This window comes from Carassius auratus, unplaced genomic scaffold (assembly GCF_003368295.1).
Source record: "Carassius auratus strain Wakin unplaced genomic scaffold, ASM336829v1 scaf_tig00216553, whole genome shotgun sequence".
NCBI lineage: Eukaryota > Metazoa > Chordata > Actinopteri > Cypriniformes > Cyprinidae > Carassius > Carassius auratus.
The window spans coordinates 421,703-565,881 of NW_020528628.1; the positions used below are offsets into that span (position 1 = coordinate 421,703).

Consider the following 144,179-nt stretch of genomic DNA (forward strand, 5'->3'; position numbering starts at 1 on the left):
CTTTGGTGGTGAAATGATGAGGTTGCATGACGTTGTTCTGAGAGGCGTGTAAAGGGCGTGTTTTAGTGACGTACAGCGGTGCTTCAAGCTCCACTGTGGAAACCCTGCGCTATTCTGGCCTCGGTGCTACTGGCCCGCTTTAAGCCCTAGCTCGCAGTGGTGAGAGTGGTGCCCTTGCACCTCCATGCCCATGGTTGGGTGAGACACACTAGATTTGGCCAAAGTTAGATGTCTTGGGCGTCTTACCTGTAATCCCTAAACTATCCTATTACAATCCTAACCTCTCCAATGGGAAACAAGGCCACTGTCTGCTCAGCAAAGCCAGTGGTGCATCACTGCATTGCGTCACGTTTGTAGAGGATAAAGATGATGAATAACGACAAGGAAGAGATTGGAAGGGCTGTGATTTGCCTTTCTTCAAAGTTTAATCTAGTTCTAGGGAGTCTCTTGGTTCAGAAGTAAAGATAATCAGTTTATTGAGGCATGAGAGCAACCATAATTTGAGCGCCAACTTGACTCTTCGCAAACTCATGTAGGCTCATGTAAATGGAAGGGCAAGTCCTGCTCTTGTACTTCAAAAGTAAAAACTAAAACGCCATTTAGACCGTGTAATTTATTCATCATAGATGCTTTTTATTGATTTTCTTCACTTTCAAACCTTAACCCATTTGCAAAATGTTATGTATCAATGAACTTCGCTCTTAGAAATATAAAATAAATAAAGCATTCAACCTTTAAGGGAACCTAGGACCTTTTTATAATGATAATAATTTATAAAAATTTTATAAAATTATTTATTAAATCTTCTCAGCTTTTTCACTAAACAGACATTTGCAGCCTGTCTGTGGTCCTCGCAAATATCATTGCCCTTCATGTTATGTGTGATGGATGAATTTTTTTTTTTTTATTATGCTTAAAAATCATTGGTTTTTTATTTAATTCCAGTTTTATTTAAATGACTAGTTAGTTGATATTAAATATTTTTAGAAATATGAATTATTTAATGTTTTGTGGTGTGACATGCTACACTTAATGTACCATAAGTTTGTTGTTATTTTAAACTACATTGTCAATTATTTTTTGTTGTTTTCATGCAGCTTCTATGAATTCATTTTAATGGGGAGACAACATAAACATTTTTTTTTTTTTACTTTTAGAATTAAGTTATTTACACTGCAGGGCAAAATAATATTAACTAGCCTACATATGTGACACTCTGGTTCAGGAAAGAAGACAAAGATGGGAGGTGCAGTTCAAGAACATGGGCAGAATGGTGAGGGAAAACAGCATAACATAGCAGTGATAACCAAAGACTGAACAAAATGGGGCTTAAATACAAAGACAAATGAGAGTAGGTAATGGGACACACCTGAACCAAATGACTAATCAAAAACGAGAGAAAAACTGGTTCAAAGGAAGCACATAGGGAGAAAAACACAGCGAAACAGGAACACAAGTCTGTCAATGCGAATTTTTTTTTTAATAAAAAAAAATATAAATAAATAAATACTGATTACCAAAGACTACTCTATATATCACTATAATATGTTTTTCTTTTCTTTTTTTCCTTTTCTGTTAGGTATGGATTTATCTTTATCTTAATTCTCAGAAATTAGAAATCAGCTGAAACTGTCTCTAAAACATACAATACACATCAATATGACTATTTTCTCCTTTCAAAGAGACTCCCAACATTAATGTTTTTTCTACCTTTATTTATACCAACATGCAAATAATTACAGACATTAATACACACTTCAACATTAGTACAAAATGCATTATACAAGCAGGTTACATACCACTATTTAAACAAACAAAAAAGTCAAATCAAAATGACATTCAGTTACAACATTCTACCTGGATTTTGTCAAAAGAATGCAGTGTGCTTTTTATTTAATTGTATTGCCATTAGTATAACTACAGAATAGCATATGGAAATTTACAGACAATTATTACATCTTAAACGTATTCAGATTTTTCTAAAGAGAAAATGTATATAGGAAGAACTCAAATGGGTAACATTTTTCCTATAATCTTTTAATCTTTCACAAAGAAAAAAAAGTGACTCCCATTTTTTTTTCATTTTCACTCCATACTCTTTCTTTAATAATAGTTTTTATAGTCATATGTTTCACAATAGTTTTACATATACATACTACATGATGCCGCCATGTTTCTCATAATTAAAGCTAATATAGAAATAAAGATTAAAATAGATGTAAGAGTATTAGAATTACATTGTTGTTGTTGTTGTTGTTGTTTTTGTTGTTTTGCTTTTGTTCATTATTTGATGCAGTGTTTGGTCTTTATATACCAAACTGTAATAATAAAAACTCCATAACTACAGGAAGAAGGAGGCGGGAACCGGCGGACAATCAAAATGAAACTTTAATAACAAAATAAACACAAAACAGCTCATCAGCCCCTCACGGACGACTGATGCGCATAAATAATAAGCAAAACATAAACTAAAGCCCAGGCCTGGTCCTCTCTCGTCCTTCACTGTCGTCGCTCCAGTTTTATATCCTTCCATCTCCTACGTGGGAATTGAGATCCGGTGGTGGGTCGTAGGTGTAGCTCATCTCCAATCACTCCACCGGCCTCACTCCTCGTTCCCACGTCCCTCAGCCCCACCCCACTCGTCACACAAACCAAACTACATACTTCAACAACACAGGTAAATGGCTGGGAGAGAAGCTTATTAGAAATTTCTGTCATTCTGATTCTAAACTAAACAGAACAATCTTCAGTGTAACTGCATATGCAGTCCATTTACTTCTCTAATGAAACATTTTTCCTTTACTAACAACTGCATATTCCGGGGGAAAAGGTGGGGCTTGATTTTATCCACTGGGAGTTAATTTGTACATAAACAGAGCACAAGCAGTCCTAAATTGTGAGCATACAGCTGATTATTGGAGCCTCAATTTGCTGGGAAGCAAAGCTGAAAGCAAAGTTAAACTATCTTGGCATATATAGCTAATGCTCCTTTTTTTTTTTTATCAAATTTTGCTGAATTAACTATTAGCAAGATTTTATACTATTTTATTTAAAAGTTTTATACATTAAAAGTATAAAGTATTAATACTTTTTAAATTACATCAGATTTAATAGCAGGTGGAAAGTTACAGCTTCACCAAATCTTAACTTAAAATACCACTTTTTGCCATTTAATTAAAAATAAACACATTATGATTTTTCCTCTCTATTTCCTTCCAATTTTTTCATGCACCAGTGATAAAATGTAAGTTGCTGTAGTGGCTAACCTGTACTTCACCACTAATATTTTCTGCACAAGTACTATAATAATCAATACATAGGCTAGTAAACATTCCTCATTCTAAAACGTCCCCTAATCACAAGTGTGTACTCTCCCCATCGTGGTTGAGCATTTTTTGAGCAGACTCCAGACCAACCATCTCATTTCTATCCTCTCCAGCACCATGGCTGTTCACTTTTCCCCAATTACTTACCATCTCATCCATGTATGGCACTTGTCTGGTGCCGGCTTGTGACTGGTAGAGGTCCATCATGGATTTATTGCTCCTCAGATGGCTGTGATGATCGTGCTGCTGCTCTTGCTGCTTCAGAAGCCCAATGGAATGAATCTCTTCCAGGCTTGTAGAGAGTACACGAATGGGAGAGCCCAGGTTACGTACCTCTGTGATCTGGTAGCCATCGCATACTGGATTATCAGGACTCTGCTTGTAGCGAGCCAGGCTGACATCCTCGATAGCAACCGGTAGTGTTTCAGGGTGAACAGTGAATTTGAGATGTGGTATCTGTAGGCCATGATGAGCTTGATGACATTTGCTTTCCTCGACCCCAAATTCACTCTCCGTATCTATGATTCCTTTTGAATACTGGTTCACCCTCTCCCAACTGCCTTGGCTCTGTTGCCATTGGAAATAAGATGCATTTTCATGACTTCCATGTGAACCTCTCGGGATGCAGTTTTGTGCCTCCTCTCCCATTTCTGACCAATCAGATTCCTCCTCCTCTGGAAGGGTTCCCAACATTTGGTCATCGGCATGCATGGAGACTTTGTCAAAATGATTACTGTCCATGAACTGAGCTGGAGGTGGTGCGACTGGAAGTGGAGTGAGGGGATCATCAGACTTCAAATGTTTCACCAGGGCATCCTGTAGCATTGATGTCACCTAAAGGAGCAGGAATGTCTTAAATTAAGCCAATTCATTTTCATTAGAGACATATTTGAAATAAGTACGAATTGACTATTTATTGTATGTAATAGTTTATGTAATACAAAATATTTGAATACTGTTGTACCAATACCAACTGTTATGAAGAACATTTCCAAAAACAAAAGGGGTGGTGTTGGCGCAGTGGATAAGACACATGCCTTTTGTGTGAGAGACTCGGGTTCGAATCCACTGTGAGACACCAATGTGTCCCTGAGCAAGACACTTAACCCCTAGTTGCTCCAGAGGTGTGCGACCTCTGACATACGTAGCAATTTTAAGTCGCTTTGGATAAAAAGCGTCGGCTAAATGAATAAATGTAAAAGATACAAATGTCAACATGCTTTTTATTTCTAAAATAAATTAGCTATTAAAGGGAATGAAATCATAAAATTCTTTCCAATCTTAATTTTTGTCAAATAGCCCCTTATATTCATCATATTCAGTTATCTTGGACTTTTGAATGGAAATATTTAAAGTAACTACAGGTGTTTCTCAATAAATTAGAATGTCAAAGAAAAGTTCATTTATATCAGTAATTCAACTCAAATTGTGAAACTCGTGTATTAAATCAATTCTGTGTACACAGACTGAAGTAGTTTAAGTCTTTGGTTCTTTTAATTGTGATGATTTTGGCTCACATTTAACAAAAACCCACCAATTCACTATCTCAACAAATTAAAATATGGTGACATGCCAATGAGCTAATCAACTCAAAACACCTGCAAAGGTTTCATGAGCCTTCAAAATGATCTCAGACAATCATTGACACCCTACACAAGGAGGGTAAGCCACAAACATCCATTGCCAAAGAGGCTGGCTGTTCAGAGAGTGCTGTATCCAAGCATGTTAACAGAAAGTTGAGTTGAATGAAAAAGTGTGGGAGAAAAAGATACACAACCAACCGGGAGAACCGCAATGACGGTTTGATGACCATGGTGTTGGTGTGCTTGACTGGCCAGCAAACTCACCAGACCTGAATCCATAGAGAATCTATAGGGTATTGTCAAGAGGAAAATGAGAAACAAGAGACCAAAAAATGAAGCTGAGCTGAAGGCCACTGTCAAAGAAACCTTGGCTTCCTTACCACCTCAGCAGTGTCACAAACTAATCACCTCCATGCCACGCCAAATTGAGGCAGCAATTAAAGCAAAATTACCCCTACCAAGAATTGAGTACATGTACTCAATGAACATACTTTCCAGAAGGCCAACAATTCACTTTTTCGTATTTATTGATGTTATGAAGTATTCTAATTGAATTGGTGGGTTTTTGTTAAATGTGAGACAAAATCATCACAATTAAAAGAACCAAAGACTTAAGCTGCTTCAGTCTGTGTGCATTGTATTTATTTAATATACGAGTTTCGACTTCCGGTCGGAACATCGTTAGGATGGCCGCATAGTGATAGAGCTCCCGGTTGAACCAGCGAAATTAGAGAAATTCCCCCATATAAGCCAAATAAATAATTTAATAAAAAACGTAGACAAGGGGGTAAGAGTTATAACACCACTTAGAGCTATAAAAATCGTCCGAAGACAGAGGGTGAGATAGATGGTTTCGCAACAATATTAGCAGCTAACAAGTTTAAGCTAGCAAACAACGGGGAGAAATGGCCGACTTGGCTGCGAGAACTAAGAGAATTTCAACAAGAAAATAAAGAACAACTAGAGACAATAAAAGAAGAAATGGGGAAGGTGAATGCCCGACTGGACGAGGCAGAAGGGCGAATAGAGAAAGCAGAAGAAAGGATCCAAAACACTGAGGAAGTCATCAATGCTATGCTAAAGCTGCACACTAAGATGGAGGAAAAGCTGCTGGATCTGGAAAATCGTTCCAGACGCGATAACATAAGGATTTACGGGGTACCGGAGGAAGCCGAAAAGGAGTCAACAACGATGGTTTCGTTTGTGGAAAGTTTACTACATGAGGGTCTCGAGTTGACTGATGACATGCCCGACCTGCAGATTGAAAGGGCTCTTCGATCGGTGGGACCGAGGCCGCCGGAGGGAGCGTCGCCACGCTCCATCATAATTAAGTTTTTAAGTTTCAAAACTAAATAGTCAATACTCCACAAGGCATGGCAAAGGAAGGGGTTTACCTGGCAAGAAAACCACATAAATCTGGATCACGACTATCCACCTCTGATACTCAAGAAACGAATAGAATATTCAGAGATCCGCAGAGTGCTGAAGGAAAAAAAAGTTAAATTCCAGACGCTCTTCCCGGCCAGGCTTCGCGTGAGACACGATGACGGAACCAAAACCTATGATACTATAGAGGAGGCATCGGAAGACATGCAGAGAAGAGTCTACACTGTAACAACCACCAGACCTCCGGAGACGCTTATGGAGGAGGTGCAGCGGTTATCCTGGACAAGAGTGGACAGACGAGTGAGGAAAGACACAGAGTCGGGCGGGAATCAAGCTACAGGGAGAAGCTCCGAACCTTCAGGAGAGCATCACCGGATCCCTCCGGGACTTAAAGGATTTAATCCAAAGCTCAAGGATGGCGGAGAGATCCCTTGAACTATACGGTAATTAAGGGTGGAGTTTCATGACAGGATTGACTGGTTCGTTCCGGACTAATTTTTCACCTTTGAATCCTTTTTTTTATATATATATTTTTTATTATTATTTTTTTTTTTATTATCTCACTATGCGACTGTTGCAGGTAAGGGCCTCTCCCTCCGGACTGAGGAGGGGGACTTTTCCCTTCGATCCACCTTGGGAGGCTCAAAAGGGTCAGTTCTATAGACCCCTACATAGGGAGTCATGCAGACAAACTGTGTTCAGTTCTATGTTTTTTAATACGTTAGTTGTTCATTCCCTGTCGGTTTTTCCAGGGAGGGGGATGCGCACCAGGTTTCTGAACGGGATGAAAGGGGGAATCACATAGATGCAAAGCAGGTCTTTAAAAATAGCATCATTTAATGTTAACGGAGTACTCAATCCAGTGAAGAGAGGGAAAATCTTATCAAAATTAAAGAAGGATAAAATTCAGGTAGCATTTTTGCAAGAATCACATCTTAGTGACTCTGAACAAGCCAAATTAAATAAATCAGGATTTAAACACGTTTACTTTTCTTCCCACGATTCGGGAAGGAGGAGAGGAGTGGCGACTCTGATATCCGGTGCTGTAAATTACGAACACATATCAGAGCATAAGGATAGCGAAGGCAGATTTGTTATGGTTACGGGTAAAATAGAAGGAATTGTGATGAGTCTCCTTAATGTGTATGTACCTCCAGGCAGTGACTGGTCCTTTTATAAACATATAATTGATCTAATGATAACAAAAAGTCAAGGGATCTTAATATGTGGTGGAGATTTTAATGTCCATTAAATCCGAAAATTGACTCATCAAATGGGAAATCTGGCGCCAAAAACATTAGTAGAAGATTAAAATACTTGGATGTGTGAAGTGGGGATTGTGGACGTGTGGCGAGAGATAAACCCGACAGGTCGAGATTATTCGCACTATTCATCCGTTCATTATGTATATTCACGCATAGATTATTTTTTTATGCTTAAAGGTGATCTTTGTAGGGTGGATAATTGTGAAATAAAAGTTAGCACTATCTCAGACCATGATCCCATTTATATGTCAATCCACCTGAATAATAAGAAAAAATCCACTCTCTGGAGACTGAACTCAAACATTCTGAATAACCCAACTATTAAAGGTAAATGATTATAAATTATTCACCTCCATATTATCTAAAAGAATTGAACTGATATTACCTGTATTAATACATAAGGACCAGACTGGCTTTGTCAGACAAAGACAGACCCAAGATAACATCAGGAAAACGCTGCATTTTATGAAACAAGTCACACAACAAAAACTGGAGACATTGATATTAAGTTTAGATGCAGAGAAAGCATTTGACTCAGTGAGGTGGGCATTTTTATATAAAGTACTTGCAAAATATGGCTTTCATACGACTATAATTGACACATTTGCAGCTATATACAGTATCGTTCAAAATAATAGCAGTACAATGTGACTAACCAGAATAATCAAGGTTTTTAGTATATTTTTTATTGCTACGTGGCAAACAAGTAGGTTCAGTAGATTGTCAGAAAACAAACAAGACCCAGCATTCATGATATGCACGCTCTTAAGTCTGTGCAATTGGGCAATTAGTTGAAAGGGGTGTGTTCAAAAAAATAGCAGTGTCTACCTTTGACTGTACAAACTCAAAACTATTTTGTACAAACATTTTTTTTTTTTCTGGGATTTAGCAATCCTGTGAATCACTAAACTAATATTTAGTTGTATGACCACAGTTTTTTAAAACTGCTTGACATCTGTGTGGCATGGAGTCAACCAACTTGTGGCACCTCTCAGCTGTTATTCCACTCCATGATTCTTTAACAACATTCCACAATTCATTCACATTTCTTGGTTTTTCTTCAGAAACAGCATTTTTGATATCACCCCACAAGTTCTCAATTGGATTAAGGTCTGGAGATTGGGCTGGCCACTCCATAACATTAATTTTGTTGGTTTGGAACCAAGACTTTGCCCATTTACTAGTGTGTTTTGGGTCATTGTCTTGTTGAAACAACCATTTCAAGGGCATGTCCTCTTCAGCATAGGGCAACATGACCTCTTCAAGTATTTTAACATATGCAAACTGATCCATGATCCCTGGTATGCGATAAATAGGCCCAACACCATAGTAGGAGAAACATGCCCATATCATGATGCTTGCACCTCCATGCTTCACTGTGTACTGTGGCTTGAATTCAGAGTTTGGGGGTCGTCTCACAAACTGCCTGTGGCCCTTGGACCCAAAAAGAACAATTTTACTCTCATCAGTCCACAAAATGTTCCTCCATTTCTCTTTAGGCCAGTTGATGTGTTCTTTGGCAAATTGTAACCTCTTCTGCACATGCCTTTTTTTTAACAGAGGGACTTTGCGGGGGATTCTTGAAAATAGATTAGCTTCACACAGACGTCTTCTAACTGTCACAGTACTTACAGGTAACTCCAGACTGTCTTTGATCATCCTGGAGGTGATCATTGGCTGAGCCTTTGCCATTCTGGTTATTCTTCTATCCATTTTGATGGTTGTCTTCCGTTTTCTTCCACATCTCTCTGGTTTTGCTCTCCATTTTAAGGCATTGGAGATCATTTTAGCTGAACAGCCTATCATTTTTTGCACCTCTTTATAGGTTTTTCCCTCTCTAATCAACTTTTTAATCAAAGTACGCTGTTCTTCTGAACAATGTCTTGAACGACCCATTTTCCTCAGCTTTCAAATGCATGTTCAACAAGTGTTGGCTTCATCCTTAAATAGGGGCCACCTGACTCACACCTGTTTCTTCACAAAATTGATGACCTCAGTGATTGAATGCCACACTGCTATTTTTTTGAACACACCCCTTTCAACTAATTCAACTAATTGCCCAATTGCACAGCCTTAAGAGCATGCATATCATGAATGCTGGGTCTCATTTGTTTTCTGAGAATCTACTGAACCTACTGGTAACTTGTTCGCCACGTAGCAATAAAAAAATATACGAAAAACCTTGATTATTCTGGTTAGTCACATTGTACTGCTATTATTTTGAACAATACTGTACAATAAACCAACAGCTAGAATTAAAATCAACAGAGATCTAACCAATTAATTTATTCTAGAAAGAGGAACCAGACAAGGGTGTTGTGCGTCGCCACTCCTCTTTGCCCTATTTATAGAACCCATGAGTCAATTGATTAGGCAGAGGTCGGATATAAAGGGGGTAACAATGAAATCCGGGGAGCAAAAATTTGCCCTATTTGCGGACGATTTATTAATAAGTATAACACAACCTACTCAGACACTCCCAAAACTGATGAAATAACTAGAGGAATTTGGTTTCACTTCGGGTTATAAAATTAATATCAACAAAACTCAAATATTAAAATTTAATTATGACCCACCAGACTCGATTAAGACCAGGTATAATTGGAGATGGGATGCTGAATCTATTAAATATTTGGGTGTTTTATTACCGAGGGACTTCTCAAGATTGTACGACATCAATTGCGGCCCATTAAATTCAAAGATAAAATCTGATATACATAGATGGAATGTTATTCCTTTTTTGAGTTTAAGCTCCCGGATAGAGTCAATTAGGATGAATATCCTTCCACGGATGTTATACCTTTTTCAATGCCTGCCAGTCAAAATATCATCTAAGCAATTCATGGAGTGGGACAGATTAATAGCAAGGTATTTGTGGCAAGAGAAAAGGGCCAGAATTAAATTTAAGACACTGTAATTAAGAAAAGAGAAGGGCGGAATGAGCCTTCCTTGTTTACAAGATTACTACCATGCAGCCCAATTGAGATCTTTAGTCTGCCTGTGCTCACCAACATATACTGCAACATGGAAAGAAATAGAAATTATGACGTTAAACGGAATTCCAGTAACAGCTCTACTGAGTGATAACAAACTACTAGAGGAGCAGGATATCCCAGATGATTCTATAACAGGCAGCTTCCTGAAGTCCTGGCAGGCAAAAATAAAATTTGCAGATTGGGAGAAGCATCTAAAATTATGAGATGTTGTGCCTATGATTCAGACTTTGCACCAAACAGAATCGATGATAGATTTAAGATATGGATCTCAAAAGGTTTAACTACTTATCATTCATTTACCCACAAAGGGGCATTCCAAAGTTTCGAAACCCTACAGAAAGATTACGGACTGGTAAAAGATGATTTTTTTAGATACCTGCAAGTGAGACATCACTTTAACGAAAATCTTAAAGGGGTGTTAGGAACAAGTGAATCAGGGTTCCTGGAAGTATTTTTATCATTAATCAAACCCAGTCCAAGCAACAAAATTATCTCCAAATTATATAATGCTATACAATTACAGTATTGTTCAAAATAATAGCAGTACAATGTGACTAACCAGAATAATCAAGGTTTTTAGTATATTTTTTATTGCTACGTGGCAAACAAGTTACCAGTAGGTTCAGTAGATTGTCAGAAAACAAACAAGACCCAGCATTCATGATAAGCACACTCTTAAGGCTGTGCAATTGGGCAATTAGTTGAAAGGGGTGTGTTCAAAAAAATAGCAGTGTCTACCTTTGACTGTACAAACTCAAAACTATTTTGTACAAACATTTTTTTTTTCTGGGATTTAGCAATCCTGTGAATCACTAAACTAATATTTAGTTGTATGACCACAGTTTTTTAAAACTGCTTGACATCTGTGTGGCATGGAGTCAACCAACTTGTGGCACCTCTCAGCTGTTATTCCACTCCATGATTCTTTAACAACATTCCACAATTCATTCACATTTCTTGGTTTTGCTTCAGAAACAGCATTTTTGATATCACCCCACAAGTTCTCAATTGGATTAAGGTCTGGAGATTGGGCTGGCCACTCCATAACATTAATTTTGTTGGTTTGGAACCAAGACTTTGCCCGTTTACTAGTGTGTTTTGGGTCATTGTCTTGTTGAAACAACCATTTCAAGGGCATGTCCTCTTCAGCATAGGGCAACATGACCTCTTCAAGTATTTTAACATATGCAAACTGATCCATGATCCCTGGTATGCGATAAATAGGCCCAACACCATAGTAGGAGAAACATGCCCATATCATGATGCTTGCACCTCCATGCTTCACTGTCTTCACTGTGTACTGTGGCTTGAATTCAGAGTTTGGGGGTCGTCTCACAAACTGCCTGTGGCCCTTGGACCCAAAAAGAACAATTTTACTCTCATCAGTCCACAAAATGTTCCTCCATTTCTCTTTAGGCCAGTTGATGTGTTCTTTGGCAAATTGTAACCTCTTCTGCACATGCCTTTTTTTTAACAGAGGGACTTTGCGGGGGATTCTTGAAAATAGATTAGCTTCACACAGACGTCTTCTAACTGTCACAGTACTTACAGGTAACTCCAGACTGTCTTTGATCATCCTGGAGGTGATCATTGGCTGAGCCTTTGCCATTCTGGTTATTCTTCTATCCATTTTGATGGTTGTCTTCCGTTTTCTTCCACGTCTCTCTGGTTTTGCTCTCCATTTTAAGGCATTGGAGATCATTTTAGCTGAACCGCCTATCATTTTTTGCACCTCTTTATAGGTTTTCCCCTCTCTAATCAAATTTTTAATCAAAGTACGCTGTTCTTCTGAACAATGTCTTGAACGACCCATTTTCCTCAGCTTTCAAATGCATGTTCAACAAGTGTTGGCTTCATCCTTAAATAGGGGCCACCTGTTTCACACCTGTTTCTTCACAAAATTGATGACCTCAGTGATTGAATGCCACACTGCTATTTTTTTGAACACACCCCTTTCAACTAATTCAACTAATTGCCCAATTGCACAGCTTTAAGAGCGTGCATATCATGAATGCTGGGTCTCATTTGTTTTCTGAGAATCTACTGAACCTACTGGTAACTTGTTTGCCACGTAGCAATAAAAAAATATACGAAAAACCTTGATTATTCTGGTTAGTCACATTGTACTGCTATTATTTTGAACAATACTGTATCTAAACAAGAAAATACGGAATACATAAGGAAGAAATGGGAAAGTGAAATAAAAATAATAATCACACCGGAGATTTTTTATCACACCCGTTCAGAAACGATACCAAGGCAGCGGAGATGCCTGCTGGAGACTTTGTGGATCTAATGGAGCTAATCACTACCATATTTTTTGGGACTGCCATATAATAAGACCTTACTGGGAAAAGATTCAAAAACATATAAACAATGTTTTTAATGTAAACATTCCACTTAAATGTGAAACTGTGTATTTGGGTAATGTAGGGTTTGAGACATGGAACATTGACGATAAAAAACTGCTGTCTATATTATTGGCAGCCAGTAAAAAATCTGTTACGAGGAAATGGTTGAAAGTGAATCCACCCACCATTGAGGAGTGGATTGAAATAGTTTATGAGATTTATGTTATGGAAAAAATATCCTTTTCCCTCAAAGTTGAAAAAGAAAAAATTTATAAGATTTGGTCTAAATGGACTGAGTATCTAAAACCAATTAGATCTGATTTCATCTAATTTTGTTTATGATTTGTGTAGACCTACCCTCTTTTTATGTGAGGTTGTAATTACTGGAAATGGTGCGCATCCCGGGTTCTGTTTTATTTAATTATTGTCTTTATTGGAATAAGTAATGGTTGGTAAAAGAAAATGTCGGAAGGGCAATATAGACAAACTCATCTAAAACATCTGAATCCATCCCTATATATGTACTTGAAAAACTAAAAAGCTGTAATTAATGTATGTGATGGGAATTTGCCTTTTTAAATAAAAAGATAATTTAAAAAAAAATTCACAATTTGTGTTGAATTATTTAAATAAATGAACTTTTCGTTGATATTCTAATTTATTGAGAAGCACCTGTATCTACTATGAAGGGCATCTACATTAAAATGTATATTACGAATTAAAATGAAATCAAACTCTCACATTAATAGTCTCTAGACTTTGGATGGTTGTCTGTGCTGCAGACAGTTGTTCTGTGAGCTTTGAGACCCGCTCGTTCAGTTGCTCTCGCTCTCCATCTATATTTTGAGCCTAAATTGAAATAGCAAAAAATAAAGGAAAGTGATTAAAGTCAGTAATAATTTGTTGGAATTTTACAGTTATGTAAATCAATGGTCTATGGATATAATGTAATTTTGAATCCATATAAATAAATGAGTTTAATTAGAGCAATTAAACAAGTCTGAATGGTTAAATTGGGCTTTACCACACAATGCAGTTTCTTTTCCAGAAGATGATTGGTTTGTTGTGTGCAGGAGTAGTTGTCCTGAAGTCTGATGAAATAGAAAGACATAGAAATCTATATGATATATTAACATGAATGCTTTGAAAAAACTAAAAATTTTGGACGAGCCTGAACCAAGGAAGAGGTTTAAGGGACCCATTTCCCCGGAGCCCATTCCACAGCCTGAGTCTGACCAGGTGCAAGAGCTGGCTTCTGGTAGATATTTTGAGTAACTTCAGGACATTTTTAGGAGGATGTTATTGACTGGTTTAAAGAGGTAAAACGCAATTCTCCTGAGTTTCTGCTTGTTCCTTCCAGCTCTCCTGCATCTCCTGAGCTTCATGAGTTTCCCAAGTTCCCACCCAGCCTCCCTCTCCCATCTCCTCAATTAGCCAGTTCCTCAGCTCCACTTCTGCTGCTGTCCTTCAGCCCCTCTGCAGCTCCCATTGACATGGATGACCTGCCCAGGGTCTTCTGGCCATCAGCTCCACAAACAGATCAGATTCTCTGGTTCCAACTCTAGCCTCCATACCCATTGCTCCACCTCAGTTTGTCAACACCTCAGCTTAACCTTATCCCTTCCCTTGGCTCAACCAAAAACTATCTGCCATATGGCTTCTCTGGGCTCCCACGTCCCACTTTTCCCTTGGTCCCACCATTTCAGCCTCTGTCCTCTGGTTCCTGGGTTACACCTTGGTCTCCAGGACCATCAGTGTTGTGTGGGCTTTTCAGCTCATCAGCTCCACCTGGGTCTCCATAATTGGTGGCTGCATCTCCATCAGTAAATCCCAGGGTGTTCATCTATCAAGTTGTTTCCACCATGGCTCCTCTCACCTTCTACTTCACCCTAGGGTCTCGTCCTGGCTGGCCTCTGGATTACCATCCTGTTCTTGGCTCCTCACTGGCTCCTCCCACCATCCATTGCCCCACGTACTGTATCTTTTGGCCTGGACTCTTTGGCTGCATTCTGGTCCTTTTTTTTAAATACCTTTCACTCACAGACTTCCCTCCATCTTGTTTACTTTGATGTACTTCATTGATTATGTTGCATGAGTGCCCACTACTGGCAGAACCTTTGGAATGGGCTGAATTGGAACATTTTAAGCCACATTCACACCAGGATGATTATCTTGTGCTTATTACCATCATTTTTCGATGTGTCTTTTGTGTTCTTGTCCAACCGATTTTCACTGGCGATGAGCTGAGTGAACATGCAAATTCACTCGCTGATATTAGATGGCACTTAATGAAAATCAGAAATACCCGGAAAATACACATCAAAATGTGTATTTAAACCCTTTGTTCTCTTCTTATTTTTGCGTGTTCATGTTATTCAGTGTTTTATACTACCAAACTTTACACATGTACTTTAGTTCATCAACTAAACACATCAAAATACTTATTTAAAGAAAAACAAAAGGTTATTCAAACATAATGAATTTAATGTACTTTAAAGTAAAACTTTTAATTTGACATTATTAAAAAGTGCACCTTTTAAAAGTGTACGTATAAAATTGTTATAAAATTCAGCATTGTCGAGACTGCCCTCTTATATATCTTCTTTATATATCTATTCAACATTAAAATATATGGTTTACTAAATTAGTTAATGTAGTGTATAAATACAGTGCATGCTTAAGGATGCACATTGCCCACAGAACCAAAAACCCTGACCGTTTTTAAACAAGTCTGAAGTTTTAGCTCAAATTATGTAAAAAACTGTATTTTGAACAGGACTATTTTATGTGCATGCATTATATAAGAATAGAATAGAATAGAAATGGAATAGAAATGCACAGTACAATTTATTCTAGTGTCTCACCTTGTGAACCGCTCCATTAAGCTGCTAAGCTCTATGCGAGTTCTTTGTAACTCCGATTCAAGAAGCTGGTGTCCAGTTTTGAACTCAGCTCCCATACATTCCATTTGCATAGTTGTCTGCAGCAAGCTGTGGTGGAGAGCCTCATTCTGCTCCTGTAAGATCCTGGATGGAATAAACACACAGACAGTCCATTAAGCATGCCTCCAAGAAAACATAAACTGCAAGATACAGAATGCTTTTATGAGCTATAACCAGAGACGTATAAAGTACTAGAGAACCATACTTGAGTAAAAGTACAAGTGCTCTATCAAAAAAGTGACTTGAGTAGAAGTTGAAGTGCTCTTTAAGCACCACACTTAAGTAGAAGTACTAAAGTATTCAACATTTTTTGTACTTAAGTATTGCAAGTAGTCTATTTAAAAATTTACTACTCAAGTACTTAAAGTAAAAGTACAAGTATTGTGTTATGTAGTTATTAAAGAAAGTAGTCAAAAGTTTGAACATATTGTTTTTATTATTTCTAATGATTAACCTAAAGGACAATCACAATTCCTTTGGCTGTAACTTTTTGTATTATTAGTTATTAATTATGTCATTAATAACTTACCCTCACGTTGTTTCAAACCTGTAAGACCTCCGTTTATTTTTGGAACATAGTTTAAGATATTTTAGATTTAGTCCGAGAGCTCTCAGTCCCTCCATTGAAACTGAGCGAACGGTCTACTGTCCATGTCCAGAAAGGTAAGAAAAACACCATCAAAGTAGTCCATGGGACATCAGAGGGTCAGTTATAATTTTTTGAAGCATCGAAAATACATTTTGGTCCAAAAATAGCAAAAACTACGACTTTATTCAGGATTGTCTTCTCTTCCATGTCTGTTGTAAGACAGTTCAAAACAAAGCAGTTTGTGATATCCAGTTCGCGAACGAATCATTCGATGTAACCGGATCTTTTTGAAACAGTTCACCAAATCGAACTGAATCGTTTTAAACGGTTCGCGTCTCCAGTACGCAAATGACTTAAGCTGTTAACTTGTTTAATATGACTGACACTCCCTCTGAGTACAAACAAACCAATATACCGGAGTAATTAATGTACTCAAACAGCACACTGACTGAACTGATGTGACGAGAGAACTGAAGATGAACACCGAGCCGAGCCAGATCACGAACAACAGACTGACTCGTTCACGAGTCAAGAACCGTTTCTGTCAGACGCGTCCGATTCGAGAACCGAGAAGCTGATGAAACTGCGCATGTGTGATTCAGCGTGAAGCAAACCGACACACAGAGCGTCTGAACTGAACTGATTCTTTTGGTGATTGATTCTGAACTGATTCTGTGCTAATGTTATTGTTATGAGCCCAGATAAACCGAAGGCTTGCAGTCAACGCCAATGACACCATTACGTCGAGCGCAAAAGAACCGGTGAACTGTTTTCTCCAACCGGTTTATTGAATCGAACTGACAGAAAGAACTGACAGCTTCGTCAAACCTGCCATCTACAGTTCTGGCAGTGGTAATGTGGGTTTGTAATGGGATGATTCGTAACATTTTTATAATTGTAACGAGTATCGATGCAGCACATAAAAAATATATCGGAGTAGAAGTATTAAACTCATCGAAAATATGTAGTGAAGTAAAAGTGGAAGTAGGAGAAAAAAACAATACTCTAGTAAAGTACAGATACTGCCTTTTAGTACTTTAGTACAGTAGTGAAGTAGTTCTACTTCGTTACTATATATCTCTGGCTATTCCAAGAAGGGATAATTTCTATTTGAGTGCATCTTAAAGCAAATTGTTTCCCAGCCACCCAGACGAAGCTGAAAAGCCATGTCCAGAACCAAATGTAAGGCAATTAGTACTTTAGCAGGCAGCATGCAAAAAAGAATGCAAAGAAACAAAAACTCACATTAACTTCTCCAATTCTGAATCCTTATCCTGGGTAAACATGAAAGCCGAGTCAAACATGGAAAACCACAACAGCAAATAATTATCAGTATATATAAATATATAACAAAGGAATAAGACCCAAGAAACACAACTCAACCAATCAGAATCAAGGACTGGATCTATCCGTTTTATAAATTTTCATTCTACTTCAACAATAAATAAAAAATTATCACCTTTGGGAATGAGGATGACTCTTGGTAGCTCACTGTGGATTGATCGTCCTGGATAGTGGAGCTAGCTGATGAATCTGACTTGTTAGAATGGGGAGAAGTAGACCGTTGGCCTATTGGAGAGTGGCGAAGATGGCTTGGGTGATCATCCTCTTTGAAGTGGGAATGATAATGGTTTGATTCAGAATGAAAGTGGTGATGTCCCATATGGGAATGTTGATTCTGTGATTCCGGATGGTCATGGCGACGATTGTGATCTTGGGAATGGTGATGGTGGGATTCTGGTTGAGAATGATGATGAGATTCTGAATGCTCATGATGTTGAGGATGATTAGTCTCTTGATTGGAATGGTGATGGGCATTTGAATGGGAATTATTTTGGGATTCTTGAGATTTGTGGTGATGGTAATGATCTGATTCAACAGGGGGCTTGTCATGATTTCCTGAGTGGAAATGGTTAGGAAGAGGTTCTGGAGAATTGTGATCACTTTCGTGGTGGAATTCCAAATTTGAAAGTTGTCCTTTAGAATGTGATGTGCTGTGCTTTTGGGACTCCAAATATGAGATGGGATTATTTACATAATGATAGGGTGAATTAGAGTGTACAGGACTTTTTGGATGACTGTCAGACAAGTGATGTTGATGAGGACTATGGTGAGTGTCAGTGTGAGAAGAATGATAATGGTGTTCAGGTGTAGAGGATGCATCATGTGAATGAGAGTATTGGTGAGTTTCAGAGTGTAAATCATCATGGAAATTGTTGTACTCTCGTTCTGAATCTGAAGTGTGATGGTGATGATCAGGTTTTGATGAGTGATTAGGATGGGAATGATGATGGTGATGATGCTGGTGAGACTTGGGATGAGAGGACTCATAGTCAGAATGATGATGTTGAGATTTCACACAAAACTGATGTTGTGTTTCTGAGTCAGTAGAAAGATGAGATATACTACTATGGTGTTCTCCATGGTGTTGGAGAGGAGAAGGAGGCGAATAGTGGTGAGATTTTGGATGGAAATGAGGGTGGAAAGTTTCTGAATGGGTGGAATGATGATGTGAAAATGAAGTGTGCTGACTTCCATGGTGGTAATGTGGTGGCGAAGGTGAATGATGATGGTGGTGGGATTCTGCATTAGAAGGATAGTGGTGAGCTTCTGAATGATGGTGAGATTCTGATTTAGAAGAATGTGTTGGACTATGATATGATTCATGATGGTAATGTGATGGAGAAGGGGAACGATTGTGGGAATCTGAATGAGGAGAGTTATCGTGTGGTGATGGGTTATGATGAGTTTCATGGTGGTGATGTGATGGCAAATGATGGTGATGAGATTCTGAATGGGCATGATGGTGTTGAGATTCTAGCTGGACATGATGGTGTTGAGATTCTGATTGAGAAAGATGGTGTTGAGATTCTGGATAGGAATGATTAGTATGGGATTCTGAATGGGAATGATGCTGAAGGGATTCTGGTTGGACATGATGGTGATGAGGTTCTGGATGGGCATGCTGGTAATGATGTTCTGGATGGGCATGATGGTGATGAGATTCTGGATGGGCATGATGGTGATGAGATTCTGGAAGGGCGTGATGGTGATGAGATTCTGGATGGGTATGATGGTGATGAGATTCCGAATGGGAATGATGGTGATGAGATTCTGGATGGGTGTGATGGTGATGATTTTTTGAACGGGAGTGATGGTGATGAGATTCTGGATGGTCATGATGGTGATGAGATTTCTGATGGATGTGATGGTGATGTGATTCTGGACGGGTATGATGGTAATGCGATTCTGGATGGGAACGATGATGGCAGTTTTCTGTTTCTGGAGAACAAGGACATGAAGGCGAGCTATGATTATGTTTGTTGTAATGGTGGTGTGATGGAGACAATTTGAGGTGTGAAGTTCGATGATTCTGTGAATTTAAATGTTCTTTGGGGGCAGTTTGGTGCTTTTGCTGACTTTTGTGGCCACGTTCAGTCCCAGATGAAATACCTTTTGAAGAAGAACTAGTATAGCTTTTATCACTTTTTGCACTGTGACATCGATGCCTGGGAACAGCCTGGTGTTGTTGTTGATAGATGAGCTCCCTTTTAGGATAAGAATTTTTGTTTGAGCAGGAAGTCTTGCTTGAATGTGAGTGCCGATTGGAATGGAAGCTCTTACTTGAGTGAGAGTGCTTACTTGAGTGAGAATGCTTACTAGAGTGTAAGTATTTGCTGACATGGGTGTGAGCAGTTGATGTTATGGAGCTAGCACTACTTCCAAGCCGGCTTCTGGTAATTTTTGACTTCTTTTCTGTTTTATGTTCAGGCTTTTGAGATAATGCCTTTGGATGCAATGAAGTTTGACCAGGGCTCAAGGGCCTGTGAAAATCTGTTACCCCAAGTGATGTAAGTCTTGATGGGCTAAGTACCTGCCTTGTGATTTCATTCAGAAAGGCAGAAAACTTAATCTTCTCCTTCACAAAGTTCTTATGAGCCTCTTGTTTCCTTTTCTCCAGCCCTTTCTCATCCAAGTCTCCAACACCAGCATGATCTATTTGCCTTGTCAAAACCTCCATAGACTTGGTCTTTCTTATGTTTGCAGCCCCTTTAACACAATTATGTTGTTGCTCTTTATTGCCTTTTTCATTCTTTTGTTGAGAATTTGTTGCAGTCTTCTTGGCAGTCCCTCCACTTTTTTCTTTGACAGTAAGGTTCTTTTCCATGCTTGTGGACTTCTTCAGTTGGCCATCAGCATCCAATAAAGGCATTGTATCTACATCATCCTCATCATCTTCAAATGCTTTCCGTCCTCTGCTGATATCCATACATGATTGTGAGTGCTTTGGATGTTGAATAGCTCGCTTGGACGAAGTAGGCAAAGGGGCATTTTCCAGACTGGTTTCAGATGACCATGAAGTACATGAACCAGAGGAAGAGGAAGACGAAGAGGAAAAGCTATAATTGGAGAAATATGATTTGGAGGAAGAAGATGAAGAGGAATTGGAGGAGGAAGAGGAATCAGAAGAAGAAGAATCAGAACTGGGTGAGCTTGATGAAGACTTAGACAGAGAACTAGGGGAAGACCCAGAAGAGTTTGAGGAAGTGAATGAAGCTTTAGAGTGAGTTTTCTTTTTCGGTGTGTGATGTTTATCTTGATGTTGTGGATGATGATGATGATGGCTGTCAGTTTGGGGGTGATGATGGTTATAATGCTCATGAATGTGATGATGACCACTGCTGGCATCTGAAGTACTATGGATAAAAGTGAAGAAAAAATAATTATTAGATCTTACTAAGGTACTAATTATTAGTTACTACAAATATAAATGATTAAATCCCCATTATTTATTTATGTATACTCATTTGTGCTGTAGATGTAATGGAGGCCAGCTATTAAGAGCTGTGCAGGTAAGCCTCAGTCCTCTGATTTCAAAAGGGGCACTAGCAACTGACACTACAGGCTGCAGTCTTTTACATCTTTGTTGGCGTTCCCACCTCCCATGCCAGAAACTCCAGTTAGAATCCCACAGTCAAATAGAACTGGAGGGGTTACATTGGTGCCATGACCTGGATGGAGGTGAGGTTTAAGGTGGTGAGTGTAAAAGAGGCCAGCTAGTAAGAGCTGTGCAGGTAAACTTCACCCCCCTGATCTCAAGAGGCACAGTAACGATTAACACTAGAGCTTGTGGTCTTTACTAACCTTGTTAGTGTGCCCACCTCCCATGCTGAAAACACCAGCTCGAATGTTGCTTGGTGTGTGGCGAGTAAAACCAAAGGGGTTACATAGACATGAATGATACCTAAAACCATATGCTTTCTTTTGATTTGGGCTAGTCAACAATATCTCAGTAGACCCTAGCAACAAGCTCGCAATGCCCTAGAAACCACCCATAATACCCTAGCAACTGTTTAGCAACAACACTCACATTTTCTTAAAGCTGCAGTCTGTAAGTTTAGCCTCTTTGTCACCATGATTGAAACCTGTAGTTGTTTGTGGAATTATTATCTTTGCGTGGGTTGTGCATCAGTATAGCTTCTCAGCGCAGCTAAATCTAATGTTTTGAGGTGTACGTGAGTGCTGTCAGTCAACTCATCAGTGTGGATATTCACTGTACTTTGGAATTACAGATACTATGTTTTGGAAGTATGTCCAAAATAAGAAGTTTTGCTGGAAAATGTCATCTGAAAAGTAAGTTACATTTCTTCCAGTATTGTTCTGACCAACTAAAAAAAAAAAAAAAAAAAACGTTTTACAATAAATTAGGCAACCAATGGTGATTAAATATAATGATCCCAAATTTAGCTAAGATCATGTCAAACAGTTCAAATTATTATTATTGATATACTTTACAAACAAATTGTTACTGGTAACAACATTATCATTGTATGACTACATATATTTAGTGTTATCTGTAGATTAAAAATTCTGTATAATCTAACTGTCATCAAAAGAAATTGAAAGAAATTGTTCTTTTGACCTAAAAAAGCTATTTAATCAATTTCCTTAAAACTCATTCTAAACACATTCTGACAAGTTTTACTATTCCAGCTGCTTTAATGAGAGGCTACAAATAATACGCCAACTGTTGCATTCACACATAAAGTATAGCCTAATAGCCAGGACTCCTTTTTTATGTACACGTTACATAATCATGAATAGCGGCAAACTTGGAAAACATTATTACAAGCTTAAGGTTGTGAATTGTTGAAGGTAAGGAGACAGTTCTGAACATTGATTAGTCATGTATTAGTCATGCTCAATAACTGATGTTGGATCATTTTTAACCAAAGAAAGAATGAAGCTTTAAGAAAATAATGTAATTGCTTGTAATATTGTTAGGTTTTTGAGCTTCAAGATAACAACCATGTGTATATACATTGTGAATATTGACCAATCACGGAAAGTAGGGACACAAGTCGGTTCTGGGGCATTTTGAGTTATTAACAGATTCTGAAAGTGTATAGTCTCCAAGCTTTCCAACGATGTGTAACACATGGAAATCTGATAATATTTGGAGAATTTGTGGCCATTTGAAGGTAGGCACTCAAAAAAGCTCAAAAAGCAGAAATAGCCTCTGAAGATTGTGCAGTTCTCACTGCTGTGAGTGACAATGGGGCTCATTTACATCTCATTTAGATAAGCCATACCCCCTGCATAGCAACGACAGACACAACAGGAAAAATCGGACAGCATACTATTAATAATAAAGGAGAATGTGCATTGTAAATGTCGGTAATTTATCTTTTTTGACTTTTATAAAAATGATTTAGAGGCTGAAATATGTGAGTTTTATCTTTTTATAAAAAATCTTTAATCTTTCAAATGTGGCCATCATTTTTAATGTTATTATTTTAATGTTTATGTAAACAAAATACATATTGATGCTAATTTTATTTGTTATTTGCTGGTTTTCTACATAAAACTTGGTGAACTGATTTCATTGTGTAGCATTAGCACTTTTTTAACAGGATTCTGTGATAACCGATGAGCTAGCTAATAACAATAGGTAGATATGGAAAGGTCTAAACATGGACTTAACATGAGATAACGTGTGTTCTTAGAATGGACACAAAACAACAAACTTTGATGTTTATGGAAACTCAACCCATAAGAAACAGAAATGTATTCTTGCAGATCCGAAGTTTGAACTGTGCGTCTGTTTGCCTCTAAATGTTACGGATTTTCCCCATTTCTCTCTCTTTATCCCCATCAAATGTTACTATCGATATAGCCTCTGATATCTTACTGTCCAACTCGTCTGACGCCAGTCCAATACATTCTTCCTCGTCATCATCTTCGCTCAGTTGTAGATTAGGGATATTATACAGTCTTATTATGCCGCTTTCATTGTCGCTCAGATCGTCTTCAGAATCAGTGAGCGCTTGTTTATAAGCATCCGACTCGTCGAAGAAGTACTTCAAAACATTTTGGGTGTAACGGCCACGGTTCAGCTCGTCTGCGTTCACCTTTGCGGCGTCCATCTTCACTGAATTTTGATATCAGCTACAGCCGACCAGAGCGCTGCATATTAAGTAGCCACGCTTCCCTCGGAGGGCGGGGGCAATAACAAAAGAAACAAAAGCAGGCTTATCCAGTATGGAAATACAGAAAGACAATGAAACGCCCCTACTGCGTGCTAGAATCTCCGACAAACTAGCTGATTTCAACCTCAAAATGTACGCTTTTAAATATACCAATACTGCTATCTCAAACACGGAGAGGCTTCTTTGTGATATCAACTAACAGATTCTGCAAAAAAACGAAAATCACCAATTTTGAAAAAAAAAAAAACGCTTCTTTCTCATTTTGCTCGAAAGTTGTGCTGCTGACTTGTGTCACTAGTTTCCGTGAAGGGGCACACACACACACACACACATATATATTTTATAATATATTTTTTTACAAATATATATTTTTATTACCTCTTATCCTCATGTTCCTCAGGTATGTGTGCACCACGATGGTGATGATGAGATGAGTGGTGATGCTGATGATGAGGATGATGATGGTGTTGACTATGGTGATGTATCTGATGATGAGCCATTGTCTATATTCTTGTTTCTCCTCAGAAAGACAATTTAATTAAATTCAGTTGTTCTTGCTTTGTAAAAATGCTCGTTTCCTGAGCTAAAAATCATCCACAGTGTAATGGAAAGTACTGTGGGAATACATAATAGATATGGTAAAGGTTTGGTAGTGGTAATTTAAAATGTAAAAATATGTATTGCCAGTTACAAAGCGTCAAACATTGAGCACGTAATAAAGCATGGAATATCTGACTGAATTACATTTTATAAATTGGCATTTAAATTTTAGATTGAAACAAATAGGTTTATATAATATACAGTATACTTGTTCTAAGAAAAATAATATAATGATAAATAAACAGGAATAATAATAAAATAATAATAAATATAATAAAATAAATAATAAATAATCAGGAATTAAAAGAAAATACTTAATGATTATTTACAGGTGTCAGATAAAATTGTAATACATGCCTAATTTGTTTAATAAGCATAAAATTAAAACTGTTACAAGTTAGCTGTATGATATTGCAATATCTTACCGCAAAATGTTCAAAAATGCCAACAGAGAAAAGAAGCCAGACTTCTTCAAAGGATTAAAGAAAAATAAATATTTTGTAATATCAATTTAGAAGTACAATTTCAATTCTTAATTTCAAACAAATGCGACTTTGAGCAAACAAGTGTTGCTTTATTGAAGGGTTCAAGAAATGATGAGAGCGCTGGCATTTTCACAACTTTTCTATCCATGTCGGTCCGGCCCCTTTATCTGACATGGATGATTTTCCAACAGTCATCAGCACAGTGTGAGCACCAGATGTCAATAATTCCTATCTCATTGTCTGAAATGCCCATGGCAAATTTGTACAGCAATGACAATAACATCAGTTCACAGCTAAAATATCGTTTGAAGGGGAGATTATTTTCCATGGTAGGCACTAGTGGCAACCTATTTTAATTTGGGGGGCCATGAGATAAAATATGTTATGTTTAATGTTTTTCAATTATGCTTTTGGGTCCTTAGAAATAATTTTTAATTCTAAAGAAATACTTTTTTGGAGTTTCATATTTTAATTTGACCTCATATATATATACATATATTTTTTATCGAAAACACTGATAAATTAGTAACATGCAATATACATATTGCAGTATGGTTCACAGTTTAATTTGCTTCAGGCCTGGCTTGTATCCGCAGGGGCGTCGGACTGGGGGTAAAACCAGTACTGAGTACCAGGGCCCCAAAGGAAGAGAGGGCCCTTGAAAAGTCTGGAATATAATTTATTTTTTATTTGGGGGCCCATCAGGACTGCCTATGCATAGGACCCGGGATCTAGTGCAACACCCCTGTGTATCTGTCATCACTATTGATGCATACGTTAATGCAACAGGGCTGATGATTCAATTTGAGAATGGAATCATTGAGAATCAATTTGAATTTACAACATTAATCATAATCCACATTCACAGGCACATGTTTCCCCTTAGTGTCCATGCCATCATTTAACCATCCTAATCACAGCACTGATTCCATAGGGGAAAAAACAACAACTATGAAACCTTATGATATAAAAACTAAATAAGATTTAGAGTAGCAATTGAATATACTTCTGATTCAAGTTCACAAGTGTTTTTGTGTTATTTTGGGTTGATTTCTGTTATATTGTATTATACTATTGATATAGTATATTCCTAATTATAATAATTAAAATAATGCTGACCATCTATTGTTAGGGTAATAATAACTACTATATTTCAGAAAAACAATGTAAAAACATTGCAAAAGGCAATCCAAACAATATTTATCATGTATAAAGAGAATCCAAATCTAAAGTTTTTAACTGACAAGGAACACACTCAGGAGAATACTATGAGAATTATACAAATTAACCACATTACAAACAAAAGCAATTACACACACGTTTACAAAGGAACTTAATTTGCAAAATTTCACCGCAAAGCCCATTGCCATGATTTTTTAGTCTTTCCCTGCAAGCTAGGAAGATGCTATAATTTGGATACATTCACCTCAGATTCCCTAGATTCTGGAATATAATGAAAACCCTCTGATTTATGCTATAAAACATAAAAATGCATATTTTAAAGCCAGCAGTGCAACTGCTTTGACCTGACTGAATGTTTTTGAATGTTTATCTATGATTTGTTTATATATGATTTATTTTGTCCATAACAACAGAGGCCGTGCTGTGTTGCGCCTAATGATGCTATTTATATTGTGACTATATTCCAAAATTTCACAACCACTCGTACCCTTTTGCTTAAATAAGGCACACAAGGTTGTATTTTATTGCAAATATAAAGTTATATAAAGAAAGAAAATATTTAACTGTGAAGTAGTTATATTCATAGAAGTCACTTGCACCTTTTTTGCTTAAATAAGCCATAGGATGAGAAACAGCAACACCTACATTGGGGGATAAAAGGGAAATTCCTGTTAGAACTGTAGGGGCATCTCCAGGGTCTGTGGCTAAAGTAGGTATGTATTTGTTCATTCCATTCCATGCTAGAAACAATCAATGATCAATTATGTAACACTGGTGAGGCACCCAACCGTAATCAATGTCAAACTGGAATGAAATGTAACCTTCAGAAAAAGAACAAATAGCCACAGACCCAATTACAGCTGAGTCCTAAATTAAAAGCCATACAAGGATGATCATTTCCTATCAACTTACTTTTATTATATAATACCAGAATTCACACATGGCCATAACAGTATGTGCATTCATTGCCAACATGTCTTCTGGAACTATTCACCCCTCATTGATTATTGTTGTACTGCTGTGCTGTAGCAGCACGTTGGATGTTTCTGTCCCAGTGTAATTCTCTGTCATTTTAAAATAAAATAATGTACATAAATGTATTAAAATACAAGTATAAAGAAATTGTATTCACCCCATCAAGGTTTAACAGCCTAGGCTAGGTGAAGTTTGCAGGCAAGATAACGGACACAAATGTCTCCCTAAACAAGATACATATGTGCAAGTGAATCACGTTTAATAGCTGGATTACAATAAATCTTTGTCATGGTCTCACAACTATATTAAAATCAGACCAGGTGATTTAATGTAAATCAACAACAAATGTCTAAGAATTTTATTATTCATGTATTTTATACATGAAATCACCTGCTCGGACTGGTCTGATCTTTTTTTAAATTGTGTACAACCTAAACTGAGTCAGATATTCTGCTTTTCACTCAAGTCAATATTCTGAAAAATAAGAGGTTAATTCTATAAAGCCTACGGTATCATGTTTGAATTCTAAGGCCTGTTACTTTTACCAGAGTAAAAGCCCTTGTAGTATTAAAAAAAGAAGAATGAAACAGCTCACCTCACATTAATTGGTGGCAGTTCAACAGCTGGTCACATATGACAGGCCTATTGCAATAGTTTGTATATAAACATTAATATTGCATATTGCATATTATGAATTTTTTTCTTCATATTCTCCTATCTCTTAACCTTCAGCAAATGAATCTCGTTGGACCTCTCACAAGAAGTGAATCACACATGCTCTGCATGTGCTCCACAAACTCAGGAGCAAAGCCTGAGTTGACAAAGAAAGCTGATGATCAGCATCATGGTACCAGCAAAGCCAGATTGGTGTGGTTTGGTTTTGTCAACTAATCCTGTAAACCTGAGTTTGTTTAGCCACCATCATGGTACAGGCCCTTGAAGATATGTTGACATGCTGTAGCTAAACTAATTTTTTTTTTTTTTTACTAATTGTTTTAGCTAAATTAATTGTTTTGCTGCTATATCTATATCTATATTAAAACTTTTTTTTTTTTTGCATTAATTAACATGGTTTCTTCTCATGTTTTGTTTTGTAACGTTTTTTTTTTTGTTTTCATTAAATTGAAGAGCTTCCCAGTTTCCTATTCCTAACACAATACCTTCAAAATGTTTAGCTGTTTTCCAGAATTTCAAATTAATCATGTAAAGCCTGACATATGAAGTAATTATCAGAAATAATATGAACAAATATGAAGTATTTTTCTTTTTTTAATAAATTGAATGTATTGAGACTAATCAATATATATATATATATATATATATATATATATACACACACACACACACACACACAAATGCATAAGTGTTTCTTGTTTATCAGTCATGGATGTATATCAATATGCAATATTAGCATTTATATACACACTATTCCAATGTGGGACTGTCATAAGCGACCACCTTCCACCAATTAATGTGAGGCGATCCGTTTCATTCTTTTGCTTTTTTTTTTTACTACAAGGGCTTTTACTCACTTAATAAATATGGTTTTCATCATAGAATTGATCATGTTGGTAATTTAAAGGCCTTAGAATTCAAATATGATACCGTAGGCTTTAAAGAATGAATCTCTTATTTTTTCAGAATATTGACTTGAATGAAAAGAATATCTGAGTCATTTAGGTTGATTAAAATTAAAAAAAAAAAAGAAAAAAAAAAAAAAAGATCAGACCAGTCAGAGCAGGTGATTTCATGTATAAAATACATGAATAATAAAATACTTAGACATTTGTTGTTGATTTAAATTAAATCACCTGCTCTGACTGGTCTGATTTTAATATAGTTGTGAGACCATGACAAAGATTTCTTGTTATCAAGCTACTAAACGTGATTCACTTGCACACATGTATCTTGTTTAGGGAGACATTTGTGTCAGTTATCTTGCCTGCAAACTTGACCTAGCCTAGGCTGTTAAATAATGATGGGGTGAATACAGTTTTGTTTATTATGTACTTTATTTTAATTTTAAAATGACAGAGAATTCCACTGGGACAGAAAAATCCAACGTGGTGCTACAGCACAGCAGTACAACAGCAGAGAAACTGGAGCGGGTTAGCTGTGCAGCACAAGTTACTATGGCAATAAATGCTGCTAAAAGCCAAGTCACTTTCGTGATAGCTAAAACTCAGGATTGAAACAAAACCTGGCTAGCCAGCTAATCCAGTTTCAAGGTACAGACTCCTCAGCATGCAATGCACTCAGGTTCTGTTAGATTAATGATGGATGGATTGTATTGACATGCTCATCACACTGCATGCAACTAAACAAATGTTCTGGAACCATGTTGGAACAGAGTAAAGAACAGATGCGCATATGAATAATATGATCAGGTGCTTACTCTATGGTGAAGCATAGTTAAATCACAACATGCAGCAATAATTGCTCATAATGATTTCTATTAGTACTTGGTTTGAAATAATAAAAAATATATTTAAAAAAAATTGAAATGTATATAGTTCAACTTATCTATAATTTAGAAATACCTTTATCCATTTCTGTTAGATTAATGATGGATGGATTGTATTGACATGCTCATCACACTGCATACAACTAAACAAATGTTCTGAAACCATGTTGGAACAGAGTAAAGAACAGATGCGCATATGAATAATATGATCAGGTGCTTACTCTATGGTGAAGCATAGTTAAATCACAACATGCAGCAATAATTGCTCATAATGATTTCTATTAGTACTTGGTTTGAAATAATAAAAAATATATTTAAAAAAATTTGTAATGTATATAGTTCAACTTATCTATAATTTAGAAATACCTATATCCATTTCTTAAACATGTAATCTAGCCAGACATTATTTATGAAATAGGTCATATGAAAAGTGTATTACATATTACCAGTGATCATCCTTTCTGCCGACATTTTATCATAGGAAAAATACTTGAAACTTTTAACAAAAGGATGCAGTTTCAACTCTGAAAGGCTACTACTCCAAAAGGCTATTTATTAAAATGACAAAATTTAACAAAACTGATTCATCAAATATGAAAAACAACAACAAAAAACACAGAAATAACCAAAAAGTAAAGACCAACAAGTTTTTCAACATTGTAATTTAGAGATTTACTTATGATTGTGGCATTTAGAAAAATTATCAGAACAAAACTGTTTGATCTCTTTAAACATGCTAAGTTTAGATTTTGCAAACAGGAAGAAACAGCGGGCAGTAAGCATAATGAACAATAATAAAAGTAATAAGTTGAAAGGTATGACGTGTCCTGAAAATGTCCTGAGCGCATGAGGCTCTTTAGAAATTTCATTCAACAACCAGTTCAAAACTTTCAGCTTCCTCAAACTCAGCATTCATCTTTGCAGCAAGAACGTCCAACTCTGACATCTGAAAGAGCAGGAAAAAATTTTTAACCAATCAAGTAAATCAGGGTGTTTAATAAGGGGTGTTTAGTTCCTACCCTGCTCCAACACATACTAGGTAGTTTTCAGATATGCCATAAGTTTAATCAGGTGCATTTAATTAGGGTTGCATCTAAGACTGCGTTTATGCTTGCATATCGGATCATCAGTCAGTCAGAATATGGCACATCTACACTTGGCAACATCAACTGACTTTTCTATCTAGATAACTGATTAGATTCATCTTTCCCGCACATTATTTAAGTCTGCAGAGAATGACCTGATGCAGAGTCAACCTGAAGTGGTGGGTTTTCTTTAGAATAATATTTTCAGTCACGGGACATTTTACAAATCAAAGATAAATGTAAAAGTCTCACTAGTCTATACATGTGTGTTCTTCGTCTTTTTTTCTGACAGTTCGTGAGAGAGGGGGTGGCGTTTTGCGAATGCAGACATGATGGCTGGATTGCATTTACATTACACTGAGATCTGATGTGTCCTTGACTACCTTTGGACCAGGACACGCTGATCAGATGACATTCCATGTATGTGAAAACATCCGGATTCAGGTCACATTGATAATGACAAGTGTAAACGCTGCCCAATAAGCATTTTGTGTTTTGTAAATAAATCAGTTCAGACATTTTCTTTATAAATCACTACTTCTGAATCTACAATCCATAACTTTCTCTGGTGTTGTCTTCTCGCATCAAAATCTAACTGTTATGGACCATTTTTCCTTGGCAGAACTACAAGATCTATGCATATTTGCTATATCCTGATTCAGACAATATGACTTTTCAAATATAATGGATAGAGGACTTTTTTGGTCAGAAGCAACAGTTTGAAGTTAAAAACGTCTTCTATATGGATTTGTTTCTTACAAACACACAGCTTTTCACTTTACAAGACATTCATTGATGGACTGGAGTTGTGTGGATTATTGTGATGTTTTTATCCACAGTTTGGACTCATTCTGATGACACCCATACACTGCAGAGGATCAATTGGTCAGCAACTGATGTACTGAACTGATGTACTAACTGATGTTTTCAAAATCTGTTCTGATGAAGAAACACTAATCTACATCTTGGATGGCCTGACGTTAAGTGCATTTGTAGCAAATTTCAATTTCACTCCACCTTTACATTTAAAGAGTAGGGATGTAATCGCGGTGGTAAACTTGTCTAGATATCATCGTGGTTGGGTTACAATATTAAAAGGACAGGTGTCCGTCAAAAAGCAAGAGGAATAAACACAGTCCCGCGGAACAAATCATTGTTAACTACATATACCATGATCCTTTGCGCTGCGTCGTCACAGCAACCGTTGTTAAGCCAATAGGATTGTACGCTGTCCACACAAGCTCACAGCAAGCCAGCATGGCCGACAGCGATACTTGTAAGGATGAAAACAACAAAACCGAAGTTGAGATTGTGCCAGCCCCTGCAGCTTTTAAATCAGATGTCTGGAAACATTTTGGTTTCGCCGTGTCAAAAAACGCAAAAGGAGAGAAGGTGGTGGACAGACAATGGACTATGTGCAAGCACTGCCACAGTAAACTGCGATACAGCACAGGAAACACAAGCAACATGAGTCAGTTCGGGAGTTCAAAGCGGGTTCGCGAATCATTTAAATTAGTTCGGGAGTTCAAGGCGGGTTCGCGAATCATTTGAGTCAGTTCGGGAGTTCGTAGCGGAAAACGTTTCTAAAGAAAAACTTGAACATTAGCTAAAGGATAGTTCAGTGTTTTTCAGAAGGCTTTTTGCCAGACTGTTAAGAATTTTTTTTAATGTTTTTTTTTCTTCTCCCTTGCAATGTAGATGTTTTGATCTTTCTGAGGAATAACGTGAACATAAGCTAAATGATAGGTCAGTGTTTTTTTAAAAGGTTTTTTGACTGACTATTTTATTTAAGTTTAAGTTATGGTCCTAAAATACCAGTTTTAAAAGGCTGCTTTTATTTGCCTTGCACATTTAAACCTGACTTAACTTGATTTTTGTTTGCAATTTAAGGGAATTCCCTATTGTTTACAATTGTTCTAGTTGCTTCTTAACTTGAACATTGCACAGAAAAATCAGTTATGCAACCAAATATTACTGTACAGAATATTTTTGTTCCTGACTACAAGTTGCACTTTAAAAGCACTATGTGATCAGCGTTTTATGTTGTCATGGATCCATAAATACAGCAATAAATTGCTTGTTGACTGGCAAAAGCAGAATAAATGTCAGTATTTTTTCGCTATTATCATCACAAACACTATCGTGAGCTATTTAACAATACCGTGAGCTTTTCCACAATATCGCAATAAATATCGCACCGTGAGGTCAATATCGAAATTGTATCGTACCGTGAGATTTTGATATCGTTACATCCCTATTAAAGAGATGTTTTAGATCACTATATCCTTCTTCTTCCCCAACTCAGTCTCACCTTTATCTGTTGTATGCGCTTACGCCTGGTTGTCTTCTTCTTCCCCAGGCACACACCTGGGATGTTTTGATCAATTTCTGGTGGGTTTGATGTGCTGTCATCAGCAGCGGACATGTTGAAAGAACCCAGTGAGATGGACATAGAGCCCAGAGGAGCTACTCTAGATCCCTCAGTTTTACGCATCACCTCAGGTGTCTGAAGCCTCTCAAAACCAAACAGGGTCTCTCGGTTGTTGGGAGAAGTGGAAGGTGCATGAAAGGATTTCGGGCTTTCAAAGGACTTTTCCCCCATACTCAAGCGACTGTAGGAGCGTCGCACTTTTTGGGACCAAACGGGGTCCTGCCCCGATTTTTTGGGGTGAGAAGATGGAGAGGAAGGAGGCAGGATGGGCGAGAGAACAGCTGTCTTGGGCACTGTTGCCACAACTGGGGACGATGTCAAGACTCTGGACAGCTTTGTCGGCACTTCAGATAATCGTTCCACATTCTCCTTGTTATTGTCAGACAGGGCCTAGAGGAACATTTTTAAATGACAACATTATGTATTTTTGGTAGAGTCCAAGAAAACAAACATGTACTGGGTAGAGTTTGTAAGAAATACCTGAGTTTTCCTGGGTGCAATTTTCCTAACAGTGATTGACCGTTTCACAGCCACAGGTGGAGCCTTAAATGTGAGAGACATATATAATATATATAAAACATTTTTTTGTGTGTGAATATGACACCAACAAGACCAACAATGACCCACATAGCTGCTTAAAAATAACTACTTTTCAACAAAAAAGTTTAATGAGAGCTGAACGCTAGAAAGTTACCATTTTATCAAAATGATGACATCACACAATACTTCTAATATCTCCAGAACATAACTCCATACATCATAAGAATTAAAATATGCAGTAGAATTAATATAACTAATATTACATATTTTAGACAATCATATCTATATTTGTTTTTCAGCTATAATACCTCAAACAAGGTAACAAAATTGTTTTGGATTTATAAATGATTCACTTAACCAGTTTTAACAGGGAGCCAGAAAAAAACAAAAATTGCAACAAATTTATACTTGTAATGAGCAAAAAACCTTGCTTGTCAACTCGCAACAGAAAATCAGCTTCTACTTTCATTTATGGAAGTAAATACGAGACATGTCTTGCTTTTCTTTCTTTCCATTTATTCCTACCATTTATCAAACAGTGACTGACTTTAGCGAACTCACCACAACTTTAGAGGCCAGACTTTCATCATTTGCAGACAACCTGCAGGACCTCCTTCGTGGTGGACTCTTTCCGTTTGAATCTATATACAAACAGTAAACCTTTTATAGAAAAACACAACTAACACAAAACAGAGCATACTTTTAGTATTATAAAGTCGTGTTATCTGTCATTTATGCATTCATTATTCCTTCGACATTCACTTACATAACGAATAACGTTAAATTATTAACAACCTTGTTAAAAGACTAACGTTAAATATAGTGTTCAAAGGAATAACACTCACCTCTGATTTCTTCGCTGCTTTTCCTCGACGGTAATCGTGTGGTTTTGTTGCTCATCTTGCAAGACAATAACGTTACAGATCCAGAAACGGCAAACTGCTGCTAGACAGTTAACGTTAGCCAACACGACGAACACACGAGAAATGAACAATGCCACGATTACACCAACAAAAACGATGCATGCAACGTTATACTAAAGTTGTTGTGCCTTAGCTTTACTTATACGGTCCAATCTGCTGTATGGTCGGTTCTGTGGAATTGTATAAAACAAATTATACAAATTTCTATGTTTTTGGACGTAAACGAATATACTCTTCTTTCAAATTCGCCCGCCTTCCCATGTAGGAACAGGAGATGGCGGATGCAGGGGGTGGGGCTAAACCAACTACTTCCTGTGCGTTCAACATATGTTTTCCTTTAGGGGGCGCTTCAAGGTTCAGAGACAGACGAATCATCTTCATATCAGGATATTTTGGATAGTACAGATAAGACAAAAAATACAGTATTTTCCCAGAACAATGACCCAAGTGATACATTCCACGTCCCTTTTTTCATGTAATTCTGAGGAGAATTGGTTATAATCAGGTGATAATCGGGTGACAAGTTTGTCGGGTGGACTCCATAGACTGTGGATTCCCAGAAAACCTGCAATAAAAAGTAAAACAACTCATACCCATTAGAATTTCATGTTGTCACAGGCATATTAACATTACTGTAGACCTAACTGTAATCTCTAAACTACAAAACGGTTTTAAATAGCCTTTAACATGACATTTTGTGAGACCTTATGAGGCTACATTTAGGTTTTAATTTCCATGTTATTTGCATTAAAAATTAAAACACAACTGTATTTCAAAGAAAAACTTTATACATTAGGCCAGTAACTTGACTAAATAAGGACATATTGGCATCTGTTTTGATTCTTGTTTCATCCAGCCTGTCTTCAAAGCTTTTTAAAACTCATCAGAATCAAATGAACCGAATGCCAAATGATTCTCTCATCCTAACAGCCCAAACACCCTGACAAAGACAGCTTTTAGTTTCACAAATCAATTCCAAATTTTTTTCATGCATGTGTAATCTATTAAATGCAATCCACAAATCATTTAATATGAGGTGAGGTGAGTGTATAAATTGTGTGTTTCATTTACTTTTAGTTCTTGTTTGTTTTAATTATTTGTTTGATTATTTCTTGCGAGGGCTTGGGCCTATACATCTTATTAAAACTAAACCTAAATCATAAAGCCAGAGACCAGATGAGCCAGTGAGATGGACATAGAGCCCAGAGGAGCACTCTCAATATATAATCAAACAAATAATTAAAACAAATAAGAACTAAAAATAAGTAAAACACAATTTATACACTCACCTCATATTAGGTGAGTGTATAAATTGTGTTTAACTTATTTGTAGTTCTTGTTTTACTTATTTGTAATTCATTTTTCCATCTCATGATTGAATGTCGAAAAAGTTGAAATTTAAAAAAAGAAGAAAGTTATTTTTTAAGCAGTTTATTATGAGCAGTAATTGGCAGTGATTGTCCAACTATACAGGCTGCTAAGCATGTTCAGATTGATGATGCACTTAAAGAAATTGCTAAAAAAAAAAAAAAATAAATAATGAATACACTTTGAAATGTTTATGAAACCAGTGTTTAGGTGCTCCTATATTAAACTAGACATGCAGCGTCAGCGCAACGAGGGGGCCTGGCCCGGCCACTTCTGTGCCGCCTCACCGTCTCGGGCGCCCTGATTTTTATGAAGGACTAAAAATGACAGAAGGAAAAATAAATAAATAAATAAATAAAAGTAGAAATAAATAAATAAATGCAGAAATATTAGTGAAAATAAAATACATTTTGGTCATATAAATGGCTATTTCTGTATTTTTGCATGTATTTATTTATTTATTTATGCATTTATATATGTATTTATTTATGTATTTACACATTTATTTATATATTTATGTATTTATGTATTTATATATTTATATATTTATTTATATATTTATACATTTATTTATTTATACATTTGCTTACTTCTAAATGTATTTATTTCTGTATTTTCACATTTATACATTTATTTATTTCTGTATTTCCACATTTCTACATTTATTTATTTCTAAATAAAAACTAGCCGCAGCATTCATGTAGCCTGATAGATGGATCGTTTGCTTCTGTCTGGTTAGCGATGCGGCCTCCAGCTAACCAATCCTTCTTCGGCTGATGTTGGCACCTCCCACTCAATTAGCATACAGGTGCAGGGAAAATAAATGTAGAAATGTGGAAATAATGAAATAAATAAATGAAGAAATGTAGAAATACAGAAATAAATAAATGTAGAAGTAAATAAATGTATAAATAAATAAATGTAGAAATATATAAATAAATATATAAATACATAAATACATTTATAAATACATATATAAATGCATAAATAAATAAATAAATACATGCAAAAATACAGAAATAGCCATTTATATTACCAAAATGTATTTATTTTCACTATTATTTCTGCATTTATTTATTTATTTCTACTTTTATTTATTTATTTATTTATTTTTCCTTCTGTCATTTTTAGTCCTCCATAGATTTTAGTCTGTGAGGCAGGGTATATATATCCTATTTATATCCAGCCCCAACTGATACAGATCCCCTGTAAAGACCCTGTCTCAGAGGAGCACCAGGACAAGACCACAGGAAACAGATGATTCTTCTGCACAATCTGACTTTGCTGCAGCCTGGAATTGAACTACTGGTTTCGTCTGGTCAGAGGAGAACTGGCCCCCCAACTGAGCCTGGTTTCTCCCAAGGTTCCTTGCCGCTGTCGCCTCTGGCTTGCTTAGTTGGGGTCACTTCATCTACAGCGATATCATTGACTTGATTGGAAATAAAAACAGACACTATTTAAACTGAACAGAGATGACATAACTGAATTCAATGATGAACTGCCTTTAACTATCATTTTGCATTATTGAGACACTGTTTTCCAAATGAATGTTGTTCAGTGCTTTGACGCAATGTATTTTGTTTAAAGCACTATATAAATAAAGGTGATTGATTTGTTCAGGTAATGCAGAGCGAAATAGGACAGTAGTCTACTGCATTTCTAAATAATTATTTTCAACTTTGCTATTATTGTTCAGAACTGCTAACACTTTGCACTTTCGCATTATACCTTTACTGTATTACCAAAAAATTACGGAGTATAATCTATTTTATGTTCCAGCTGTTTGATCCTGCAGGCGACTCACGTGCACACTATACGCTACTGCATTCATTGGAAACAGCTCAACCGTTCACCGTGAGGTTCGGCATGTTCACCAGTCCACTGTGGCAAATTTTTGCTCATTACAATATTTTTCCGTCGATCACACGTGAACTAAAAACCCTATTTTACCTAATAAATAGGCTAATGGTTTAGCTGCATTGCAAATATGGACACATTTGGATTTGTGCCTAATGAATTAAGGCAAACGTTACCTTATACGTTTCGTTTTAATTATACGTTTCGTTTCAAAATTAATTTGTCATGGCTTGTCTATTGCTAGGCCTATATTATTATATACTGAATTTTTTTTTTTATCCATTAGAATTATATATAGCCTGTTTTAATTCTTGCTATGTTCTGATAAGGTTATAAATATAAAGGATTTGTTGTAAAGCGAGGGGAACTAAAACATCCTGTAGTGTTCATAATATTAGTAGCCTACATTATAACATTATTAGGCCTGTCGTTATTATTTCTGAAAATTCGACTTATACGAGTCTTATCTTTTTTTCCTAAAAACTACAAATGTATATTTAATGTGTTTTAAAAGCATGCAGCAATATAAATGAATGAAATATACATGTTATTAAATTGTACATATGTAACAGATTATTTTATTTACAAGTTTCGAGTTTGTGTTTATCCCGTTTTTTTTTCGGTTGCATCTGAAAATTACTTTCAGAATTTTTTTTCTTTCTAAGCACCCTCCAAAATTGTGCCTGCCTCTTCACTTTGTTTGCTCTCTGACCATGTAGACACGTGATTTTAACGAGTTATATCATACTTTTCCTTAGCGTTTAAAATTGTAATGGTTCACCACTAGGGGGCGTTGATCTGGTGTCCCCATGAGCCAGTATCTATATGTCAGCATTGTATAAATTGACTTGTTGTAGGTAATAATAGGCTGAGGTAATAGCTTGAACACAGAAGTTTTAAAAGGTTGGGAAGCGCTGATATAGTTGATGGTTATGACTGAACACATCAGACAAATTTAAAACTTATTGGAAAACAATGTTTATTGTAACTCACTGCTTCATTTGTCAGGCAGTTTATGGCCAAAAACAATGTCTGGCTTGGACAAGAGCCAAATAGCCCTACATTTTCTGCAGACAGCTCAGGATGCTCTTTAGGACCATACACACAGATTTTTAGAGCAGCACATTGGCATTAACATACAACACAACAAAGAATATTTTTTGCACTTAAAAGATATTTCTTGAAGTTTATTTTCAAAAAAAAAAGTCCCCCACTTTGATATTTGTACAAATAAATGTCTCACAAACAACCTGGGAAACATATGATGACTTTAAAGAAACAAAAACAGTGAGATGATCGTCCTTTTTTTCCCCCTCCATTTCTTTCCAGGCTTAAGTTGCAATTTTCATAACCGTCATTCTTTAAGGTAATGAATGATTTAAACATACTTATTTACGTTTTTTTATATATAAATTTTGACATTTTCACAATCCTAGAATAAATTACTTTTTATATTAACACTTCTCTTACAGCATCCAAACTTGATATGTGAAAGGCTGTTGAGAAATCAAGCCTCCCTTCCACTAAAAGTCAGCACTGATGTTCAAAGATCTACAACCTTTTAACCATATAAGACAACCGTTGATTCCAGATTTCATGGTTAACCACCATATAAAGAATGAGCATTCACTACAAGGTTATTTCAAAGTGAACTTAAAACCCTCTTTCATCCTAATAGTCATTCAGTGCAATAAAAGGCAGGTAAATTTGCTACTGAGTAAACTACAGATGCTTGCTTTTAAGTGACTGAAAGGTTTAGGCTTACATGTGAAAAACCACACAAACCTACAATAGTCTTTTGTGCACTGTTTGATTCAAGGCATAGTATTGCAAGTACAAATGTTGTGTGATCATGTAAGCAGGACCCTAGAACGTTTGATCGTCATTGCAGGACTCTGTCCAGTGGCCGAAGACCTCACAGATGTCACAGTAAGGCCTTTCATCATTGGGACTGCCGTGATAGGTAGTGTGTGGTGGGGAATCTAGCATCTGGTCCTGTGTGGGACAGTCCTCTGTGTCGTGTAGGTCAAAGCAGTCACATATGTCACAGAAGAGACGGGGAGGGGGTTTCTTTTTAATCGTTGGCTCGGTGTGACTAGGTAGAGAAGACAAGGGTGTAAGATACTATGTAACAGTGTATTAACAGCTTTTTTGTTTTAACTTTTTTTCATTCAGTTTTTACACATTTTGCATATCATCATTATAAAATGAATAAAAAATAACCCAAGCTCAAATAATACAATTCTAAACAATACATATGAATTAAGTAAAAAATATTATACATTTAGAAATAATTTTTTATGTATTTATGTACACAGAATGACATTTTGGTTTGACGAATTGAAAACCATCATTAAGTTTACACAATCTCTACATACCCAAAATCAACTAATATAAAATCAGTAAAGCTACCAATTAAGTGAAAAATTAGTTTGAAGATAAAAAAATAATAATAATAATAATAATGGTGAATTCTGCTCATTCTTGGTATTGTATGCTGACATTTGAAAAACAAAACACCTGTTATGACTGTCCATTTCACTTGGACCATTTCCATTGAGCGCTGCTTCAGCCATCTTCTCTAGTTTCGATTTTAGGTCTTCGTTCTTCCGCTGAAGATCCACAATAACTGAATTCAGGAATTCAACCTTTCCCCAAAAAAAAAAAAAAAAATTCAAAATAAATAAAATTAATTAATCAACAAGTTTCTCAATTCAAATGTGCAATTTATAATATTATAAACCTGCAGAAAGCCTGTCCAATTGTTCTAAGATTATATTATGGCATCTATTCTTATGGCATTGCTTATATATACCTATACGATTGATTTATAGTTTATAATTTGGATCCACACCAGCTACCACGGCTATATTTATGGTGAGAAACAAATAAAAAAATAGACTGTAATAAACTATATAAAACAACTAATTGAATCTGTATGTGATGTTTGTGATGGTTAACCACAAATTCAAATTTGTTCTTTTACACAAAAAATATCTGTAAATGTGTTGTTAAAAGGCCAGTTTTAACTTACCAGGGACAACACAAGTAAAGAGATTCATGAGAAGATTCTAACAAAAATATATCCTATATATTATAATGAGAATACTGATTAAATTTAATTGTGCAACGTTTAATTAGATTAATTTAATAAAATTTGTAGACAACTATAAATAAAAGTTCTGTGCGTCAAATGCCTAGAAAGAAATTTAATTTAAAAAAAAGTTATCGAGGGTAATTTAAGCAAACTTTTTAAAGCACGATTAAGAGTGTATCTGATGTTGTAGGACAGTGGGCCAAACTAACAGTATGCCATTACAATAATGGACAAAAATATACATTATAAAGATAAAACTTTCCACTCTACATACCTGCCGCTCAGCATTCTCCTTTGCCTCCTTCCATGCTTTTAAAGCAGAATCATCTAGTTGGAGCGTAAAACATGCAAATCGGTCATGTAGATTAAACGTAAGTACAACACACTTATAATAAGTTAAATTTAGGTCAGTTTAAGGTAACAGTTACAGCATATAGGTATTTCAAAGTAAAGTTTGATCCCAAAATGCAATGGTAGAACTACAGTCTGCCTGGAAGAAATTAAATGCAATGCAATGAAAACAATATATCCCTCTGTTTTTATATTTTATATTTTTGTAATTCTTTTCTTCTTTTTTTTTTTTCAAATGTGCATTTCAAAACGTTTAATCTACTTTTAACTGGAATAAAAAAAAAAGGAATAGAAATGGAATAAAAAGTTGTGTGTAGCGTTGTACCTGAGGCATCATCTCCTTTGCTGGTGATCTGAGCGTCAGCTAAACTCGTCTCCAGATTCTTCACTCGCTCCTGCAGTAAAGTATTCTCACTCTTGTGAGACTTCAGATTGGACTGCAGTACCTGTGTCATATCATGCAGACCTGCTATCTGCTTGCAAGAACCGCAAAAGAAAAAAAAAAAAAATCAAGCAAAACAGAAATTTGCACATAAGCACACAAACCATAATTCAAACAGATTCGTAGACCTCGTTTCTCAGAGAGTCTAATTCTTTGTCCTTCTCTGAGATCAAGGCACTCTTTGTTTGGAGAGATTGCTGTAGTGCTTCCTTCTCTTTTTCTGTTTCTTTTGTTAAAGTACTTTCCCTGTGCAGAAGATAGATTGCATGATGTGAGTATTCTCCATTCATTAATGCAGGAATGTATGGTCAAGAATGTCTATATTAAAAAAAAAAAAAAAAAAAGCAAAGATATCTACACATGATGATCAAAACAGTATAAAATTTCCTGTAGTTGCTCACCTCATTTTTATCTTCTTCAATTGACTATTAAGGCTGTCACACTCCTTTTTGAACTGTAAGGAGGAATTTCAATAATTTCAATAGCATGAATAAATAATAAAAAATATATATATAAAGATATTTCTGCCCTAGTAACCCTGACCTGTAAACACTTGTACTAATTTTATATGTGCAATTTCAGGACTGATTTATCTGAAAATTAATATACCACAATAATAAAGACTAAAGGTTCTTGCACACGGAGTCCGAAATTTTTTTCATATTCATCCTCCTAAAAATTCATCATGCACAGAAACCTTGCACATGGAGTCCAATGCGTATTAAATAATCTGTTGTGAAAAAATTTGCAAAACAGTACTAAATAGAGTCTCCAAGCAGGATCCCCTCGCTTCTTAAAAAAAGAAAAATAAATTGGGTCCATCCAATCCTGAGATATAGAGAGGAAGGAAAGTTCCCCATCCTTATTAAAGGGTAAGCTCAAACAAAAATGAAAATTAGGCTGCATTTTACTCACTCCTAAGGCATCTTAGGTGTATATGACTTTCTTCTTTCAGACTAATCCAGTCGGAGTTATGTTAAAAAATGTCTTTGATCTTTCAAGCCATTTCATGGCACTCAACGGGTGTTGCATTCCTTCAGTCCAAAAGACATTAAATAAAAAGCGCCCTTCCATTAAAAAAGAGAAAAAATTGTCTCAGACGGCTCCGAGGGGTGAACACAGGCCTCCTGTAGCGAATCTATGCGTTTTTGTAAGAAAATAAAACCAAAGAAAAAAATCCTCAGATCTTTAAAGTGCTTTGTGTCAAAAGACTGAGTGAATGACCTTGACATTCGGAAATTGCAGAAAATTAAACCCGACCCAAATTATTATTTTTTTAAGAGACGAAAATTCTGGACTCAGTGAGCAATGGCCTTTACAAGGGAAAAACTCCAGTTCCAGTCTCTGAACAAAAACAAACTGTCCAAAAGAAATAATACCTTAATATAACGCAAAAGTGAAAGTCATCTATTTTAAGAAATATTGCAGCTTGGAGAATTGCTTTACAAATATGGCGTGTAAATGTATCACTATAATTACTATATTTGAAATATATGCACATTCAGCAATTATTGGGGTTCAAGTACCAAAAGCTCATGTAAATAAATACTAACGTATGTACTGTTAAGTGTGTTTGTACTCCAGAGTTAAATTGAATTTAGAATGTCCACTAATTTTGTAAGTTAGGGTTTGATGAAACGGCTTAGAAATTTACAAGAGACATGCTTATGGACAATAAAAGTATTACAGCCCATCAACCATCATTTACATATAAACACAGATAAATCGCTAATCATTCTGAATTTGCTTTTAGCCCCCATGAAAATCAGAAGTTTAAAGATGAAATTTGGTGGGGCTTTTCAGACTATTATATTGGCCATGTGTACCAAGTTTTTTAAAGAACATTGCATTCACAAGGTGTAGGCCAAAATGTTTTAATGGATCTCACGCACAAATATAATGGCCTACATCTCTACTTTATGAATCAAACAGTTGCAAAATTATAGGGTTTAGGTTGCAAACTGTAGTGTTCTCAGAAAGTCCTGATGTCTATGTAAAAATTTCTGTAAAGCTTGGACATTGTGCTCTGCAAATATAGGTAAATTTGTAAAAATGTATAAAAAATGTATTATATCTTCACAATGCTCAAATAAATGTAAATTACTTTGACAACTTTCCACAACCCTCAGATCATGGTTGTCATGGTTGTCAACACATCAAGTTTGGTCTTAATAATATAAATGTAAAAGGCAGCCTCAAGTCCATCTTACTCTGCTCTTCAACAATTTTGAATTAATTTATTTTGGATGTTAATATGTTCTCGTACTGAGATCACCACTATTGTAATCAAAACATTTAAATACAAAAGTATTACATAAACAGCCAAATTACCTCATTTCTCAGAGAGTCTAATTCTTTGTCCTTTTCTGAAATCAAGGCACTCTGTGTTTGGAGAAACTGCTGAAGTGCTGCTTTCTCCTTTTCTGATTCGGTTGTTAGAGTGCTTTCCCTGTGCAGAAGACAAATTGTAGGATATAGTTGAAACAACTAAACAAATTCCTAGATACACGACTCCATAAATAAATTCTCTGTTGATCCTTACCTTATTTTCATCTCCTTTAATTGATCATTAAGGTTGTCGCACTCCTTTTTGAGCTGTATTGAGGATGAAACAAATATACCTCTCAGATTTAACACATCAATCATCACAACATTGCATTTAAAACTAAATAATTTATATAAAACACATCATTAATCCATTTCATTTTTTAGCATTTATAACTGCTTTAAAATCAAACAAAAATTAATTGTGCTTAATGATCTAGACAATCGGTTAACATACATTTAGCAGAATGTTACTGTCTTTGTGGCTGCTGGCAAGTTCCATGGTTAACTTTTCCTTCTCCTCTTTCAGAGCCTCCACTGCCTGGGCTTTTTCAGCAGCAGCTTGTTTAATCTCCTCACTGAAACACACAACCAGCATTTATTCAAACAACACAGAGACACAAAGTGAAATCACAAAGGATTCCTATTCCACTTGTTCTTGAAACAACTATAAAAAGAAGCAGCTCTCAACAATTATCTAATCTATTAATTAGGCTATATTTGCAAAGACTGTTATGCTACAACTTTGGTGACAGCTATTAACTGTAGACCATGTGCTTGTCACACAGGCATTATATAGTGCTAAAATGGGATGTATGTCCATATAGTGACCATGGACCCCAAAACCTCTTATTTGTCTTAATTGTCAATTTTTAGAAATTGAGACAAAATTTGGCAGATATACAGAAAATATGGAATCTGAGGGTGCAAAAAAATATAAATGCTGAGAAAATCTACTTTGAAGTTTTCCAAATGAATTCTTAGCAATGCATATTACTAATCAAAAATTAAGTTTTGATATATTAACAGTAGGAAATTTACAAAATATCTTCATAGAACATGATCTTTACTTAATACCCTTATGATTTTTGGCATAAAAGAAAAATCGATAATTTTGACCCATACAATGTTTTGTTGGCTATTGCTAAAAAATATACCCCAGCGACATATATATATATATATATATATATATATATATATATATATATATATATAGTCACATTTCAAACTAAACATTCAAAAGGATGGTTCACCCAAAAATTCTGTCGTATTTAATTCTCAAGCAGTTCCAAACCTTTATGAGTTTCTGTCTTTTCTAACACTAGAGAAGGTATTTTGAAGAATGTGGGTAACCAAACAGTAGCTGGTAGCCACTGACTTTCATAGTACTGAAAATAATTAGGGCTGTCAAATGATTAAAATTTTTAATCAAATTAATCAGAATTTTCAGTGGATTAATCAGGATTAATCACTATTTGCAATTACACCTGAATCCTAACCATTTTTTTCTGAAATGCATACCAAAAGATAAATAACAGGACACAGATACATAATTTTCATGTATTGATTCATCATTATGTGGTTCTTTTTTTCTGAATTTCAAAAGTTTAACATTTACTTAATCAAATTTACCTGAGCACTATATCAAACCATGCCATTTAACTACAGATAGTGTAAGAGTTTTAGGTTAACCAGTGGTTAAATATAGCCACATATCTATGAAATTATGCATAGAGAAACTCGAAAGAATGAACTCAGAAACACAAACATGCGCCACCATCACATTAGCAGCACTCTGGACACCTCTTTGGGAGGTGTTCATTTGCTCTGCCACAATACTTTAGGATCGATATTTTCACGTTCTAAAGGCTTGAAGTGCCAGTAAAACCAAGTAAAAATACACATGCTTTTCCAAACAGCTGTAATTTTCGCTGCATTGCATGCAGGCGTTCTGCGCTTGCGCAGTGTGAAACACAGGACGCTATAACAGAAAGAAGCTCCAGCGTATCAACTACCAAAGTCGTCTCTGTTTATCGAGCTTGGCATGAATGCATTTGAGAGTAACTGGGGTAAAACTTTAAGCTTCTTCTGTGTTTTCACCACGGCGCTCGCCGCTGTATTTTACTATCTTGAGAATTCAGAGATCGACGAGACTTTCCTGACCTGAATAATTTGTCACACTGCGCATGCGTGAAATGCGTTAAAACATTTGACGTAATTAACAACAAACAACGCCGTTAACGCAGTATTTTTGACAGCCCTAAAAATAATACAATAGAAGTTAATGGGGACCAGAATCTGTTTGGTTACCTTAAATTCTTTAAAATAACTTGTTTGTGTGTGTGTGTGTGTGTGTGTGTGTGTGTGCGCGTGTGCGTGAGAGAGAGAGAGAGAGAGAGAGAGAGAGAGAGAGAGAGAGAGAGAGATCAAATACATGAGGGTGAATAAATTACAACAACATTTTCATTTTAGGGTGAACTATACCTTTTCCTATAAGAAGGAAAGGAAGTTTTCCTTCCTTAGTAGTATACATGGCCAAAAAAAAAAAAAAACTTAATAAATATCATTAGCAGTGCGAGACAAGATTTAAACTGACTGAAAGCTTCTCATGAATTTACACAGTTAATAACTTAATACCAAAGAGAAAATACTTAAATTGCACAACAACACAAACATCAATGTGGGCGAATGGTTGAAGACACTCACATCTCTTTACTGAGGCTGCAGATCTTCTGACTGTCAGAACTCAGACTCTCTTGATACTGTGAGTTCTGCTGCTTCAAAGCATCCAGCTACAATAAGTACAGAGAAAAGCATTTAGAAACATCCTCTGATCATCTAAAAATATACACATTATAGTACAAGGATGACCTGAAGCAGGCAATATAATAAATATGCAAAATTCTGCACACATCTGACAAGATATTTGCATAAAATTCAGCTATCTCATGTTTTTAGATAACACAGACTCTTCCTCCAGTTTGCAAAAAAGAATAGAAACTGCAGATGCAGGGTTAAGACATTCTGCAGGTTAAAAAGCAGAAATGTGAAAGTTCATACTTTTGTTCAAGCATTTACAAGAATTATTCAGCAATACTAATACTGCATTATTATTAACTCATGTTATTTGATCTGTAAACTGGTCTTAAAATCATCCTTGACTCTGTAGTTGGATAAAATTCTGTTTATGCATTACTGACAATTTTGGTGGGTGAAATTTTACCCATGTATCCTAGCTAGTGATTGAAAGACTGAATATAACTATACATTTAAGATTAGTAAGCACTTATGGTCACATGTATATTTCCTAAGTTTTGTGGCTATACTCTCAAAACAAAACAATTTGAGTCACCATGCAATGATAACAGACATTTATTTGTTATAATTCTAAATTATTATAAAGTTAAAGGTGATTTATCAATTTCCATTATTATTTTAATGTGCTCTCACATTAAATTTTGCTCTCACATTTAATGTGGATTAATGGTGTACTCGCTTATTATATACATTTTGTATACTTTGAACACAAAAAAAAAGTTACGGACCGCAGCTCTGATTGGTTGTTTCACTAGTTCACGCTTACATATAATTAGCTGAGGTATGGTATGCGTATTTGGCGTGCTGTCCGGGGAAGGGCTCCGAGCTCGGGAATTGCCCGAAGCTAGAGTACCCCCCCTTCCCCGTATATTGTAAAGTGAACTTGAAGTGAGGAGATGGGGTGGAGGAGGGATGCTGATAAACCGTCAATGGATAGAGGTAAGTCAGCGATATTTATACTGTGGGATTGATTACTTGATTGTGGTCCACCTGTGATGATTAGGCTAAGTATCTGACGCGCTCCTCCCGAATCTTCATTGATAATTACATTTCTTACCGGGAGGGGACTATTTTGGATTGCTTCAGGGGTACCGCGGCGGAGTAACCCAGTACCTTTGTGATTCTTCATAGACATAAACAGAGAGAAGTAGCTCCGGCTACAATGTCCTTCCGTAACACGCAAGCAGTTCTGTTTATTAACCGCTAGAGCGTCAAAAGTTACCGACTGCAGCTTTAATTAAATTTTGGATGCGCCAAAACATTGTTTTTTATTTCTGATAAATTCTTTAGCAGTTGAAGATGTTACCTCGTTTCTCAGAGAGTCTAATTCTTTGTCCTTTTCTGAGATCAAGCCACTCTGTGTTTGAAGAGACTGCTGAAGTGCTGATTTCTCCTTTTCTGATTCACTTTTGAAAGTGCTTTCCCTGCACAGAAGAAAGATCATATAATATGTGCATTCTGCATGCAAGGAACAAATTTAACTGTTATCATTTACTCCACCCTCAAGCTGTCCACTTCAGTGGAATGTTCACACTGCTGCTTTCTATGGAGTAAAAAGCATGGCGCTCCAAAAAGCATCAAGTTTTCAGATTTCAAATCACATATTCCTGCACCAGCTGAGTGACTGGAGATTAACAGAAATGCCATTGCATGCCTTCTGAAGACTTATGTATAGCTCACAAGTCATAATGGACTAATTTTATGATGCTTTTAACATTTTCTTTCAGAGAGATTTCCTGGTCATTTTATGCTCTCATTGTATGGAAAAGAGCAACTTGAAAATCTCTTTTTTGGTTCCACAAGGGAAGAAGAAAAAAAACGAGGGTAAGTAGATGATGACAATTTCCGAATATACCTTATTACATGAGGTGGCAGTAGGTCAATGACAGAACTAAAAAATCAGGCCCAGACCTAAAAGAGTCTATAAAAACAGCATATATGTCTATAAAAAAAGCATGTATAAATTGCTATAGGACAGATCAGTTGAAACAAACACAGTCACTGTCCGTAATGCAATCTTGATACTGCAACAAATTCTTCTCTGTACATATACTGTATGAACTTTCAAAAAATATATATTACCTCATTTTCATCTCCTTCAATTGGTCGTTGAGACTGTCACACTCCTTTTTGAGCTGCAATAAGATAACGTCGAAGAGAATTCAGGATATTTACTTCTCACAAAATATATAACAAATAAATAAGATAATATAAAAAACTAAGAAACACAGAAATTAGTTTAAGCATCTGGATTTTTACTCTTTTCACATACAAAATAAAACAGTAAAATATTACACACATCTTGCTTAACATACATTTAGCAGAATGTTACTGTCTTTGTGACTGCTGGCAAGTTCCAGTGTTAGATTTTCTTTCTCTTTTTTCAGAGCCTCAACTGCCTGGGCTTTTTCAGAGTCTGCTTGTTTCAACTCCTCACTGTAATACACAAAATTATTATGTTTATTAAGGCCTCTTTTGATTCCTTTGAACTGCAGGAGAACCACTGTTTAACACTGTTCCCCACAAAACCACACTACAATGATGTCACATTCAAACTTTCAAAGTGAATTTGGTGTTGTTGATTGAATGTAGTGACGCAGACAAAAAACATGTAATGATAACCGAGGAATGTGAGAAAAAGACATTTATATAACTACTTCAAGGATGAAAAAATAATCCCACAATAGATGTTGTATTAACTGTGTCAATTATTTGTAACAGGTTAACCAGGAAATATTAAATCACAGATTTATTTTGCTCAGCCCTATTAATAATTTGAATGAATATCAGACAGAAATGAAATGGTTAGTTCACCCAAAAATGAAAATTAAGCCATAAATTACTCACCCTGAAGTCATTCTAGGTGTATATTACCTTATTTCATACAAACCAAGTTGGATTTATTTTAAAAATTGTCTTTTATCTTGCAAAAACACTGACCTCTATACGTCATCCGCCCGGAACTTCTTCCGTTTTACAACAGTGAGTGCAAGGCTAGATTAAAGTGATTATTACATTTTCAATATGGATATTTTTCTTACAAAAACACATCGAATTGCTACAGAAGGCCTTTGTTCACCCCACCAGAGCTGTGTGAGACACTTTTTTTATGGATTTGTTTTTTATTTAAATTATCTTGGACTGATGCAGGGCAACAACCTCTGGGTGGCATCAAACAGCTTGAAAGATCAAAGACAATTTTGAAAATAACTCCCAACTGCATTTGAATGAAAGGAGAAAGTCATATACACCTTGGATGACTTCAAGGCGAGTAATTTATGGCCTAATTCTCATTTTTTGGGTGAACTAACCCTTTAATCTACACAATTCCAAAGAATTCAGTTGTAGACACTCACATCTCTTTACTTAGGCTGCAGATCTTCTGACTGTCAGAACTCAGACTCTCTTGATACTGTGAGTTCTGCTGCTTCAAAGCATCCAGCTACAACAAGTACAGAGAAAACAATGAGCAGCTTGAAGTAGACATTACTAAATATAAATTATTCTAGGAGAATTATCGGAGGAGAAATAGCCTATATGTAGGATTAAAAACAAATTTGCAGCTCAAATTGACATTTACACGAGTTATCTGAATGGCACATTTGTATAAATTGCGCTTTTACCAGCAGGCCAACTTTCCCAGGAAGATGAATGTCTGGTTAGACCTTACAGATGTAATCTGTAATTCATGTAAGTTTTTACAGTTTTTCCTCTCTGTAAACAGTACTTTGAGGACAGATACAGCACATTTCTTTATTTGTGGTGCTACACACTTGCCTCGTAAGCTTCCATTTTGTGACAAATTAATTAGTAATTAATGTACAGTCAAAAGTACTTCTCAAAGTAATAATAATGAAGAAGGTTCATTCCAAGGTTCTATAAAATCATAAATTTAGAAAAGCTAAAATAGACTGCTTAATGTCTAAGTGCAAAAATAAAATTAATTGTTTTAATGACATGCTTTTAAATTATTAATATTTTCTTAAACAATTAACATAGAATTTACAAATATTGAACAGAATTCGAAGTTCAGTAAGGTTAATAAAAAATATTTTTTTTTATTCAACTTTTAATAAATTAAGTTTCATGATTTCAATAAGACCTTATTTTGATTACCAAAATCTAATTTAACCATTAAAACAGAATACACAAATATTAAAATTGAAAAACAAAGAATATAGAAAAAAAAAAAAGAATTTGGGAAACAATAAAAGGTAAAAAAAAAAAAAAAAAAACATTATTTATTAGTAGTAGTAGTATCTGTGACCCTAAAGCCACACTGCAATTCCGGCAAACACATGGGTAATGTGTCCCATTGATCTTCCTTCAAAACACCTGGTAAGAGAGTAGTGCGAATAACATGCATCATCACTATGACACAGCATTAGATCAAACTGACTTTTGGCTATTGAAAACAATAAACGTAACCATCTGAAGTTAACAGCAGTAACTGCACAGTAAGTAGCCTACATTTAATACATGCAAACATAGATGCTACAGACATCAGCATTTAGCTTTTGTTTTTGAATTGGGTTGAAACTACAGAGAACTGGCCTTGAAAAGCTTAAGAGGTTTCGTAATCAGCATTCAGTTAAGAATCAGCATTCATGTTTTAGTTGTAAAATTTGGTTTTAAATGTAAAAAACAAAAACAAAAAAAAAACAAAAAAAAAAAGGTATTTACCAGTGAGACTAAATAAAAGTATGCTTTATAAATAGATTATTCCAAAATGTTAAAATAAAATAATGTTGGTGCGAATAAAACAAAGATGCAAAAGTTTTCATTCATCCAATTAAAAAAAAAAACAAATTAGGGAAATGATTCACATCCATATTTTTTTACTTGAGCCAATGAAAAATAAATAACTTATTGTTTGTCTCAATTAAAAAAAAATATATATATATAGTGAATCATAACCCTAAAATGTCTATAATTTTAAGGTAAAATAAAAATAATCATCCTATATAGAACTGGTGTTTACTTCTGGCTTTTCAAACATGTTTGCAAGTTCTAATTTACAAAAAAAAAAAAAAAACTTCAGTTTTGTCACAGTCCGTTTCATTTCTCATCCAACACGTGAGAAGTTGATCTGAACATCTCTTCATGGTCTACTCGTCTGTAGGGCGTGGACCGGTACAGTACGCTCGCACAGCTTCAGTACATGCAGAAAAGGCTCTTATTTGTGTGCCTGTACACCAATGGCTGATCGCTTCCTGCTATCTGTGCTTCAGACATGTAGCTCTTCACTTCCAGTGCTGAACGATCAAAATACTTCCACACAAATGACATGATAGCGAACGATTACAATGTAGTATGTGCACGTGGGCGCATTTCCGGAAAAATCGGCCGAAAAAAACCAAAAACCGATTGGCCGATTTAAAGACTAGAAATCACACAGAGATGACATGACTGTGACACTTCGTCCCTTTTTGTCCCTTTTATGACAAAGGTGTTAAATGCTATACCTTGGAATAATTCTTTAACCTCAGCATGATTTTACCTTGCACTGAATTTCTTCCATTGAGTTCTTGAGCTGCGTTACCAGAGCCTCAGCCTCAGATTTGTCTTTCTGAAGTTGTTGGTTCTCCTGGGTCAGTCTCTCCAGTGAAGCCTGTGTAGTCTGTTCTGCTTTCTCTGAGACCTACGTGCAAATTAAAAGTAGGTGAAAAGTTCAACCTGTGGTCACATTCTGGTTATGATTAAACATCATGAGACATTTAGCATAGTACAGATTGAATGCTACATTTGATAAATTTTACCATTTCTTCCAATAGTTTTTATGGATTTTTAATCTATTTGTCTAATCTAGTATTTTCACTGCAAAGTTCAAGACCTACACTTACAACTGCAGTACATGAATTGTCCAAATAGCCCCATGCTCTTTCACAAATTAAGTATTATGGTCTTACTGTAGCTTTTTCTTTGAAGGTCTTCAACTCCTCAATCTGTTTCCTCAGCTCCAAGCTTTCATCCTGAGACATTTGGAGCTCTTGTTGCACTTTCTCAAACTTCCTGTTTATTTCCTGCATTTCTTTTGTATGCTGTTCCACAGCATCTGCAAGAGCTTTCTCTCCCAAAGCAAGCATGTCTTTGGCTTTAGCCTGATAGTCTTCAGCACCCTTCTCCTGAGGAGTCATGAGAAAATGGCAGTTTTCAAGTCATATAAGAGTGCACTTGATAAGCAGAATGAAAAAGTGGAGAAAATGACCACAACTGGCAGAAAAGTTAAAATCAATTCAAATTAAGAAAAGGAATTTAAAGAAATTTAGAAGTGTTTAATCAACATCTAGTTATGTTGATCCATAAGACTTTGGTTAATCTTTGAAAAAAAAATGAGGATATTTAATGAAACCAGAGAGGTTTCTTTGAAAACTTTTAATACGTTGAACAGATTTAACTTTGTTGATCTTAAAGTCATCATATCTCTTCAAAGGATAAGAAATCCTGGACTAAACTGCCTGATATGGATTAATTTTACGCAACCTTTATGTCCCTTTGGGGACTTCTATATTTTGGTTACCTTCCCTTACGAAAAAGAACCATGGTTTTATTATAGTAAAACTGTAGTAACCCATGGTTTTTTGGCGTATTGACTGCCATTTGTAAAACCACAGATTTACTACAAATACCATGGTTAAACTATGGTTAATATAGCAAAACCATGGTTAATTTGTGGTTACCATGGTTTAACTACAGTAACCATGGTTTTTTGGTTTTATTTGTAGTAAAACCATGGTTAATTTTCGTAAGGGTTGGACTTTAATGGTGGGACAGAAACCTTTCAGGTTTCATTTAAAAGTTTGTACTTTGTGTTTTGAAGATGAATAACGTGATGCAGGTGAGAAAATGATGATAACTTTAATTTCTTGGTGAACTAACCATCAAATCATTATACTTTACATTATACAGAATCAGACAATGTCTTTATTCCGTTGGGAACATTAAGTATGTGATGGGAGAAGTTTAACAGTTCTCACCAAAAGCTTGATCCTCTCCTGCATGTTGGAAAGCTCTGCCTGGTGTCTCTTCTCAAGGATTTTGGCTTCATTCTCAGCCTGGACTTGTGCTTGAGACCATTTCTCCTCAGCCTGAGCTGCCTTCTCCCGCTCCTCTTCAAGCTGGTTCTGAAGATCGTCTAGTCTCCTGAAATTAGGCAGGATTTGTGAATTGGGTATGAATTACTGAAATAAGGCTTAATTTGCAAGATTACAATTTAGTCTACCAAAATATAAGGCCTCACAAACTAAATCATGCTAAAGTAAACTGAGATAAATACTTTCTGTACGGTATTGTTTGTAAGCATTTTAATCAAGCATATTAAAGAAAGACCTTTCTTTCTCCTTGGTATCCTCATTCAGCTTTGTTATTAGAGTAGAACTGTCTCCTGATGACTTTGTCATGTCCATAATGTCATTCTCAAGTTTAGATTTGTCTTTGGTCAGCAGCAGTATCCTTTCTTCGTTTGCTTTCAAATTTCTCTGTAAACCTTAAGATGGAACAAGATACCAAACATAATTACAAACATGACATTTTAATTAGTTCTTTCACAGATTCATATTTCATTGAAGAGCTTGGTACTAACCAGCAAACTGACTCTTTATATCCTGTAATTCAGCAGAGAGAGATGTGCATTGTTCCTCTTTATTCCTGAGCTCCTCACTTAATTCTGAAATAGACAGCAAATTAGTCATGCTGAATGTAAAGTTCAATAAGGTTTACAAAATTGTACATATTTCAAGTCATAACAGTGTAATCTGTGCATACACATACCTTGATTAGTCTGAGCAGATTTGGCTTGATCATTAGATGTTTTTCCAAGATTCTGTTTCTAGAAGATTAAGAATGTGAATTGAGGATTATGACTGAAACATTCCTTGTATTTGCTTTGTTATTTTGTTGTGTTGTGTGGTGCATTAGAGGATCAGCACAGTCAGAGTGGTTTTTGAGTTTTACTCCTACATTTCCTAAACATAGACCCCCAGAACCCCACCATCACCCCTGCCACTCAAGCAGGCTATAATCAGCAATGTCATTATTTCTGCCTTTCACATGTACTTGTGATTCTTAAATAAATTGTTCACCCAAAGATGAATGACCTCTGTGACTTACTTTCTTCTGTGGATCACACAAGATGATATTTTGAAAGTCAGTGGGGTTTACACAACATTGGACCACACTGACTTTCACTGTATGGACAAAAAAAAAAGCAGTAAATGTAAATGACAGAATATTCATTTTTGGGTGAACTAGCCCTGTAATTGCTTCTACTATCAGTTATTTTAGTGCCTTTTTTTTTCATGAGATAATTTAACTAGTCAGTCAGTTTACATTCAGGTATCTTTCCACAGTCACTTACCAGCTCACTAACTTCTTGCTCCAGAGAGCTCTTTTCCTGCAACAGGCCATTCAGCTCTTCCTGTTTACCCTCTAGTACTGAGTTCAACTTAGTGACCTAAAGCAAGGTGTAGAACCATAATGGAGGGAAATGAATGATGGGGGACAAAACACGAGGAAAGTCACACACAAAAACTCAAAGTTGCCAGTCATACAAATTGGAAAATAAAGTGAAGGACTGAAATATCATGGAAAATAACATTTCAGAACACTCTTAAGAACAATGTTACCATGGATGTATAGGGCTGCATGATTTGAAAAAAAAAAAAAAAAAAAAATCTGATAAAAATTGCGATTGTGAATTAAAATAATAAATAAATCCAGGTTTGTTGGGTCACACAATTTAGTTGTAGACATTTTAAATGGATATAAAACAAAAATAACAAAAGGAATTCATAGTACCAAATAAAAATATAAAATACTAAATAAACAAAATAAATAACTATTATGATATGTCACTATAAAATAAGAAAAACATTGTGTGTATATAGATAAGACACATAATAATTTGGTTTGCAAACACTATTAATTTGCTTTTTACAGCAGTGTTCCTTTTACATAGTAGCAGTTTAAAATATTTATTGCAGCCTAAATCTCAACTTATAACATTAATGTAATAAAAATAAATATAAAACAAGCTAATTGTCACTGCCAGGACATAGACGTTTTTATAGAAAGTATTTTAGTTTGTTATAGAAAAACATGTTATGTTCAGAGTCTAGAGCCTCGACAGGCACCTCCCTATTGGAGACCTGCACGATCGCAGGACCCCCCGCAGCAGAGTGCGGCGTGGGACAACACTTGATGGGTGGGTAGAGACTCGTGTGTGCAGGATGCGGGAGAATAATTAGGGTGTGCACACACTAGGCAATCTTTACCGTGCCCGATCACGTTTGCCCCCCAAAGTGTGATCGTTGAATGTGTTTTTATTATGTGACGAATAAAAATCTAGAATCTTATTTTATATATATATATATATATATATATATATATATATATATATATATATATATATATATATATATATATATATATATATATATATATATATATATATATATATGCATGCATGCATGCACGGCACATATATTTACTTAATTAAATCAGTCTTTGAAAATTTACAATTGCACTAAGCCATACTGTGATTGACTTTTTTTTTAAGTAATCATGCAGCCCTATTATGCAGAATGCACAAATGACAAGCTCAAACCATAAGAATGAATGACTGACTGAATGAATGAATGACTTGAACACCACTGATGTCAAATGAGATTTGAAAACTATAGCAAACAGAATGATTCCTGCCTGTTTGTCATATAAAGCTATTTTATGGCTTCAGAATAGCTGAAATGCTTCTAAAATTCTTTTCAAATGACTTTTATCACTGAGCTTTTATGCTGAACAGAAAATAACAACTTGGACATTCTGCTAATGGTATGTGATGATAACAGCATTATATTTATATTTATTCTCATTGCATTGTATGAGGCATGCAATCAATGTTTCTACAAATAACTAATATATTTTTTTTATATGAACTATAAATAGACATACTATTAATAAAATTAATAAACACTCAAATAGTGCTTTTTTGTTTACAATCTACATTTGTTATTTTTGATCTAACCATTATTTAATCACTAAATGGTTTAGGATGTCTTGGAATATCTAAAAATAAATGGAGTTCTCCATTTAAAGAACAGCATTTTTGCCAAAATCTTTGGCAACTGCTGTTGATTCTTCATTATTAGCCTTTGTAGATTCCTTATCATGCATGTCCTACTTGCAAATGGACAGGAAGGCCTACCTTTTCTTCCTGAGATCTGGACTGGCTTTTTGCCTCCTCTATTTGGGTCAATAACCTTTGCATTTCTTGGTTCCCTTGACTTTGCTGTGACTGCAGAGTCTGAATGGCTGTTTTTTGCTCCAGAGCTTCTTGTGACTTTTCATTCAACTGCTGACCTAACTTAACTCCCGTGTCCTCTAGCTCTTTTACCCTGAGCTCAGCACTGTGAAGTTTTCCCAAGACCTCCTCCATTTCCACCAGGTGCTGCTCCTCTGCCTTCTCCAAATTGGTGCGTAGTGTTTCTACCAGCCGTTCATTCTCTTCTGTGACTTTCAGGAGCTGTGCCTGGTGCTCTTTGGCTTCACCCGTCCACCCCATGGTTTCAGAAGCATGTTTGTTAGCAAGCTCTTCGAGCTCCAGTTTATGTGTGAATTTCAACTGTTCCAGAGCATTGTGAACCTCTAGCAGCTCAGATTTGCTTGCCTCATGGGAGGTTTTGAGCTCTTCCAAGGCTTGCTGGTGTGAGGACTCAACTGATGCTAGTTTAGCACGCCACTCCTCAATGATATTTGAATTCTCCTCCTTGGATTTCGCCAGCTGACCTAAAAGCTGCTCGTTATCCTTCGATAAGCGACCGGAGGATGACTGTAGCTGTGACAGAGATTCACCGTGTTCTTTTTCTCGAGCCGCAAGCATCTCACGCAAGGAAGACAGCTCTGCTTGGTGACTATCCCTTTGAGTGGCCAGCTGTGTACGGAGGGAACAGAGTTCCTCCTGGAGTACTGCCAAGGTGGAGTCAGTAACCCCATCCTGCCCTGGTAAAGCTTCCAGTGACTTACGGAGTGCAGCTACCTCCTTATTCCTCAACACAAGATCCCGCTCCAACTCCAATATACGGGACTTCTCAGAGACTGTGGCCACCTAAAAGAAAAAAAAATGCTCTTTTAGTTAACTATTGTATATATGCTGTATGGATAAGTGAGAATTAATCTGGTGGTATGGATATAACCGTCTTTTCAGTTTTAAGTGGCTAATTTAAATATATTTTCATAGAAATATAGTTCCATTCAATTTATAGGAGCAATGTTGCGTAAGCCAAGTAAAACAAAAATTAAAAAAAATACTGGGACAGAATTGGGAGGATTAAGGACTTTACAAGAGGGTGAACAACCACCAGGTCAAAGCTGTCATCTAACTGGGTTCCCAAACTTGAATGGATTATCACGATCTCATCTGTAAATTTTTCATTAGACTTTGTTGAGCAGATTGACATTTATATGCCAGATGGTTTGATTTCTCTTAATCCAATTTAATTGAGTAAGACCTTCAACCCTCTGCTTTACCCTACCTCTCTATAAAAGACTGGAATAGCCGGTTTAAAAAAAAACAAAACAAAAAAAAACAGATTTTTAACAATAACCTATTAACTCTTTCCACCACCAAACAAAGAATTTTCCAGGCTTCCTCTGTTATACACATGGGGGCACTATTACGCATCTCCTGATTGAATGAATGATTGAATGGGTCCAGAATGTCCTGATGAAATGTTACTTAAGTGGTAAAGCACTGTGCTAGTTTTGGGAGTGCTGATGGAAGCGATCTACTGCATCTTTGCTTTGATAATGGTAATTAATACTATATATAACTGCAATATCGCAATTCTGCATTATTGCCAAGTAAACCGCAGAGGAATGCAAGAGCCTCAACAACTGCTATCGGTTTTCTTTTTTCATAAGGTTGTTCCCTTCTTGTTTACACTAAATGCATGTGGACTGAATATTAAACAAGTAGAGGCTCCATAGATTCACACTTAACAAGCCTAAACAGACAGTGAATGAGAGTGAGATCGACTGATCCGGTGCGATAATTTGTGTCTGTCATCCAGGCCTCCTCAGCTTTTTGCTCATAATGGTGCTTTTTTTTTTTCTTTTCTTTTTTTTAAATGAAACATGCCTATATACAACAAGTGTTCATAAAAAAAAAAAAAAAAAAAAAAAGTTTGAAACTAGAATAATAGATTTTTGTTTAATAGTAAAGGTTCTGTTTTGTTTATGTATTGTGTATTCATAGATATTTATAAAACAAAATATTGTGGGGACCATGAAATTGCAGTGAAAATTATCAAAAATGCTGGCAGTGGCTGGCAACTTTTTTCAAAAAGTCTAGTAGAGAAAGAGTTAGCAAATTAGAAATATCCTCGCTGGACATCGGTTTTGACCACTACATATACACATAAATCAACTTTAATCAAGTAATTTTATATTTCTTTGAAGCCGTTAAGTACTCTCTTAAACCTTTGTCTTTTTTCCGATTGTTAAATACAGGGTTCGTACAAAAACTGCTAAATGAAAATTCAGGACTTTTAAGCAATTTTCAAGCACTACATGTTTGGTTTTCAAGGACTAAAATCAGTGAACTCGCTTATCAAACAATATTGTTATTGTCTTTCAAATTCTAATAAACTAATAACACAAAATGGCAACAATAAAGTGCAGCACAAACACGTGCAATGACTGTGGCAACTTTAACATTTGAAAGGAAATTATGGCAAACTTACCGCTTTCCTATTCAAAATGTTTTTTTTTCATGAATATATGATTGACCTGAAGATTGAAAGCTGTATCATGCACTTGGGAAACAATGAGCTATATCACCGCTTATCAACATTAGGGTGTGACACTACACTTAGCTCATGAGATATACAGATACTTGATTATTTTGACAGTTGAGTCATCTGATATTTTTTAGTAATACAATTTTATTGAACAACCCTGATAAAATAGGCTTACATAATGTAATATGCCAACACAAACTATGAACATAACATTAATTATATTATGTATTATAATGCATTATAAATATAATACATATAATTATAAACCCAAATGAACAGCACATGCAATAAAAGGCCGAACAACATAATGCAAGCACTATCAAAAGTTTTACCACAAACACAACTTATACTAATATCGCGAGACTGCTTTTCACCTCGAGTAATTTTGCGCTGCATCTTAAATTTAGCATAAAAATATGGTTTTATAGAGAAAAACAAAACACTTATTTCATATATACTGGCCCTTTAAAAATTCAAGTACTTTTCATGTTCCTTCTCCAAAATATGGCCGTTTACAGGACTTACATTTCAAAAAGTCAAATTCAAGTACTTCAAGCACTTTATGCACCTTGTACGAACCCTGTAAATAATTTTGTGCTTCTAATAAAAGTTGTAGTAATTTGCTTTATAGCTGGTGGTTTGGTTCATGGCTTAAAATGCTTTAACGAAAAGTTTTTTTTTAAAATACCTATGGGAAAAATATATGGAAAAACAAAAAACCAGAACCAACCAGTGCACTCTGTATATAAAATATATACAGTGGAAACCAGATATTTACATGCTCTTCAGAAAAAAACACAAAAACTTTAATTTCTTTACATTAAATCATAGTAAACCTTTTCTGCTTTAGATCAATAAATATGAACATATTTTTTGCATTTGTTAAAATGTCAGAATTTTTTATCACTTTCATCAAAGTCAGAAGTATACATACATACATTAAGTTTAATGTGTCTTTAAACAAAAAGAAAACTCCAGATGATTCCATTCTGAGCTTAAGTAGCTTCTGATAGGTTAATTGATTCTATTTGAGTTAATTGGTAGCACACCTATGGATGCATATAAAGGCACAGCTGAAACGCAGAGCCTCTTTCTTTGACATCATGGCAAAATCAAGAGAAATCAACCATGACATCAGGTAAAGAATTGTGGACCTGTGGCTCATCCCAGGTCCCACGTTCATCTGTTCAGACAATAATACGCAAGTATAAAACACATGGGAATGTATAACCATCATACCACTCAGGAAGGAGACGGATTCTGAGTCCCAGAGAGGAACATTTATGGTGCGAACTGTGCGAATCAACCCCAGGACACCAGCAAAAGACCTTGTAAAGATGCTAGCTGAAACTGGTAAGACCGTGTCATTATCCACAGTAAAATGAGACATGGAGACATGTCCTGTGGTCTGATGAGAAAGAAAAAAATAAATAAAAAAATATATATATATCGAACTGTTCGGCCATACTGATAAACGGTATATTTGGAGGAAAAAGGGTGAACCTTTGAAGCCTCAGAACACCATCCCAACCGTGAAGCATGGGTTGGTAGTATAATGTTGTGGGGCTGCTTTGCACTTCACAAATTACATGGCATCATGAGAAAAGAACATTTTGTGGATATATTGAAGCAACATCTGAAGACATCAGCCAGGAAGTTAAAGCTTGGGCGCAAATGGATCTTCCAAATGGACAATGACCCCGAGCATACCTCCAAATTAGTTACAAAGTGACTTAAGGACAACAAAGTCAAGGTATTGAAGTGGCCATCACAAAGCCCTGATCTCAATTCCATAGAAAATTTCTGGCCGGAACTGAAAAGGCGAGTGCAAGCAAGAAGGCCTACAAAACTGACCCAGTTACACCAGTTCTGTCAAGAGGAGTGGGCCAAAATTCCAGCAAACTATTGTAGAAAGCTTGTGGAAAGATAACCAAAATGTCTGGCCAAAGTGAAACAGTTTCGGGGCAATTCTACCAAACACTAAGGAAGTGTATGTATACTTCTGACTTTAATGAAAGTGATAAAAAAAAAAAAATTCTCCCTCGCTCAATTCTGACATTTAACAAATGCAAAAGATATGTTAATATTTATTGATCTAAAACAGAAAAAGTTTACTCTGATTTAATGTATGACAGCAAAGAAATAAAAGATTTGAAAAGATGTTTTTTTCTGAAGTGTATGTAAATCTGGTTTCGACTGTAAAAAAAAAAGTTTGTAGAGATTCCCACAGGACCTTTAATCAATCACTTGATGTTTTCAGGTTCTCTATGACTGAAGGAACCTGGTACAAAACAAATTTCCATTCTCCATACTTATGTATATTAATTCACCACAATATTATTACAGCAATTAGATATTTAGTGTGTGTTAGTAATCATTCCTAAAATTAGTTATTAATTAGAATAATTGAACATCATGCATTGAAGTTCCCTCACTGATGCCCTGAAATAGAAAAAAATGTTGATTCATTGTAGCATATCTTCAGTGACCCTTGACCCGTAGCCCAGGTGAAGATCCATTACCCTAGAGTCTTCTAACTCCCTCTGAAGTTTGTCAGCTTTGGTCTTTTCAAAGAGAAGACTCTGTTCAAGCTCCTTAAGAAGGGCATGCTCCAACTGCGTCTGCGTCTGTTAGTACAGAAAGAGGAGAGGAAGAAACAAAACCAGTGCCACCATCACATGCCAGCCTGATGCAGAAAGACGAGGGGTGAGGAGGACAGTTGTGGAAATGTATCGCAGAAAAACAGGAGCAGGAAGATGTTGTGATGAATGCAAGTCAAATCAATGCCACAACTGAGGAAAATGTGAGGATGTAATGCAAGAGTATTGGTCAATGCTTATAGACATGCTGATGATGGCCAAACAAACAAATAAAACGCCAGACATTGCCAAACGCCATGCAGAATTATAATGGTTAGGAACAGTAACAAAAACGGTACTTTGACCTCAACAAAAAGGAGAGGAATAATAATAAAAAGTTATGTTAATAACTTTGAAAGTTGATAATATAGTACCCATTTTCCATGGAAATTCACTTGTAAATCAAATGACCTTTTTATTTTAAAACAATTTTACTTCGTATAGCTACAACTGATCAAGTATGTAAAGCATCTCCACAAGAATTCATTGTCTAGATGATTTGCATGTTTTACCATCTAAAATCATTAGCCGACAGTTTCATGCATGAAAATAACCTACAAGTTATTTATTTTAATAAGTAGGTCTCAAGACATAAAAACAACTCAAATGTGCAATAATGAAGGCTGGAAACAATCAGTGAACCTATCAAGAGTACTTGATTCATGAATAGGGCAAGAGAAAACAAAACCAGAAAATATAAACTAATAAACACATTACAGCTCTTTAAAATCTTATTATGCAGATGATTCATACAAATATATTGAACTCAAAGTGGTGTGACCAAGACATATGTACAATATTTGAAAATGCATATGATTCAATGTCTGCTGAATGGGTACATAGAGAAACGTCATTGTTATGTCAACAAAAAACTGGCAGTCCAGTCTAAATAAAATAATACTGGTAAAACTGGATTCATCATTATTTGGCTTGAAATTTAAATTAGAGAGTAGTAAATATAGATATGATACCACTTAAAGCAGGGATCTCCAATAGGGGTGTAACAGTACGTGTTTTTATACAAAATGGTTCACTGGGCAAATTCCAAATGAAAGTGATCATCCATATACCCTTCTGTGTGATCATCCATATGCCCTGTACTGTTAATTACCCCTAATCTCCAACCCTGCTGCAGGACAGCACCCATCCTCCAGACTCCAGCTCCACCCCTACTCCAACACACCTGCCTGTAATTATGAAGTAATTCTGAACACCTTGATTATCTGGTTCAGGTGTGTCTTACTGGGGTAGGAGCTGAATTCTGCAGAGCAGTGGGTCTCCAGGAGCAGGGTCGGAGACTCCTGCCTTAGGGCTTCTGTTTTAAACAAGCAACATGTAAATAACAGATATGGATAACACTGAAAATGTGAAAAACATACCATCTACTCAGCTTTCCCACAGCACTGTGGTATTTAGGACGTCTATCGGTCACGCATCTTGTCATGTAAATTCAGTGAATGAATCAAAGTCTAGTGTGACCACAGCTGTGTGTCTGAATGTTACATCAGAGCAAAAACTTTCAAATACCTCCAAATCTCCTTTGGTAATGCAAGCTTCCTCCACCCGAAACTGCAGGTCCTCCACCTTCCTGTTTGGGACAATAATTGTTTATCATTGTCAGTTTTTATTTTCATTTTGCGATTTCATTTCATTTTATTCTGAGATAACAACTGGCTGGATGTACATTATCCCGTTTAATACATTGGCTACTTGCCACCTAAGTAAATACGCAAAATATTGATTTGAGTTTAAATATTTGAACGCAAAGATTTCGTGAAGACAGCAGTTTCAGCAAGCAACAAAGTTTTTTTTCGAGTTTTAATATTTTAATAGCTAAACAAATGCAAAGCTTCCACTAAGAAATCAAATTCAAGCAAGAGTACAGTGCTGACTGGTGTTACCCGGATGAGCCCGTGTTATCAGCTTTTACCGGTTGTTATCAAGGGATAACATACCTTGGAATGTCACGACTGTCCAATCAGAATCAAGTATTCCACAGAGCCATTTAATAATCGGAGTAAAAGGTCACCAAAGCTGGTTACCAGCAATCTTCAAAATATCATCTTTTGAGTTTGTCAGATGAAGAAAGTCATACAAGTTTGGATTGGCAGTATGGTACATATATTAAGTCAGCATTTTAATTTCTGGGTAAAGCCTATTCTCATTATATGAATATTATTGAATAAAAATGCAAAAGCCTCTAAGTGCCATCAAAAGTTTTCAGCTGAAATTAGCATTTTTCTCAGGCTCCTAGGTGTGGGTATAGTAATTTCACTTTAATGGCAATGAATGGATTCTTTTAACGGCCATGAAAGTGAAATAACTGAACATAAACATATTAGCCCGAGTACATTTCAGGTGGCAGTTATAGGCTTTTGCATCTGAACTCTTCACATGCCCCTTAATCAACAATATTAATATTCATTATCAATGAATACTGTGTCTACTAGCTCTAAGGTTATTTATATGCAAATACATTTATAAAAGTCATGAAAAGCCACAAAATTCTAACTGATTTCATGGAGTCTTTAATATGAAGAAATCTTAAATTGATTCATTAATACTACACCTCTTCTCCTCTTCCAGCTGGTTGAGTAGTTCCACCTTCTCTCTGTCTGCAGCCTCCACAAGCGCTCGCAGCTGGTCCATTTTGGCATCAACCTCCAATACATACTACAGAAACGATTCAAAACATTTACATTACATTTAACTAATCTAAACTTATAACTTGCATTAATTATTTATATCATATTTTATATATAGTGCTGTGAAAATATTTTTGCACAATTATTATTATTATTTTTTTTTTGCATGTTTGTCACTTAAATGATTCAGATTTTCAAATGAATTTCAATATTACACAAAGATAACCCAAGTAAATACAAAATGCAGTTTTTAAATAATGATTTTATTTATTAAGGGGAAAAAAGCTATCCAAACATGCCTGACACTATGTGAAAAAGTTATTGTCCCTGTAAATCTAATAACTGGTTGTGCCTCCCTTGGCAGCAACAACTGCAATTAAACATTTGCGATATCTGCCAATAAATCTTGCACATCGCTGTGAAGGAATTTTGGCACACTCTTTGCAGAATAGTTTTAATTCAGCCACATTGGAGGGTTTTTGAGCATGAATGGACTGTTTAAAGTCATGTCACAGCATCTCCGGACTTTTGATTGTTTGATTGAACACAAGTGAGCTTGAGGACACAAACTTATGGCAGGACATTCTCCTTCAGGGTTTTCTGATAGGATGTAGAATTCATGGTTCCATCAATTATGGCAAGTCACCACGGTTCTAAAGCTGCAAAGCAGCCTCAGACCATCACACTACCACCACCATGTTTGACTGTTGGTATGATGTTCTTTTTATGAGATGCTGTGTTAGTTTTACACCAGATGTAATGGGACACACACCTTCCAAAAAGTTTAACTTTTGTCTCATCAGTCCACAGAACATTTGACCAAAAGTCTTGGGGATAATCAAGATATTTTCTGGCAAATGTAAGATGAGCCTTTGTGTTCTTTTTGGTCAGCAGTGATTTTTGCCTTCGAACTCTCCCTTGGATGCCGTTTTTGCCCAGTGTCTTTCTTATTGTTGAATCATGAACACTGACCTTAATTGAGGCTAGTGAGGCCTGCAATTCTTTAGATGTTGTTCTAGGTTCTTTTATGACATCCTGGATGCACTCTTGGAGTAATTTTGGTAGGCCTGCCACTCCTTGGACGATTCACCACTGTTCCAATTGAATATTGTCTTCGACTATGGTTCCATGGAGTCCCAATGCCTTGGAAATGGCTTTATAACCCTTTCCAGACCGATACAGGTCAACTATTTTGTTTCTCATCCGTTTTTTTTATTTATTTCTTTAGATTGCAGCTTTGTTAGACAGATTCTGTTTAAGTGATTTCTTGATTCAACAGGTCTGGCAGTAATCAGGCTTGGGTGTGGCTCATGAAATAACTCCACTTTCTAAAATAAAGTGGTTAATCACAGTTCTTTCATGATTTAACAGGAGGGGACAATAGTAAATTTTTCACGTATGGTAAGGTAGGTTTGGACAGCTTTGTTTCCCTTATTAAATGAAATCATCATTTAAAAACTGTATTTTGTGTTTAATCGCATTATCTCTGTGTAATACTACACTTTGTTTGATGATCTGAATCTTTCAACATATGCAAAAAAGTTGCTGGGCAATTTGACAAGTTATTTATGGCGTTAACACATTAATTGATTAATGCAGGTAATTATTTTATCACGCTTTAACACAGTTTTTTTATTATTATTATTATGAAAGACCGTCACTCACTGGCTCTGAATACACATATAAACAACTCATGGTTCACAGGAGGGGATGCTCCCGATCAAATTATTTAGGCTAAGCATCAGCATTCACAAACCACAGTCCACTGTTATTTTTAACAGAAAAGAATGCAACGAGCTCATTATCACGACTTCATAAATGGGAAATAGGAAGTTTCTGATATCACGATTGCCACTCAAATATTCACGTAATCATGCAGCATGTATCAGAAGATCTGCACTCCGGCGTGGTTAGCGCTCACACTCACTGATCTATATTTAACTGAACCGTGCTCTTGCCCACCTCTTCCAACCGAGCCAAGGACTGCTAACGGAACAACCACACTAGTCAAATGAACCAGGCTTTGGGGGTTAAGATAGCCTAGTGTGAGCACACCCTAATTATTATCCTGCAACCCTCACACACAAGTCTCTACCCACACATCAAGTGTTACCCTATGCCGCACTCCGCTGTGCTGCGATTGTGCAGGTCTCTACTCAAAAGAAGCCTGTTGTAATGTTATGATCGAGGCTCTGCTGTCAGAGCATAACTTGTTTTTCTATATATATTCTATAAAAACATTAATGTCCTGGCAGTGACAAATAGCTTTTTTTTATATTACATTAATGTTATAAGCTAAGATTTACAATAAATAATTTAACAGCTACTATGTAAAAGGAATACTGCTGTAATAAAAAAGCACCTTATTTGTTTAAAGTATTTGCAAACCAAATGTTATTGCACTTTTGCACATATATCAGTACTTTTAAACGAAAAAAGTGCACAATACACTACTTTTGAATGCATTATTAGTTTTGTGCATAATGCGATTAAATAGCAGACAATCATTATTAATTGAGAGTAAAAGATTTAACCGTTGCCCAGCACTAATATAAACTATTTTTATATATATTTTTTTATATATATTTTTATATATATAACTGGCTTCAAAACTGTATTTATATGAGGATATCCCTTCATTACTGATTCTTTTCTTTATAGCAGTCAGACTCTTAGTCCCATGTCTACCCCTTATACCTATGTTGTGCGTCTTCATGTGAAGGGGTAGGGGCATCTCAATCCTTTTGGTTGGAGGGGTAGGGAAAGGCAAGATTTACATTAATTTACATTTTTTCGGGACAACACTTCAAACGAAGGGGTATGAGAATTTTCAGCATAAACCGGCTACAGCAGCAACATGGCTGCCCGAGTGAACAAAAAGACACAAATGTATTAATGAAGATTTTAAATATTTGAGAAATCGCTAAACCTTTTTCTCAAATATGGCTAATCAGAGAGATCAAGAGATAAAAGTTGCGTGATCTGAGAGTCTCTCTTTACAATGAGTGAGTTTACTTAAAAAACAGTGGTTATATCCTCTCATTGCTAGAAAATATAATGTAGTTATTCAGTATTTAAACTAATTAATAGAAGTCATGGGGCAGCGTTGACAAGTTTCTTTGCTCCTGGATGTGTGAGCTGTGCAATCTCAAATATATGTGAGTGTGTGTGTGTGTCAGTAAGCATTTTATAGAATGGTAATTAGGGGTAGGTGGAGGGGTATAAAATAAAATTGGGACTGGGCCTTACTGTCACAAACATACCCTTGTTACCCCTTTTAAATAAATAGGTGACCCAGGGTAAAAACCCAGAGAAATATCTAGAGATAAAGTTAAATCATTATGTACATGCCATAACTGTAGTATTAGTAGATTCTGTAATAAATCAAATGCAAATACATTAAGGCAACACACTGCGGTCATAGATCTACTTCTGAAACAGAAAGTATTAAGTAGAAGTAACAAGCGGAAGAATGGCTTTTATTAGAACCTCTAAGAGTCTGAGGACTGACGGCATTCTTCCTCTTCATTAGCTTATAAAGGCTATAATACTGTATATGCTGACAGCATTTCACAAATGTGCATTTATATAATTAAAATCAGTATTTGAATATCTAATAAACATTTCATTCCACAGTGTAAACTTTAGCAAATGCAGTTCAACCTAACATTCTAAACTGTGCATTAAAGTCTGCTTAAAAACATGAATACTGTGTGCAAGATCTGTGCAAATGATCCAAGAAAAAAAACCACCACTCATGAATTAGTCTCATGTTATATTCCGAAACAAATCTATAAGCAATTGTTTTGTTATGGTTATGCCTTGCTAATTATCTTGGTTATTTAAATTAATTAAATGGAAACATCGTCGTAATCATCTGAAAAATGGTAACCTTACTAACATAAATGAAGTAGTCCCAAAACTTGCCTACTGTTCTGTTACACATTCAAAAATATCTATAGCTTAAAACACATATGGCTACAACTAATTTCGGAATTGCATCCAGAAAACTACTCGGAATCGTCAGCATCTGATGAACTTTTAGACGTTCAGACAACTAAAGGCTGGAATACACTATACAATTTTTGCCCAGCTTATGAGTCTGGTGAAGCTGATTTTAGCTGCCAAAAGTCAGAGCCAGTCTGCAGATTTGTGTTGACCGATTTCATAGAAAATTGCACCGTCTATGATGGTCACAGTAATATACATCCTGCTGGAAGATATCAAACATGTAATATATTTTGGGCTGATTTTAGAACACACTTCATCTTTTCATCTGTCATGCATCTCCTCCGAAACAAGGTGCAGGTTTTAAAATCGGTTCAGATTTTACAAGTCGTGTATTGTACTCCAGTCTTAAGCCTTGTACACACAGGGACGATTATTGCATGCACTTATCAAAGGTTTTCGATGCAGATTTTGTGTTCATACCCATGTGATTTTCGATGACGGTAAGCTGAGTGAACCTGCAAATTCACTCCATGACATTAGATGGCGCTTAAGGAATAACAGAAATACTCCAGTATCAAATCCTATTTGATCTGAAATCTTCTCCATAACTCCCTCTTATCGAGATTTCGCTGTTGCATTTGTCATTATGCCCCTTGTGTTTAAACACCAATGAGACCAGCAGTGCTACATTCATCTTGCCTCGATGCATCTTCTTGTTCTACTAAATTCCTCTTCATCGTTAGGCATCAAGTGTGCTCGGCAAAGACCGTTTTGTGCTTGTGCACCACCAAGTCGTGTTTTACTGTAACTTCAGCAGCTCCAGGAATTTGAAAAAAGTGCCAATCTCATTTGTCAGACAGTTTTTAATGAGGCGCGACAAACCAACAAAATGAGCAGAGGCGATTGAAAAAAATTACTTTTACATCTCCTGTTTTGCACGTCAGTGGGAACACTCACATTGGCGCCCTTTGTTTAGTCATGAGGCGTTAAACATCAGCGATAATCGCGCATGATATTCTTCCTGGTGTGAATAAGCCTTTTAGCTGCTAATTATTTTCAGCATTGAAAAAAAAAAACTTTGGTGTAGAAATAATTTGTACTACTAGTACATTTCACATGTAAAACATTGAATTAAATGTAAAATTGTGAAGGAGAAGAGACTAAAAGGGCTAAAAGTAGTTTAACTGAGGTATTGACCACATTATATTTCTAGAGCATTTTGCTGCCTTGCAGCCTTCTGCATCCTGTGTTACAAGTTAAAAATAGCAAAATTCTAAATAATGGTTTAGAAAACGCAATGGAGCATTGAGATACTGTGTAATAAACTAGTATAGAAGACAGTTTAGAATAGAAAATTATAGAGAGAAAAAAAAAAAAAAAAGGTTTGTGTTGAGGCATTACCACGCATTATTTTTCTATAATTCAATGGCCTGTTATCAATTATTCCTTCCTTGATAAAAATAAATAATCAACATTTAAGAGAAGACACAGCTGGGTCTAACCTGCTCCTGGCCTTCTCTCAGTAACGTAAGCTCCTGCTCCACTTCGCCCACATGACTGGTTGCCTTGGCAACCTCAGCTCTCTCCAGGTCACGCTCGGCAAGGAGTTGCTCAATGTGTTGCTGTTTCTCCTTCAGGGCTTCCTGAAGTGCTGTAGTGCCAGAGATCTTCCTCGCATACCTTGTAGATGTCTCTGTCAACTTCAGAGAGAAATTCGTTCAGGATCTTTAAAATTACAGATAATGTATTGCCGGTTTAATATAATATTTACTCAGATATAGTTTTCAGATATGACCTTATGACTTCATGACTTATGAAGTAAGCAGGTGTTCACACCATTTTTTTACCAATAAAGCTGCATTTGCACTGGGCTTTGATTCCATACAACTGCAGAAGAACCTTATGTTTAGATAGACTGAAGGCAGAATGCTGGAAAATTTGATCCTGCTATCAGACCTAACACATTCGGTGCATTTTTATCATAACAACTGAACAATTTGTGAATCGTGAGATGGCTTAGATTACAAATGGTAAAAGGCTGCAATTTAAAGGGCACCTATAATGCAAAATTCATTTTACATGTTGTTTGAGCATAAATGTGTGTTGGCATTGTGTCCACACAACCACCCTGTAATGATAAAAATCCACCCGCTCTTTTTTTTTTTTTTTTTTTAATTCCGATTAATCAAACAGTGTCTCAGAACAATCCGTTGGCAGAATACATCAAATGTTATGCCCCACCCACAACTGTTGACGGACACTGCTGTTTTAGTAGAGACCCGTCCTGAGTGAGCTGCACACTATCCGCCATGTTTATCTTCATGCTAGAGCATTGAAAAGCAGATGACATGATAATCAAAACCAAACACGTGATTTTTTTTTTTGGCAGAGTATCTGAGTTATGAGCTGTAAAGGCACAACCCTTTTCTGGAAAAGGTTTCAGGGAGAAGCAGCTTATCTGCATTTAAAGTGACCACTCAAAATAGGCAATTTCAAAATGATTTAACAAGCCTTATTTGAGTAGAAAACAGACATTTGCCTAGCAAACCTATTTATAAGTTGGTTTCCCTGAAATGCTGCACACTAAAACAGTGCAGCAGATCGGTGAATTTGTTCACGTGACTCCGCTATCAAAATATTGCCCTATTTGTTTGAGACCTGGCTTGTCAAATGGCTCAGTCAATCGCTTCAGTTTGCCAAAAACTAAAGTTTGCCAAAAAATAGCTGATGGAAAAACACATTCTGGGAATTGATTGCAGTTGCATTTTGGTGCTGCTAATATTCCAGAAATGACATATTTAGGCCCAGCTAAGCATGCCAATGTTATATAACCAAAGACATGTATGCATATGAGGAGGAATGTAACTCACCAATCCTGTTCGGCTTGGCTTGCAACTAGCAGATGAGGCCACAGAGCTCATGGAGCTAATGGAGGAGGCACTGGGGCTGCGTTTCAGTCCTGATGGTGTGGCCGCTGTCTTCCGCACAGTGGTCTTTGCCTTGGCAGGAGTAGTGGAGGGAAAACCTATACGGGTCACCTTGTGCACTGGTGCAAACAGACCGTACTTGGGCTGACACTGGAAATACCTGATGATACACAATTCAATTAATTATAAACTATTTTTGTGTATAAAGGGTAAATGTAAGATCAGGCCACAGTACCTGGTTCCAGCCACAGCACCATCGTTCTTTCCCAAGGGCTCATCCAGCTCAACTCCACACCACTCACCCTTGGCAAAATCGGTTTCGCCTAAGAAACGCACTACACCAGCTTTTGTGCCAGCAACCTAAAATATGTAAATGAAACAAAGGACTTAACATGCATTCTGATACACTGTGGAATATAGCAGCTTCATTGTAACAGCCTGATAATTCACTGTTACAATGTTCCTCGAGACAGAGTTTACAGTTTAATAGCTTGTTTATTCTGATTGATATTAAGAGGCTCATCATCACTTTTTTTATTAGAATGCAATATTCAGGCTTTAAAATGCATACATAACATGTGAAGCAAGTAAACATAAAATATATGTTATTTTGATTGTTTTTATTTTACAATTATATCATACAGCTGCATAACTTTTCCAAAAAAAATATTATGATTATTTTATCATATATTGCAATTTGAACTCTCAGATTCCAATTCATACGAGGCTTCTCATATTGCTACTGCTGAGAAATTGAGACACAAAAACCAACAGACTCTGCTGCTAGGTGAAATTGTTATTTCACACTTCACACAATATTTCACACAATAGTGTTCGCACTTGGGTTCACTTTTCACAAGAACTAGATAACACTAAACGTTACAATACAAATATTTGTCTTGAATGCTTCGGTTTCAAATATTCAAACTTTCTAGGTTTTAACATGGCAAATCTTTAAGCTTTTACACTACCGATCAAAGATTTTTTTAAACGATTTTTAATAAAAACGACTTCTCTTATGCTTCAGTGTCACATGATCCTTTAGAAAACATTCTAATATGAAGATTTGGTATTAATATTGAAAACAACTGCATATATATTTTTGGAAAATATACTTTTATCAGGATTCTTTGATGAAAAGAAAGTTCAAAAGAACCATTTATTTGAAATAAATTTTCAAAAGTTAAAAATTTCTTTACTGTCACTTTAGAATAACTTAATGTTTATATATATATATATATATATATATAAAAATATATATATATATATATATATATATATATATATTATTTTAAACATTAGCATGATTTCTGTAGGATCATGTGAAAATGAAGACTGGATTAATGAAGCCAGGATTGAAAATTCAGCTTCACGTGAATAATTACATTTTAAAAATATATAATATCAAGAAAACTTAAAATCTTTTATTAAATCATTGTAATATTTCACATTATTACTGCTTTGTATTTATTGATAAATAAGTGGACCTTTGGTGTGCACAAAATATGTTTAAAAAAAAAAAAAAAAAAAGAAACTTCTTTCCAAATTACAATCTTTTGACCGGTAGTTTAAAAGCTTGAGGAAACACAAATGCAAGAGAAATATTTGTACTGTAGCTTGCAATGTTATATGACCTTATTATTCAGATGATACAACAAACACTTTTGTATGGAATTATAAATGCATTATAATGCCTAAAAAATGTCTTCAATGCATTATAAATACTGTATAGGCTTCATAGAAACGGACTGCAATCACTAAATTAATCATAAAACACGCATAAATAATGAGTACAAAGGAACTTGTAAAACTTGTGAACTTGGGACCCCCAGCACATTATTTAAATCTCCCTTTTTAACACCTGATTCTGATCATCAGCTTTAAGAAGAGAGTTCCATGTACTGAACAGAGTGTGTCAGAAAAGAGAGATAGACAAAATGTGCAGAGCAGGACTAGAATTGAGAACCACTGCTTTAAATGACAATCATAAATTCTTTAATTATCCTAACTTGACACACAATAATGCTCATCACTATATGTATCACAACACTCTCACCAGCACTCGATCGTTGATCTTCAGCTCCCGATCACCTTTCTTGACCGAGCCAGTCTCTGACAGATTGGACACTGACTCGCTCTTTGACCGCACCAAGTCTGAGGCTGGTGGAGCAGTTTTAGTGGGTGAAGCTGGTTTCTTGGTCGAAGCAGACACTGATGTAGTGGAGGGTGTGGGTGATGCAGCACGGGACGGAGGAGCCGTCGTTGTGCCGTCTGGCTCACCTTCTGTGCTTGAAAGCTTGGATGGCCGTGTGAAAATACCCTTCAACGGTTCACACTGAAAATAGCGCACACCTGACACTGAACCATCGTTTTTCCCAATTGGCTCGTCAAGTACAATTCCGGCCCACTGGCCCGGGGCAAACTGGGTATCTCCTAAAAACTGAATGACGCCTGGCTTATTGCCATTAACCCAGACACGATCCCCGACCTTGAACTGCTCTCCTGCATCTTGGGCTTCAGCTGAGGATTTGTCACCTTGTGTTGGTTTAGCAGCACCTGTTCCAAAGGAAGGAAAGAAATAGACTGTTCAAAATTCCAACTACCACAACGCACGTACTGATTCTGTATTTGATATACAAACTGTCATTATTAATTTATAATAGAATTTAAAACTTAAAATAACATAGGCTGCTTTTATTTTTGACCTGATTTCCTTACCGCGATGGGTCTGTTTTAGCCAAAAAGTCTGGTCTTAGAAATTTTTACAATAATTTTTAGATTTGAAAATTACACAAGATAGTAAAATGAACCTTAAAGGGTTAGTTCACCCCAAAAATTTGACAGATTCTTGCTTCTATGGAACATAAGATATTTTGATGAATGTTGGTAACCAAACATTTGCTGGTTCCCACTGATTTCCACAGTACGGAAAAGGCCAAAATGTATATAAAAAAATTTATAAAAATTTGACAGAGCTACATAAAAAACAATATTATTAAAGATATATATATATATATATATATATATATATATATATATATATATATATATATATATATATCTTTAATAAGGGCTGTCAACAATAACGCGTTAACGACATTAATTAGTTGTTTGTTGTTAATTACATCAAATTTTTTTACGCATTTCACGCATGCGCAGTGTGACAAATTATTCAGGTCAGGAAAGTCTCGTCGATCTCTGAATTCTCAAGATAGTAAAAAACAGCGGCGAGCGCCGTGACGAAAACACCGAAGAAGCTTAAGGTTTTACCCCAGTTACTGTCAAATGCATTCATGCCAAGCTCGATAAACAGAGACGACTTTGGTAGTTGATACGCTGGAGCTTCTTCCTGTTATAACGTCCTGTGTTTCACACTGCGCATGCGCAGAACGCCTACATGCAATGCAGCGAAAATTACAGCTGTTTGGAAAAGCATATGCATTTTTACTTGGTTTTACTGGCACTTGAAGCCTTCAGAACGTGAAAATATCGATCCTAAAGTATTGTGGCAGAGCAAATGAACACCTCCCAAAAACAAGAGTGCCCAGAGTGCTACTTATGTGATGGTGGCGCATGGTTGTGATTCTGAGTTCATTCTTTCAAGTTTCTCTATGCATAATTTCATAGATATGTGGCTATATTTAACCACTGGTTCACCTAAAAATCTGTAGTTAAATGGCATGGTTTGATATAGTGCTCAGGTAAATTTGTTCTAAGTAAATGTCAAACTTTTGAAATTCAGAAAAAAAGAACCACATATTGATGAATCAATACATGAAAATTATGTATCTGTGTCCTGTTATTTATCTTTTGGTATACATTTCAGAAAAAAAATGGTTAGGATTCAGGTGTAATTGCAAATAGTGATTATTCCTGATTAATCCACTGAAAATTCTGATTAATTTGATAAAAAATTTAATCATTTGACAGCCCTAATATATACATAAAAAGAGATGGGTCTTACCTACAGAGGGAGAGGTCTTTGTGACCCCAGCATTGGCCTGTTTGCCAATTTTGCTGGGCGCTTTGAGTCCACTGGGTTTTGATGTGCTCATTGTTGCTCTGAAATGGTCTTTCTAAATTTGCACGTTTCCTCTCCAACAAACATTGACTGTTGAGTTTGGAGCAACAGTGTAGGAATAAGTAAAAAAACAAAAAAAAACAAATATTAAATAAAAAAAAAAAAAAAAAAAGTTAGGGAGAAAGTGGTGCAGCAGCGTCTGTCCAGAAAAAGAAAATAGAAATATATCAGTGTATATGATATAGCATGCATGACATATGCAAGGATGGTCTTGCTTTGTGCCGTTTCAGTAATTTCATGCAGATAGTTTATTTTAATAAACAATTGCAGCCCTTCCTTTGCACTGATTGTTGTATAATGATGTCATTGCATATGCGTTTCAAACAATCTGATGTCACTGTATGTCTGTCACATTTAAATATTCACATTAAGCCATGTGCAAATGCATATGGTAGATTATTTATTTGACTTGAGTTAATGAGGTTAGGTGTCACCGTTTCATTCTGTGATCCCAGATGTCAAATATTCAATTAGCCACATTTAAATGTGGGAGTGAATACACTAAATAATTCTTGAAACTGCTTGCTAAAAGGTGTCACTGGGAGCAAAACAGTTTGACCCTTATTGTAGAATTTGCTGTATTCCACTTCAAACTGTAACACACCATTCCAACATAATTATTTTTTGTGGTTGCCTTTCACAAGCATTAATGACAATAAGTGAAAATTCGGTTGAAACAAAGCAGTTGGAACAAACAACCTGTAAAAAGTCAACTGGCAATTTAAAAAGAAATGTGTAAACAAATGAATGAAAATATTATTTTCTACTCAAAATATATAAAAAATATAGTTTTTTTTTCTTTCATCAGACTCAAATTGGTTGACAATAATGGACAAGTAACCTCTACTAAACCACTTTAAGATGGACTGACCCATAAATGGAGTACTTCAAATGCCATTTCTTTACTTACGGCAGATTATCATGATTTAAATGAGTGCAAAAAAATAGCATAACATGGCGCAAAGATGCTGAAATAATCCCCAAAGAGTGAAACAACATAATAACTTGGCTACTACACATACTGTACTCATGGTCACACATGTTGCACATGTGATTGAGATCATCCCGAAAGAGAAAAGCTGCAAGTACTTAGAGACTAATTCTCTGCTGAACACAAATATAGCAAAACGTATAATCCAGGAAATTCCACTCATGAAAAAAAATAATAATAATTTCATTTTTCCCAACTACTGGTCAGTAATATATCGACCACAGATATATTGTATCATGGTACATCATGCATCCCTATTGGTGTGATAACAAAAGTCTGCAAAAATATTTCATGTGCTGCTACACAGTTTAAATTGCTTACAATAAAATCCACTTGAGAAAGCAACAGGCGCCAGATTCATTTTATTTTCACATTTGCAGATCATTTTTGTATACAGATGTTTACACCATTTTAATTGAAATGAAAATAATTTATAAACATGTTGTTAACTAAACACAGAAACTAAAAAAAAAAAAATCCCACTTGTAGCTTTACACCAAATAAATAAATAAATAATAAAAAGAAAAATGTGAGAAATATCAGTAATTATGTAATTTTACTACTCTATTAGATTGAATTTAGATGTTTTTATAATAATAAAAAAAATATATATATTTTAATAATAATAATAATAATAATAGGGATGTGCATTTCAAGCAAAAGTAATAATCGATAATCGTTGGGTATTATTCGATTAGTAGTCGATAATCGCCCCCCTCCCATGCATGTACACACGCAAGCATAAACCCACCCCCATAAATAGAGAGAGGGAGAGAGACTATTCAGGCTTTTAATCTGTATGATAACAAACGGTTTAATATATTAAAGAAAGGTCTATCCTAACCTAAGCCAATTGATGGTTGTATGATTGCTGAAACATTAATATAACATAACTGAATGACGGCACTTATTAACATAACAGTCCGTCGATTATACATGGCTCACAAGGCTGTAGGAGCCTATGACATTTCTATTTTTAAATTGAGTATGACCATTCATAGCATTTTTTTTAAGTTTACAGATTAAGATTAATTAAGAAGGCACTAATTTGAATATTAATTTAAATGCCTGTATTTATAACAATAACCTATTTTTTAAAAAGAGCATGTCCACAGTTCTAGTTATTGCCGTGGTCTCCCTTCTCCCGCTGACCTGTGCTCATACTGCACTTCACGTTCTCTGCTCAAGACCGTGAGTTGATCATTTTTGATCAGTTTAACCTTCTAAAAAAAAAAGATTAGCATCATAATATTTTAGGAATTAAGTCATAATTACAACAATGAAATCATGTTACACTGCATGAAGTAAAATTGAATATATTAAACGTGTATACTACACCAAAAAAAATTATAATTAAAAAAGTATGTGGCACTTGTCATTCTTAACGTTTAAAACAGAAAACAGCATTTGGCTTCCTGACAATTTTTTTTACTCTAATTGATTTATTTCACAAGACACTCGTTTGTATTAAATTGCTCTGTTTTTTTTTTTCAACATGCACTCAAATATTTATTAGTTATAATTTCATGCTGCAAATATTAAAAAGGAAAATATATTTTTCACAGATTCACATGCCACATGAAAGGAGGCAAATATCTCACTACAGATTAAAGAGCGTAAAAACCTTTATTGTTTGTATTTTATCTTAAAATTGACAGAAGCCTGACATTTTATTCCTTCAAAAAATAACAAATCATTTTAATGCATCTAGCTCATAATCATGACTTAATACGTGGGAAACAGGAAGTTTCTCGCTCATCACAGTGGAGTGCATCGTTCTGTTAACTTTGTGGTTCATTATTTTGAGTTGTTTGGGACGCGGTGACGCAGAAGACCCTCTCACAACATATTACTTCATAAATCTATTGCGTTTGCTGCTCAGAAACATTCACATAATCATGTTGCACATATCAGTAGTTCTCTGCTCCGGTGTGAAGTCCTGTTTCACACATACTCCGTCTGCAGTGTGTATGCAGTCCGTGTGTGTAACATATGTGGTGCAGAAGCAGCACGGACTCATTGTGCTTTCACACAGGACGCGTTTGCAGTCCGCTACTGAATCGCGGAGCTGTTTAGTCCACAATCACAACATTTGTTCATTATTTAGATTTCAAATCATGTGAAAAAAAAAAAAAAAGATTAAAAAAACCACTGACAGAAACAGTCGATTCTCATGCCTTTTGCATTTAAATCTTTATCTCAAGCAATCCCACGGGTCTTAATTAACTTTGTTTTTCTGCATCCGTAAAAGTGCATATATTATGTTGCCTCATTTATCTAAAGATGCTCTTTTTCTTGTTTTAAACCTAGCCAAAAAACCCATGTGTTGGCTTTAATTAGTATACATTTATTGTGAAATTATTGCATTTCAGTGTCAATCCATGTAAATATTTACCGCGAACAATGCGCTGTCACTTTAATTCAGCACATGCAGCACAGCAAAAATAGAGTCTGTACGTAAACGATCGCTACACTGTTGCAGACGCACCGCTCCTGGAACGCACTGACTGACCGCAACCACGTGCAGTGTGAATGCTGGAATCCGTTAACATGGGTGCTTAAAAAAAAATACGCTATGCATGCGCACTGCAGACGGAGTATTTGCTCACACTGCATGCATACTGCACGTTAATTAAACTGAAGCGCTCTGGTCCACTTCTTCCAACCAACCACGTTCAAGCACAGCATGGAACGATCACTGTCAACAGAACCGAGCTTTGGGGGTAAGACGCGCTCAGGCACAGTTCACATCTTTATAAAATAATCGCACAGCCTAATCGATAATCGGTCATTAAATCGACTAATCAAATATTCAAAAATCGTGACCCATTGTATTATTAAAACAATAATACAAAACAATAAAACCTGACTGAATTTGCTATAAACAGTATAAACATCACTGTTATAACGGAGTCTACGTAGAAAGTCAGTGTAGAAAGTGGGTGTTGTATTCTTTCAGTCCAAAAGAAGTGAAATAAAATGCACCAATCCATAAAGATAAAAAAAAAAAAAAAAGTGTCTCACGTGGCTCCGGGGGTGAACAAAGGAGGCCTGTGTAAATTGCTAGAATTATTTTATGGTGTGCTTCAGACTGTTCCCTTAATAAAACATGAACAAATACATGGTGAACTACTGTATTCATTACAGTATTTTTATTATCTGACATGAATTTGACGGTATTATTTATTTTCTTAAGTGAAAAAGAACTTCAAATGCAGCCAAAAATCTAACACTGCAAACTAAAAAAGGTATTTTAGTTTTACAATATAACTGTATAAAAAACTGCAACAAATAAGTCTAGGAATATAAAAAATGATATATTAATCATATAATCTCTTTACAAAAAAACAAGTAAAAAACAAGCAACCGTCTAGGCATAATTATTAATAGAGACGTATTATTATTACTACATAGAGACATAGCTAAATCTACTGTAGGCTACAACAGTAGCATAATATATTCTCAATTTACTCATGTTAAACCAAACATTTATTTGAATGGGTTGCCATGAACATCTTTATGTGTCTGTGTTAATGATATGAGTTTATGCGCTCATGTCCTCACATAGTGACACACGGCAGAGATTACAAAACAGCGAGCTCCCGCGCATCTGCGCCCGTCACCCACAGAGGTGTAGAATTTCGCAAGAGTAATATTTAAATAGTATTTTGCAGTTTAATATTCACAGTTATTCGGCTACTGTCTGGAGCAGTGTTAATTTTGTTGACTAAATATTTTCGTCATTATTTTCGTCACGAATATATTTTTGCGGACGAAAACGAAACAAAAACTAAAAAAGAAGGCACTGATGGAGACTAAAACTATGACTAAATTGATTGACATTATCATCAACGAATAAAGGACGAGACGAAAATAGACTGTGACGAAAATCAAATCAGCAGACGGGAGAGATGCGAGGAATGAACAAAAGAACCGGCAAAACGGAACAGGCAAGACTGCATGAGAGAAGAGAACCAATCCGAGCCTGACTTATTGAGACGTGAAGCGAAGGTTTTCAGTTTTTAAATGAGCTCCCGGGAAGTCGGCATTTGAAGAGGTGATGTCTAAAAGAGCGACAAAATGTCCACAGCTCACTTCACGTTTGACGACGAACAAAACAAAAAAAAGTGTAAAGCATGCGGAGCGCTCATTCGTGGCAAGAACACAACCAATTTGAAAAGACATTTACAGACGAGCCACCTGGACATTTTCTCAAATGTAATTTCACAACGATGTTCTTTTGTTTATTGAGCTAAGAAAAATTGGAAGATTGCAGTGTGTAGATGTTGTAGCATTAAATATTATGAACTGAAAAGTACTGTAAAATAGCCCCTTCTTCAAGTTAGATGAGAGCACAATACTAATACGTAATATTATGATACATACATTTGATTAATACTAATGTTTAGTATATTTTATAATGTTCTACTTGTTGACAATATCACAAATATTTCTAAATTAGTCATGTGATACTAATCTAGCAATATTGTAGTATTTAAAACATACAATATTGCTAGACAAATTAATACCTTATAAAATCTTGTTACTTTTTTTATCCACCCAAATTATTAAAGGGGGGGTGAAATGCTCGTTTTCACTCAATATCCTGTTAATCTTGAGTACCTATAGAGTAGTACTGCATCCTTCATAACTCCAAAAAGTCTTTATTTTTATTATATTTATAAGAGAAAGATAGTCTGTACCGATTTTTCCCGGAAAAACACGAGCGCCTAGAGATATTATAAAGCCCTGGAGATATTTCTATATCTATAGATATTTCTATATATATATATTAGTGCTGTCAATCGATTAAAAAAAATTAACTAATTAATCGCACAATTTTTTAAAATTAATCGCGATTAATCGCAATTAATCGCAATTAAAAGACTGAAACTTTTTGCATATGTAAATGTAAAATGTAAATAATTAATGTAAACTCAAGACAAATAAACTATTTAAATTCAAAATATGATTGTTTATTGGAATTTTTATTTAACTTGTAACACAGATTTTCTCATGTAAACAACATCCCTGCAATAAACCATCAATATCCTCCAAATTAACTGTTGGCTTGAAAGCCATATTTATTACAGAAATAAAAACACAGGCATGTAAGTACCATTTGAATTTCAAAACAATCAATGTCAATAAAAAACAAAAATGATTTCCATGTTGAATTCTAAGTGGACTGCAAAAAAATTCCAAAGTATAGTCATTGCCAGTGCTTTAAGTGGGCTGGTACGCACTGGTTCTCAGTACCGCCACTTCCAAATATAGCTCTTGAGCATACCACCACCTCTCCGTGCACCCAGAACGTGCTTTTAGCGTACCGGTACGCTCATTTGGACATCTGTTTTAATAGAGGTTTTAATCTTTTACCTGCACTGCCGATTTTCAGAGCGCCCTTCACAATGCAAGCTTCCTAATTCATCCCACCCAGAGCATAAACTACATTATCCATTCACCCTTAAGTTATACAAGTGAACAGCGCATGTGTCACTTTTCCCACTGTTAAGTGTCAACAACTCAACGTGGCCGGAGAAGGTGTGTGAAACGCGTTATGAGTGTACACAACGCTCGGTTTGGTTAAAAATCAAATACAGTTAACAACAACACTTAATATATTTTCTTGGCTTCAGACTCTGAATACTGTAAGAACAAGACCAGAGTCTGATGATTCGCTGACTGACACCTCACCAAATTCGAATCGAATCACTGCAGGTCAGACTCAAGCTAATGAAGTAATGCAGCTCTTTCAGGAAGGGTGATCAGACGTCCCGAAAAATTCGGGACAGTCCTGAAATCTAAACTGTTGTCCCGACTCCCGAATCTGGCCCTAATTGTCCCGGAAGTTATACTAAAGCAAAATCTTGAGTATTTATTGTCTGATAAACATTAAAAACTGTCCGCGGAGGTTCAGTCGTTCTGCAACCAGCCCCCGCTGGCTGCTCATTGGCTGCAGCATCTTTTTTCTAAGTTCTAAAAAAATACCGTAGACGGCAAGGCACAAATTTAGATATTCATTTATCTAATTAATCTATAGCCTATGCACAAAGACAATATGATCTTTTTGTCCCCTTTTTGTTTTAAAGCTTGATGAAGAGAGAGAGCGCAAATTGCTGCAGCTGCGAGGAGGACAGTGATGCACGCGTACAGGAGTGATTGACAGTTCGCGGCACTGTGTACAAAAAATACTCCGCTACACAATTATTTCGTTTTTTTCGTTTAAGCTTATTAACGTTAGCGTTACAGAAAGGTCTGATTTACGCACTGTTACAACAGTCATTGTTTTTTTTTTTTTTTAAACAATGACATTTGAGTTCATGATTTTAATGTTGTTGTTTCTTGTGGCAGACTGAATGAAGAGTAGCCTAATGTTTCTTGTGGCAGACTGAAGAGTAATCCGGCAGAGTTTTATACTGAAACTTTCCGTCTAAAAGTCCTTCCTTGGTCTTATCCATATTTCTTTGCACGTTGAACACACATAGGCCACAACCAGAAATAAAAAAAACTGCAACCGCGTTAATTGCGTTATTTTTTTTTTAACGCGTTAAATATTTCAAATTAATCGAATGCGTTAACGCGCTAATTTTGACAGCACTAATATATATATATATATATATATATATATATATATATATTTATTTATTTATTAGTGGTGGGCCGTTATCACTGTTAACGTGCTGCGTTAACGCGAGACTATTATTGGGCGATAAAAAAAATATCGCCGTTAATCTATTCTCAAAGTTGGGTTGGGAGCTGGATCTATACTAAGCAAGCTATGATGACTTTCACCTAGATACTTTATATAACTGACTCACTGAGGACAGCCTAAAAAATGCTCAGGACAGTTGACGGGCCACTGCTGCGCATCGTCACGAAAGCTTATCTTTCTCACGTGTTGTTAAGCCATACCGCTTGTCGATTTAAACATTAAAGCATCCAAAAACTAGACGTGGAAAAGCTGAACAGAGTAGCAAGTGCCGTTAGGTGCACACGAGAGAGAGAGCCACGTATCACGGACAGCGATACTGAACCGAGCTCTCTTCTGCAAAGTTCACCTCGAAGTTCCTGCTGCACCCGAACGAACAAATGCAAATTGCAGTTTGAACAAACAAAAAGATGTGAAAGAGCCCAATTCAACACCACGGTGTTCTGATGTTCTGGTGTTCACGGCTCGCGCAGAGAAAGGCGTCTCAAAACACTAGAACATCGAATTAGCTTATTTTTGCTCTTATGCCAACAAATACATACAAAATATGTCAAAATATCCACCTTGGAAATTATGCTCGAAAAAACTGTCAGTTATTTCTTAAGTGAAAGTAAACAGTTGAGGGAAAAAAATGGGATGTGTATTATATTGGATGCGTTCATGGTCTCTTAAAGTCAAATGCAGAAATGTTAATCCACGCATTTATGACTTCAAGGTTAGACTATTGTAATGCTTTATTGGGTCGTTGTTCTGCACGCTTGGTAAACAAACTACAGCTAGTCCAAAATGCAGCAGCAAGAGTTCTTACTAGAACCATGAAGTATGACCATATTAGCCCGGTCCTGTCCACACTGCACTGGCTCCCTATCAAACATCGTATAGATTTTAAAATATTGCTTATTACTTATAAAGCCCTGAATGGTTTAGCACCTCAGTATTTGAATGAGCTCCTTTTACATTATACTCCTCTACGTCCGCTACGTTCTCAAAACTCAGGCAATTTGATAATACCTAGAATATCAAAATCAACTGCGGGCGGCAGATCCTTTTCCTATTTGGCGCCTAAACTCTGGAATAACCTACCTAACATTGTTTGGGAGGCAGACACACTCTTGCAGTTTAAATCTAGATTAAAGACCCATCTCTTTAACCTGGCATACACATAACATACTAATATGCTTTTAATATCCAAATCCGTTAAAGGATTTTTAGGCTGCATTAATTAGGTAAACCGGAACCGGAAACACTTCACATAACACCGTACTTTCTACATCATTAGAAGAATGGCATCTACGCTAATATTAGTCTGTTTCTCTCTTATTCCGAGGTCACCGTGGCCACCAGATCCAGTCTGTATCCAGATCAGAGGGTCACTGCAGTCACCCGGATCCAGTATGTATCCAGACCAGATGGTGGATCAGCACCTAGAAAGGACCTCTACTGCCCTGAAAGACAGCGGAGACCAGGACAACTAGAGCCCCAGATACAGATCCCCTGTAAAGACCTTGTCTCAGAGGACCACCGGGACAAGACCACAGGAAACAGATGATTCTTCTGCACAATCTGACTTTGCTGCAGCCTGGAATTGAACTACTGGTTTCGTCTGGTGAGAGGAGAACTGGCCCCCCAACTGAGCCTGGTTTCTCCCAAGGTTTTTTTCTCCATTCTGTCACCGATGGAGTTTTGGTTCCTTGCCGCTGTCGCCTCTGGCTTGCTTAGTTGGGGTCACTTCATCTACAGCGATATCATTGACTTGATTGCAAATAAATGCACAGACACTATTTAAACTGAACAGAGATGACATAACTGAATTCAATGATGAACTGCCTTTAACTATCATTTTGCATTATTGAGACACTGTTTTCCAAATGAATGTTGTTCAGTGCTTTGACGCAATGTATTTTGTTTAAAGCACTATATAAATAAAGGTGATTGATTGATTGATTGATTGATTAAAGTGACCGCGCCTAATTTAGCTACTGGCTGCTGTAATGTTAATCCAAGAACATGAAAATCACTCACTGCTCTTGACTGAATTTCTTTGTAGTTTTAACAGTCAAACAAAAAATTATTCAGAAACCAGATATAATTTTTGATATATATATATATATATATATATATATATATATATATATATATATATATATAGCAAAACTGTAATAATGTGAGAAATGTTGAAGGTGTCTGAATAAATGTAGGTTTGATTGTGTATATTTCATTTTTACATTGAAGACTATCCAGTGCTATTATTTGGTTTCTGTACCTTGACACCTACAAACTTGAAAAACTTAAAAAAATAAATAAATAAAAAACTCTTAAACATTGGTGTGAAACAGGAGTAATGTTGTTTACACCTTGTGCAATGTGGAATTAGTTTACAGCTTTTTCAAGTTTTGTGATACATTTTGGAAACAGGAGATGAGCCCCTTTTCTAATGCACCACCTAGCTTGATTCTGAATGCCTTCGGCAGAATTTGAATGATCCATTTTAATCTAGATTAATTCCAGGAGCGGTCCATCTGCAGCAGTGCAGCGATCGTTTACGTACCGAGTAGCGGACTGCAAACGCATCCTGTGTGAGAGCACATCGAGTCCGTGCTGCTTCAGCACCACATACGAAACGCACACAGACTGCATACACACTGCAGACGGATTGTGTGAGAAACAGGTGTGCGTCTTTATAATTTTTCCCAATGGAAAGCTTGAAATTTCCCTGAAGCAAACCCGGTGGCATTTTAGCTGCATCCATGTTAGCACGTCACATTTGATGTGGTAATTTCACAGTAGGCATACACACAGGTTTAAAGACTCGTTCTCGACCCCTACAGATTCGGCTAGGTATACATCCGCGCTAAAATATCAAGGTGAAAGTCATCATAGCTCGCGTAGTATAGACCCAGCTCTCAACCCAACTTTGAGAATAGATTAACAGCGATATTTTTTTTTGAATCGCCGCTAAGAGTCTCAGGTTAACGCAGCACGTTAACGCCGATAACGGCCCACCACTAATATATGTTATATCAAGTTTCATCGTGCGGGATTGACACACGATGAAGTGCTGCTAAGATGGTGATGGCCAGCTCCACCCACTTCAAACCCTATATACCAACCACAGTTTCAAAAACATTCTTCAGGGACCTACGGGTGACATCAGGGACACAATATGTCCATGTTTTCTATTACTTAGAAGAAAAGTTCTGCCCAAACCAATTTGCTGTTAATTTACTTACCCTCTGGTCATCCAAGATGTAGGTGACTTTCTTTCATCGGTAGAAACTGGTTTTTTGACTCTCAAAGTGATGGCACTCCTCGACTTGGATAATCTGAATCAACAAGGACCATGGATTCAGCTAATCATCTTAGTCTCTACTGAATAAAGTATGTCACCTACAATTTGGATGGCCAGAGGGTGAAAGAAATAACAGCAAATGTTCCTTTTAGGGTGTACTATCCCTTTAATAATGTCAATAATAGTGAACTAAAAATAATCAACATGAAAAAAAAATCAATGTGTAAACTTTCAACCCACGTTATATTAACTGTCCGTAAGTACTGTATGTACTAACCTTTACATTTACCATCTAATACAATCATGTGTACATGCCCATCATACTGTACTTCCATTTACAATACTTTCATGTCATTTCATCTGTAATTAATTTCTATAATTATATAAATAATCACTTTTGACTCTACCTCTTAACCCACTTTTAAACATAACCAAACCTGTAACCGTATAGTACCTCCATAGTAGCAAGTGTTTTGCACCACAACATGAGCACGTACATCAAACTTATTGCTGTTAAACAAAAGTACCTGGCAAAGACACCTAATATAAAGTAGAAACTAAACTTCTATAAAAGATGGCAACTCAGAATTCAGTTTTGTTTGACTCTCCCTGACAATATCTCACTCTTAACCAAAACAAGCTTCCAGTTAAACGCTTAAAAACTGACCAAGACAGACCACAGCAAACGCAAACAACTCGTTCAAGCAATCGGTTTCATTTTGTAGTGGCAATGAAATATTAAAAAGCCACTCAAACGTTACTCTGGCATAAGATCAAGTGCAGCATTACAACCAGGCGCCACATCTGGGGCTTCAAAGTCTGAGCCGATTTACCCTACAGCTAGACCAATGCGAGACTGGTTTAGGATTTCAACCAAAACAACGGCCCAATATGAAGAACAGGATATCATTTACAACACCTTTAAATAAACTATAGGTTTGACGAAGACTTATTAGCAGTTTCGACCTTAAAGTCCAATTTGTTGATTTAATGATATTTCAAGGAGTTCAGAAAAAAGGTTGAAAGAATCCCACACAAAATAATATACCACGTCACAAGAACTAAACTGATATGTGGCGTCACAGGACTTTCCCCCTTTCAAGTAAGTTACACTCAAGTTTCAATACGCGCTGAACATGGAGAAAGTTCACTAGTCCTTATGACGACTTTCCGTAATGTCACATCTTGGCTAACGTTAAGTTAATCGAACCAAAACAGAGAGCCGCAGTCAATAAAACCGCAGTGCTAGTCAACGCACCCCTATCATCAACGCGTTTACACTACAGCTTTTGTTTACGGTGAAGAACAGCTGATGACAAATCCAACAAAGGTAACGCTATCTAAGGTTAGCGTGTGCTGACCGAGGGCCGAAGAGCAACCTGTATTACATGGGAAATTCTGACTTAGCAACTTCCGATGGTAAAATGCGGTGATCTCCTCGGGATCCACGCCACCCTCTCATCTGAACACTTAACCCAGCGATCGCGTGCTCACCTGCTGGCTTCTGGCCGCGTAGAGCTACCAAAAATGAATTGCGCCGAATTCTCTTCAATCTGCTTTGCTTGACGCCCGCGTTGGTTAAGGATTTAACCTGGTGCGTTCAAGGACCCACTTCACTAGTGACACGAGTGGCGTAATGACGTACGCTCTCTGCTCCGCCCAGGCCAACGGGAACACTGAAGAGGCGGGCAGATAAAAAAAGCAAATGTGGTCGGTCATAGTAAAAGGAATTCCTACTCTTTATTTAAAAGCCACTTATGGATTTTATAATTCAGCTAAATTTAGTAATGTTTTGAGATATATTGTGCGGTGTGTACAAATACAATGTATATTATGCAAATTAATTATACTAAACCTTTCCAAACCACCATAATTTTACATTATTTCTGGTATTAAACCTAAATATATGTGAAAACATCAAATACTATACAAAACACAAACCATTAAGATCTAGAAATACTATATGCAATTTAAGACAGACTCCTCCCAGGTCTCTCACACAAATTGCATCCTGTATGTAGGCTCTGAATCATCCTCACCATTTACACTTACCACTTATAAACCCCACAGTGGTGATGCTCTAGCATCAATATAATAAAAGCCAACACCATCTGCAAATCTATAACTTACCTGAATATTTAAGAGAAGGAGCCAGAAGATTCTGGGAATCTGTAGACATGCGTGAACAGTTGCTGTGTAGTTCTCATTACCAGGTAAATGCTTCTAAGTTCTTTCATTTGAATTACTGAATGTGTAATACAGTATAAGTCAATAACCTTAGTCTAGTGACTGAGACTGGTGAGTTTGTGACTATGAGATCCGTGTATACGGCTGGCACAAGACACTAGAGTGCAATTGAACAACCACAATATGATCAATCATTTATATTATTATTAAATAATATTAAAAACCTTTTCATAATGGGAGTCAGATGAAATAAGAGGTAATACATATAAAAACATGTATTTATTATATGTTTGCTGTGTTGCATAATAGGAAAGATAGTAACAGTAAGGAACCCTTCTGCTATGCTAATGGCTGCCGTCCTTGGACCTTAGGTGGACCTTACAGCATTTAGTAGTGGAGTCCTAAATAGGACTGGCAGACTAATTCTGCAATTCTTACACCACCAAAAGAGACGAGACGGCAACCGCTTCAGCATATACCACCGGAGGGGAGGATGGTTAAATAGAGTGAGAGGAAGCTACAGAAATTATCAGACTAGAAAGTGCTTTAGAAACAAAGTGATGTGAAGTCACACACATGACGGTGTGATTGTTGTGGGTCTCTGTTGATTGTGATGTCTATGTATGTAGCAGCTCCTTATTCGCCATCAGCAAATCCTAAGGAAAGTAGCCGTATAAAAACTGAGAGTCCTATAGTCAAACACACAGACAGTCACATAAGAAACATTACTGCTGTTACATCACATGACATCAGTCAGAGCTATTCTTATTACAGCCAGAGATATGAATGAAAAACTGATCACAGATTAATTACAGTAAATAATCAACAACTCTATCTTTATCACTTACACACAGAGACACCATAAGAGTTAAAATATACAAAGGGCGAGCGGGGTCAGATGAGCCCATTTCTACAGACGGTGTGTTTAAAGTGAGCACATGACAGTAATGGGTCCAACTTGCATATGTACATACATTTCAGGATGTGGTGCCTCTTTAGGGATAATGATCTTGAATCTAAAACAAACTGCTTTCAAAATATAGCTTCCCAAAAGAAGTGGTCTCTTGGCTCAACTTGCCCCCAGTGAGGGTTAAATTGAGCCAAGGGAGAGGATAAGTTGAGCCACGTGGAGTTAAACTGTGCCACTCATTAAAATAAAACATTTTCAGCTCATGCTATATCAAAGGAATAGATATTCAATAAAAATAACTTCTTGTGAATGGAAATACAATTTCATAAAAACTTAAATGGCAATTGTTCATTAATTTTTCAATTTTTAATTTTTCAGAAAAATAAAATAAAATTCAAAACAAAGAATGAAAAAAAATATACAACACAGTAATACATTAAAATAATACTTTATAAACAAAAGAAGGGGTGATCCACTAGCTCAATTTACCCCACTCCTATCATTTTAATAAACTTGTATCATCCAACAGGTCAGAGCTAACATCATGCTAACAGTATAGCCTCATATTATAACTTCCTAAAGCACAAAAGTTTTTTTATATGTAGTTGCCAATTATCCAGTGGGCCTCTTACCATCACAGGCTGAGTAAAATGAATTACTCTTCATATATTTGTGGTCATATCACCAATTTTGTTTAAGGTTGCCTAGAAACAAGGAGTAGCTCAGCTTCCCTGCAGGCTAAAGTCACCCCACTCACATAAATCAACCACAGAATTACAGGGTTAGTTCGCCCCAAAATGAAAATTCTGTCATTTATTTCTCACCCCCATGTCGTTCGAAACCCAAAAGACCTTCATTCATCTTTAGAACACAAATTTGTTTTAAATTGGAGAGCTCTCTGACCCTCCCATAAACAGCAACGGCAACATAGGCAAGGCAAGGCAAGGCAAGTTTATTTATATAGCACATTTCGTACACAATGGAAAATTCAAAGTGCTTTACATAAAAGAAAGTAAAATAATCATGAAGAAAAATAATAACAAAAATAAAACAAGCAATTTTAAAACTTTTAAAATTATTAAAACATTTAAAAACAGTTAGAAAATGATTTTACATAAAAATAATAATAATAATAATAATTATAAAACACTGAAAATATAGTGCAATCAGTTTGGACATTGCACAGTGCTCATTCAATAAATGCACAGCTAAAAAGATGCGTTTTGAATCTAGATTTAAATGTGACTAGTGTTTTAGCACATCTGATCTCTTCTGGAAGCTGATTCCAACTTCGGGCAGCTTAGTAACTAAAGGCGGACTCCCCTTGTTTTGTGTGAACCCTTGGTATTTCTAAATGACTTGATCCTAGTGATCTGAGTGCTCTGTTAGGTTTATATTCAGTGAACATATCTGCAATATATTTCGGTCCTAGGTCATTTAGTGACTTATATACGAGTAAAAGTACTTTAAAATCAATCCTAAATGTAACTGGAAGCCAGTGTAAGGACCTGAGGACTGGGGTGATATGATCAGATTTTCTGGTTCTAGTCGGAATCCTGGCAGGAGCGTTCTGGATGAGCTGCAGCTGTCTAATGGTCTTCTTGGGAAGGCCAGCGAGGAGCCCATTACAATAGTCCACCCTGCTGGTGATAAAGGCATGAACAAGTTTCTCCAAGTCTTGACTGGAAACAAAACATCTAATTCTTGTTTTTTAAATGATAGTATGCTGATTCAGTTACTGCTTTGACATGACTACTGAAACTAAGGTCTGTCTCCAGAATCACACCAAGATTCCTGACTTGATTTTTAGTTGTTTGACCCCTAGAGTCAAGGTATGCATTCACTTCATCTTTGTTTCCAAATGCAATGACTTCAGTTTTTTCCTTGTTTAACTGAAGAAAGTTCTGGCACATCCAACTATTAATTTCATCAATGCATTGGCAGAGGGAGTCAATGGGGCTGTAGTCATTTGGAGATAAGGCTAGGTAAATCTGGGTATCATCAGCATAGCTGTGATAGGCAATTTGGTTCTTTCTCATTATTTAACTTAGTGAAAGCATATACAGGCTAAACAAGAGCGGTGCAAGAATTGACCCTTGTGGGACTCCGCATGTCATGGACGTCCAATTAGACTTATGCTCTCCTAGACTCACATAATAGCCTCTCCCTTCTAAGTATGATCTGAACCATTTGAGTACCATCCCAGAAAGCCCGACCCAGTTTTCCAGTCTCTCTAGTAGTATGTTATGATCGACAGTGTCAAACGCAGCACTGAGATCTAGCAATACCAGCACCAATATTTTGCCAGAGTCACAATTTAAGTGAATATCATTTATTATCTTAATGAGTGCTGTCTCTGTGCTGTGATGTGGTCGCAAACCAGATTGAAAATTGTCCAGGTATCCATTTGAGTTTAAGTATTTGTTCAGCTGATTAAAAACTACCTTTTCTATAATTTTGCCTATAAAAGGAAGATTAGATATTGGTCTAAAATTGCTCAAAATTGTGTTATCAAGATTGGTCTTTTTCAGGAGGGGCTTTACAACCGCAGTTTTTAGGGAGTTTGGAAATGTCCCAGAAAGAAGTGAGGCATTCACCACTTCTAAGAGATATGCTTTCAAGCAGTCAAGCACACTTTTGAAAAAAGATGTGGGAAGTGTGTCAAGATAACAGGTTGATGATTTTAGGTGCTGCACTATGTCTTCCAGAATTTTGCTATCAATTGTTTCAAAAATAGACCTAGTATCTTTTTGATATTTTGGCCGAATCTGTCTGACCTCTGCATTACTTGAGGATGTGCTAATCACCTTCCTGATATTTATGATCTTCTCAGAAAAGAAAGAAGCAAACTCATTGCATTTGCTGTCTGATAGCATATCACTGGGAATCTGACTTGGGGGGTTTGTCAGTCTCTCAACAGTGGCAAAAAGAGTCAAGTGTTATTTAAGTTACTGTTTATTAGGTTTGAGAAGAAGTTCTGTCTAGCTATGGCTAGTTTCACATTAAAAGCGTGAAGGATGTCTTTATAGATGCTATAGTGAATTTCAAGTTTCGTCTTCCTCCACATCCGCTCGGCTTTTCTGCATTGTCTTTTCATAGTCTGAACTGCTGTTGATCTTCTCCAAACTGATTTCTGTCTGTTTGTTTTCTTACTGACTATTATTGGTGCAATATCATCAATAACATTCTTAACTTTTGAGTTGAAGGAATCAAGGAGAATATCAACAGAGTCTGCAGAAATGCTTGGTGTTAAAGATATAGCCTCCATAAATAGTACACTTGTGTTCTCGTTTATGCATCTCCTTCTGACAGAGACAGATCTAGATTCAGTGGTAGCAGAGATCAATATATCAAAGAAAATACAGAAGTGATCAGATAGTGCTACGTCCTTAATAACAATGGATGAAATGTTTAGACCCCTATTGATGATTAGATCTATAGGGTGTCCACCTTTGTGTGTGGGTCCATGCACATGCTGAATCAGGTCAAAGGTGTTTAGAACCGTTATCATTTATTTTGTAGTTTTGTTTTCTGCATTATCTATGTGAATATTAAAATCCCCTGCAATTGCAAAACAGTCAAACTCTGAGGAAATTATTGATAACATTTCTGTGACCTCTTCAACAAAGGCTGGAGAGTATTTTGGAGGCCTGTAAATAATAATAAACAGAATGCATGGATCACCTTTCAGCACAATCCCTAGATATTCGAAAGACAAGTACTGACCAAATGACACTTGCTTGCATTGATAGATATCTTTAAATAGAGCAGCTACACCCCCACCTCTCCTAACAGTCCTGCAAACACTCATGTAAGTGAAGTTAGGAAGGGCTGCTTCATTTAGGATTGTTGCACTGCAGCTGTCTTCTAGTCATGTTTCATTTAGAAACATAAAATCCAGATTGTTTGTGGTTATAAAGTCATTGATTAGAAATTATTTATTTTTTAGTGAGCGAATGTTTAAAAGTGCTAACTTGATGGCAGTGCTTTGTGTCTTTACATCAATCTTAGTTTGATGCATAATAGGCCGCAGATTAGATGAGTTTGCCCTTCGGCTTGAAAAGGCCTTAGACTTTCTATCACGTGATAAAACTGAAATAGAGAAAGCTACAGGCACACTGGGTTGCCGCTTGTTCAGTAGGCATTTGTCAATGTTGCTGCTTTTATAGCGGGGACCCGACACATATCACTGAGAGCTGCTATCAGTTGTTTTTGGTTCACCTTCAGCAGATAGAGGGTTTGGGCCCTGGCGCTGTGGCAGCGGTCTGAGAGCTATCATAGGAACAGGGCCCACAGGCTTTGGTGGTTGGGGGGCCCGGCGTTTTTAAGTTGATATCTGCGGGCTAGCAGTGAATGAGTGGGAGAGTTTAGTCCCAACATACACCAATTCCTCCATTTTCTGTGAGAAGCACAGAAGTGGAGATGCTGGAGAGAGGGATAATGTGTCTGGTGAGATGGGCTGTGTCTCTGGTGTTTCTGGTGGCTGTGATGTGTTGTCCTGGCTTCCCTGGCTGTTTTCCAGAAAGTCGTACTTGGGTGGTGAATCTTGTAGCTGTTTTGATACATCCCAGTCAGTCTGTGAAGAGCTCTGTTGGCAGGGCTCAGCAGGGATAGTGTCTATCAGCAGTGCTTGTTTTGGCTGCGTGGTATTATCAGTGTCCTCACAGAATATAGTGAGACCATTTTAATTTTAATAGTCTAATTTATTCAAAAGTTATTAACATTTATGTGATATTTCATTATAACTATTGGCCACAAGGTGGCGCTGCCACCAAACTTTTTGAGTACCTTTAGGGCATGGAGCCGAATATTTTTGTAATTATTTGCGAAACGATATGATGTTGCGTTCAAAAAATACAGCATTTTAAAACATAATTCAAAATGGCCGACGCCTAAAATGGCCGACACGGGAAAATTGGATATCATTCGACTCGACATGACTCACTGAATCGAAAGAGAACAGTTGTGTGATTTTTGGCCAAACCATTCAGAAGTTATAAGCCAAAATATGCATTTTTCATATCTCCTGACCACTAGGTGGCGCTGTGTCGAAACACTGCAGGTAGTCTCAGGTCATGCTTATTATAACACACACCAAGTTTGGTCTCAATATGCCAAACCGTTGCGGAGATATAGCCTCACGTGTATTTTTGCGTGCTTTTCGTCATATTTTTTCACGTGTCATTCGAGAACGGTTGAACGAATCAACTTGAATTCCATAACTTTTTGCCAGCATGGTGTGAAGATGATCTGAGCCAATTTTCGTGAAAATCTGACAAACCGTCTAGGACGATTTCGAATAAATAGGTTTTTTGAAAAATTTAAAATAACGAAAAAACTAAACCTTGCGATTTTTGAATTTTGGGGTTCATTCAACTTGGCATGAGCCAAGGATTCCATTTCCATTTTCTGGCTTACGGTTCAAAAGTTATTAGCATACAAACATTGAAAGTTTGGACAAGTGGTGGCGCTAGAGAGTTGGAGTTAGAGACTTCAAATTTACTATAGTTAATGTTGGGACTGTCCTCTATCAGTGTGCCAAATTATACAACTTTCCCGCAAACGGTTCTATGGGCTGCCATAGACTTGCGGCGGAAGAAGAAGAAGAAGAAGAAGCAGAATAGTAACGCCAACGATTACAATAGGTGCCTACGCACCTTCGGTGCTTGGCACCTAACAAGAAGCAAAGCGCAAAGCAGTAAGCTAGAACGTCTGAACGGTAGCAAAGCCGGAAGCACACCCGGAACCTAGGAATAGTACATAACTGTACTATTCCTAGGTTCAAAATTGTAGTAAGGACATCAGTAAAACAGTCCATGTGACATCAGTGGCTTAGGTTAAATTTACGAGAAAACTTGTGTGAAAAAAAAAAAAAAAGATCTTATTCAACAATTCTTCTCCCCTGAGTTACTGTCTTCCACCATTTTAGAGTATTACAATGCATACGCATGCTTTGCCCTAAGCATAAACAACGCTGAATATGCAGATTACGTTCATGTGTGCGTGCTTTCTCTTGAACGTAAACAACGTTGATTACATCGAATATGTTCTTGGATACTCTCCATAATGGAGGAAGATGTAACTTTGTGAAGCAGATTTGTTGAATATATTTTTATTTTTGTTTTCTTTGCGCACACAAAAAGTATTCTCATAGCACTGCAAAATCAAAGTGGAGCCACTGATGTCACATGGACTGTATCACCAATTTTCTTTACTACTGTACGTTTCTGGACCTGGGAACATTACAGTTGCGTTGCTGTCTGTGGAGGGTCAGAGAGCTCTCTGATTACATCAAAAATATCTTAATTTGTGTTCTGAAGATGAACAAAGATCTAACGGGTTAAAAAATGACATGAGGGCGAGTAATTAATCACATAATTTTTTGGTGAACTATCCCTTTAAACTCTGAAGTTACAGTTTCAAGTACAGAGACTAAAACAGAGCTATTATATTCTCCAATTACACACAAGGGAGGTCTGTTACTGGACTTGGGTCATTTAAAAAACTTTAAGTAAAAATATACTCGCATTAGGATAAAGTCTCCAGTTTATAATTTGGATCATCCTTCAGATCAGATAGATAATTCATACTAGAATCTCCTAGCTCATTCCCAGACACCTTCAGTTCTCTCAGGTGTGAGGGGTTTGATCTCAGAGCTGAAGCCAGAACAGAAAAACCTTCATCTGTGATGCCACAATTCATCAACCTGTAGAGAACAATGACACAATTTGAATTGTAGTGCTGTGGCTGTAGCTTGTTATTCAATGTGGTCTCAGAGCAGGAGAAGAGATATAATGACAAATAATTACCACATACTGCTGCTGATGGAATTTACTTTGCTTTTTCCCATTACATATCATTTATTGACTTGTGATCAAAAACATCATTTTTTCATGTTTGGTCTAATCTGGCAACTAAACAAGGTCACAATATACTACATTTTAGTAATAGGAATTACCATAAAGGATGTTTTAATAATAACAAAGATTTGTTACTATTAGAGAGATGATCTTACCACAGTATCTCCAATTTACAGTGTGGATCCTCCAGTACAGCAAAAAGCAGAGTCACTGACTTTCCTAGTTTATTTTCAGACATATTCAGATTTCTCAAGTGTGAGGGGTTTGATCTCAGAGCAGAGGCCAGAGCAGCACAAGTTTCATCAGTGATGCCACAATTATTCAACCTGTAGAGCACAATGACATATTCTTAAATGTTTACTTCAGATCAGATCAGCTTAGCAGTGAATCAATTATTAAAGAGAACTTAAAAACACACATATATGAGGGATCATTGGTCTAAAATGCCACAAAGCTTAAAACATGACCATAAACATCTTAATACATCTTTTTTTATTAATGACACCATTCACTTCATAGCTTTTAGAGTTCTACTCCATAGAGATTCACTATGTTGTATGTATGTGTGCATACAGGTGTACCCTCCATCACCAAGCACAGTAAAATCTGAGATCACCTGGATTTATATGCAGGTATTTTTAAAACATAATTATAATGTAAAAGCATGTATAGACACAATAAGTGCATTGTATCAAATTATTCATTTAAATGTAAATACATAGTAGTTAAGGCCACCTAATATGAAGTGGGACCCATATTTCTTGTATAATTATATTTATTATACCATGTTTGACATGCAAATTTCCATGAAGAGAGCCACAGTTTTGAGCATGATAACAGTATGAGCTGTACATGGTCAATCTGCCAACCTGCCCAATCAATTAGAGGACACCACTTCTAAGTTATATATTATAATAACCATTGGGCACTTTATTAGCACTATTAATTACCTGTCAGACACTTTATTTCCATTTGTTTTAAAGTTTTCTTAATTATCTTTATAATAAACACATCCAGAGCTAATATGCAATGGAAAAGAATGGGATCAGGAAAAGGTATATTTGTACTCATGTCCGTGTCCTTACTCTCCCTCTTACAATAATTACTTTTTTCTTTTAGAATATTTGTTACAGATAATTAATTTAAAAGGATTTGTTATTGGTGGTAAGTATTCTGTTTGATGTCAGGACCCAGAAGAGAAAGACTAATTTGCTGCTGGTTCCACCAAGATTTACCTGTGGGGTTTTATAATGGAGTTTTCAATTTATGAGTAAAATAAAGCCTGTAGTAAACATATCTTTAGAATACTTTGGCATTTTGTTTAATTTTGAAGCTGTTGTGTTTATTTTTGAAAATGTGTTTTTCTAATAAGTAAATAGTCAGTCTCTGTCCCATGTTTAGTTTGTTTTATTTCTTTCCAGGTGTTCCCCGCATATTGTGTTAATTAGCTCCAGGTGTTTCCTATGTTGTTTCATTAGTCCCAGGTGTTCCTCGTCTTCCCATTAGTCTTGTCCTGTGTTTAAATAGTGATTCCTGTTTAGATTCTCTTTGTTGGCTGTTATATATCTTCTGTAAGTTCCTGTGCTTTCCATGTCTTTGAATTAAAATTCCATGTTGAATAAAAATCTCCAGCATCTCCTGTGTCTCCTTGCTTCCTTGTCCCTTTTTGTTTTGTTGTAAAAAGTATATTGTTTTCCTTTTCGCGTCGTGCCCTATGGATGAACGAGCGATGTTCATTGCTGTGGCTTAGGCAAGCCACGACACTGTCATGTATGTGAGGGCGTTTGTGCCACTCACCATTGCCAGCTCCCTCGAGGGAGAAATCCTGGTGACACTGTTCTAGATTGGGATGACTTATCATCGCACCGCGGAGCTCCTAGACACCACCAACCTCGGCTGGAAGGAGGCAGTCATCCGGTGTCTGGAGATCCTCCGATCCCAATCCGGGACCCATCAACCAGCTGTCCCCAAGTCAAGCCCGTCACCGGTTCATATACCATGCAAAGTTAAAAGGACTTTAATGTGGCAAGTCCGACGAACATTAATATGGCAAGCCCAACGAACATAAATGCAGCAAGTCTGCCAGCCCCAAATCTCACTCTAGTGCCTATTCCTCGTAAGTGACTCGTAAATGCCTTCCAGAACACCCTCCAGTATCCGATTCCCAGTTAAGCCCAGGATGGCCTCCTGGTCCCCCATCAAGCCCAAGGAGGGCTCCAGGCCCTGAGTACAGACCTGTACATTTCCCCAAGTTTTAGTTTTTTTTTTTTTTATCTGTTCTGTCATGGCCGACTGAGTCCCCACATCTGTCATGGCCTCCTGAGTCTCCTGTTCCACCATGGACTCCCGAGTCCCCAGATCAGCATGGAACCCCAAACCGGATCTGCTCTTGTAGGCCACTGTCCAGTGCCCACCCCCCTTCTCCATTGGATGTGATGTGGCCTCGCCTTCCAGAGGGAGTGTTATGTCAGACTTAATTAGCCCCCATGTGTTTCATATGTTGTTTCATCCAAGGTGTTCCCCATCCTCCCATTTGTCTTGTCCTGTGTATAAATAGTGATTTCGTTAATAGAAGATTTTAAGTTCCTTTGTTGTCCTTTCGTTAATAGTAGATTTCGAGTTCCTTTGTTGGCTGTTATACATCTTCTGTAAGTCTTTGAATTAAAATTCCATGTAGAAGAAATCTCCAGCATCTCTTGCACCTCCTGTCAGAGCGAGACTGGGACCCAGTTGCAGGTGCTGAAACAGGGTCAGTTTATTAGATGGGCTTTAATGTCAAAGAAACATTACAGAAAAAAAATAAAATTAACAAACAAAAACAATCCAGGAACAGGGCAGTCTGGGGCAGATCCAAAGGAGCCTCCTGGATGAATTCCACTTGGAAATCCACTGATGCAATGCCCAGATAAACTGACAGGGAGGCGGGGGCGCTGTTGAGGTGGGGAACTGGTGGCACGCTGCAGCGCGTCGAAGAAGAAGAGTTACAGCGGTCGGTGATCGCGAACCCGGAAGGCTGAAGAATAGCGCTGCCTGAAAGCAGGAGGAGGGGGGAAAAAACTAAACTAGAGGATGAAAACAAAACTGGCCAAAACGGGACCCAACTCCTCTCATCCGATTCTGAAATCCCCGACCTCGATTTCTGACATCCAGCAACCTCCTGACAGTGAAGGCTGGGGAACCATCCACTAGACGGGGAGGGGGAGGGGGAGGGTTAGTAGCAGATGGGTTAAGGCGAGAATGAAACACAGGCTTGACCCGAGAAACATGAAAGACTGGGTGTACCCGACCAAGTATGGGAGGTAACTTGAGCTTTACCCCCACCGGACTCAATACCTTGGTGATCTGATATGGCCCCATGAACCTGGGGGCTAACTTGCGAGAAGCCACCCGGAGAGGAAGGTCCTTGGTTGATAGCCATACTTTCTGACCACATACGTAGTGGGGAGCAGGAATATGGTGACTGTCAGCCGCTGCTTTGGTTCATCTGGAAACCCGAGCCAAGGTTTCCTCAGCCCTCCTCCAGGTGCGGCGACACCTGCGGACGAAGGCTAAGGCAGACGGAACAGTAGCATCGGGCTCCTGTGAGGGGAACATAGGAGGTTGAAAACCAATGGAGCACTGGAATGAAGACATACTCGTGGCCGCCACTGGCAAGGAGTTATGGGCATTTTCAATCCAGGATAACTGTTGGCTCCAAGAACTCGGATTATGGGACGTCAGGCAGCGGAGAGCTTGTTCTAGAACCTGGTTTGCCCGCTCGGACTGCCCATTGGTCTGAGGGTGAAAACCTGTCGACAGACTCGTAGAGGCCCCGATCTGTCGACAGAACTCCTTCCAGAACTGGGAGACAAACTGTGGCCCCCTATGAGAAACCACGTCCACTGGAAGGCCATGAATCCGAAAGATGTGGTCAACCACCACTTGAGCTGTCTCCTGAAGGCAGTTTGGGAAGGGGGATGAAATGGGCTGCTTTAGAGAAGCGATCAACCACCGTCAACACTACAGTGTTACCCCTCGATGGTGGAAGACTAGTGACAAAGTCAAGGGCTATGTGTGACCAGGGGCGGGAGGGGATGGGTAAGGGGTGTAGCAGACCAACAGGAGGCTGATTAGAACTCTTGTTCTGGGCGCAAATTGGGCAGGCAAACACAAACTGCCTGATGTCCTGGGCCATGGATGGCCACCAAAATCGCTGGCGGATGGCAGCCAGAGATCTCCGAACCCCAGGATGACAGACTAACTTGGATGAATGCCCCCACTGGAGGACTTCAGGGCGCAGCACAGCTAGCACGAAAAGTCTACCCTCTGGGCACCCCCTTGGCACCTCTCTCTCTCGTATGGCTTCCAGCACTCTCCTCTCTACGTCCCAGGAGAGGGACCCCAACACAATTTCTTTAGGGATAATGGTCTCAGTTGGTGCACCGGTTCTCTTGTTATCCCTGTAAAGACGGGAGAGGGCATCAGGTTTAACATTTTTGGAGCCTGGGTGATACGAGAGAGAGAAGCTGAACAGGCCAAAGAAGAGTGCCCATCGGGCCTGGTGTGAACTCACCCTCTTGGCCGAACGGACGTATTCCAAATTTTTATGGTCCGTCCAAACCAAGAAGGGCTGCGCTGACCCCTCCAACCAGTGACGCCACTCACCCAACAGCTCCCGGTTCTCTACGTCATAATTCTGTTCTGCTGGGCTCAGGCGGTGAGAGTAGTAGTCTGGGGGACCTCTGAGAAAGGACCGCACCTACTCCAATCTCAGAAGCATCCACCTCCACAATAAACTGACGTTCAGGGTCTGGAAATGAAAGAACAGGAGCAGAAATGAACCGGGACTTTAGGTCATTAAAGCCTTCTGAGCCTTCAAATTCCACCTAAACGGTACCTTAGTGGTGGTAAGAGCTGTCAAGGGTGCAGCAACCTGACTAAAGTTTCTGATGAAACGCCTGTAGAAGTTGGCAAATCCCAGAAACCGCTGCAGTGCCTTGCATGAGTCTGGAGGTGCCAACTCGGCTACGGCCCTTATCTTAGCGGGATCTGCTTTGATTCCCTCCGCCAAAATGATATAGCCCAGGAAGGGAACTGACTTTGAGTGGAAAATGCACTTCTCTGCTTTAACGTATAGCTGGTTCTCCAGCAGCTGTTGTAGCACCTGGCGCACCTGTTGGGTGTGTACCAGAAGTGAAGGAGAAAAAATAAGAAAGACATCAAGGTACACAAAGACAAACTTGTTAACCATGTCTTGCAATACGTCATTAACCAGGGCCTGGAAGACAGCTGGGGGATTCGTCAGGCCAAAGGGTAGCACCCGGTACTCATAATGTCCCGAAGGAGTGATGAATGCTGTCTTCCACTCATCCCCCTCTCGAATCCGAACCAGGTGATAGGCATTACGGAGGTCCAACTTACTGAAGACCTTGGCTCCCTGCAAAAGTTCAAAGGCAGATGACATTAAGGGACGGGGGTACCTATTCTTAATGGTAATGTTATTCAAACCTCTATAATCAATACAAGGGCGCAAGGAGCCATCCTTCTTCTTAACAAAGAAGAATCCTGCGCCGGCAGGAGACGAGGAGGGACGGATGAGACCGGCATCAAGGGACTCACGAATATATTTGTCCATAGCCTCTCTTTCTGGACCAGACAGGGAATATAACCGACCCCTGGGCGGATAAGTGCCTGGGAGGAGGTTGATGGCACAATCATAAGGCAGGTGAGGAGGCAGGGACACAGCCCGGGACTTGCTGAAGACCTGCCGCAGATCACAGTACTCCTCCGGCACCCTGGACAGATCAGCATCATTCACCTGTACAACAGGAAACACAGCACCAGGAAAAGAGGCAGAACCCAAACAAGACTCAAGACAAGACTGCTTCCAAGACAAGACTGAGTTTCTGGCCTAATCCACACGAGGGCCGTGCTGCACCAACCACGGGTGTCCCAGAACCACGGGGGCACTCGGGGAATCAAGAAGGTACAGCTCGGTTATCTCATGGTGATTGCCCGAAACAATAAGACTTACAGGAGGGGTGAGGTGAGTGATGGTGGTGATAGGACAATCATCAAGAGACCGAACAGAGATAGGAGTAGAGAGGAGAATGGCAGGAATTCCCCACTGCTTGGCCAGTGCCGTATCCATGAAACTACCACCAGCCCCAGAATCCACCAGGGCCGAACAGGAGTGACTAGAGCCTCCAAACTGGACACCCACGGGAAGTAGTGTGCGGGAAGAGTGGGGGAAATTAAGAGGAGATGTGCCCACCAGAATCCCCCTGGCTACTGATGGGCCCTGGCTTTTAGCTGGCATTTTCCGACGAAGTGTCCGGCCCTCCCGCAGTAGAAACATAAGCCCCGGGTGAGTCTCTCTTGCTTCAGCTGAGGAGTTAGACGCAGACGTCCCACCTGCATAGGTTCAGGGTCAGCAGGAGATGGCAGAGGCAGGACCGGGTGGATTCGCTGGTCATTTCTCCTACCCTCCAAGAAGTGCGAGCAGTCAGTTGTTGGTGACGAAGGCAAAGGCGGCTCTCTACGCGAAGGGCTAAGTCGACCAGATCATCAAAACTGCGTGGAAGCTCTTGGGTGGCGATCTTGTCTTGGATCTCCTCATCTAGTACAGCGCGGAACACGGCTCTGCAAGACCCCTCATTCCAGTCACAGGCCGCTGCTAAGGTTTTGAATTCAATGGCAAACTCAGTCACTGAACGGCCTCCTTGCCGTAGCCGTGCCAGCTGGGCTGCTGCCTCATCACCCCAAGCAGAACGATCAAATAACTTGACCATCTCCTGTCGAAAGTCCTCAAAAGAAGCACAAAAGGGAGCCCGGGCCTCCCATACTGAAGTTCCCCAGTCACGGGCGCAGCCTGTAAGGAGGGTTAAAACATAAGCCACCTTAGTCTCTTCCTGGGCATATCTGAGGGGCTGGAGGGCGAAGACTAGGGAGCACTGAGACAGGAAGGCTCTGCAGGAGTTAGGGTTCCCATCATAGGGAGGTGGGTTGTTGGTATGAGGCTCAGGTTCATGATGGGTAGAGGAGAGGCTAGTGGGGTCCTCCGATCTGGCAGATGTCTGTCTTCGAAGTTCCTGGAGCTGGGCGGTCAGCTCCGACAACTGGGCATTAAGGAACTCAACCTCCCGGGAGGTGGATGTTAGCTGGGAGGCATACTGGCCCAAGTGAATGTCCTGCTGGGTGACGGCTGATCTGAGGGGATCTGCACCTGCTGAGTCCATGGTGGTCAGATCATTCTGTCAGAGCGAGACTGGGACTCAGTTGCAGGTGCTGAAACAGGGTCAGTTTATTAGATGGGCTTTAATGTCAAAGGACAGAAAAAAATTTTTTTTACAAACAAAAACAATCCAGGAACAGGGCAGTCTGGAGCAGATCCAAAGGAGCCTCCTGGACGAATTCCACTTGGAAATCCACTGATGCAATGCCCAGATAAACTGACAGGGAGGCGGGGGCGCTGTTGAGGCGGGGAACTGGTGGCACGCTGCAGCGCGTCGAAGAAGAAGAGTTACATCGGTCGGTGATCGTGAGCCCGGAAGGCTGAAGAATAGCGCTGCCTGAAAGCATGAGGAGGGGGGAAAAACAAAACTAGAGGATGAAAACAAAACTGGCACGATCTCTGCGCAAGCTAATCAAGAGGTGAGGACAAGGCTGAGACATGAACGAGATCAACACGACGTTCTGACAACGGACAGCACACATGAGGAGACTAAATAGAGAAGGAGTGATTGTGATGATGCAGAGCAGGTGATGGTGACCAATAACAAGATAATAATGAAACAAGAGGGCGGAGACGGGCACCACGGTGACACAGAAGCACATGGTAAGTGTAAACAACAACACACACTATAGGGAAAAACCGAGCGGCAACCTCCCGCTCTCTCTCGTGAGGCCAATAAGGAAGTGACTAAAACTGCAATTCATCGACTGGCCGCTTGAGGCTGGCTGCAAAAGGGAGTCAGTCCCATAGACTCCCCATGTTAAAATGCCCAACTTTACAGCAGAAAAAAACATGTTTACAGCCTGGTTAAAAAATTATTTTGGTCTATATTGCTAATTTTGCCCTTCATGACACTTGTTAGGGGGGTGAATTTTTTTAAAACTCATCCGTTTAAATTATATTAAGACTTAAAGTTCAGCATAATTAAGGGCGTGGCCACTTGAGTGACAGGTGGATTGCGGCTGCTGACAATGCCGTCGCACTAGGTGGGTGTGGCTTCAGCAATCAGCTCCAGCCTTTTTGCCCATTTTTGATTATTCAAGAGAGTCGCGCGGTGACGCGCTGCCAAGATGGCGCCAGCCCGCTCTACACACTTTACGCTTCAAAACCGCTAATGAGGAGTCTATGGGTGACGTCACGGACACTACGTCCATATTTTTTTACAGTCTATGGTAAAAACAGACAGATCAGCCCGGGGACGTGACACCTCCTTGCTCCTCTATCCCTGGGTAGCGTGACAATAAGACAATAATCTTAAATATAAAAACATTATAAATCTCTTTGGAAATTTGAAGGAACTGGTGGCAAATTAGTCTTCCGGGCTCTGATGTCATACCTGCACCACTATATACCTACCTTTTGCATTTTGTCTGACTTGTCATTGCATTTTCTGACTTTGTTTAAATTTTTGGTTTTATTTTTGGATTTGTTATTTTGTTTTCAAAACGGTCATTTGTTTTGCACCTCATAAACAATTTTTGGTACCATTTTGGTAATTTTGGATTTTACCATAGTATCTCCAGTTTACAATGAGGATTCTGTAGTACTTCCGAAAGTAGCTTCACTGAATCTCCTAAATTATTCACAGATATTTTCAGTTCTCTCAGGTGTGAGGGGTTTGATCTCAGAGCTGAAGTGAGAGCAGCACAACCTGCATCTGTAATCCCACAGTATGCCAACCTGTAAAAACAATGACACCCTCTTCACTCTCTCAGATTAGATCAGTTTAGCAGTGAACCTATTATTAAAGATGAGTTACAAATGCACCAATCTGTACATTTGATGGATTATTAGAATGAGACCGAAAATGGCACAGAGCACAAAACATGATTATAAAACATCTCATTCAAGCAGGTAAAATTGTTATTATATGCACCATATCTGTATTTTATGTAAGATGTCTGTCTTATGCAAAATCAAACATATACGCATATACGAGTCATATGATCTTTCCTCAGTTTCTCCAGTGTACAGTGAGGATCCTCCAGTACAGCAGAGAGCAGACTCAGACTTGAAGGACCGAGTTTGTTCACAGACAGATCCAGTTCTTTCAGCTGCGTGGGGTTTGATCTCAGAGCTGAAACCAGAACAGCACAACCTTCATCTGTGACGCCAGAATTCCACAACCTGTCAACAGATAAAAATCAAAGTGTGAAATGCTACAAAATCCTTCAAACAACATGCTGCAATTAAAAACAATTAGCGATATAATTTATTTAATTCATACCATGAGGGCAAAACTACATTTAACTGGGAAATTTACACAAATATAAAGTTAAGGTTTATTTAAATCAAAATGTATGTATTAATTGCATAAATGAATGTAATTAATGTATTAAGTAAAACACATAACTTATCTTATTTAAAGCTGCAGTAGGTAACTTTTGTAAAAATACATTTTTTCATATTTGTTAAACCTGTCATTATGTCCTGACAGTAGAATATGAGACAGATAATCTGTGAAAAAATCAAGCTCCTCTGGCTCCTCCCAGTGGTCCTATTGCCATTTGCAGTTACGGACTGCTCCTGATAAGAAAACAACCAATCAGAGCTGCGGTCCGTAACTTTGTTTGTGTTCAAAATGTATAAAAAATTATATAATAAGCGAGTACACCATGAATCCATTTGCCAAACCGTGTTTTTAGCTTGTCTTGAATCACTAGGGTGCACCTAAAATAAGTGTTTATATTCAGACTATTTTAGATTGCTTCAGGGTTACCGCGGCGGAGTAACCCAGTACCTTTGTGATTCTTCATAGACATAAACAGAGAGAATTAGTTCCGGCTAAGATGTTCTTCCCGCAAGAAGCAAGCAGTTCTTTTTATTAACCGCTAGAGCGTCAAAAGTTACCAACTGCAGCTTTAACATGTTTAAAACAACAGTCATGGCCAAAAGTTTTGACAGTTACACAAATTTTGTGTTTTGCAAAGTTTGCTGCTTCAGTATTTGTAGATTATTTTCCCATGTTTCTATGGTATGCTGACAGTGTTGACTCTTGTTCTTCATAATCTCTGCAGTTTGCTCTGGCATGTTGGAAATTAGCTTCTGGGCCAAATTCTGACTGATGACGATCTGGCTCAGCTCGGTGTTCATCTTCAGTTCTCTCTTCACAGCAGTTCAGTCAGTGTACTGTTTGAGTAAATGAATTACTCGTGGATATTGGTTTGTTTGAACTCAGAGGGAGTGTCAGCCACATTAAAAAAGTTAACAGCTTAAGTCATTTGTGGATCAATACGCATTGGAGACGTGAACCGTTTAAAACGATTCAGTTCGATTTGGTGTTTAAATAAATTGGTGAATAATTCGTTTGCGAACCGGATATCACAAACTGCTTTGTTGTTCTCCCACAACAGACACGGAAGAGAAGACAATGATGAATAAAGTAGTTTTTGCTATTTTTGTACCAAAATGTATTTTCAATGCTTAAAAAAAATTCTAATTGACCCTCTGATGTCACATGGACTACTTTGATGATGTTTTTCTTACCTTTCTGGACATGGACAGTATACCGTGCATACACTTTCAATGGAGGGACTGACAGCTCTCGGACAAAATCTGAAATATCTTAAACAGTGTTCCAAAGATAAACGGAGGTCTCACGGGTTTGGAACGACATGAGGGTAATTTATTAACAACAAACAAACAAAAACGTATTATTAATAACTACCTAGTAGATTTCAGCTTTTGAATTCAATAGTGTGTACTATGATGCATTAAATGATACATCACATTTTAGTTTTGAGCTACTCTATACATGAGCTACCTCTCCTTGTGTTTGCTTGGTCTTGTATGCCAGTGGTTTAAAACTTAAAAATATTCTTGCACATGAAGAAAGAATGTAAATATTTGTAAGAAATGTTAAACCCGAATTATTATAATGCAACCACTCTGACTTTGTTTGAATGTCTGGAGGAATCTTACACTAAATCTTACATGTCACAGAAAACAAAAATCTAAATCAAAAGACTGACAACTAAACACTGGAAATCATCTGCCGCACTGATGATTTATGAGCTTTTAACTTTGATGTTTTTAATGTTTAAACAGTGAATGTATTGTTCTCCGTGACACTTACTGACCTGATCTGGATTCTATAATCACAGGCAGCAGCTTCTGAAGAACTTTCATATTTTCATGTGTATTCTTTCCTTTAACAAATTTATCAAGACGAAACTCATTCAGCTCATCCTCTGACGTTAACAACACAAAAACTAAAGCTGACCACTGAGATGAAGAGAGTTTGGCTTCACTTATTGTTCCAGATTCCAGATACTGTTGTATTTCTTGCACTAGTGAATGGTCACCCAGTTCATTTAGACAGTAAAACAGATTTATGGTTTTCTCTGGAGAGTTAGTGGTCCTGATCTTCTTCTTGATGTGCTTAACCGTTTTCTCACTGCAGTCAGTTTCCTCATTGCTGTCAGTTTTCTCATTGCTACTTCTTGACCATTTTATTAGTCGTTGTAGGTGAACCTGATGAGTCTTCACTGACAGACCCAGAAGAAACCGCAAGAAAAGGTCCAGATGTCCATTTTTACTCTGTAAAGCCTCATTCACAGCTCTCCAATGGAGCTTAGATAATGAAACATTTTTAATCGTGAGTTGAAAACAGCTTTTAGCTACACACAACGAACTCTGTTTGGTGATTTGGTCAAAAACATTTATGTTGTTGCTTGTACAGGAGAGGTGGGCATATAGAGCTGCTAGATGTTCCTGAATGCTCAGATGAACAAAGCAGAAGACTTTCCCCTGATACAAGCCAAACTCCTCTCTGAAGATCTGAGAGCACAGTCCTGAGTACACTGATGCTTCTGTCACATCAATGCCACACTCTCTCAGGTCTTCCTCATAGAAGATCAGGTTTCCTTTCACAAGCTGCTGGAAAGCAAGTTCACCCAGTTTGAGAATCATGTCTTCATCTGTCACATTCTTCTCATAGTCCTTCTCATGTTTGATGTTGGTCTGAATGATCAGGAAGTATGTGTCCATTTGAGTGAGAGTCTTGGGAATCTCTTCAATCTCTTCTTCACTCAACATCTTCTCTAGAACAGTGGCTGAGATCCAGCAGAACACTGGAATGTGGCACATGATGTAGAGGCTCCTTGACGATTTCAGGTGTGTGATGATCCTGTTGGCCAGGCTCTGATCACTGATCCTCTTCCTGAAGTACTCCTCCTTCTGTGGCTCATTGAAGCCTCGTACCTCTGTCACTTGATGGACACACTCGGAGGGGATAAGATCAGCTGCTGCTGGTCTGGAGGTGATCCAGATGAGAGCAGAGGGAAGCAGATTCCCCACAATGAGGTTCATCAGCAACACGTCCACCGAGGCTGATATATTACACAACCTCACATTGCTCTGAAAATCCAGCGAATATCGACACTCATCTAGACCATCAAAGATGAACAGTACTTTAGATTTGTCACTGGACATTTCCATGTCTTTAGTTTCAGGGAAGAAAAACTGCAGGAGATCTGAAAGACTGAGTGTTTTATCTTTCATCAAATTGATTTCTCTGAAAGGAAGTGGAAATATGAGATGGACATCCTGATTCTCTTTCCCTTCAGCCCAGTCCAGAATGAACTTCTGCACAGAGACCGTTTTCCCAATGCCAGCGACTCCCTTTGTCAGCACAGTTCTGATGTGTTTGTCTTGTCCAGGTAAAGGTCTAAAGATGTCATTGCATTTAATCGGTGTATCCTCTGTTGCTGCTCTCCTGGATTGTGTCTCAATCTGTCTCACCTCATGCTCATTGATGATCTCTCCACTCTCACTCTCTGTGATGTAGAGCTCTGTGTAGATCTCATTCAGCAGAGTTGGGTTTCCCTGTTTTGCTGTTCCCTCATTAAGACAAAAGAATTTCTTCATCAGATTTGATTTAAACCTGTTGAGGAATTCATGGCTGTAAAATTAAAATACCACATTATTACATGGGTTACATAGGTATATGTACAGAGTCTTTTTTGTATTATGAGACACAGATATAAGGTTTATGAGACGTGTCAGTTATTAATAATGTATTTGAGCAATGTGTGATAGTGCATTCCATCAAAATCACCAAAATAAATAAATAATCCAATAATTTACCTGACACCAGGATACGTGCTGTCCTGTGGTTGATTCATAGACTGGTCATATTTCTTACAGGTGGGTTTTTGTACAACCACACTGGGTGGCAGGATTAACCTTAAATCATGAAACAGACACTTGGTGGGCATTTGTGGAATGTTTCTTATTACTTGAATATCAGTTGTGACTTTATTAACAATGCTGCTGCTCAAGGTCACAACTGTATATATATATTTTTTTTACTGATTAAAAAAAACAAAACCTTTTTTAAATAAATACAGAAAATAATAATAATAAATAATTCAACTTTTATACTCTACTAATTATAATATTATAATATCATACTTTAAAGAAATGACATACTCATGGTTAAGCCTTGTGTCGTCACTCTTTAACTTAACTGGACAATCCAAGGACTCGTCACTCTTTATAGACACACAGCTGGGCTCTGGTTCTGATCTCTTCTGGTGAACAGTACTGTAAGAAAGAGAGATTAAAAAGTAGTACTATACAAAACGATGTACTTTCATATGTGTGTCTTTCTGTGTGAGCAACTCAATATCACAAATATGTCAATTATGTCTGTTAATGAGATATATTACCTGAAATTTTGTGGATCATCTATAGACGTGTCACTCTTAAACTTAACTGGACAGTCCAAGGACTGGTCACTCTTTATAGACACACAGCTGGGCTCTGGTTCTGATCTCTTCTGGTGAACAGTACTGTAAGAAAGAGAGATTAAAAAGTACTACTATGCAAAACGATGTGTGAGCAACTGTTAAAATATCAGATGAAGAAAAAAATCTAATTATGTATAACATAAACACTTTATATATAACTTGATATTATAAAAATATCATTGATGTCTGTTAATGAAATATATTACCTAAAATTTTGTTGATGACTTACAAACTTGTCACTCTTAAACTTAACTGGACAATCCAAGGACTGTTCACTCTTTATAGATACACAGCTGGGCTCTGGTTCTGAGCTCTTCTGGTGAACAGTACTATAACAAAGAGAGATTAAAAAGTACACCTTAAAAAAACTGAACAAAGAACTTTCATATATGTGTCTTTCTGTGTGAGCAACTGTTAAAATATCAGATGAAGAAAAAAATATAATTATGTATATAACTTGATATTATAAAAATGTCATTGATGTCTGTTAATGAAATATATTACCTAAAATTTTGTGGATGACTTACAGGCTTGTCACTCTTAAACTTAACTGGACAATCCAAGGACTGGTTGCTCTTTATAGATACACAGCTGGGCTCTGGTTCTGATCTTTTCTGATGAACTGTACTATAACAAAGAATCCTTTGAATTACTCTACTGATATTTATTTATGATTTAAATACTTAGAATCTTTTGTATATACTATGTTGTAAATGTCTAAAGCTATACAGTGCTGCTTGAATGTTTGTGAACCCTTTAGAATTCTCCATATTTCTGCATAAATATGACTAAAAACAAGTCATTTTCACACAAGTCCTGAAAGAAGACAAAGAGAACCCAATCAAAGAAATCATACAGAAATATTTTATTTATTCAGGAAAATGATCCAATATTCCATATCTGTGGAAGGCAAAAGTATGTGAATATCTCGGATTAGCTGTTAATTTGAAGGTGAAATTAAAGTCCATCTGTTCAGAGGTGTTTTCAATCAGTGAGATTACTATCAGGTGTCATTGCCTGCCCCGTTTCTTTTTTTTCTTTTTTACCAGGGATCTATCAAAGTTTGATCATGTGGGTGGAAGTGTATCATGGCACAAGCAAATTAGATTTCTGAGGACCTAAGAAAAAGAGTTGCTGTTGCTCATCATGTCGAAAAAGGACACAAATCCTCCAAAGAGTTTTGACTCCACAAATCTACAATCAGACAGATTGTGTGCAAAAAGAGAAAATTCAAGACCACTGTTATCCTCCCCAAGAGTAGTTGACCAACAAACATCACTCAAGCAAGATTATTGCAAGACAAGGTTGCAAAGGAGCCCAGGGTAACTTTTAAGCAATTAAAGGCCTTTCTCACATTGACTAAAGTTAATGTTCCTGAATCCATCATCAGGTGAACACTGAACAATCAAGGTGTGTACGGCAGAGCTGCAATAAGAAAGCCACTGCTCTCTAAATTAACATCACTGTCCATCTGCAGTTTGCTAAAGATCATGTGGACAAGCCAGAGGTCTATTGGAGAAATGTTTTGTGGACAGATGACACCAAAATAAAACTTTTCAGTTTAAATAGGAAGTGCGATGTTTGGAACACTTTCTGCATTCCAGCATAAGAAACTTAGCTCATCTGTGAAACATGGTGTTTGTAGTATCATGGTTGGGGCCTGTTTTTCTGCATCTTGGGCCAGGACAGTTTGCCATCATTTATAGAACAATGAATTCTGATTTAAACCAGCAAATTCTAAAGGAAAATGTCAGGACATCCATCCGAGAAAGTGTCAAGAGAAAGTGGGTCTTGCAGTAAGACAATAACCCCAAGAACACAAATCATTCTACTAAAGAATTGTTAAAGAAGGACAAAGTTAATGCTTTTGAATGGCCAACTCAAAGTACGTATCTTAATCCAATTTAAATGTTTTGGAAAGACCTGAAGCAAGCAGTTCATAGAAGTAAACCCACAAAGTTGCGATACTGTACTGAGGAGTGGGCTAAAATTCCTACAAGCCATTGTGCAGAACTGATCAGCATTTACAAGGAACGCTACCTGCAGTTATTGCTACTAAAGGAGGTCACACCAGATACTGAAAGCAAAGATTCACATACTTTTGCCACTTACAGAAATGTAACACTGGATATTTTTTTCTCAAATATAAGACAAAGTTTATATTTTGTCACATTTGACTGGATTCCCTTTGTCTACTTTCAGGACTTCTGATGTTCTGCATAAATATGATGCAGAACATCAGAAGTCCTGAAAGTAGACAAAGTTAGAAAATTCTAAATGGTTCATAAACTTGCTCTCAAGCAGCACTATTTATATTAGTTTTAAATAAAATTCTAATTTTAAACTCATGATCTTTTCGTTTATACTATGTTGATTTACAGTGCTTAACAAATGTAATAGACCCGCACCCAATGTAAGGTTTGTGTAAATATTTACTTTTTTTAATTTTAAACCTGACAAAGAAAACAAAAACAAAACGGTGGCCGTTTTTCATATAAATGGTTAATTTAATAGGCTACAGCATGTATTCCAAGTACCTCCATCCTGGAGAAAAAGAGTCATATCTGGATGTTTGTGTGTCATCCATGAGGAATCTGAAAATACATAATTTGATCTCATTCTGGGTGGAAATGATGAATAAATAAATAAATAAAATAGTTATTCACTTGAACGGATTCTGAAAGTTGGAGAAACAGAATCACGAGCTAAAATAAACCAGTGAAACTTAATTTGCTTTATACGAATGCGGAAGTCACCATAAAGTCGAGATTAACATGAGTTCATTACATTATTCCCAAATCTTATTTTCTTTGCGCTAACGTACATCCAGAGCCGTTAGAAAACCGAGGGTGAATCTCAATTAGCTTCCTAGCTCCCGAGCTGTACACGAATGAAAAATGCTGCCTTCGGAGGTTGCATTCCAAGGTAGGAAGGCATCAAGGCACGTCCGAAATCAATGTCGGCTTCAGTTCCTGTCTCCTGAGATGCCTTCATCTGGCTGGTTTTTCCTGCCCCCTGGTTGTACACTCAAGTAGTGGACGAATCAGAGAATGTCTAATATGGCGAGAAGTTTCACTCACTACACTTCCGGCTTCCGAACTGGTTGTAGTTCCATTCTGATTCCATATGAAGGCGGTCACAGGGCGAGTGCAGAATGAATGGAGGTCAATGGCGGTATACCCCACAAAATCCACTTTTCTCAGGATATAATTTTTGGTCTAGTAATTTGAATGTTGTATTCGAAAAGAGATGCAAAGAAATTACACATTGCTGGGTGTTAGATTTTTTAGAGTCACTTATTTGCTTTAAAAAGGTACAGTTCTCTGTCATCCCATGATTCAAACTTTAGTTAGGGTGTAATGTTGGAGTATAAATAATATTGCAAATTGGCTCAGCGTCTATATTGTGACTTTTGTACCTTTCAACATGGGCAGAGATGTATAAAGTACTAGAGAACCATACTTGAGTAAAAGTACAAGTGCTCTATCAAAAAAGTGACTTGAGTAGAAGTAGAAGTGCTCTTTAAGCACCACACTTAAGTAGAAGTACTAAAGTATTCAACATTTTTTGTACTAAAGTATTGCAAGTAGTCTATTTTAAAATGTACTACTCAAGTACTGAAAGTAAAAGTAGAAGTATTGTGTTATGTAGCTATTAAATGGGGGGTGAAATGCTCGTTTTCACTCAATATCCTGTTAATCTTGAGTACCTATAGAGTAGTACTGCATCCTTCATAACTCCAAAAAGTCTTTGTTTTTATTATATTTATAAGAGAAAGATAGTCTGTACCGATTTTTCCCGGAAAAACACGAGCGCCTGGAGGCGTGACGTGTGGGCGGAGCTAAAGAATCACGAGCGCCAGTAGGCTTTTGAGTTGAGAGCATGTGGAAGCTGTGACACAGATCCAGAGGCTGAAATTTAACAAGAGCAGCATCAGCAAAGGCGGTATGCTATGTGGTATGTACTGAAACTGTATATATTTGCTTAGCGGTTTTGGAAAATGACTAAGTTCCACTTTGTCGTCTTTTTTTTTAAGCTGTACATGTGGAAACTGCAGTTTGACGACAACATCGCATGTTGTTTACTTGATAGAAGTAACTCGGTTACTAGGTAGAAGAGCGCGCACTTAGGACCCATATAAGGAAATTCCGCTCCATCTAACGTCACACAGAGCCATACTCGAAAAAAACTTTCCGAAACTTGTGACAAACCGGAAGAGGTTTTTTTGGAACAAAAATACTCCTTCAAACGTACAACTTAATTTTTGAAACTTTGTCCATGTTTAGCATGGGAATCCAACTCTTTAGCAGTGTAAAAAAACTCAGTATGCATGAACTAGCATTTCACCCCCCCCTTTAAAGAAAGTAGTCAAAAGTTTGAACATATTGTTTTTACTATTTCAAATGATTAACCTAAAGGACAATCACAATTCCTTTGACTGTAACTTCTTGTAAACAAAAAATGGTTACTAGGGTTAGTTAGCCCAATTTGCAAAATGATGTCATTAATAACTTACCCTCATGTTGTTTCAAACACGTAAGACATCAGAGGGTCATTTAGAATTTTTTGAAGCATCGAAAATACATTTTGGTCCAAAAAGAGCAAAAACTACGACTTTATTCAGCATTGTCTTCTCTTCCGTGTCTGTTGTAAGACAGATAAAAACAAAGCAGTTTTGTGATATCTGGTTCGCGAACTAATCGTTTGATGTAACAGGATCTTTTTGAAACAGTCCACCAAATCGAACTGAATCGTTTTAAACAGTTCGCGTCTCCAATGCGCATTAATCCACAGACAGTGTTGCCAACTCCTCAGTAAGGAAAGTAGCTATTGGCTGTCCTAAAAGTAGCTAGAAGTAGCTAAATGACGTCATCGCCTAATTTGCATAACTGACCACGTGCATGTAATCGTTATGGACGCTGTAGGAGAGAGGAATAACGTCGCTGGAGAGACAAAAGGTGGGTAAAAACACCCTAAATATATTTAGAACCACAAATGAGTTTTCTTCTATCGATTTTGTGGTTTTTTTTTAACGTCACAATTCCAATCCTCCTCCTTTATCCGGGCTTGGAACCGGCAAAATGACCCAAAAGAGACACTCTGGCGGAGTTACTTAGTTTTTTTTTAATTATTATTATTATTTTTTACTTTTTTTTTTTTTGTGTTTTTTTATTTTTATTTTTTTTTTTTTTAGTTTTTTAGTTTGGTTTGGTTTTTAACCTCATGGTCCACTTAGGAGCCTACAACAAGTCGCAGTAAAACATTAACATTTTTAACCATATATATATATATATATATATATATATATATATATATATATATATATATATATATATATATATATACATACATACATACAATCTTTTTTATTTTATTTTTTTATTTTTATTTTTTCTTAAGTTTGGTTTTTAACCCTATGGTCCACTTAGGAGCCTACAACAAGTCACATTAAACATTAACATTTTTAACCATCAAATTTTTTTTTTATTTTTATTTTTTTTATACAATCTTTTTTTGTTTTTCTTCTTAAATTTGGTTTTTAACCTTATGGTCCACCTAGGAGCCTATAACAAGTCACAGAAAAACATTAAAAATTTTAACCATAACATAAAAAAAAAATCTAGATTAACAATCTAGATGGACCAAAAAGAGATAATAGAAAGAAAATAGGAGATAATAGAGATAATCTGAAAAAAAGGTAACTAGTCTGCCCCTAATTCAGGTTGATTGTGTTTTTGTTTATTTTTTTTTCAGACCCCCCTCCACATACAGACAGGCTGTGCTGGCTCACAGAAAGAGTGGTTCATCGTCATTTTGGTCAAGGCTTTCTATGGCAGGTTCAGCAACTGAGGGAGCTGACTTAAATGAGTATGCAGCCGATGTGCCGAAAAGCTGCAAAACATTATCTGGCAGCTGATGCTCATAGCAAGCCTCACCAGACAGCTTCAGTCCATATCTAATGTACAGGATGGAGTTAAGGGTCTGCAAGGACATCCGATTTCTTAGCTTGCTTTTTACCACACTCATCTGGCTGAACACTCTCTCGACTTCAGCATTCGAGTGTGGTAAGGACAACACGGACACAGCAGCCATGGCAAGTTCTTGAAACGGGTTGATATCAGCTGCATCTCTGAACTTCCAAATCTCACTCCAGAAACCCAGTGTGTTTTTTGTCTCATTCCATTTACTAAGATGGATGGCACGCCATTGCTGGATGATCTTGTCTATCTCTGCAGGGGAGTATCCGAGGAGCTTGGCTATTTTTTCTATTTCTCCAGGGCTCTTACTGTGCTTTAAAGTTTCCTCCACATTAAAAACTGACATGTACTGCAATGCTTCGATATTGTCCGGCAGTCTCACCCTCAACTCATTAGTGAGAGAGATGGTGAAGGCTACACACCGCTTTCGGACATTTTTTTCATCCTCTGGCAAAAGGTGGAGCTCAGCTGCCTTTGACTCAAAAAGGTAACCAAGGTACGGTTTGGGACTGATGTATCCATCTATTGGACCTTTGAGTACATCAATATTTGCAAGTGGATTCAGCACCCTGCTGCTCACAGACTTGATCAGGCTAACCAAGCTGTCAAGTAGCTTAAGAGGATCTACTTGCTCTCCCTCAAATGCCTTGATGGCCAACTGTACCTCACCCAGCACTGACTTCAAAAAAGTCAGATACAAAATGTTTTGAGGATCACTATACATGGAATATAAAACCTCAGCCATGTAGCAGTGTTCACTGGACTTGGTAACTGAGAAATGCAGCCTAAGCTCCTCCCACTGGTCCAAAATGCGTGAAACTGCAGGTTCAATGGAGAGCCAACGTGTGGCACAGACCTTGGTAATCTGTAAAGGTTTTTCCCCACAGTTGATGGTCTCATATATGGCCTTGTAGGCCTCCCTGCGCTTTGGAGACACTGAAAACCAGTTATAAGTCTCTCGTACCAAGTATTCCACACTACGGGGGATGGTGTCATTAGAAGCATGACTTACAGCAAGCTGCAGAGAGTGGCATACACAGCGAATAAGAATCAGATCTTTGAGGCCATACTCTTCCTTCAGGAATTTATGGACCCCATTGTTAATCCCTGTCATAACAGAGGCATTGTCAGTCCCTATCCCCAGGAGTTTCTCTTTTTTAAGACCACACTTCTCGAGGAAAGCTACAACAGCACGGGCTATAGATCTGGCATCTCCTCCCTCCAATTCAACAAGCCCCAGAAATGTTGAGACAATTGTCTGCTTGGTGTCACTAAAGTACCTTATCACAACCCCCAGGTATTTAGAAACACTTATATCAGTGGACTCATCGAGGAGGAGGCTGAAACGCTGGTCACCCACATCTGCAACCAACTTTTTCAGAAAGTATGGTGCTAGAACACCATTAATCATTTCTGTGCACTTTGTCCTGTGCATCTTGAAATGGGTAGCAGCAGTCGAGTCTGAGAAAGCAGCTCTACATGCTTCTCCAATGTGATCACATGCTAGCATGGAACAGTGTTCAGCGATAGCTAATGCCATGGTGGCCTCAGCCTTTTTAGCAGAGTCAATTGTTTTAAGCATAAGTGGCAGTTTTTTTTGGGTGGAACTATCATAAGGCTTTGCCTTTTGAGTGTGTTTTTGAGTTGTTTTGTGTTTCTTAACATCGCTAAGTTTGGCGTAGAAATCAGCCTTACAATACAGACAGTATGCCCGTGTATTATCTCCAATAAACGGCTTTAACCAGCCTTTGAATTCAGGGTTTGATTCCCACTCCTTTCTGTATTTTTGAGTATACAGTTTCGACATGATGAGCTAGCCAGCTAGTTTAGCTTATGTCACAGAGAGGCACAAACACCGAGTGGATGAGAGTTAAGTGACTGAGGCTGTGTGAGTCAAAAAAAAATGCAGCGATTTAATTTCGTTTAGTAATTTAATTATTTTAGACAAAGAACATTTTACATCCCATGCTGAATATAAGCCAGGGCGGGATCAGGCGGCAGTTCGTGCACATGATGCGCCGCCGCGCGATTCATTTGCAGTCTGGACGCTGAGGGGTGAACATCTCCTTCTCTGACGGCAGCTGGGAGGGGCTGCTGCGCGAGGACTCGGCCGCCTGTGAGTGCCTTGGGACGGGGGTGGGGCCCTCGGCAGCACCAGCTTCTCGTGGAGAAGAGTAAGAACGATATGTGATTTCACGTCAGAGAGTCTCCAAAAGTCTCCAATGACAACAGAAAAAGTCGTTAGATTTGTCGCTAGTCGCTTTTTTGAAAAAGTGTCGCTAGAGGGGTCTGAATACTCGCTAAATATAGCGACAAAGGCGCTAAGTTGGCAACACTGTCCACAGATTAATTAAGCTGTTAACTTGTTTAATGTTTCTGACACTCCCTCTGAGTTAAAACAAACCACTATCACGGAGTAATTCATTGACTCAAACAGTACACTGACTGAACTGAAGTGAAGAGAGAACTGAAGATGAACACCGAGCCGAGCCAGATAATGACTCGTTCACGAGTCAAGAACCGTTTCTGTCAGACGCGTCCGATTCGTGAACCGAGGAGCTGATGATACTGCGCATGTGTGATTTAGCGTGAAGCAAACCGAAACACAGAGCGTCTGAACCGAACTGATTCTTTTGGTGATTGATTCTGAACTAATTCTGTGTTAATGTTATGAGCCCATGTGCAGTCAACGCCAATGACGCCATTGCATCGAGCGCAAAAGAATCGGTGAACTGTTTTCTTCAACTGGTTTATTGAATCGAACTGTCAGAAAGAACTAACGTTACTGGTCATCCGAAAACCTATGCAACCGGTTCTTGACTCGTGAACGAGTCATTATCTGGCTCGGCTCGGTGTTCATCTCTCTCTTCACAGCAGTTCAGTCAGCACGCGCAGTCTCGCTTGATTCGCTCAATGATGTGCCAGCGTCATCAAACCTCTCATCTACAGTTCTGGCAGTGGTTTGTAATGGAATGATTCGTAACATTATTATAATTGTAACGAGTAACGATGCAGCACATAAAAAAATATCGGAGTAAAAGTATTAAACCCAGCGAAAATATGTACCGAAGTAAAAGTGGAAGTAGGAGAAAAAAATAATACTCTAGTAAAGTACAGATACCGCCTTTTAGTACTTAAGTACAGTAGTGAAGTAGTTCTACTTCGTTACTATACATCTCTGAACATGGGTGACACAATTGTACATTCATTAGAACCTAGTTTGCTTTTAAATCAACACCATACATTCATAAAGTTTAATGACTGCCAGCAACGGCTTTAGAATCAACTTCAATAATTACTGCATGATCAATTCTGTAAAGTTTTTTGGAAACACTAAAACCAATAAAAATAACCCAAGCGTTAGCTTGCAGTGTTTGGTTGTATTGTTATAAACCTGTTGCAGAATAATCCATAAAAAAAAAATTGAAAATGTTTATTATATGTTTATTTTGGTGAAAAACTATAGTTTCTATGAAAACATGTTATACTAATGGGTCTCATAGCAAGATATTTGTGCAGTGAAAAATGTTGAACAGTTTCAGAATAGAACCTGCAACAGAAACTGTGTCAGTGATAAAGGGGTATAGGAGCATGTAACCACCAGTCTTGATTTGTGTCAACAGTCAGAGGTGGCACTAAATTTAGAAATTAAAGTGCATATGGTTCAATAACAGTGGGGGTCGGACACAGTGCACAGCACCATTCACTAAACAATGTATTCACATGAGAGTTTACTAGATTCAATTCACAAGTAGTTTTCAGAGCCTCCAGTTACATTTTTCTAATCAGAATCCTAACTATACGGTGTATTTATTAAGACAATATTAAATAAAGTACACAAACTAAAATCAAAACACAAAAACAATGAATCTATAGCAGTAGTGACAATATAGCAGATTAACAATTCCTTACCAACCTGCCAATAAGTTGGATCCTTGAATCTACAAGGGACAAAGAAATGGTTTACCGAGAAGTTCTTTTCCAACATTTGCAATTATACCATCATCTTAAATTTTTTTTTAAATTTGGCAGTAGGTGATGTTCTCTTTGAGACTTATATGGTTAAAAACACCTAATGTAATGGCATTCACAGTGTATAAAAAAGTAAAAAACAAAGCCTCAAAAGAGATAAAATCAGATGAGCATCTAACTTTAGCGTTGGTTATATTAAGAGCAACATACACGCATTTATCTTCTGCAGGTTATATGTCCCTTAAATTTATAACCTACAGGTTAATAAATAGTTCTACTACTTTTCAAAAGGTAATAAAGAGCTAATCATATATGTATATAGCACCAGTAATTGCAAATCAAGATTACTCAACCCCTCAGACACTTCAATACTTTACAAATACATGCTTTTCTCAAGATCCAGGATAAAATTTAAATTGCATCTATAACGTTCACTGGCATATTAAAAGTGATATATATAGACTGTAGTAATATTGAGTTATACGATTTTTTAATACTGCTGTCATAATTATTCAACATTGCAGTTTTTAAATCACTTATTTGCATGGTGGGGAATAATACAGTCTCACAAACACGGGAAAAGTGTACATGATTCAGTGTTCACTTCTCAGAATCACTCTGATATTAAACTTTCTCTAATACTGTACTGATGCCTCCTTTAAGTTGTTTTCATAAAATTGTTGCAAAAAAAAAAAAAACTCAAAGAGGTTACTCATGTTACTTTTACAAGTCTTTTTTTTTTTAAGGAACAAAATGACAGTTAATATTTCACTGAGACTGGGTAATTGTTGTGTGGTCTACATAAAAATTATGTTTTGTCACGGTTAGGTAATGACATCAGAACATAATTTGGCAACAAATCAATCTGCCTTTAGCAACTTGACCTGGAAATTAAATGCAACACTGCATTTTTGAATGTTGAAGGTCAGTGTACTGGCTGGGAGCAAACAGACATTCAACACGTTTTAATCAAAAAGATGAACTAATATAGAAACATAGTTTATCATTTAGAAACACCGACAAATCGTAGCTTTTTCAGAGCAATGGAGTCTAATGAGATTGTGTTAATGAGGATTGTATTAAGTGAAGCTCTTAATTTAACAGGTTCTCATGGCAAATAAAGCTTTTGTCAAGAATAAAGACTCAATCTTTACCATCATTACCAACAGCAAGTACATTTTATTGCCGCTTTGTTAAAAGGCCCCAAAATGCGCTCATCACAAGCTCTACCAGCAGGTGAGTTCAGGGACTCTAAAGGAGTTCAACCATGGCTGGCTGTGACGGCTGGTGAAAGACAGTCCGGAAACAAATGCGAGTTAACAGGATTTAATGAAATGAAGACAAGTAGAACAATGATACACAAAGACGATGGGACGATAACACTCCAGGGAGACGGTGGTTGGTGAGAAATCCGGCCTGAGGTGGAGTGTAGGTGGGAAGTCCGAGTCTTGGTGGCGTGAGGCAGCAGGAGAGAGTGGCACAGGAACTGCGGGGAATAGAGCCGAAGGTAAGTGTCCGTGCCTGAGTGATCGTGCGGAGAGTGGATGAGGTTCTAGGAAAAAACACAGACATCCAAACGCAAACTAACACTTTAACCAGACGGGGGTAACACAACGACATGAAACAACGATCTCACAAACACAAGACGTGAGACAAGCCATATATATAGGAGATGAGTAATGAGTGGCAGCTGTTGCTGATACAATTAACGGAGACGCCCACAACTAATCAGTGCAAACGCAGAACACACAGAATTCACCACAAAGTGTAAACAACCCGAGATCACGGTTTACCAACCGTGACAGTACCCCCCCCTCTAAGAACTCCTCCTGGAGTTCCCAGAAGGGCCTACCTGCTGATTGAATTCATCAATAAGGGAGTGATCCAATATGTCCCTAGCAGGTACCCAACTCCTCTCCTCCGGACCGTAACCTTCCCAGTCCACCAGATACTGGAATCCTCGTCCCCTCCGTCTCGAGTCCAGAATACGATTAACCGAATATGCTGGTTCCCCTTCTACGAGACGCGGCGGCGGGGGAACCGGAGTAGGCAGATTAATACGTGCATAAAACACGGGTTTAATTTTGGACACATGAAAGGCGGGGTGTATCCTCTTGTACGCAGGAGGTAGTTTGAGGCGGACTGTCACCGGACTAATGATCTTGGTGATAGTGAACGGGCCGATAAATTTGGGAGCTAATTTGTTAGAAACGGATCGCAATGGAATGTTACTGGTAGAAAGCCACACTTTTTGACCCACGACGTAGACGGGAGGCTTTGACCGGTGGCGATCGGCCTTGGCCTTAGTGCGCTCCCTCACCCGGAGCAGAGTCTCACGGGCTCTGGTCCAGGTGCGGTGGCACCTCTGGACAAACGCGTGAGCGGAGGGGACCGTGACTTCAGATTCCAGACTGGGAAATGCTGGTGGCTGGTACCCTACACTACACTGGAACAGAGAGAGGCCCGTAGCAGACACTGGCAACGAATTGTGGGCGTACTCCAACATAGAGAGTTGTTGACTCCAGGAAGAAGGATTCTTGGAGACCAAACATCTCAACGTCCTCTCTAAATCTTGGTTGGCTCGCTCAGACTGTCCGTTGCTTTGGGGATGATAACCCGACGACAAGCTAACTGACGCTCCTAATAACTTGCAAAATTCTCTCCAAAATTTGGATATAAACTGGGATCCCCTGTCTGAGACCACGTCTACCGGGAGGCCATGAAGCCGAAAGACGTGATCTAACACCGTAACCGCTGTCTCCTTGGCTGTAGGTAATTTGGGCAAGGGAATGAAATGTGCCGCCTTCGAGAACCGGTCCACTACAGTCAAAACGACTGTCATGCCATTAGAGGGCGGGAGGGTGGTAACAAAATCTAGAGCGATATGTGACCAGGGTCTCGAAGGGACAGACAGCGGTTGAAGGAGCCCATCAGGAGGTCGGTTAGATGACTTACCACTGGCACACACTGAGCAAGCCAAAACAAAATCGCGGACGTCGCAAGCCATACGTGGCCACCAGAATCGTTGTCTAACCAACCCATTAGTTCTACTTATCCCTGGATGACAAGCCATGTTGGAACAATGACCCCACCGGACAACTTCGGACCTTAACTCCTCCGGCACAAATAAGCGGTTCGGTGGGCAACCGGACGGAGGCGTTACCCCTTCTAAGGCCGTCTTGACCTTCGACTCGACCTCCCATACGAGTGCTGAGACAACTAATCTCTCAGGCAAAATACACTCAGGAGAATCAACACCAAATTTGGTATGCCTAATCTAAAGGCCTTTGCGATATTAAATTGCGAAGATCTTGAGTTTTCGTTGAAGGGCGTGTCCGTGGCGGACTGGCGAATTTCGATGATTCGCCATGAAAAATGAAGTTGCTATAACTCAGACATACAATGACCAATCTGCCCCAAACTACACATGTTTGATGAGACTCCGAAGCTGAACAGATTGACATGCCCATATTCAGTAATAGTCATAGCGCCACCTATTGGCAACAGGAAGTGACATATTTTACACTGCGATGAACTACTCCTAGAAATTTTATGACATCAATGTCTTTTTTGTGGTCAGTCTAATCTAAAGTCCTGTGCGATGTTAAGTTGTGAAGATCTTGAGTTTTCGTTAAAAGGCGTGTCCATGACGCCATCACGAAGTTCGATGTCTCGCCATGGGAATAAAAGATGTTATAACTCAGGCATAAAATGTCCGATCTTCCCCAAACTTCACATGTGTGATAAGAGTCCTGGCCTGAACACATCTGAAGGCCAATATTCCATCAGGTGTGGCAAAATGGCTCGATAGCGCCACCTATACACATTCAACGGAGTGCGCTTCGAGCTATGTTTCACGTACATGTACAAAAATCGGTATACACATGTAACACACCAATACCTACAAAAAAGTCTCTTGGTACGAAATCCGAATCCCAACAGGAAGTCGGTTATTTAGAATTTTCTCTGCAAAATTGGTGTTGTTTTTGCCATTTTCAGGGGTTGTACTTTAACGAACTCCTCCTAGAGATTTATTCAGATCAACACCAAACTTGGTCAGTGTAATCTAAAGCCATTTGCGATGTTAAATTGCGAAGGACTTGAGGTTTCGTTAAAGGGCGTGTCCATGGCGGCCTGACAAATTTCGATGTTTCGCCATGTAAAAGGAAGTTGCTGTAACTCAGACATACAATGTCCAATCTGCCCCAAACTTCACATGTTAGATAAGACTTCTGCCCTTAACAGATCTACATGCCCATATTCAGTTATAGTCATAGCGCCACCTGCTGGCAACAGGAAGTGACATGTTTTACGCTGCGACAAACTACTCCTAGAAATAGTATGACATTAATGTTTTTTTTTTTGTGTGTGGTCAGTCTAATCTAAAGGCATGTGCAATGCTAAATTATGGAGATCTTGTTTTTTTTGTTTTAAAGGGCGTGTCCATGGCGCCATGACAAAATTTGTTGTCTCGCCACAGTAAAGGAAGTTGTTGTAACTCAGGCATAAAATGTTGGATCTTCCCCAAACTTCACATGTCGATAAGAGTCCTGCCCTGAACACAACTGAAGGCCAATATTCCATTATAATGATAGCGCCACCTGCTGGCAACAGGAAGATTGGCACATATATGGAATAACTTTGATATATTCCACTTATATTTATGAGTTTAAATGCATGTTTCTCACCGCTCACCTATTTACTAAAGCCACTCGCTGCCGGTGAGCCCGGGTGCGAGGGCCTGTTCATCGCTGCTTGCAGCTTTAATTAGGGCTCAAGCCCAAAGGGCGAGAGGCCTATTGTTTTCCTTAGGATTATTTTTTATTATTATTATTAGGGCTCAAGCCTGGAGGGCGAGAGCCCTATTGTTTTCCTTAGGATTATTATTATTTTTTTTTTTTTCTTTATTCTTCTAATTTTTTTCCAAGGTTTCGGGGGCTTTTGGGGTCCTTAACATACTCAAAAACTCTTGAAAATTGGCACACACCTTGGAACCTGCGGCCATTAGGGCCGGGCAGAGTCTGATACACGGGCGTGGCACAGGGGCTCTACAGCGCCCCCTGTAGTACTGAGGGCCATATATCATGCATACTTGCACGTATACATATGAAACTTGGTACATATATATAACTCATCAAACCAAACAACTTTCACACTGCATGTCATAAGCTCCGCCCAACAGGAAGTTGGCTATTTAGGGTTTTATGAAAAACACATGCTCTGGAATTTGATATACTCCTCTGAGGAACTCCACCCGTTCACCACAAAACTCGGTGAACACGATCTCAAGACATTGGGGATGCTAAATTGCGAAGAGATTTTTGATATCTCGAACGGTTTGCCCGTGGCGAGGCGTTGAAATTATGGCGAGAAATGAGAAACAGGAAATGTCTAATAACATCCACATACATTTCCTGAATTTGATCAAACTTAATTTGTTTGTTCGTTGTATGATACCGATCGTATATATGTGACTATTAGGAGTCAAAGTTATAGCGCCACCAACTGGCAGCAGGAAGTGAATCATTTTCAAAACGCTTTGAATTCAGCATCTTATTTTTACTTGATTTGCTTCAAACTTCATCAGAATAATGACAAAACACGGCCGAAGAAAATCTGTTGTGGGGATATTGATATCTAATATAGTGTTGCCATGGCAACGTGTCAAACTTGAATGTTCTGTTCTGGTGATTTTTAGGCAGACAACAAGCTCAGATTTACATGAAACTCGAAACAGATATCAGTATTAAAGATAGCTAAACCATGGCAAAAGCTTTGAAAAGGGCGTGGAAGAGGCACTCTATAGCGCCACCTTTTGTCAAAAGTGGGGGGGTTAGTTTTAGCTACAGACACCAAACTTGGTACATAAATTGTTTTTATCAAGACGGACAACTTTCTAATTCACAGTTATAAGCTACGATCAACAGGAAGTCGGCTATTTTGATTTGAATGTGTATTTTTGAGATTTTACAGTTGTAAAATTAATGAATACTCCTCACAGGGGAAGTACACTATACACACAAAACTTTGTCTACATGAAGAAAAAACATCGAGGAACTTAAATTGCGAACAGATTTTGGTTAGCTTGAACGGTTTTGTCGTGGTGATTTTTTGAAATGACAGTAAAAAGTGAAACATTAATCGTCTTCTATTTTTAAATTGCAGCTTCCAAACCTTTAAAAAACATTTTTCATTTAGAAAACCAGTGATTCTGAGGAAATATACATAGTTTCATGACTTTACAGCACTGTATGATTAAAAGAAAATTAAAAAACTGTCAGACATCTGATCTCACTCTGTCACTCTGTTTGAGGAATGTATGAGTGCTGACTGTGTGTGTGTGTGAGTGTGAGTGGGGGAGGGGTGTGAGCTGAGTGGCAGACAGACAGAGAGAGAGAGAGAGAGAGAGACTTAAACATCTCTTTAATCACCAGAAGAAAAAAAAACTGTTTTTTAAATTGTTATTTTTTTGTTGTTGTTGCTAATTGTGCTGTTTTCATTACAGCTTAAGAAATATCTTAGGCTTTATCCTTTTCTGACAGTTTCAGGGATTAAAAAAAAAACCTAAAAAACCTTATTTGTGCTGCAAATAATAATTTCAAACTCATTTTATACTGACCTCTGACACCCTGTGACATGACATTTATTTGAATTTACATAATCTCAAGGATGTAACAGTAAAACTGTTCAGCTCACAGATGAAGACTAAGCTGTAATGCAAGCAGAACTATTTCACAAATGCTTATAGGTTAATGAAATCATAACAAAACACTTTTAAATTATTTAAGGATTTGGTAACACTTTAAAATAATGTCTCAATTGTTAACATTAGTAAATGCATTGGTAACACTTCATAATAGCTGCAATTCTTAGCTAAGCATTAGTAAATAGTCAGTTCATGCTTTATATAGCCTTCTCCCAAAATTAATATTTTAGTAAGCATTTTATAAATACAGCTATAATTAAATTGTTCATGGTTTATATGCACATTTATTTTGAGGAGATTAAAGGCTGTAATCTTCCTAAAAAAATGTAAAATAAAAAATAAAATAAATAAAATAAACAAACACAGAACTCATAAATATTTATTTCAAGATGCAATAAAAGAAAACTGTACACTTGAATTTATATATATATATATATATATATATATATATATATACATATATATATACATATATATATATATATATATATATATATATATATATATATATATATATATATATACATATACACACACACACAATTGCATAAGTTTATATTGAACATTTTTTATCAAGTGTACAGCTAATAATAGTAATAATAATAATGCATTTTATTTAGTTTTAGCTACAGACACCAAACTTGGTACATAAATTGTTCTTATCAAGACGGACAACTTTCTAATTCACAGTCATAAGCTACAACCAACAGGAAGTCCGCTATTTTGATTTGAATATGGATTTTTGGGAAGATTATTTTGTGAATTAATGAATACTCCTCACAGGGGAAGTACACTATACACACCAAACTTTGTCTACATGAAGAAAAAACATTGACGAACTTAAATTGCGAACAGATTTTGGTTAGCTTGAACTGTTTTGTCGTGGTGATTTTTTGAAATGACAGTAAAAAGGGAAACATTAATTGTCTTGTATGTTTAAATTGCAGCTTCCAAACACTTCAAAGCATTTGTTCATAAAGAGATCAAATCATTCTGAGGAAATATGCATAGTTTCACGACTTTACAACACTGTATTGATAAAAGAAAATGTGAAAACTATCAGACTTCTCAACTGACATGATCTCACTCTGGCCACTCTGTCTGTGTGAGGAAAGGGAGGGGGAGAGGGAGGGGGAGTGTGAGGGGGTTGGTGACTGTGAATTTTTGGTGATTGACAGTGTGTGTGGATTGTAGGGAGGGGCTGTCTGGCAGAGAGAGAGAGAGAGAGAGAGAGAGAGAGAGAGAGAGAGAGACCTAATCATCCCTTTAATAATCAGGAAAAAAAACCCGTATTTTAAATTGTTATTGTTTTTGTTGTTGCTAATGGTGGCGTTTTTTTCCTTTCATTACAGGTTAAGAAATCTCTTAGGCCTTATCCTTTTCTGACAGTTTTAGGGATTTAAAAACATCCTAATAATCCTTATTTGTGCTGCAAATAATAATTTCAAACTCATTTGATACTGACCTATGACATTCTGTGACATGACATTTATTAATCTCATGGATGTAACAGTAAAACTCTTCAACTGACAGATAAAGCTGCAATGCAAGCAAAACTATTTCACAAATGCTTATAGGTAATTAAAATCATTACAAAACACTAATAAATTATTTAAGGATTTGGTAACACTGTAAAATAATGTATAATTTGTTAACATTAGTAAATGCATTGGTAACACTTTATAATAACTGCACTCATTAGCTAAGCATTAGTAAATAGTTCATGATTATAAATCCTTTTCCCTTAATAATAGTCATTATTAAGCAGTAATACATCTATAAATAAATTGTTCTTGGTTTAATTAAAAGCACATATATTACAAAGGAGATTAAAGTCTCAGTTGTCTCATAAAATAGATAAATAAACCCAACCCAGTTTGATTCAGAATTCAGAAATATTTATTTCAAGATGCAATAAAAGGAAACTGTACACTTAAATAGCTTTTGAGCGATTCTTGAAGGATTAGCATCACCTCCTTTTGTACGATGGTTTGAGGAATATATCTTCCAGATAGTACCACCACTCACTATATGCAGAGTATGCAGTCTTCGTAGGGCACCAACTCCCAGAGGGGGCACCATCCCAGTTGCTCAAAAAAAAAAAAAAAAAAAAAAAAAAAACATGCGCCATTCTCCCTACTTTTTCACATGGGCTCAAATGCAAATTTGAAGCTCAATAGCATTTGAGAAGAAAGACTTGCAGTCACAAAACAATTGTAATGTGTTCATATAGGTGTCAGCTATAATGCACACCTTATACATTTTTTATAAATATAAAAATAATGTGTTACTAAAGTTATATATATTGTTCTGTGTATGTGATTTCAAAGTCTAGATTGGTCGGATTAACCCTTTATCTGCCGCATTCCTTAAAACTTGATTGTCAGAGGGTTACTGTAAATGCTTATGCCCGCTGGGCACAGTTTTCCCGATGCCACCGGGGTGGCGTTGCACTGATGGCTTGAGCCCGACATCGCTGCTTGCAGCTATATTTAGGGCTCAAGCCTGGAGGGCGAGAGCCCTATTGTTTTCCTTAGGATTATTATTATTTATTTTTTTTTTTATTCTTCTAATTTTTTTCTAAGGTTTCGGGGGCTTTTGGGGTCCTTAACATGCTCAAAAACTCTTGAAAATTGGCACACACCTTGGAACCTGCGGCCATTAGGGCCGGGCAGAGTCTGATACACGGGCGTGGCACAGGGGCTCTACAGCGCCCCCTGTAGTACCGAGGGCCATATATCATGCATACTTGCACGTATACATATGAAACTTGGTACATATATATAACTCATCAAACCAAACAACTTTCACACTGCATGTCATAAGCTCCGCCCAACAGGAAGTTGGTTATTTAGGGTTTTATGAAAAACACATGCTCTGGAATTTGATATACTCCTCTGAGGAACTCCACCCGTTCACCACAAAACTCGGTGAACACGATCTCAAGACATTGGGGATGCGAAATTGCGAAGAGATTTTTGATATCTCGAACGGTTTGCCCGTGGCGAGGCGTTGAAATTATGGCGAGAAATGAGAAACAGGAAATGTATAATAACATCTACATACATTTGCTGAATTTGATCAAACTTAATTGGTTTGTTCATTGTATGATACCGATCGTATATATGTGCCTTTTAGGAGTCAAAGTTATAGCGCCACCAACTGGCAGCAGGAAGTGAATTATTTTCAGAACGCTTTGAATTCAGCATCTTATTTTTACTTGATTTGCTTCAAACTTCATCAGAATAATGACAAAACACGGCCGAAGACAATCTGTCATGGGGATATTTATATCTAATATAGTGTTGCCATGGCAACGTGTCAAACTTGAATGTTCTGTTCTGGTGATTTTTAGGCAGATAACTAGCTCAGATTTACATGAAACTCGAAACAGGTATCAGTATTAAAGATAGTTAGACCATGGCAAAAGCTTTTAAAAGGGCGTGGAAGAGGCACTCTATAGCGCCACCTTTTGTCAAAAGTGGGGGGATTAGTTTTAGCTACAGACACCAAACTTGGTACATAAATTGTTCTTATCAAGACGGACAACTTTCTAATTCACAGTCATAAGCTACGACCAACAGGAAGTTGGCTATTTTGACTTGAATATGGATTTTTGGGAATTTTCTTTTGGGAATTAATGCATACTCCTCCCAGGGGAAGTACACTATACACACCAAACTTTGTCTACATTAAGAAAAACCATTGAGGAACTTAAATTGCGAACGGATTTTGGTTAGCTTGAACGGTTTTGTCGTGGTGAATTTTTGAAATGACAGTAAAAAGGGAAACATTAATTGTCTTGTATGTTTAAATTGCAGCTTCCAAACACTTCAAAGCATTTTTTCATACAAAGATCAAATCATTCTGAGGAAATATGCATAGTTTCACGACTTTACAACACTGTATGGATAAAAGAAAATTAAAAAACTGTCAGACTTCTCAACTGACATGATCTCACTCTGGCCACCCTGTCTGTGTGAGGGAAGGGAGGGGGAGAGGGAGGGGGAGTGTGAGGGGGTTGGTGACTGTGACAGTGTGTGTGGACTGTAGGGAGGGGCTGTCTGGCAGAGAGAGAGAGAGAGAGACCTAATCATCCCTTTAATAATCAGGAAAAAAAAAAACCTGTATTTTAAATTGTTATTGTTTTTGTTGTTGCTAATGGTGGTGTTTTTTCTTTTCATTACAGGTTAAGAAATCTCTTAGGCCTTATCCTTTTCTGACAGTTTTAGGGATTTAAAAACATCCTAAGAACCCTAATTTGTGCTGCAAATAATAATTTCAAACTCATTTGATACTGACCTATGACAACCTGTGACGTGACATGACATTTATTAATCTCATGGATGTAACAGTAAAACTCTTCAACTGACAGATAAAGCTGCAATGCAAGCAAAACTATTTCACAAATGCTTATAGGTCATTAAAATCATTACAAAACACTAATACATTATTTAAGGATTTGGTAACACTGTAAAATAATGTCTAATTTGTTAACATTAGTATATGCATTGGTAACACTTTATAATAATTGCACTCATTAGCTAAGCATTAGTAAATAGTTCATGATTATAAAGCCTTTTCCCTTAATAATAGTCATTATTAAGCAGTAATACATCTATAAATAAATTGTTCTTGGTTTAAAAGCACATATATTACAAAGGAGATTAAAGTCTCAGTTGTCTTATAAAATAAATAAATAAACACAACCCAGTTTGATTCAGAATTCAGAATCCAACTGTACACTGTATATTCTTGAAGGATTAGCATCACCTCCTCTTGTAAGATGGTTTGAGGAATATATCTTCGAGATTTTACCGCCGCTCCCTATATGCATAGTATGCAGTCTTCGTAGGGCACCAACTCCCAGAGGGGGCACCATCCCAGTTGCTCAAAAAAACTAAAAAAAAACATGCGCCATTCTCCCATCTGCGCTCGCGACCGCTCACACCTCATGTTTGCGGCTGAATGTTCGTAATTGATGGATGGACATCTATGCCTGGGTATAGGACATCAGCAATCCGGCACAGAGAAAAGAAAACTAAAGAAAATAAAACAGGCATAAAGTTGTCTTGACATTGGACTTTCTAGAGTCTCAAATTTAGGGCCGGTCTCTAAAGTTACATGTGATATTGTTATACACTTTTCTAACGTCAGTAGCATTTGAAGAGAATGACTTACAGTCATAAAAACAACTGTAATTGTTCATCTAGGTGACAGCTATAATGCACAATTAAATTGAATGTTTGATATTTATTACAACAAACTGTAAGTCATATGTAAATTATGCTACTTTTTCACATGGGCTCAAATGCAAATTTGAAGCTCAATAGCATTTGAGAAGAAAGACTTGCAGTCATAAAACAATTGTAATGTGTTCATATAGGTGTCAGCTACAATGCACACCTTATACATTTTTTATAAATATTAAAATAAAGTGTTACTAAAGTTATATATATTGTCCTGTGTATGTGATTTCAAAGTCTAGATTGGTCGGATTAACCCTTTAACTGCCGCATCCCTTAAAGCTTGATTGTCAGAGGGTTACTGTAAATGCTTATGCCCGCTGGGCACAGTTATCCTGATGCCACCGGGGTGGCGTTGCACTGATGGCTTGAGCCCGACATCGCTGCTTGCAGCTATATTTATTATTATTTATTTTATTTTATTTTTTTCCAACGTCTCGGGGGCTTTTGGGGCCCTTAACGTGCTTAAAAAGTCTTGAAAATTGGCACACAGATTGGAACCTGCGGCCATTAGGGCCGGGCAGAGACTGATACACGGGCGTGGCACAGGGGCTCTACAGCGCCCCCTGGAATATGGAGGGCCATATATCATACATTCTTGCTCGTAGACGTATGAAACTTGGTACACATATAAATCTCATCAATCCAAACAACTTTTGTATTGCATATCATAGGCTCCGCCCAACAGGAAGTTGGCTATTTAGGGTTTAGTATTCAAATTTTTCATCAAAGTTGTGGGGGCTTTTGGGGTCCTTAACATACTCAAAAACTCTTGAAAATTTGCGCACACTTTGGAATCTGTGGCCTTTAGGAGCCTGCAGAGGCTGGGACCCGGGCGTGGCACAGGGGCTCTACGGCGCCCCCTGGAACACAGTCAGAAATGTTGATGTATAGCTCACACATACTTGCACATATTCATATGAAACTCAGTACACATATAGATCTCATCGTGCCGAACAACTTTCGTATTGCATGTCATAGGCTCCACCCAACAGGTAGTCAGCTATTTAGAGTTATGTAAAAAGCGCATGCTCTGGAATTTGAAATACTTGTCATAGGTTTTTTTCTCGATTGCCGCCAAACTCGGTCAACATGATCTCAAGACACTGGGGATGAAAAATTGCCAGGGGATTTTTGATATCTCGAACGGTTTGCTCGTGGCGAGGCGTTGAAATTATGGCGAGAAATGAGAAACAGGAAGTGTCTAATACCATCCACATACATTTCCTGATTTTAATCAAACTTCATCAGATTATTCGTTGTATGATGTCGATCGCATATATGTGACTATTAGGAGTCAAAGTTATAGCGCCACCAACTGGCAGAAGGAAGTGTGTCATTTTCAAAATGATTTGAATTCAGCATCTTATTATTACTCGATTTGCTTCAAACTTCATCAGAATAATGTTAAAACACAGCCGATATAAATCTGCAAGGGGGATATTGATATCTAAAAAATTGTTGGCGTGGCAACATGTCAAACTGGAATACTTCTCAGGTGATTTTGAGGCAAATAACATACTTAGAATTTCACAAAACTCTGAACACACATCAGTATTTCTGATAGGAACTTAAATTGTGAATGGATTTTGGATAGCTTGAATGGTTTTGCCGTGGTGATTTTTTTAAATGACCTTACAAAGGGAATCATTATTGTATTTTTAAATTGCAGCTTCCAAACACGTCAAAGAATTTTTTCATACAGATGAAAAAGTCATTCTGAGGAAATATGCATAGTTTAACGACTTTACAACACTGTATGGATAACAGAAAATTAAAAAACTGTCCGACATCTCATCTCACTCTGTCCCTCAGTTTGAGTATATGTGCTTAGACTTCCATTGTCTGAGAGAAATTGCGCCCCTACAGGTGCAATTACTGGACTTTTACTTTCACTTTTAAATCGGTTAAAAATACAAATAAATACTTAGATTTAATTCACACTGACAAGCTAAACCAACATATCTGATTATTACCGGTTCAGGGCTCATGGATAAATTATTTCTGGCCAGAGATACGTGAGAAATAGGAGAGATGAATCACCGCTGTGATCACGAGCGTCTGGAGTAAAGAGCTCAGAGAAAACGAATTTATTCCTGTTTTAAAGCTTTTAAAAATAAATTATTACAGCGATATCACACAATCAACCAATTAGAACACACCAAGAGCTAAATTCAGATGTTTTTGAACTGTTTGTGTGAAAATGAAATATTTGTGGCTGCCTATCTGAAATCACCGCCTCCGATCAGCGCGTACAGTGTCGAGCTCAAAACAAACGAATTTATTCTTGTTTAAGAGCTTTTTTAAATAAAATATTACCACAAATGCACACAATAAACCCATTGTAACACTACAAGAGCTAAATGCAGGTGTTTGTGACCTGTTTAAGTGTGCAAGACTATTTGAAAGCGCGACTGGCAGAATAACATATATCTCTCGAGCTGCAGGATTCTGCCTTTCGTCGTAAGAACGACCACATAACGGACAAGATTATTTCAAAATACATAATAGCTTGGCGAATATAAACGAAAACAGCCACGTGAACATAAACTGGATCTACTGGATTTGAATATTAAAGTGACCACATTTACCACTTGCTTCTGTCTTCAATTTTAATCTGTATAAAAAAGGAAACTCATTCGACTTGGCTGCTTTTTTAATGTGTGCGTATTTATTTATTTACCTTTTTATACATTTTGTATAATTTCATAGTTTGTGTATTACAATTATGAAAACAAAAATAAATTTAGCCACTCACATAGAAATAGCTTAGGCCTTAACCTTTTTCTGTCAGTTTTAGGGATTTTTAAAAATCCTAAAAAAAACTTATTTGTGCTGCAAATAATAATTTCAAACTCATTTGATACTGACCTATGACATCCTGTGACATTATATTTATTTGAATTTACATAATCTCATAGATGTAACAGTAAATCTGTTCAGCTCACAGATCAATACTAAGCTGTAATGCAAGCAGAACTTTCACAAATGCTTATGAGTCATTTAAGGATTTGATAACACTGTAAAATAATGTCTAATTTGTTAACATTAGCAAATTCATTGATAACACTTTATAATAACTGCACTCATTAGTAAATAGTCAGTTCATGCTTTATAAAGCCTTGTCCCAATATTAATAGTCAGTAGTAAGCAGTTTATAAATACAGCTATAAATAGCTTGTCCTTGGTTTATAAGCACATTTATTAAAAAGGAGAGTAAAGGGTCAGTTATCTTCCTATGAAAAATAAAAGATAAAAATAAACAAACAACAACACAGATTGATACAGAACTCAGAAATTTTATTGTGGATTTATGATAAAATCAGCCTGTAAATGAATTCATACTCCTCCTCATACTACTCCATACTCCTTTTTCAACATGATGCCAATATACTGAGATGTTAAATTGTGAATGGGTTTAGGATAGCTTAAATGGTGTTGCCATAGAGATTTATTAAAGTAACATAAAAAATACAATAGTTATTTTACTATATCTTTAAAATTTTTCATTCTAACTCTTCATAATTTTTTATATAAGTAGAAGTCCTCATTTGAAGGAAGCACAGTAAGTTTCATAGCTTTATCATTTTCAAGAGCCAGCATAAAATTAAAACTATCATAACTTATAAATCAAGCTTGCAATTCTTAGTACCTATAATGGCCACCAGAGGGAGCTATAGGATTACTTTTAAATAATTATTGGAGAAACGAGTATGATTTAAATAATTTATAGAAATCTTTCAAATAAAATAATATGTATTTTAGGAATTTTACTGATAAAATGACCCTCACTTAATTAGAATAACAAGCTGAAGTATTGTGAACTGTATATTAAGAATAATTCTTAATAGGCTTTATGGACAGATACGTTTTAAGTGACTCTTGAAGGTTCAGCACCACATCCTCTTTTACCACTGTTTAAAGAATTAATCTTACAGAACAGGTGCGAATGAATTTTGGATAGCTTGAATGGTTTTGTCGTGGTGATTTTTTGAAATAATAGTAAAAAAGGAACCAGTAAAAAAAAGTGCAGCTTCTAAACACTTCAAAAAAATGTACACATAGAAGACAAGTCATTCTGAGGAAATATGCATAGTTTCATGACTATACAACATTATATGGATGACAGAAAATTAAAAAACATACATCTGATGTCACTGTCCCTCTGTCACTGTGTGTGTGTGTTTTAAGTGAATTAGGTGTGAAACTATCAGTGAGCATTTAGTCTCCAGCGCCAACATTTTACAGAACTGCCACTTTCCTGGAGTCTCAGAATTACAATGTGTCAGGTTCTGAGAGATCTAAGATTCCAAAAAATGATTTAATTAGAGTACCATGAAGTATTGTGAAATACTATATATTAAGACTTTATATATAGGCTTTATGAACAGATTAGAGTGACTCGTGAAGGACCAGCACCACCTTCTCTTGTCCGATGGTTTGAGGAATATATCTTCCAGAATCTGGGATTAAGATTTAGGAGCTCATTTTTATTCCACCTCCTTTCCTGAAAGTCTGTCTTGCAGAATTGACTAAAAATTAATCTTCACATTAATTCCTAATTCTTTTGCAATTCTTTTGTCAGTTCTTCTTGACCTGTTTTTCTCTTCCAGCTTTCCTGGACTATTGTATAGCACTCATAAATGATTAAATAAAAAATAATGGTAGTTATTAAGATTGATATGGTTTGGAATTGGTAAAATGTGCTTGGAAAAAAATCACAATAAAACAATGTTTTAATGTTTAAGTTTGGAATATTAACTGACATGAATGAATGCTATATAAATATTGTTCATGTTAACATAATGTTTATAAATGAAATCTTATTGTAAAGTGTTACTAAAGTTATATATATATATATATATATATATATATATATATATATTGTTCTGTGAATGTGATTTTAAAGTCTAGATGATTCGGATTAACCCTTTAACTGCCATATCAAGTTCAAGTTCTAGTTCAAGTTCAATTTATTTGTATAGCGCATTTACAACAGCCTCCTGGCTGACCAAAGTGCTTTAACATAAGAGCAAGAATATTACACATACATAAAAATAGACCAGACAAAAAATTTAAAACCACCCATTTCAAAATGTAGCATAACACAGTAGTCAGTACACTAAGGAAAATAAAAAAGTTTTTAGCAAAGATTTAAAAATAGACAAGGAAGGGGCCAGTCTGATCTTTAAAGGCAGGGTATTCCAGAGTCGTGGCCCAGCCACTGCAAATGCACGCTCCCCTCTACGCTCCCCTCTATCCTTTAAAACCTCACTGCCAGAGGGATATTGTGAATGCATGTGCCCGCTGGGCACAGTTTACCTGATGCCACCGGGGTGGTGATGGCATTGGTGGCTTGAGCCCGCCATCGCTGCTTGCAGCTATATTTATTATTATTATTATTAGGGCTCAAGCCTGGAGGGCGAGAGCCCTATTGTTTTCCTTAGGATTATTTGTTATTATTAGGGCTCAAGCCCAAAGGGCGAGAGGCCTATTGTTTTCCTTAGGATTATTTTTTATTATTATTATTATTATTATTATTAGGGCTCAAGCCTGGAGGGCGAGAGCCCTATTGTTTTCCTTAGGATTATTTTTAGGGCTCAAGCCCGAAGGGGCGAAGAGCCCTATTGTTCTTCTAAGGATTATTAGGGCTCAAGCCCGAAGGGGCGAAGAGCCCTATTGTTCTTCTAAGGATTATTCTTATTATTATTTTTTTTATTTTTTATTAAACCTTCCGGGGGTTTTTGGGGGCCTTAACATGCTCAAAAACTCTTGAAAATTGGCACACACATTGGAATCTGCGGCCATCAGGACGCCACAGAGGCTGGGACCCGGGCGTGGCACAGGGGCTCTACAGCGCCCCCTGGAACACAGTCAGAAATCTTGAACCATAGCTCACACACACTTGCATATATTTATATGAAACTCAGTACACTTGTAGATCTCATTGAGCTGAACAACTTTCGCGCTTTATGTCATAGGCTCCGCCCAACATGAAGTCAGATATTCAGGGCTGTTTTAAAAAAGCATGCTCTGGAATTTGAAATACTCCTCTGAGATTTTCAACCCGTTCGCCACGAAACTCGGTGAACATGATCTCAAGACATTGAGGATGAAAAATTGCGAGGGGATTTTTGATATCTCGAACGGTTTGCCCGTGGCGAGGCGTGGAACTTATGGCGAGAAATGAGAAACAGGAAATGTCTAATAACATCCACATACATTTCCTGAATTTGATCAAACTTCATGGGTTTGTTCGTTGTATGATACCGATTGTATATATGTGACTATTAAGAGTCAACGTTATAGCGCCACCAACTGGCAGCAGGAAGTGTGTCATTTTCCAAATGCTTTGAATTCAGCATCTTATTTTTACTCGATTTACTTAAAACTTCATCAGAATAATGACAAAACATGGCCGATGTAAATCTGTTGTGGGGATATTGATATCTGATATAGTGTTGCCATGGCAACGTGTCAAACTTGAATGTTCTGTTATGGTGAGTTTGAGGCAGACAACAAGCTCAGATTTACATGAAACTCAAAACACATATCAGTATTAGTGATAGCTAGACAATGGCAAAAGCTTTTAAAAGGGCGTGAATGAGGCACTCTATAGCGCCACCTTTTGTCAAAAGTGGGGGGGTTAGTTTTAGCTACAGACACCAAACTTGGTACATAAATTGTTCTTATCAAGACGGACAACTTTCTAATTCACAGTCATCAGCTACGATCAACAGGAAGTCAGCTATTTTGATTTGAATGTGGATTTTTTTTTACATTTAGCTGTGAATTAATGCATACTGCTCAGAGGAGAGTAACACTATACACACCAAACTTTGTCTACATGATGCCAAAACATTTTAAACAACTTAAATTGCCAATGGATTTTGGATAGCTTGAACGGTTTTGTCGTGGTGATTTTTTTAAATGACAGTTAAAATGAAATTATTAATTTTCCTGCATTTTTAAATTCCAAACACTTCAAAACCTTTTTTCATACAGAAAAAAAGTCATTCTGAGTAAATATGGATAGTTTCACGACTTTACAACACTGTATGGATAACAGAAAATTAAAAAACTGTCAGACATCTCATCTCACTCTGTCCCTCTGTTTGAGTATATGTGCTTCAGACTTCCATTGTCTGAGAGAAATAGCGCCCCTACAGGTTCAATTCCCGGACTTTTACTTTCACTTTTAAATCGGTTAAAAATACAAATAAATACTTAGATTTAATTCACACTGACAAGCTAAACCAACATATCTGATTATTACCGGTTCAGGGCTCATGGATAAATTATTTCTGGCCAGAGATACGTGAGAAATAGGAGAGATGAATCACCGCTGTGATCACGAGCGTCTGGAGTAAAGAGCTCAGAAAAAACGAATTTATTCCTGTTTTAAAGCTTTTAAAAATAAATTATTACAGCGATATCACACAATCAACCAATTAGAACACACCAAGAGCTACATTTAGATGTTTTTGAACTGTTTGTGTGAAAATGAAATATTTGTGGCTGCCTATCTGAAATCACCGCCTCCGATCAGCGCGTACAGTGTCGAGCTCAAAACAAACGAATTTATTCTTGTTTCAGAGCTTTTTTAAATAAAATATTACCACAAATGCACACAATAAACCCATTGTAACACTACAAGAGCTAAATGCAGGTGTTTGTGAGCCGTTTAAGTGTGGAAGACTATTTGAAAGCGCGACTGGCAGAATAACATATCTCTCGAGCTGCAGGTTTCTGCCTTTCGTCGTACGAACGAACACATAACGGACAAGATTATTTCAAAACACATAATAGCTTGGCGACTATAAACGAAAACAGCCACGTGAGCATAAACTGTTGAGAAATATATCTGAAGTGGATCTACTGGATTTGAATATTAAGTGACCGCAGCTGCTTCTGTCTTCAATTTTAATCTATATAAAAAATGAAATTGATTCATCTTGGCTGCTTTTTTAATGTGTGTACGTATTTATTTATTATTTTGCTCTAACAAGAATTAATCTATATTTAATTAAATCAATTACATTTTATTTGTCCATTTCTGCATCTAAACGCCTAAAAACATAAAACATGCTCTATTATACTATTGTTAGCAATTTCTTTATCGTCCAATTTATCTGGTGTACACACTTTTATTTTCATAATAAACTTGTTTGTTAGATTATACACAGTTACAGTGGTCTATAATAAATATTAACAGGTTTTATTCAAGCTGTTTAGAATGATTGCAGTAGGCTAATTTTTTTAAATGTAAATCCAAAAAAAAAAAAATTATAATAATTAATTAATAAAAAACATTGGAAAACAATAACTGTTGTACTTTTTTATACATTTTGTATAATTTCATAGTTTATGCATTATAGTTATAAAAACAAATAAATGTAGCCAATCACATAGAAATAGGCCTTATCCTTTTCTGACAGTTTTAGGGATTTTTAAAAATCCTAAAAAAACTTATTTGTGCTGCAAATAATAATTTCAAACTCAAAAAGTAAATAGTCAGTTCATGCTTTATAAAGCCTTGTCCCAATATTAATAGTCAGTAGTAAGCAGTTTATAAATACAGCTATAAATAGCTTGTTTTTGGTTTATAAGCACATTTATTAAAAAGGAGAGTAAAGGATCAGTTATCTTCCTATGAAAAATAAAAAAATAAAAATAAACAAACAACAACACAGACTGATACAGAACTCAGAAATTCTATTGTGGATTTATGATAAAATCAGCCTGTAAATGAATTCATACTCATCCAAGAAGACACAAGTAGTTCACACCAAACTTTTTTTAACATGAAGCCAATATACTGAGATGTTAAATTGCGAATGGGTTTAGGATAGCTTTAATGGTGTGGCCATAGCGATTTATTAAAGTAACATAAAAAAATACAATAGTTATTTTACTATATCTTTAAATTTTTTCATTCCAAACTCTTCATAATTTTTTATATACGTAGAAGTCATCATTTGAAGGAAGCACAGTAAGTTTCATAGCTTTATCATTTTCAAGCGCCAGCATAAAATTAAAACTATCATAACTTATAAATGAAGCTTGCAATTCTTAGTACCAATAATGGCCACCAGATGGAGGTATAGGATTACTTTTAAATTATTATTGTAGAAACAAGTATGATTTAAATCATTTATAGAAATCTTTCAAAGAAAAATAATATGTATTTTATGTATTTTACTGATAAAATGACCCTCACTTAATTAGAATAACAAGCTGAAATATTGTGAACTGTATATTAAGAATAATTCTTTATACGCTTTATGGATAGATACGTTTTTAGTGACTCTTGAAGGATCAACACCACATCCTCTTTTACCACTGTTTAAAGAATTTATCTTACAGAACAGGTGCGAATGAATTTTGGATAGCTTGAATGGTTTTGTCGTGGTGATTTTTTGAAATAACAGTAAAAAAGTAACCAGTAAATGTCTTATATTTTTTTTAAAGTGCAGCTTCTAAACACTTCAAAAACTATCATACATCTGATGTCACTCTGTCCCTCTCTCACTGTGGGTAATGTGTGTGTGTCTGTGTGTGTGTGTGTGTGTTTGTGTGTGTGTTAAGTGAATTAGGTGTTAAACTATCAGGGAGCATTTAGTCTCCAGCGCCAACATTTTACAGAACTGCCACTTACCTGGAGTCTCAGAATTACAATGTGTCAGGTTCTGAGAGATCTAAGATTCCAAAAAATGATTTAATTAGAATACCATGAAGTATTGTGAAATACTATATATTAAGGCTTTATATATATGCTTTATGAACAGATTAGAGTGACTCGTGAAGGACCAGCACCACCTCCTCTTGTCCGATGGTTTGAGGAATATATCTTCCAGAATCCAGGATTAAGATTTAGGAGCTCATTTTTATTCCACCTCCTTTCCTGAAAGTCTGTCTTGCAGAATTGACTAAAAATTAATCTTCACATTAATTCCTAATTATTTTGCAATTCTTTTTGTCAGTTCTTCTTGACCTATTTTTTCTTCTTCTTTTCTGACCTCATGACCCAGTCAGCATTTTTTGTACAATGGTCAAGTCTTAACTTATCCATTTCTGTATTGCATTTGTGTTTGATATTTCTCATGGGTATTTCATAATTTTCGACTTTACATTTTTAGTTAAAACTCTTTTTTAGCGCATTTCATCTGTAAAAGAAAACATGCCTAATACTTCTGCACACATGAATATAAGGAGTTTTTCTCTTCCAGCTTTCCTGGACTATTGTATAGCACTCATAAATGATTAAATAAAAATAATGGTAGTTATTAAGATTGATATGGTTTGGAATTGGTAAAATGTGCTTGGAAAAAAAATCACAATAAAACAATGTTTTAATGTTTAAGTTTGGAATATTAACTGACATGAATGAATGCTATATAAATATTGTTCATGTTAACATAATGTTTATAAATGGAATCTTATTGTAAAGTGTTACTAAAGTTATATTATATATATATATATATATATATATATATATATATATATATATATATATTTCTGTGAATGTGATTTTAAAGTCTAGATGATTCGGATTAACCCTTTAACTGCCATATCCTTTAAAACCTCACTGCCAGAGGGATATTGTGAATGCATGTGCCCGCTGGGCACAGTTTACCTGATGCCACGGGGGTCTAAGGGAATTGGTGGCTTGAGCCCGCCATCGCTGCTTGCAGCTATATTACTTATTATTTTTTTTATTTTTTATTTAACCTTCCGGGGGTTTTTAGGGGCCTTAACATGCTCAAAAACTCTTGAAAATTGGCACACACATTGGAATCTGCGGCCATCAGGACGCCGCAGAGGCTGGGACCCGGGCGTGGCACAGGGACTCTACAGCGCCCCCTGGAACACCTTCAGAAATCTTGAACCATAGCTCACACAGACTTGCATGTATTTATATGAAACTCGGTACACTTATAGATCTCATTGAGCCGAACAACTTTCACACTTTATGTCATAGGCTCCGCCCAACAGGAAGTCAGCTATTCAGAGCTGTTTAAAAAAAGCATGCTCTGGAATTTGAAATACTCCTCTGAGGTTTTCAACCCGTTCGCCACGAAACTCGGTGAACATGATCTCAAGACATTGGGGACGAAAAATTGCGAGGGGATTTTTGATATCTTGAACGGTTTGCCCGTAGCGAGGCGTGGAAATTATGGCGAGAAATGAGAAACAGGAAATGTCTAATAACATCCACATACATCTCCTGAATTTGATCAAACTTCATTGGTTTGTTCGTTGTATGATACCGATCGTATATATGTGACTATTAAGAGTCAACGTTATAGCGCCACCAACTGGCAGCAGGAAGTGAGTCATTTTCAAAATGTTTTGAATTCAGCATCTTATTTTTACTCGATTTACTTAAAACTTCATCAGAATAATGACAAAACACGGCCGATGTAAATCTGTTGTGGGGATATTGATATCTGATA

The 144,179-nt window shown here is 37.1% G+C and overlaps 4 protein-coding genes across 7 annotated transcripts; all 4 read right to left on the reverse strand.

Annotated features, from left to right (window-relative positions):
* Nucleotides 1-2,479: 2,479 nt before the first annotated feature.
* LOC113098410 (LIM domain-containing protein A) lies at nucleotides 2,480-25,101 on the reverse strand. Its single transcript, XM_026263470.1, has 8 exons — nucleotides 24,954-25,101; nucleotides 24,307-24,542; nucleotides 17,898-21,135; nucleotides 17,684-17,712; nucleotides 15,772-15,933; nucleotides 13,932-13,998; nucleotides 13,649-13,756; nucleotides 2,480-4,160 (listed from the first exon to the last, which is right to left on the reverse strand). The coding sequence occupies exons 2-8, from the start codon at nucleotides 24,426-24,428 to the stop codon at nucleotides 3,357-3,359; spliced, it is 4,530 nt and encodes a 1,509-aa protein (XP_026119255.1). The 5' UTR covers nucleotides 24,429-24,542; nucleotides 24,954-25,101; the 3' UTR covers nucleotides 2,480-3,356.
* A 4,062-nt stretch (nucleotides 25,102-29,163) lies between these two features.
* Nucleotides 29,164-34,914, reverse strand: cdca5 (cell division cycle associated 5). 2 transcript variants are annotated; one of them, XM_026263469.1, is made up of 6 exons: nucleotides 34,757-34,913; nucleotides 34,536-34,632; nucleotides 34,252-34,331; nucleotides 33,631-33,693; nucleotides 33,031-33,540; nucleotides 29,164-30,580 (listed from the first exon to the last, which is right to left on the reverse strand). In XM_026263469.1, the coding sequence occupies exons 2-6, from the start codon at nucleotides 34,588-34,590 to the stop codon at nucleotides 30,500-30,502; spliced, it is 789 nt and encodes a 262-aa protein (XP_026119254.1). In that variant the 5' UTR covers nucleotides 34,591-34,632; nucleotides 34,757-34,913; the 3' UTR covers nucleotides 29,164-30,499. The 2 variants fall into 2 exon arrangements, with proteins under 2 accessions (XP_026119254.1, XP_026119253.1); XM_026263468.1 differs by having other exon boundaries at nucleotides 34,536-34,914.
* A 3,878-nt stretch (nucleotides 34,915-38,792) lies between these two features.
* Nucleotides 38,793-88,544, reverse strand: LOC113098408 (CAP-Gly domain-containing linker protein 1). Of its 3 annotated transcripts, XM_026263464.1 has the most exons (31): nucleotides 88,394-88,544; nucleotides 75,791-76,046; nucleotides 73,883-74,382; nucleotides 72,062-72,186; nucleotides 71,770-71,986; nucleotides 70,402-70,599; nucleotides 64,873-64,976; nucleotides 63,831-63,891; nucleotides 62,187-62,291; nucleotides 57,072-57,971; nucleotides 55,227-55,322; nucleotides 54,641-54,698; nucleotides 54,453-54,536; nucleotides 54,200-54,356; nucleotides 53,848-54,013; nucleotides 52,780-52,995; nucleotides 52,371-52,511; nucleotides 50,227-50,312; nucleotides 49,186-49,306; nucleotides 48,953-49,005; nucleotides 48,177-48,294; nucleotides 46,760-46,845; nucleotides 44,511-44,631; nucleotides 44,271-44,323; nucleotides 44,060-44,177; nucleotides 42,130-42,182; nucleotides 41,857-41,974; nucleotides 41,612-41,759; nucleotides 41,210-41,262; nucleotides 40,359-40,486; nucleotides 38,793-39,933 (listed from the first exon to the last, which is right to left on the reverse strand). In XM_026263464.1, the coding sequence occupies exons 2-31, from the start codon at nucleotides 75,879-75,881 to the stop codon at nucleotides 39,705-39,707; spliced, it is 4,704 nt and encodes a 1,567-aa protein (XP_026119249.1). In that variant the 5' UTR covers nucleotides 75,882-76,046; nucleotides 88,394-88,544; the 3' UTR covers nucleotides 38,793-39,704. The 3 variants fall into 3 exon arrangements, with proteins under 3 accessions (XP_026119249.1, XP_026119250.1, XP_026119251.1); XM_026263465.1 differs by lacking the exon at nucleotides 62,187-62,291; XM_026263466.1 differs by lacking the exons at nucleotides 46,760-46,845; nucleotides 48,177-48,294; nucleotides 48,953-49,005; nucleotides 49,186-49,306.
* A 7,834-nt stretch (nucleotides 88,545-96,378) lies between these two features.
* Nucleotides 96,379-118,234, reverse strand: LOC113098414 (protein NLRC3-like). Its single transcript, XM_026263472.1, has 7 exons — nucleotides 117,144-118,234; nucleotides 110,741-110,863; nucleotides 110,502-110,615; nucleotides 110,157-110,255; nucleotides 108,145-109,971; nucleotides 97,012-97,182; nucleotides 96,379-96,702 (listed from the first exon to the last, which is right to left on the reverse strand). The coding sequence occupies exons 1-7, from the start codon at nucleotides 118,232-118,234 to the stop codon at nucleotides 96,525-96,527; spliced, it is 3,603 nt and encodes a 1,200-aa protein (XP_026119257.1). The 3' UTR covers nucleotides 96,379-96,524.
* Nucleotides 118,235-144,179: the final 25,945 nt, after the last annotated feature.

What these genes read in the sequence shown, in the direction of transcription:
- LOC113098410 (XM_026263470.1), bottom strand. Translation starts at nt 24,428, where the DNA reads ATGGCTCATCATCAGATACATCACCATAGTCAACACCATCATCATCCT. An exon ending in TTAATGGAGCGGTTCACAAG is followed by an intron (nt 13,999 to 15,771) that starts GTGAGACACTAG and finishes CTATTTCATCAG; the next exon opens with ACTTCAGGACAACTACTCCT. An exon ending in AAAGTCTAGAGACTATTAAT is followed by an intron (nt 4,161 to 13,648) that starts GTGAGAGTTTGA and finishes CTGCTCCTTTAG; the next exon opens with GTGACATCAATGCTACAGGA.
- cdca5 (XM_026263468.1), bottom strand. Translation starts at nt 34,590, where the DNA reads ATGAGCAACAAAACCACACGATTACCGTCGAGGAAAAGCAGCGAAGAA. An exon ending in AAGCAGCGAAGAAATCAGAG is followed by an intron (nt 34,332 to 34,535) that starts GTGAGTGTTATT and finishes GTTTGTATATAG; the next exon opens with ATTCAAACGGAAAGAGTCCA. An exon ending in AGCGCATACAACAGATAAAG is followed by an intron (nt 30,581 to 33,030) that starts GTGAGACTGAGT and finishes CTGCTCTTTCAG; the next exon opens with ATGTCAGAGTTGGACGTTCT.
- LOC113098408 (XM_026263464.1), bottom strand. Translation starts at nt 75,881, where the DNA reads ATGAGCACATCAAAACCCAGTGGACTCAAAGCGCCCAGCAAAATTGGC. An exon ending in TGCAGCCTAAGTAAAGAGAT is followed by an intron (nt 49,307 to 50,226) that starts GTGAGTGTCTAC and finishes TGTGTATTACAG; the next exon opens with TGAGGAGTTGAAACAAGCAG. An exon ending in TAGACTCTCTGAGAAACGAG is followed by an intron (nt 46,846 to 48,176) that starts GTAACATCTTCA and finishes TACTTATTGTAG; the next exon opens with CTGGATGCTTTGAAGCAGCA.
- LOC113098414 (XM_026263472.1), bottom strand. Translation starts at nt 118,234, where the DNA reads ATGCACAGGACAAAGTGCACAGAAATGATTAATGGTGTTCTAGCACCA. An exon ending in ATCGAAGCATTGCAGTACAT is followed by an intron (nt 110,864 to 117,143) that starts GTCAGTTTTTAA and finishes TCTTTCTTACAG; the next exon opens with TACTGTTCACCAGAAGAGAT. An exon ending in AGCACGTATCCTGGTGTCAG is followed by an intron (nt 109,972 to 110,156) that starts GTAAATTATTGG and finishes TTAATTTTACAG; the next exon opens with CCATGAATTCCTCAACAGGT.